Source organism: Euwallacea fornicatus, unplaced genomic scaffold, assembly GCF_040115645.1.
Source record: "Euwallacea fornicatus isolate EFF26 unplaced genomic scaffold, ASM4011564v1 scaffold_58, whole genome shotgun sequence".
In the NCBI taxonomy this organism is placed as follows: domain Eukaryota; kingdom Metazoa; phylum Arthropoda; class Insecta; order Coleoptera; family Curculionidae; genus Euwallacea; species Euwallacea fornicatus.
In genome coordinates this window covers 157,381-301,559 of record NW_027096026.1, presented here as the reverse complement: position 1 = coordinate 301,559, position 144,179 = coordinate 157,381, and positions in this window count along the sequence as shown.

The following is a 144,179-nucleotide window of genomic DNA, read 5'->3' as shown; positions in this document are numbered from 1 at the left end:
GATCTTTGAGACGTCACAACAAATCATGATTGCATCTTGTTGCATTTCCAAGAAAAATAGTACTTTGTGTGCTCAAACACACAACTTTTGTAACATTTCAAAGTTTGAAGCTCATTAACTTCGACAAATGATCACCATATTTCTTAAACGATGTATCGATTTAATCAGCTCGACGAGATCTTGGAGACGTCACAACAAATCATGATTGCATCTTGTTGCATTTCCAAGAAAAATAGTACTTTGTGTGCTCAAACACACAACTTTTGTAACATTTCAAAGTTTGAAGCTCGTTAACTTCGACAAATGATCACCATATTTCTTAAACGATGTATCAAATTAATCAGCTCCACGAGACCTTTGAGACGTCACAACAAATCATGATTGCATCTTGTTGCATTTCCAAGAAAAATAGTACTTTGTGTGCTCAAACACACAACTATTGTAACATGTCAAACTTCGATGCTCGATATCTTCGGCAAACAAACTCCAAGTTTCTTAAACGAAGTGTCAAATTAATCAGCTCCACGAGATCTTTGAGACGTGACAACAAATCATGATTGCATCTTGTTGCATTTCCAAGAAAAATAGTACTTTGTGTGCTCAAACACACAACTATTTAACATTTCAAACTTCGAAGCTCGATAACTTCGGCAAATGATCACCAAATTTCTTAAACGAAGTGTCAAATTAATCACCTCCACGAGATTTTTGAGACGTCATCACAAATCATGATTGCATCTTGTTGCATTTCCAAGAAAAATAGTACTTTGTGTGCTCAAACACACAACTTTTGTAACATTTCAAACTTCGAAGCTCGATAACTTCAGCAAACATACTCCAAGTTTCTTAAACGACGTGTCAAATTAATCAGCTCCACGAGATCTTTGAGACGTCACAACAAATCATGATTGCATCTTGTTGCATTTCCAAGAAAAATAGTACTTTATGTGCTCAAACACACAACTTTCGTAACATTTCAAATTTCGAAGATCGATAACTTCGGCAAATGATCACCAAATTTCTTAAACGAAGTGTCAAATTAATCAGCTCCACGAGATCTTTGAGACGTCACAACAAATCATGATTGCATCTTGTTGCATTTCCAAGAAAAATAGTACTTTATGTGCTCAAACACACAACTTTTGTAACATTTCAAACTTCGAAGCTCGATAACTTCAGCAAACATACTCCAAGTTTCTTAAACGACGTGTCAAATTAATCAGCTCCACGAGATCTTTGAGACGTCACAACAAATCATGATTGCATCTTGTTGCATTTCCAAGAAAAATAGTACTTTATGTGCTCAAACACACAACTTTCGTAACATTTCAAATTTCGATAGATCGATAACTTCGGCAAATGATCACCAAATTTCTTAAACGAAGTGTCAAATTAATCAGCTCCACGAGATCTTTGAGACGTCACAACAAATCATGATTGCATCTTGTTGCATTTCCAAGAAAAATAGTACTTTATGTGCTCAAACACACAACTTTCGTAACATTTCAAATTTTGAAGCTCGTTAACTTCGACAAACATACTCCAAGTTTCTTAAACGAGGTGTCAAATTAATCAGCTCGTCGAGATCTTTGAGAAGTCACAACAAATCATAATTGCATCTTGTTGCATTTCCAAGAAAAATAGTACTTTATGTGCTCAAACACAGAACATTTGTAACATTTCAAATTTCGAAGATCGATAACTTCGGCAAATGATCACCAAATTTCTTAAACGAAGTGTCAAATTAATCAGCTCCACGAGATCTTTGAGACGTCACAACAAATCATGATTGCATCTTGTTGCATTTCCAAGAAAAATAGTACTTTGTGTGCTCAAACACACAACTATTGTAACATTTCAAACTTCGAAGCTCGATAACTTTTGCAAATGATCATCAAATTTCTTAAACGTAGTGTCAAATTAATCAGCTCCACGAGATCTTTGAGACGTCACAACAAATCATGGTTGCATCTTGTTGCATTTCCAAGAAAAATAGTACTTTGTGCTCAAACACACAACTTTTGTAACATTTCAAACTTCGAAGCTCGATAACATCGACAAATGATCACCAAATTTCTTAAACGATGTGTCAAATTAATCAGCTCGACGAGATCTTTGAGACGTCACAACAAATCATGATTGCATCTTGTTGCATTTCCAAGAAAAATAGTACATTGTGCTCAAACACACAACTTTCGTAACATTTCAAACTTCGAAGCTCGATAACTTTGGCATATGATTACCAAATTTCATAAACGAAGTGTCAAATTAATCAGCTCCACGAGATCTTTGAGACGTCACAACAAATCCTGATTGCATCTTGTTGCATTTCCGAGAAAAATAGTACTTTGTGTGCTCAAACACACAACTTTTGTAACATTTCAAACTTCGAAGCTCGATAACTTCAGCAAAGAAACTCCAAATTTCATAAACGAAGTGTCAAAGTAATCAGCTCCACGAGATCTTTGAGACGTCACAACAAATCATGATTGCATCTTGTTGCATTTCCAAGAAAAATAGTACTTTGTGTGCTCAAACACACAACTTTTGTAACATTTCAAACTTTGAAGCTCGATATCTTCGACAAACATACTCCAAGTTTCTTAAACGAGGTGTCAAATTAATCAGCTCCACGAGATCTTTGAGACGTCACAACAAATCATGATTGCATCTTGTTGCATTTCCAAGAAAAATAGTACTTTCTGTGCTCAAACACACAACTTTTGTAACATTTCAAATTTCGAATCTCGATAACTTCGGCAAACAAACTCCAAGTTTCTTAAAGGAAGTGTCAAATTAATCAGCTCCACGAGATCTTTGAGACGTCACAACAAATCATGATTGCATCTTGTTGCATTTCCAAGAAAAATAGTACTTTATGTGCTCAAACACACAACTTTTGTAACATTTCAAACTTCGAAGCTCGATAACTTCGGCAAACAAACTCCAAGTTTCTTAAACGAAGTGTCAAATTAATCAGCTTCACGAGATCTTTGAGACGTCACAACAAATCATGATTGCATCTTGTTGCATTTCCAAGAAAAATAGTACTTTATGTGCTCAAACACACAACTTTCGTAACATTTCAAATTTTGAAGCTCGTTAACTTCGACAAACATACTCCAAGTTTCTTAAACGAGGTGTCAAATTAATCAGCTCGTCGAGATCTTTGAGAAGTCACAACAAATCATAATTGCATCTTGTTGCATTTCCAAGAAAAATAGTACTTTCTGTGCTCAAACACACTACTTTCGTAACATTTCAAATTTCGAAGATCGATAACTTCGGCAAACAAACTTCAAGTTTCTTAAACGAAGTGTCAAATTAATCAGCTCCACGAGATCTTTGAGAAGTCACAACAAATCATAATTGCATCTTGTCGCATTTCCAAGAAAAATAGTACTTTATGTGCTCAAACACAGAACATTTGTAACATTTCAAATTTCGTAGCTCGATAACTTCGGCAAACATACTCCAAGTTTCTTAAACGACGTGTCAAATTAATCAGCTCCACGAGATCTTTGAGACGTCACAACAAATCATGATTGCATCTTGTTGCATTTCCAAGAAAAATAGTACTTTATGTGCTCAAACACACAACTTTCGTAACATTTCAAATTTCGAAGATCGATAACTTCGGCAAATGATCACCAAATTTCTTAAACGAAGTGTCAAATTAATCAGCTCCACGAGATCTTTGAGACGTCACAACAAATCATGATTGCATCTTGTTGCATTTCCAAGAAAAATAGTACTTTGTGTGCTCAAACACACAACTATTTAACATTTCAAACTTCGAAGCTCGATAACTTCGGCAAATGATCACCAAGTTTCTTAAACGAAGTGTCAAATTAATCAGCTCCACGAGATCTTTGAGACGTCACAACAAATCATGATTGCATCTTGTTGCATTTCCAAGAAAAATAGTACTTTATGTGCTCAAACACACAACTTTTGTAACATTTCAAACTTCGAAGCTCGATAACTTCAGCAAACATACTCCAAGTTTCTTAAACGACGTGTCAAATTAATCAGCTCCACGAGATCTTTGAGACGTCACAACAAATCATGATTGCATCTTGTTGCATTTCCAAGAAAAATAGTACTTTATGTGCTCAAACACACAACTTTCGTAACATTTCAAATTTCGAAGATCGATAACTTCGGCAAATGATCACCAAATTTCTTAAACGAAGTGTCAAATTAATCAGCTCCACGAGATCTTTGAGACGTCACAACAAATCATGATTGCATCTTGTTGCATTTCCAAGAAAAATAGTACTTTATGTGCTCAAACACACAACTTTCGTAACATTTCAAACTTTGAAGCTCGTTAACTTCGACAAATGATCACCAAATTTCTTAAACGAAGTGTCAAATTAATCAGCTCCACGAGATCTTTGAGACGTCACAACAAATCATGATTGCATCTTGTTTCATTTCCAAGAAAAATAGTACTTTATGTGCTCAAACACAGAACATTTGTAACATTTCAAATTTCGAAGATCGATAACTTCGGCAAATGATCACCAAATTTCTTAAACGAAGTGTCAAATTAATCAGCCCCACGAGATCTTTGAGACGTCACAACAAATCATGATTGCATCTTGTTGCATTTCCAAGAAAAATAGTACTTTCTGTGCTCAAACACACAACTTTTGTAACATTTCAAACTTCGAATCTCGATAACTTCGGCAAACAAACTCCAAGTTTCTTAAACGAATTGTCAAATTAATCAGCTCCACGAGATTTTTGAGACGTCACCACAAATCATGATTGCATCTTGTTGCATTTCCAAGAAAAATAGTACTTTATGTGCTCAAACACACTACTTTCGTAACATTTCAAATTTCGAAGATCGATAACTTCGGCAAACAAACTTCAAGTTTCTTAAACGAAGTGTCAAATTAATCAGCTCCACGAGATCTTTGAGAAGTCACAACAAATCATAATTGCATCTTGTCGCATTTCCAAGAAAAATAGTACTTTATGTGCTCAAACACAGAACATTTGTAACATTTCAAATTTCGTAGCTCGATAACTTCGGCAAACAAACTTCAAGTTTCTTAAACGATGTGTCAAATTAATCAGCTCGTCGAGATCTTTGAGACGTCACAACAAATCATGATTGCATCTTGTTGCATTTCCAAGAAAAATAGTACTTTATGTGCTCAAACACACAACTTTCGTAACATTTCAAACTTTGAAGCTCGATATCTTCGACAAATGATCACCAAATTTCTTAAACGAAGTTTCAAATTAATCAGCTCCACGCGATCTTTGAGACGTCACCACAAATCATGATTGCATCTTGTTGCATTTCCAAGAAAAATAGTACTTGGTGTGCTCAAACACACAACTTTTGTAACATTTCAAACTTTGAAGCTCGTTAATTTTGGCAAATGATCACCAAATTTCTTAAACGAAGTGTCAAAGTAATCAGCTCCACAAGATCTTTGAGACTTCACAACAAATCATGATTGCATCTTGTTGCATTTCCAAGAAAAATAGTACTTTGTGTGCTCAAACACACAACTTTTGTAACATTTCAAACTTCGAAGCTCGATAACTTCAGCAAAGAAACTCCAAATTTCTTAAACGAAGTGTCAAAGTAATCAGCTCGTCGAGATCTTTGAGACCTCATAACAAATCATGATTGCATCTTGTTGCATTTCCAAGAAAAATAGTACTTTGTGTGCTCAAACACACAACTATTGTAACATTTCAAACTTCGAAGCTCGATAACTTCAGCAAAGAAACTCCAAATTTCATAAACGAAGTGTCAAAGTAATCAGCTCCACGAGATCTTTGAGACGTCACAACAAATCATGATTGCATCTTGTTGCATTTCCAAGAAAAATAGTACTTTGTGTGCTCAAACACACAACTTTTGTAACATTTCAAACTTTGAAGCTCGATATCTTCGACAAATGATCACCAAATTTCTTAAACGAAGTGTCAAATTAATCAGCTCCACGAGATCTTTGAGACGTCACCACAAATCATGATTGCATCTTGTTGCATTTCCAAGAAAAATAGTACTTGGTGTGCTCAAACACACAACATTTGTAACATTTCAAACTTTGAAGCTCGTTAACTTTGGCAAATGATCACCAAATTTCTTAAACGAAGTGTCAAAGTAATCAGCTCCACGAGATCTTGGAGACGTCACAACAAATCATGATTGCATCTTGTTGCATTTCCAAGAAAAATAGTACTTTATGTGCTCAAACACACAACTTTTGTAACATTTCAAACTTTGAAGCTCGTTAACTTCGACAAATGATCACCATATTTCTTAAACGATGTATCAAATTAATCAGCTCGACGAGATCTTTGAGACGTCACAACAAATCATGATTGCATCTTGTTGCATTTCCAAGAAAAATAGTACTTTATGTGCTCAAACACACAACTTTTGTAACATTTCAAACTTCGAAGCTCGATAACTTCGGCAAACAAACTCCAAGTTTCTTAAACGAAGTGTCAAATTAATCAGCTTCACGAGATCTGTGAGACGTCACAACAAATCATGATTGCATCTTGTTGCATTTCCAAGAAAAATAGTACTTTATGTGCTCAAACACACAACTTTCGTAACATTTCAAATTTTGAAGCTCGTTAACTTCGACAAACATACTCCAAGTTTCTTAAACGAGGTGTCAAATTAATCAGCTCGTCGAGATCTTTGAGAAGTCACAACAAATCATAATTGCATCTTGTTGCATTTCCAAGAAAAATAGTACTTTCTGTGCTCAAACACACTACTTTCGTAACATTTCAAATTTCGAAGATCGATAACTTCGGCAAACAAACTTCAAGTTTCTTAAACGAAGTGTCAAATTAATCAGCTCCACGAGATCTTTGAGAAGTCACAACAAATCATAATTGCATCTTGTCGCATTTCCAAGAAAAATAGTACTTTATGTGCTCAAACACAGAACATTTGTAACATTTCAAATTTCGTAGCTCGATAACTTCGGCAAACAAACTTCAAGTTTCTTAAACGATGTGTCAAATTAATCAGCTCGTCGAGATCTTTGAGACGTCACAACAAATCATGATTGCATCTTGTTGCATTTCCAAGAAAAATAGTACTTTGTGTGCTCAAACACACAACTTTTGTAACATTTCAAACTTCGAAGCTCGATAACTTCAGCAAACATACTCCAAGTTTCTTAAACGACGTGTCAAATTAATCAGCTCCACGAGATCTTTGAGACGTCACAACAAATCATGATTGCATCTTGTTGCATTTCCAAGAAAAATAGTACTTTATGTGCTCAAACACACAACTTTCGTAACATTTCAAATTTCGAAGATCGATAACTTCGGCAAATGATCACCAAATTTCTTAAACGAAGTGTCAAATTAATCAGCTCCACGAGATCTTTGAGACGTCACAACAAATCATGATTGCATCTTGTTGCATTTCCAAGAAAAATAGTACTTTGTGTGCTCAAACACACAACTATTTAACATTTCAAATTTCGAAGCTCGATAACTTCGGCAAATGATCACCAAGTTTCTTAAACGAAGTGTCAAATTAATCAGCTCCACGAGATCTTTGAGACGTCACAACAAATCATGATTGCATCTTGTTGCATTTCCAAGAAAAATAGTACTTTATGTGCTCAAACACACAACTTTTGTAACATTTCAAACTTCGAAGCTCGATAACTTCAGCAAACATACTCCAAGTTTCTTAAACGACGTGTCAAATTAATCAGCTCCACGAGATCTTTGAGACGTCACAACAAATCATGATTGCATCTTGTTGCATTTCCAAGAAAAATAGTACTTTATGTGCTCAAACACACAACTTTCGTAACATTTCAAATTTCGAAGATCGATAACTTCGGCAAATGATCACCAAATTTCTTAAACGAAGTGTCAAATTAATCAGCTCCACGAGATCTTTGAGACGTCACAACAAATCATGATTGCATCTTGTTGCATTTCCAAGAAAAATAGTACTTTATGTGCTCAAACACACAACTTTCGTAACATTTCAAACTTTGAAGCTCGTTAACTTCGACAAATGATCACCAAATTTCTTAAACGAAGTGTCAAATTAATCAGCTCCACGAGATCTTTGAGACGTCACAACAAATCATGATTGCATCTTGTTGCATTTCCAAGAAAAATAGTACTTTATGTGCTCAAACACACAACTTTCGTAACATTTCAAATTTTGAAGCTCGTTAACTTCGACAAACATACTCCACGTTTCTTAAACGAGGTGTCAAATTAATCAGCTCGTCGAGATCTTTGAGAAGTCACAACAAATCATAATTGCATCTTGTTGCATTTCCAAGAAAAATAGTACTTTATGTGCTCAAACACAGAACATTTGTAACATTTCAAATTTCGAAGATCGATAACTTCGGCAAATGATCACCAAATTTCTTAAACGAAGTGTCAAATTAATCAGCTCCACGAGATCTTTGAGACGTCACAACAAATCATGATTGCATCTTGTTGCATTTCCAAGAAAAATAGTACTTTCTGTGCTCAAACACACAACTTTTGTAACATTTCAAACTTCGAATCTCGATAACTTCGGCAAACAAACTCCAAGTTTCTTAAACGAAGTGTCAAATTAATCAGCTCCACGAGATTTTTGAGACGTCACCACAAATCATGATTGCATCTTGTTGCATTTCCAAGAAAAATAGTACTTTATGTGCTCAAACACACTACTTTCGTAACATTTCAAATTTCGAAGATCGATAACTTCGGCAAACAAACTTCAAGTTTCTTAAACGAAGTGTCAAATTAATCAGCTCCACGAGATCTTTGAGAAGTCACAACAAATCATAATTGCATCTTGTCGCATTTCCAAGAAAAATAGTACTTTATGTGCTCAAACACAGAACATTTGTAACATTTCAAATTTCGTAGCTCGATAACTTCGGCAAACAAACTTCAAGTTTCTTAAACGATGTGTCAAATTAATCAGCTCGTCGAGATCTTTGAGACGTCACAACAAATCATGATTGCATCTTGTTGCATTTCCAAGAAAAATAGTACTTTATGTGCTCAAACACACAACTTTCGTAACATTTCAAAATTTGAAGCTCGATATCTTCGACAAATGATCACCAAATTTCTTAAACGAAGTTTCAAATTAATCAGCTCCACGCGATCTTTGAGACGTCACCACAAATCATGATTGCATCTTGTTGCATTTCCAAGAAAAATAGTACTTGGTGTGCTCAAACACACAACTTTTGTAACATTTCAAACTTTGAAGCTCGTTAATTTTGGCAAATGATCACCAAATTTCTTAAACGAAGTGTCAAAGTAATCAGCTCCACAAGATCTTTGAGACTTCACAACAAATCATGATTGCATCTTGTTGCATTTCCAAGAAAAATAGTACTTTGTGTGCTCAAACACACAACTTTTGTAACATTTCAAACTTCGAAGCTCGATAACTTCAGCAAAGAAACTCCAAATTTCTTAAACGAAGTGTCAAAGTAATCAGCTCGTCGAGATCTTTGAGACCTCACAACAAATCATGATTGCATCTTGTTGCATTTCCAAGAAAAATAGTACTTTGTGTGCTCAAACACAGAACATTTGTAACATTTCAAATTTCGTAGCTCGATAACTTCGGCAAACAAACTTCAAGTTTCTTAAACGATGTGTCAAATTAATCAGCTCGTCGAGATCTTTGAGACGTCACAACAAATCATGATTGCATCTTGTTGCATTTCCAAGAAAAATAGTACTTTATGTGCTCAAACACACAACTTTTGTAACATTTCAAACTTCGAAGCTCGATAACTTCAGCAAAGAAACTCCAAATTTCTTAAACGAAGTGTCAAAGTAATCAGCTCGTCGAGATCTTTGAGACCTCACAACAAATCATGATTGCATCTTGTTGCATTTCCAAGAAAAATAGTACTTTGTGTGCTCAAACACAGAACATTTGTAACATTTCAAATTTCGTAGCTCGATAACTTCGGCAAACAAACTTCAAGTTTCTTAAACGATGTGTCAAATTAATCAGCTCGTCGAGATCTTTGAGACGTCACCACAAATCATGATTGCATCTTGTTGCATTTCCAAGAAAAATAGTACTTGGTGTGCTCAAACACACAACTTTTGTAACATTTCAAACTTTGAAGCTCGTTAATTTTGGCAAATGATCACCAAATTTCTTAAACGAAGTGTCAAAGTAATCAGCTCCACAAGATCTTTGAGACTTCACAACAAATCATGATTGCATCTTGTTGCATTTCCAAGAAAAATAGTACTTTGTGTGCTCAAACACACAACTTTTGTAACATTTCAAACTTCGAAGCTCGATAACTTCAGCAAAGAAACTCCAAATTTCTTAAACGAAGTGTCAAAGTAATCAGCTCGTCGAGATCTTTGAGACCTCACAACAAATCATGATTGCATCTTGTTGCATTTCCAAGAAAAATAGTACTTTGTGTGCTCAAACACACAACTATTGTAACATTTCAAACTTCGAAGCTCGATAACTTCAGCAAAGAAACTCCAAATTTCATAAACGAAGTGTCAAAGTAATCAGCTCCACGAGATCTTGGAGACGTCACAACAAATCATGATTGCATCTTGTTGCATTTCCAAGAAAAATAGTACTTTATGTGCTCAAACACACAACTTTTGTAACATTTCAAACTTTGAAGCTCGTTAACTTCGACAAATGATCACCATATTTCTTAAACGATGTATCAAATTAATCAGCTCCACGAGACCTTTGAGACGTCACAACAAATCATGATTGCATCTTGTTGCATTTCCAAGAAAAATAGTACTTTATGTGCTCAAACACACAACTTTTGTAACATTTCAAACTTCGAAGCTCGATAACTTCGACAAATGATCACCATATTTCTTAAACGATGTATCGAACTAATCAGCTCCACGAGATCTTTGAGACGTGACAACAAATCATGATTGCATCTTGTTGCATTTCCAAGAAAAATAGTACTTTGTGTGCTCAAACACACAACTATTTAACATTTCAAACTTCGAAGCTCGATAACTTCGGCAAATGATCACCAAATTTCTTAAACGAAGTGTCAAATTAATCACCTCCACGAGATTTTTGAGACGTCATCACAAATCATGATTGCATCTTGTTGCATTTCCAAGAAAAATAGTACTTTGTGTGCTCAAACACACAACTATTGTAACATTTCAAATTTCGAAGCTCGATAACTTCGGCAAATGATCACCAAATTTCTTAAACGAAGTGTCAAATTAATCACCTCCACGAGATTTTTGAGACGTCATCACAAATCATGATTGCATCTTGTTGCATTTCCAAGAAAAATAGTACTTTGTGTGCTCAAACACACAACTTTCGTAACATTTCAAATTTTGAAGCTCGTTAACTTCGACAAATGATCACCAAATTTCTTAAACGATGTGTCAAATTAATCAGCTCGACGAGATCTTTGAGACGTCGCCACAAATCATGATTGCATCTTGTTGCATTTCCAAGAAAAATAGTACTTTATGTGCTCAAACACACAACTTTCGTAACATTTCAAACTTCGAAGCTCGATAACTTTGGCATATGATTACCAAATTTCATAAACGAAGTGTCAAATTAATCAGCTCCACGAGATCTTTGAGACGTCACAACAAATCCTGATTGCATCTTGTTGCATTTCCGAGAAAAATAGTACTTTGTGTGCTCAAACACACAACTTTTGTAACATTTCAAACTTCGAAGCTCGATAACTTCAGCAAAGAAACTCCAAATTTCTTAAACGAAGTGTCAAAGTAATCAGCTCGTCGAGATCTTTGAGACCTCACAACAAATCATGATTGCATCTTGTTGCATTTCCAAGAAAAATAGTACTTTATGAGCTCAAACACACAACTTTCGTAACATTTCAAATTTTGAAGCTCGTTAACTTCGACAAATGATCACCAAATTTCTTAAACGATGTGTCAAATTAATCAGCTCGACGAGATCTTTGAGACGTCACCACAAATCATGATTGCATCTTGGTGCATTTCCAAGAAAAATAGTACTTTATGAGCTCAAACACACAACTTTTGTAACATTTCAAACTTCGAAGCTCGATAACTTCAGCAAAGAAACTCCAAATTTCTTAAACGAAGTGTCAAAGTAATCAGCTCGTCGAGATCTTTGAGACCTCACAACAAATCATGATTGCATCTTGTTGCATTTCCAAGAAAAATAGTACTTTGTGTGCTCAAACACACAACTATTGTAACATTTCAAACTTCGAAGCTCGATAACTTTGGCATATGATTACCAAATTTCATAAACGAAGTGTCAAATTAATCAGCTCCACGAGATCTTTGAGACGTCACAACAAATCCTGATTGCATCTTGTTGCATTTCCGAGAAAAATAGTACTTTGTGTGCTCAAACACACAACTTTTGTAACATTTCAAACTTCGAAGCTCGATAACTTCAGCAAAGAAACTCCAAATTTCTTAAACGAAGTGTCAAAGTAATCAGCTCGTCGAGATCTTTGAGACCTCACAACAAATCATGATTGCATCTTGTTGCATTTCCAAGAAAAATAGTACTTTGTGTGCTCAAACACACAACTTTTGTAACATTTCAAACTTTGAAGCTCGATATCTTCGACAAACATACTCCAAGTTTCTTAAACGAGGTGTCAAATTAATCAGCTCCACGAGATCTTTGAGACGTCACAACAAATCATGATTGCATCTTGTTGCATTTCCAAGAAAAATAGTACTTTCTGTGCTCAAACACACAACTTTTGTAACATTTCAAATTTCGAATCTCGATAACTTCGGCAAACAAACTCCAAGTTTCTTAAAGGAAGTGTCAAATTAATCAGCTCCACGAGATCTTTGAGACGTCACAACAAATCATGATTGCATCTTGTTGCATTTCCAAGAAAAATAGTACTTTATGTGCTCAAACACACAACTTTTGTAACATTTCAAACTTCGAAGCTCGATAACTTCGGCAAACAAACTCCAAGTTTCTTAAACGAAGTGTCAAATTAATCAGCTTCACGAGATCTTTGAGACGTCACAACAAATCATGATTGCATCTTGTTGCATTTCCAAGAAAAATAGTACTTTATGTGCTCAAACACACAACTTTCGTAACATTTCAAACTTTGAAGCTCGATATCTTCGACAAATGATCACCAAATTTCTTAAACGAGGTGTCAAATTAATCAGCTCGTCGAGATCTTTGAGAAGTCACAACAAATCATAATTGCATCTTGTTGCATTTCCAAGAAAAATAGTACTTTCTGTGCTCAAACACACTACTTTCGTAACATTTCAAATTTCGTAGCTCGATAACTTCGGCAAACAAACTTCAAGTTTCTTAAACGATGTGTCAAATTAATCAGCTCGTCGAGATCTTTGAGACGTCACAACAAATCATGATTGCATCTTGTTGCATTTCCAAGAAAAATAGTACTTTATGTGCTCAAACACACAACTTTCGTAACATTTCAAACTTTGAAGCTCGATATCTTCGACAAATGATCACCAAATTTCTTAAACGAAGTTTCAAATTAATCAGCTCCACGCGATCTTTGAGACGTCACCCCAAATCATGATTGCATCTTGTTGCATTTCCAAGAAAAATAGTACTTGGTGTGCTCAAACACACAACTTTTGTAACATTTCAAACTTTGAAGCTCGTTAACTTTGGCAAATGATCACCAAATTTCTTAAACGAAGTGTCAAAGTAATCAGCTCCACAAGATCTTTGAGACTTCACAACAAATCATGATTGCATCTTGTTGCATTTCCAAGAAAAATAGTACTTTGTGTGCTCAAACACACAACTTTTGTAACATTTCAAACTTCGAAGCTCGATAACTTCAGCAAAGAAACTCCAAATTTCTTAAACGAAGTGTCAAAGTAATCAGCTCGTCGAGATCTTTGAGACCTCACAACAAATCATGATTGCATCTTGTTGCATTTCCAAGAAAAATAGTACTTTGTGTGCTCAAACACACAACTATTGTAACATTTCAAACTTCGAAGCTCGATAACTTTTGCAAATGATCATCAAATTTCTTAAACGAAGTGTCAAATTAATCAGCTCCACGAGATCTTTGAGACGTCACCACAAATCATGATTGCATCTTGTTGCATTTCCAAGAAAAATAGTACTTGGTGTGCTCAAACACACAACTTTTGTAACATATCAAACTTCGAAGCTCGATAACTTTTGCAAATGATCATCAAATTTCTTAAACGAAGTGTCAAATTAATCAGCTCCACGAGATCTTTGAGACGTCACAACAAATCATGATTGCATCTTGTCGCATTTCCAAGAAAAATAGTACTTTATGTGCTCAAACACAGAACATTTGTAACATTTCAAATTTCGTAGCTCGATAACTTCGGCAAACAAACTTCAAGTTTCTTAAACGATGTGTCAAATTAATCAGCTCGTCGAGATCTTTGAGACGTCACAACAAATCATGATTGCATCTTGTTGCATTTCCAAGAAAAATAGTACATTGTGCTCAAACACACAACTTTCGTAACATTTCAAACTTCGAAGCTCGATAACTTTGGCATATGATTACCAAATTTCATAAACGAAGTGTCAAATTAATCAGCTCCACGAGATCTTTGAGACGTCACAACAAATCCTGATTGCATCTTGTTGCATTTCCGAGAAAAATAGTACTTTGTGTGCTCAAACACACAACTTTTGTAACATTTCAAACTTCGAAGCTCGATAACTTCAGCAAAGAAACTCCAAATTTCATAAACGAAGTGTCAAAGTAATCAGCTCCACGAGATCTTTGAGACGTCACAACAAATCATGATTGCATCTTGTTGCATTTCCAAGAAAAATAGTACTTTGTGTGCTCAAACACACAACTTTTGTAACATTTCAAACTTTGAAGCTCGATATCTTCGACAAATGATCACCAAATTTCTTAAACGAAGTGTCAAATTAATCAGCTCCACGAGATCTTTGAGACGTCACCACAAATCATGATTGCATCTTGTTGCATTTCCAAGAAAAATAGTACTTGGTGTGCTCAAACACACAACTTTTGTAACATTTCAAACTTTGAAGCTCGTTAACTTTGGCAAATGATCACCAAATTTCTTAAACGAAGTGTCAAAGTAATCAGCTCCACGAGATCTTGGAGACGTCACAACAAATCATGATTGCATCTTGTTGCATTTCCAAGAAAAATAGTACTTTATGTGCTCAAACACACAACTTTTGTAACATTTCAAACTTTGAAGCTCGTTAACTTCGACAAATGATCACCATATTTCTTAAACGATGTATCAAATTAATCAGCTCCACGAGACCTTTGAGACGTCACAACAAATCATGATTGCATCTTGTTGCATTTCCAAGAAAAATAGTACTTTATGTGCTCAAACACACAACTTTTGTAACATTTCAAACTTCGAAGCTCGATAACTTCGACAAATGATCACCATATTTCTTAAACGATGTATCGAACTAATCAGCTCGACGAGATCTTTGAGACGTCACAACAAATCATGATTGCATCTTGTTGCATTTCCAAGAAAAATAGTACTTTGTGTGCTCAAACACACAACTATTGTAACATGTCAAACTTCGATGCTCGATATCTTCGGCAAACAAACTCCAAGTTTCTTAAACGAAGTGTCAAATTAATCAGCTCCACGAGATCTTTGAGACGTGACAACAAATCATGATTGCATCTTGTTGCATTTCCAAGAAAAATAGTACTTTGTGTGCTCAAACACACAACTATTTAACATTTCAAACTTCGAAGCTCGATAACTTCGGCAAATGATCACCAAATTTCTTAAACGAAGTGTCAAATTAATCACCTACACGAGATTTTTGAGACGTCATCACAAATCATGATTGCATCTTGTTGCATTTCCAAGAAAAATAGTACTTTATGTGCTCAAACACACAACTTTCGTAACATTTCAAACTTCGAAGCTCGATAACTTTGGCATATGATTACCAAATTTCATAAACGAAGTGTCAAATTAATCAGCTCCACGAGATCTTTGAGACGTCACAACAAATCCTGATTGCATCTTGTTGCATTTCCGAGAAAAATAGTACTTTGTGTGCTCAAACACACAACTTTCGTAACATTTCAAATTTTGAAGCTCGTTAACTTCGACAAATGATCACCAAATTTCTTAAACGATGTGTCAAATTAATCAGCTCGACGAGATCTTTGAGACGTCACAACAAATCATGATTGCATCTTGTTGCATTTCCAAGAAAAATAGTACTTTATGAGCTCAAACACACAACTTTCGTAACATTTCAAATTTTGAAGCTCGTTAACTTCGACAAATGATCACCAAATTTCTTAAACGATGTGTCAAATTAATCAGCTCGACGAGATCTTTGAGACGTCACCACAAATCATGATTGCATCTTGGTGCATTTCCAAGAAAAATAGTACTTTATGAGCTCAAACACACAACTTTTGTAACATTTCAAACTTCGAAGCTCGATAACTTCAGCAAAGAAACTCCAAATTTCTTAAACGAAGTGTCAAAGTAATCAGCTCGTCGAGATCTTTGAGACCTCACAACAAATCATGATTGCATCTTGTTGCATTTCCAAGACAAATAGTACTTTGTGTGCTCAAACACACAACTTTCGTAACATTTCAAATTTTGAAGCTCGTTAACTTCGACAAATGATCACCAAATTTCTTAAACGATGTGTCAAATTAATCAGCTCGAAGAGATCTTTGAGACGTCACAACAAATCATGATTGCATCTTGTTGCATTTCCAAGAAAAATAGTACTTTATGTGCTCAAACACACAACTTTCGTAACATTTCAAATTTCGAAGCTCGATAACTTTGGCATATGATTACCAAATTTCATAAACGAAGTGTCAAATTAATCAGCTCCACGAGATCTTTGAGACGTCACAACAAATCCTGATTCCATCTTGTTGCATTTCCGAGAAAAATAGTACTTTGTGTGCTCAAACACACAACTTTTGTAACATTTCAAACTTCGAAGCTCGATAACTTCAGCAAAGAAACTCCAAATTTCTTAAACGAAGTGTCAAAGTAATCAGCTCGTCGAGATCTTTGAGACCTCACAACAAATCATGATTGCATCTTGTTGCATTTCCAAGAAAAATAGTACTTTGTGTGCTCAAACACACAACTATTGTAACATTTCAAACTTCGAAGCTCGATAACTTTGGCATATGATTACCAAATTTCATAAACGAAGTGTCAAATTAATCAGCTCCACGAGATCTTTGAGACGTCACAACAAATCATGATTGCATCTTGTTGCATTTCCGAGAAAAATAGTACTTTGTGTGCTCAAACACACAACTTTTGTAACATTTCAAACTTCGAAGCTCGATAACTTCAGCAAAGAAACTCCAAATTTCTTAAACGAAGTGTCAAAGTAATCAGCTCGTCGAGATCTTTGAGACCTCACAACAAATCATGATTGCATCTTGTTGCATTTCCAAGAAAAATAGTACTTTGTGTGCTCAAACACACAACTATTGTAACATTTCAAACTTCGAAGCTCGATAACTTTGGCATATGATTACCAAATTTCATAAACGAAGTGTCAAATTAATCAGCTCCACGAGATCTTTGCGACGTCACAACAAATCATGATTGCATCTTGTTGCATTTCCAAGAAAAATAGTACTTTGTGTGCTCAAACACACAACTATTGTAACATTTCAAACTTCGAAGCTCGATAACTTTGGCATATGATTACCAAATTTCATAAACGAAGTGTCAAATTAATCAGCTCCACGAGATCTTTGAGACGTCACAACAAATCATGATTGCATCTTGTTGCATTTCCGAGAAAAATAGTACTTTGTGTGCTCAAACACACAACTTTTGTAACATTTCAAACTTCGAAGCTCGATAACTTCAGCAAAGAAACTCCAAATTTCTTAAACGAAGTGTCAAAGTAATCAGCTCGTCGAGATCTTTGAGACGTCACAACAAATCATGATTGCATCTTGTTGCATTTCCAAGAAAAATAGTACTTTGTGTGCTCAAACACACAACTATTGTAACATTTCAAATTTCGAAGCTCGATAACTTCGGCAAATGATCACCAAATTTCTTAAACGAAGTGTCAAATTAATCACCTCCACGAGATTTTTGAGACGTCATCACAAATCATGATTGCATCTTGTTGCATTTCCAAGAAAAATAGTACTTTGTGTGCTCAAACACACAACTTTCGTAACATTTCAAATTTTGAAGCTCGTTAACTTCGACAAATGATCACCAAATTTCTTAAGCGATGTGTCAAATTAATCAGCTCGACGAGATCTTTGAGACGTCACCACAAATCATGATTGCATCTTGTTGCATTTCCAAGAAAAATAGTACTTTGTGTGCTCAAACACACAACTTTCGTAACATTTCAAATTTTGAAGCTCGTTAACTTCGACAAATGATCACCAAATTTCTTAAACGATGTGTCAAATTAATCAGCTCGACGAGATCTTTGAGACGTCGCCACAAATCATGATTGCATCTTGTTGCATTTCCAAGAAAAATAGTACTTTATGTGCTCAAACACACAACTTTCGTAACATTTCAAACTTCGAAGCTCGATAACTTTGGCATATGATTACCAAATTTCATAAACGAAGTGTCAAATTAATCAGCTCCACGAGATCTTTGAGACGTCACAACAAATCCTGATTGCATCTTGTTGCATTTCCGAGAAAAATAGTACTTTGTGTGCTCAAACACACAACTTTTGTAACATTTCAAACTTCGAAGCTCGATAACTTCAGCAAAGAAACTCCAAATTTCTTAAACGAAGTGTCAAAGTAATCAGCTCGTCGAGATCTTTGAGACCTCACAACAAATCATGATTGCATCTTGTTGCATTTCCAAGAAAAATAGTACTTTGTGTGCTCAAACACACAACTATTGTAACATTTCAAATTTCGAAGCTCGATAACTTCGGCAAATGATCACCAAATTTCTTAAACGAAGTGTCAAATTAATCACCTCCACGAGATTTTTGAGACGTCATCACAAATCATGATTGCATCTTGTTGCATTTCCAAGAAAAATAGTACTTTGTGTGCTCAAACACACAACTTTCGTAACATTTCAAACTTCGAAGCTCGATAACTTTGGCATATGATTACCAAATTTCATAAACGAAGTGTCAAATTAATCAGCTCCACGAGATCTTTGAGACGTCACAACAAATCCTGATTGCATCTTGTTGCATTTCCGAGAAAAATAGTACTTTGTGTGCTCAAACACACAACTTTCGTAACATTTCAAATTTTGAAGCTCGTTAACTTCGACAAATGATCACCAAATTTCTTAAACGATGTGTCAAATTAATCAGCTCGAAGAGATCTTTGAGACGTCACAACAAATCATGATTGCATCTTGTTGCATTTCCAAGAAAAATAGTACTTTATGTGCTCAAACACACAACTTTCGTAACATTTCAAACTTCGAAGCTCGATAACTTTGGCATATGATTACCAAATTTCATAAACGAAGTGTCAAATTAATCAGCTCCACGAGATCTTTGAGACGTCACAACAAATCCTGATTGCATCTTGTTGCATTTCCGAGAAAAATAGTACTTTGTGTGCTCAAACACACAACTTTTGTAACATTTCAAACTTCGAAGCTCGATAACTTTGGCATATGATTACCAAATTTCATAAACGAAGTGTCAAATTAATCAGCTCCACGAGATCTTTGAGACGTCACAACAAATCATGATTGCATCTTGTTGCATTTCCAAGAAAAATAGTACTTTGTGTGCTCAAACACACAACTATTGTAACATTTCAAATTTCGAAGCTCGATAACTTCGGCAAATGATCACCAAATTTCTTAAACGAAGTGTCAAATTAATCACCTCCACGAGATTTTTGAGACGTCATCACAAATCATGATTGCATCTTGTTGCATTTCCAAGAAAAATAGTACTTTGTGTGCTCAAACACACAACTTTCGTAACATTTCAAACTTCGAAGCTCGATAACTTTGGCATATGATTACCAAATTTCATAAACGAAGTGTCAAATTAATCAGCTCCACGAGATCTTTGAGACGTCACAACAAATCCTGATTGCATCTTGTTGCATTTCCGAGAAAAATAGTACTTTGTGTGCTCAAACACACAACTTTCGTAACATTTCAAATTTTGAAGCTCGTTAACTTCGACAAATGATCACCAAATTTCTTAAACGATGTGTCAAATTAATCAGCTCGAAGAGATCTTTGAGACGTCACAACAAATCATGATTGCATCTTGTTGCATTTCCAAGAAAAATAGTACTTTATGTGCTCAAACACACAACTTTCGTAACATTTCAAACTTCGAAGCTCGATAACTTTGGCATATGATTACCAAATTTCATAAACGAAGTGTCAAATTAATCAGCTCCACGAGATCTTTGAGACGTCACAACAAATCCTGATTGCATCTTGTTGCATTTCCGAGAAAAATAGTACTTTGTGTGCTCAAACACACAACTTTTGTAACATTTCAAACTTCGAAGCTCGATAACTTTGGCATATGATTACCAAATTTCATAAACGAAGTGTCAAATTAATCAGCTCCACGAGATCTTTGAGACGTCACAACAAATCATGATTGCATCTTGTTGCATTTCCGAGAAAAATAGTACTTTGTGTGCTCAAACACACAACTTTTGTAACATTTCAAACTTCGAAGCTCGATAACTTCAGCAAAGAAACTCCAAATTTCTTAAACGAAGTGTCAAAGTAATCAGCTCGTCGAGATCTTTGAGACGTCACAACAAATCATGATTGCATCTTGTTGCATTTCCGAGAAAAATAGTACTTTGTGTGCTCAAACACACAACTTTTGTAACATTTCAAACTTCGAAGCTCGATAACTTTTGCAAATGATCATCAAATTTCTTAAACGTAGTGTCAAATTAATCAGCTCCACGAGATCTTTGAGACGTCACAACAAATCATGGTTGCATCTTGTTGCATTTCCAAGAAAAATAGTACTTTGTGCTCAAACACACAACTTTTGTAACATTTCAAACTTCGAAGCTCGATAACATCGACAAATGATCACCAAATTTCTTAAACGAAGTGTCAAATTAATCACCTCCACGAGATTTTTGAGACGTCATCACAAATCATGATTGCATCTTGTTGCATTTCCAAGAAAAATAGTACTTTGTGTGCTCAAACACACAACTTTCGTAACATTTCAAATTTTGAAGCTCGTTAACTTCGACAAATGATCACCAAATTTCTTAAGCGATGTGTCAAATTAATCAGCTCGACGAGATCTTTGAGACGTCACCACAAATCATGATTGCATCTTGTTGCATTTCCAAGAAAAATAGTACTTTGTGTGCTCAAACACACAACTTTCGTAACATTTCAAATTTTGAAGCTCGTTAACTTCGACAAATGATCACCAAATTTCTTAAACGATGTGTCAAATTAATCACCTCCACGAGATTTTTGAGACGTCATCACAAATCATGATTGCATCTTGTTGCATTTCCAAGAAAAATAGTACTTTGTGTGCTCAAACACACAACTTTCGTAACATTTCAAATTTTGAAGCTCGTTAACTTCGACAAATGATCACCAAATTTCTTAAGCGATGTGTCAAATTAATCAGCTCGACGAGATCTTTGAGACGTCACCACAAATCATGATTGCATCTTGTTGCATTTCCAAGAAAAATAGTACTTTGTGTGCTCAAACACACAACTTTCGTAACATTTCAAATTTTGAAGCTCGTTAACTTCGACAAATGATCACCAAATTTCTTAAACGATGTGTCAAATTAATCAGCTCGACGAGATCTTTGAGACGTCGCCACAAATCATGATTGCATCTTGTTGCATTTCCAAGAAAAATAGTACTTTATGTGCTCAAACACACAACTTTCGTAACATTTCAAACTTCGAAGCTCGATAACTTTGGCATATGATTACCAAATTTCATAAACGAAGTGTCAAATTAATCAGCTCCACGAGATCTTTGAGACGTCACAACAAATCCTGATTGCATCTTGTTGCATTTCCGAGAAAAATAGTACTTTGTGTGCTCAAACACACAACTTTTGTAACATTTCAAACTTCGAAGCTCGATAACTTCAGCAAAGAAACTCCAAATTTCTTAAACGAAGTGTCAAAGTAATCAGCTCGTCGAGATCTTTGAGACCTCACAACAAATCATGATTGCATCTTGTTGCATTTCCAAGAAAAATAGTACTTTGTGTGCTCAAACACACAACTATTGTAACATTTCAAATTTCGAAGCTCGATAACTTCGGCAAATGATCACCAAATTTCTTAAACGAAGTGTCAAATTAATCACCTCCACGAGATTTTTGAGACGTCATCACAAATCATGATTGCATCTTGTTGCATTTCCAAGAAAAATAGTACTTTGTGTGCTCAAACACACAACTTTCGTAACATTTCAAATTTTGAAGCTCGTTAACTTCGACAAATGATCACCAAATTTCTTAAGCGATGTGTCAAATTAATCAGCTCGACGAGATCTTTGAGACGTCACCACAAATCATGATTGCATCTTGTTGCATTTCCAAGAAAAATAGTACTTTATGTGCTCAAACACACAACTTTCGTAACATTTCAAATTTTGAAGCTCGTTAACTTCGACAAATGATCACCAAATTTCTTAAACGATGTGTCAAATTAATCAGCTCGAAGAGATCTTTGAGACGTCACAACAAATCATGATTGCATCTTGTTGCATTTCCAAGAAAAATAGTACTTTATGTGCTCAAACACACAACTTTCGTAACATTTCAAACTTCGAAGCTCGATAACTTTGGCATATGATTACCAAATTTCATAAACGAAGTGTCAAATTAATCAGCTCCACGAGATCTTTGAGACGTCACAACAAATCCTGATTGCATCTTGTTGCATTTCCGAGAAAAATAGTACTTTGTGTGCTCAAACACACAACTTTCGTAACATTTCAAATTTTGAAGCTCGTTAACTTCGACAAATGATCACCAAATTTCTTAAACGATGTGTCAAATTAATCAGCTCGAAGAGATCTTTGAGACGTCACAACAAATCATGATTGCATCTTGTTGCATTTCCAAGAAAAATAGTACTTTATGTGCTCAAACACACAACTTTCGTAACATTTCAAACTTCGAAGCTCGATAACTTTGGCATATGATTACCAAATTTCATAAACGAAGTGTCAAATTAATCAGCTCCACGAGATCTTTGAGACGTCACAACAAATCCTGATTGCATCTTGTTGCATTTCCGAGAAAAATAGTACTTTGTGTGCTCAAACACACAACTTTTGTAACATTTCAAACTTCGAAGCTCGATAACTTTGGCATATGATTACCAAATTTCATAAACGAAGTGTCAAATTAATCAGCTCCACGAGATCTTTGAGACGTCACAACAAATCATGATTGCATCTTGTTGCATTTCCGAGAAAAATAGTACTTTGTGTGCTCAAACACACAACTTTTGTAACATTTCAAACTTCGAAGCTCGATAACTTCAGCAAAGAAACTCCAAATTTCTTAAACGAAGTGTCAAAGTAATCAGCTCGTCGAGATCTTTGAGACGTCACAACAAATCATGATTGCATCTTGTTGCATTTCCGAGAAAAATAGTACTTTGTGTGCTCAAACACACAACTTTTGTAACATTTCAAACTTCGAAGCTCGATAACTTCAGCAAAGAAACTCCAAATTTCTTAAACGAAGTGTCAAAGTAATCAGCTCGTCGAGATCTTTGAGACGTCACAACAAATCATGATTGCATCTTGTTGCATTTCCGAGAAAAATAGTACTTTGTGTGCTCAAACACACAACTTTTGTAACATTTCAAACTTCGAAGCTCGATAACTTCAGCAAAGAAACTCCAAATTTCTTAAACGAAGTGTCAAAGTAATCAGCTCGTCGAGATCTTTGAGACCTCACAACAAATCATGATTGCATCTTGTTGCATTTCCAAGAAAAATAGTACTTTGTGTGCTCAAACACACAACTATTGTAACATTTCAAATTTCGAAGCTCGATAACTTCGGCAAATGATCACCAAATTTCTTAAACGAAGTGTCAAATTAATCACCTCCACGAGATTTTTGAGACGTCATCACAAATCATGATTGCATCTTGTTGCATTTCCAAGAAAAATAGTACTTTGTGTGCTCAAACACACAACTTTCGTAACATTTCAAATTTTGAAGCTCGTTAACTTCGACAAATGATCACCAAATTTCTTAAGCGATGTGTCAAATTAATCAGCTCGACGAGATCTTTGAGACGTCACCACAAATCATGATTGCATCTTGTTGCATTTCCAAGAAAAATAGTACTTTATGTGCTCAAACACACAACTTTCGTAACATTTCAAATTTTGAAGCTCGTTAACTTCGACAAATGATCACCAAATTTCTTAAACGATGTGTCAAATTAATCAGCTCGAAGAGATCTTTGAGACGTCACAACAAATCATGATTGCATCTTGTTGCATTTCCAAGAAAAATAGTACTTTATGTGCTCAAACACACAACTTTCGTAACATTTCAAACTTCGAAGCTCGATAACTTTGGCATATGATTACCAAATTTCATAAACGAAGTGTCAAATTAATCAGCTCCACGAGATCTTTGAGACGTCACAACAAATCCTGATTGCATCTTGTTGCATTTCCGAGAAAAATAGTACTTTGTGTGCTCAAACACACAACTTTCGTAACATTTCAAATTTTGAAGCTCGTTAACTTCGACAAATGATCACCAAATTTCTTAAACGATGTGTCAAATTAATCAGCTCGAAGAGATCTTTGAGACGTCACAACAAATCATGATTGCATCTTGTTGCATTTCCAAGAAAAATAGTACTTTATGTGCTCAAACACACAACTTTCGTAACATTTCAAACTTCGAAGCTCGATAACTTTGGCATATGATTACCAAATTTCATAAACGAAGTGTCAAATTAATCAGCTCCACGAGATCTTTGAGACGTCACAACAAATCCTGATTGCATCTTGTTGCATTTCCGAGAAAAATAGTACTTTGTGTGCTCAAACACACAACTTTTGTAACATTTCAAACTTCGAAGCTCGATAACTTTGGCATATGATTACCAAATTTCATAAACGAAGTGTCAAATTAATCAGCTCCACGAGATCTTTGAGATGTCACAACAAATCATGATTGCATCTTGTTGCATTTCCGAGAAAAATAGTACTTTGTGTGCTCAAACACACAACTTTTGTAACATTTCAAACTTCGAAGCTCGATAACTTCAGCAAAGAAACTCCAAATTTCTTAAACGAAGTGTCAAAGTAATCAGCTCGTCGAGATCTTTGAGACGTCACAACAAATCATGATTGCATCTTGTTGCATTTCCGAGAAAAATAGTACTTTGTGTGCTCAAACACACAACTTTTGTAACATTTCAAACTTCGAAGCTCGATAACTTCAGCAAAGAAACTCCAAATTTCTTAAACGAAGTGTCAAAGTAATCAGCTCGTCGAGATCTTTGAGACGTCACAACAAATCATGATTGCATCTTGTTGCATTTCCGAGAAAAATAGTACTTTGTGTGCTCAAACACACAACTTTTGTAACATTTCAAACTTCGAAGCTCGATAACTTTTGCAAATGATCATCAAATTTCTTAAACGTAGTGTCAAATTAATCAGCTCAACGAGATCTTTGAGACGTCACAACAAATCATGGTTGCATCTTGTTGCATTTCCAAGAAAAATAGTACTTTGTGCTCAAACACACAACTTTTGTAACATTTCAAACTTCGAAGCTCGATAACATCGACAAATGATCACCAAATTTCTTAAACGATGTGTCAAATTAATCAGCTCGACGAGATCTTTGAGACGTCACAACAAATCATGATTGCATCTTGTTGCATTTCCAAGAAAAATAGTACTTTATGAGCTCAAACACACAACTTTCGTAACATTTCAAATTTTGATGCTCGTTAACTTCGACAAATGATCACCAAATTTCTTAAACGATGTGTCAAATTAATCAGCTCGACGAGATCTTTGAGACGTCACCACAAATCATGATTGCATCTTGTTGCATTTCCAAGAAAAATAGTACTTTATGAGCTCAAACACACAACTTTTGTAACATTTCAAACTTCGAAGCTCGATAACTTCAGCAAAGAAACTCCAAATTTCTTAAACGAAGTGTCAAAGTAATCAGCTCGTCGAGATCTTTGAGACCTCACAACAAATCATGATTGCATCTTGTTGCATTTCCAAGAAAAATAGTACTTTGTGTGCTCAAACACACAACTTTCGTAACATTTCAAATTTTGAAGCTCGTTAACTTCGACAAATGATCACCAAATTTCTTAAACGATGTGTCAAATTAATCAGCTCGACGAGATCTTTGAGACGTCACCACAAATCATGATTGCATCTTGTTGCATTTCCAAGAAAAATAGTACATTGTGCTCAAACACACAACTTTTGTAACATTTCAAACTTCGAAGCTCGATAACATCGACAAATGATCACCAAATTTCTTAAACGATGTGTCAAATTAATCAGCTCCACGAGATCTTTGAGACGTCACAACAAATCATGGTTGCATCTTGTTGCATTTCCAAGAAAAATAGTACATTGTGCTCAAACACACAACTTTTGTAACATTTCAAACTTCGAAGCTCGTTAACTTCGACAAATGATCACCAAATTTCTTAAACGAAGTGTCAAAGTAATCAGCTCGTCGAGATCTTTGAGACCTCACAACAAATCATGATTGCATCTTGTTGCATTTCCAAGAAAAATAGTACTTTGTGTGCTCAAACACACAACTTTCGTAACATTTCAAATTTTGAAGCTCGTTAACTTCGACAAATGATCACCAAATTTCTTAAACGATGTGTCAAATTAATCAGCTCCACGAGATCTTTGAGACGTCACAACAAATCATGGTTGCATCTTGTTGCATTTCCAAGAAAAATAGTACATTGTGCTCAAACACACAACTTTTGTAACATTTCAAACTTCGAAGCTCGATAACATCGACAAATGATCACCAAATTTCTTAAACGATGTGTCAAATTAATCAGCTCGACGAGATCTTTGAGACGTCACAACAAATCATGATTGCATCTTGTTGCATTTCCAAGAAAAATAGTACTTTGTGTGCTCAAACACACAACTTTTGTAACATTTCAAACTTTGAAGCTCGTTAACTTCGACAAATGATCACCAAATTTCTTAAACGATGTGTCAAATTAATCAGCTCGAAGAGATCTTTGAGACGTCACAACAAATCATGATTGCATCTTGTTGCATTTCCGAGAAAAATAGTACTTTGTGTGCTCAAACACACAACTTTTGTAACATTTCAAACTTCGAAGCTCGATAACTTCAGCAAAGAAACTCCAAATTTCTTAAACGAAGTGTCAAAGTAATCAGCTCGTCGAGATCTTTGAGACCTCACAACAAATCATGATTGCATCTTGTTGCATTTCCAAGAAAAATAGTACTTTGTGTGCTCAAACACACAACTATTGTAACATTTCAAACTTCGAAGCTCGATAACTTTGGCATATGATTACCAAATTTCATAAACGAAGTGTCAAATTAATCAGCTCCACGAGATCTTTGAGACGTCACAACAAATCATGATTGCATCTTGTTGCATTTCCGAGAAAAATAGTACTTTGTGTGCTCAAACACACAACATTTGTGACATTTCAAACTTCGAAGCTCGATAACTTCAGCAAAGAAACTCCAAATTTCTTAAACGAAGTGTCAAAGTAATCAGCTCGTCGAGATCTTTGAGACCTCACAACAAATCATGATTGCATCTTGTTGCATTTCCAAGAAAAATAGTACTTTGTGTGCTCAAACACACAACTATTGTAACATTTCAAACTTCGAAGCTCGATAACTTTGGCATATGATTACCAAATTTCATAAACGAAGTGTCAAATTAATCAGCTCCACGAGATCTTTGAGACGTCACAACAAATCATGATTGCATCTTGTTGCATTTCCGAGAAAAATAGTACTTTGTGTGCTCAAACACACAACTTTTGTAACATTTCAAACTTCGAAGCTCGATAACTTCAGCAAAGAAACTCCAAATTTCTTAAACGAAGTGTCAAAGTAATCAGCTCGTCGAGATCTTTGAGACGTCACAACAAATCATGATTGCATCTTGTTGCATTTCCAAGAAAAATGGTACTTTGTGTGCTCAAACACACAACTATTGTAACATTTCAAATTTCGAAGCTCGATAACTTCGGCAAATGATCACCAAATTTCTTAAACGAAGTGTCAAATTAATCACCTCCACGAGATTTTTGAGACGTCATCACAAATCATGATTGCATCTTGTTGCATTTCCAAGAAAAATAGTACTTTGTGTGCTCAAACACACAACTTTCGTAACATTTCTAATTTTGAAGCTCGTTAACTTCGACAAATGATCACCAAATTTCTTAAGCGATGTGTCAAATTAATCAGCTGGACGAGATCTTTGAGACGTCACCACAAATCATGATTGCATCTTGTTGCATTTCCAAGAAAAATAGTACTTTATGTGCTCAAACACACAACTTTCGTAACATTTCAAATTTTGAAGCTCGTTAACTTCGACAAATGATCACCAAATTTCTTAAACGATGTGTCAAATTAATCAGCTCGAAGAGATCTTTGAGACGTCACAACAAATCATGATTGCATCTTGTTGCATTTCCAAGAAAAATAGTACTTTATGTGCTCAAACACACAACTTTCGTAACATTTCAAACTTCGAAGCTCGATAACTTTGGCATATGATTACCAAATTTCATAAACGAAGTGTCAAATTAATCAGCTCCACGAGATCTTTGAGACGTCACAACAAATCCTGATTGCATCTTGTTGCATTTCCGAGAAAAATAGTACTTTGTGTGCTCAAACACACAACTTTTGTAACATTTCAAACTTCGAAGCTCGATAACTTCAGCAAAGAAACTCCAAATTTCTTAAACGAAGTGTCAAAGTAATCAGCTCGTCGAGATCTTTGAGACCTCACAACAAATCATGATTGCATCTTGTTGCATTTCCAAGAAAAATAGTACTTTGTGTGCTCAAACACACAACTATTGTAACATTTCAAATTTCAAAGCTCGATAACTTCGGCAAACAAACACCAAGTTTCATAAACGAAGTGTCAAATTAATCAGCTCCACGAGATCTTTGAGACGTCACAACAAATCATGATTGCATCTTGTTGCATTTCCAAGAAAAATAGTACTTTGTGTGCTCAAACACACAACTATTGTAACATTTCAAACTTCGAAGCTCGATAACTTTGGCATATGATTACCAAATTTCATAAACGAAGTGTCAAATTAATCAGCTCCACGAGATCTTTGAGACGTCACAACAAATCATGATTGCATCTTGTTGCATTTCCGAGAAAAATAGTACTTTGTGTGCTCAAACACACAACTTTTGTAACATTTCAAACTTCGAAGCTCGATAACTTCAGCAAAGAAACTCCAAATTTCTTAAACGAAGTGTCAAAGTAATCAGCTCGTCGAGATCTTTGAGACGTCACAACAAATCATGATTGCATCTTGTTGCATTTCCGAGAAAAATAGTACTTTGTGTGCTCAAACACACAACTTTTGTAACATTTCAAACTTCGAAGCTCGATAACTTTTGCAAATGATCATCAAATTTCTTAAACGTAGTGTCAAATTAATCAGCTCCACGAGATCTTTGAGACGTCACAACAAATCATGGTTGCATCTTGTTGCATTTCCAAGAAAAATAGTACTTTGTGCTCAAACACACAACTTTTGTAACATTTCAAACTTCGAAGCTCGATAACTTCAGCAAAGAAACTCCAAATTTCTTAAACGAAGTGTCAAAGTAATCAGCTCGTCGAGATCTTTGAGACCTCACAACAAATCATGATTGCATCTTGTTGCATTTCCAAGAAAAATAGTACTTTGTGTGCTCAAACACACAACTTTCGTAACATTTCAAATTTTGAAGCTCGTTAACTTCGACAAATGATCACCAAATTTCTTAAACGATGTGTCAAATTAATCAGCTCGACGAGATCTTTGAGACGTCACCACAAATCATGATTGCATCTTGTTGCATTTCCAAGAAAAATAGTACATTGTGCTCAAACACACAACTTTTGTAACATTTCAAACTTCGAAGCTCGATAACATCGACAAATGATCACCAAATTTCTTAAACGATGTGTCAAATTAATCAGCTCCACGAGATCTTTGAGACGTCACAACAAATCATGGTTGCATCTTGTTGCATTTCCAAGAAAAATAGTACATTGTGCTCAAACACACAACTTTTGTAACATTTCAAACTTCGAAGCTCGTTAACTTCGACAAATGATCACCAAATTTCTTAAACGAAGTGTCAAAGTAATCAGCTCGTCGAGATCTTTGAGACCTCACAACAAATCATGATTGCATCTTGTTGCATTTCCAAGAAAAATAGTACTTTGTGTGCTCAAACACACAACTTTCGTAACATTTCAAATTTTGAAGCTCGTTAACTTCGACAAATGATCACCAAATTTCTTAAACGATGTGTCAAATTAATCAGCTCCACGAGATCTTTGAGACGTCACAACAAATCATGGTTGCATCTTGTTGCATTTCCAAGAAAAATAGTACATTGTGCTCAAACACACAACTTTTGTAACATTTCAAACTTCGAAGCTCGATAACATCGACAAATGATCACCAAATTTCTTAAACGATGTGTCAAATTAATCAGCTCGACGAGATCTTTGAGACGTCACAACAAATCATGATTGCATCTTGTTGCATTTCCAAGAAAAATAGTACTTTGTGTGCTCAAACACACAACTTTTGTAACATTTCAAACTTTGAAGCTCGTTAACTTCGACAAATGATCACCAAATTTCTTAAACGATGTGTCAAATTAATCAGCTCGAAGAGATCTTTGAGACGTCACAACAAATCATGATTGCATCTTGTTGCATTTCCGAGAAAAATAGTACTTTGTGTGCTCAAACACACAACTTTTGTAACATTTCAAACTTCGAAGCTCGATAACTTCAGCAAAGAAACTCCAAATTTCTTAAACGAAGTGTCAAAGTAATCAGCTCGTCGAGATCTTTGAGACCTCACAACAAATCATGATTGCATCTTGTTGCATTTCCAAGAAAAATAGTACTTTGTGTGCTCAAACACACAACTATTGTAACATTTCAAACTTCGAAGCTCGATAACTTTGGCATATGATTACCAAATTTCATAAACGAAGTGTCAAATTAATCAGCTCCACGAGATCTTTGAGACGTCACAACAAATCATGATTGCATCTTGTTGCATTTCCGAGAAAAATAGTACTTTGTGTGCTCAAACACACAACATTTGTGACATTTCAAACTTCGAAGCTCGATAACTTCAGCAAAGAAACTCCAAATTTCTTAAACGAAGTGTCAAAGTAATCAGCTCGTCGAGATCTTTGAGACCTCACAACAAATCATGATTGCATCTTGTTGCATTTCCAAGAAAAATAGTACTTTGTGTGCTCAAACACACAACTATTGTAACATTTCAAACTTCGAAGCTCGATAACTTTGGCATATGATTACCAAATTTCATAAACGAAGTGTCAAATTAATCAGCTCCACGAGATCTTTGAGACGTCACAACAAATCATGATTGCATCTTGTTGCATTTCCGAGAAAAATAGTACTTTGTGTGCTCAAACACACAACTTTTGTAACATTTCAAACTTCGAAGCTCGATAACTTCAGCAAAGAAACTCCAAATTTCTTAAACGAAGTGTCAAAGTAATCAGCTCGTCGAGATCTTTGAGACGTCACAACAAATCATGATTGCATCTTGTTGCATTTCCAAGAAAAATGGTACTTTGTGTGCTCAAACACACAACTATTGTAACATTTCAAATTTCGAAGCTCGATAACTTCGGCAAATGATCACCAAATTTCTTAAACGAAGTGTCAAATTAATCACCTCCACGAGATTTTTGAGACGTCATCACAAATCATGATTGCATCTTGTTGCATTTCCAAGAAAAATAGTACTTTGTGTGCTCAAACACACAACTTTCGTAACATTTCTAATTTTGAAGCTCGTTAACTTCGACAAATGATCACCAAATTTCTTAAGCGATGTGTCAAATTAATCAGCTGGACGAGATCTTTGAGACGTCACCACAAATCATGATTGCATCTTGTTGCATTTCCAAGAAAAATAGTACTTTATGTGCTCAAACACACAACTTTCGTAACATTTCAAATTTTGAAGCTCGTTAACTTCGACAAATGATCACCAAATTTCTTAAACGATGTGTCAAATTAATCAGCTCGAAGAGATCTTTGAGACGTCACAACAAATCATGATTGCATCTTGTTGCATTTCCAAGAAAAATAGTACTTTATGTGCTCAAACACACAACTTTCGTAACATTTCAAACTTCGAAGCTCGATAACTTTGGCATATGATTACCAAATTTCATAAACGAAGTGTCAAATTAATCAGCTCCACGAGATCTTTGAGACGTCACAACAAATCCTGATTGCATCTTGTTGCATTTCCGAGAAAAATAGTACTTTGTGTGCTCAAACACACAACTTTTGTAACATTTCAAACTTCGAAGCTCGATAACTTCAGCAAAGAAACTCCAAATTTCTTAAACGAAGTGTCAAAGTAATCAGCTCGTCGAGATCTTTGAGACCTCACAACAAATCATGATTGCATCTTGTTGCATTTCCAAGAAAAATAGTACTTTGTGTGCTCAAACACACAACTATTGTAACATTTCAAATTTCAAAGCTCGATAACTTCGGCAAACAAACACCAAGTTTCATAAACGAAGTGTCAAATTAATCAGCTCCACGAGATCTTTGAGACGTCACAACAAATCATGATTGCATCTTGTTGCATTTCCAAGAAAAATAGTACTTTGTGTGCTCAAACACACAACTATTGTAACATTTCAAACTTCGAAGCTCGATAACTTTGGCATATGATTACCAAATTTCATAAACGAAGTGTCAAATTAATCAGCTCCACGAGATCTTTGAGACGTCACAACAAATCATGATTGCATCTTGTTGCATTTCCGAGAAAAATAGTACTTTGTGTGCTCAAACACACAACTTTTGTAACATTTCAAACTTCGAAGCTCGATAACTTCAGCAAAGAAACTCCAAATTTCTTAAACGAAGTGTCAAAGTAATCAGCTCGTCGAGATCTTTGAGACGTCACAACAAATCATGATTGCATCTTGTTGCATTTCCGAGAAAAATAGTACTTTGTGTGCTCAAACACACAACTTTTGTAACATTTCAAACTTCGAAGCTCGATAACTTTTGCAAATGATCATCAAATTTCTTAAACGTAGTGTCAAATTAATCAGCTCCACGAGATCTTTGAGACGTCACAACAAATCATGGTTGCATCTTGTTGCATTTCCAAGAAAAATAGTACTTTGTGCTCAAACACACAACTTTTGTAACATTTCAAACTTCGAAGCTCGATAACATCGACAAATGATCACCAAATTTCTTAAACGATGTGTCAAATTAATCAGCTCGACGAGATCTTTGAGACGTCACAACAAATCATGATTGCATCTTGTTGCATTTCCAAGAAAAATAGTACTTTGTGCTCAAACACACAACTTTCGTAACATTTCAAACTTCGAAGCTCGATAACTTTGGCAAATGATCACCAAATTTCTTAAACGAAGTGTCAAATTAATCAGCTCCACGAGATCTTTGAGACGTCACAACAAATCATGATTGCATCTTGTTGCATTTCCAAGAAAAATAGTACTTTATGAGCTCAAACACACAACTTTCGTAACATTTCAAATTTTGAAGCTCGTTAACTTCGACAAATGATCACCAAATTTCTTAAACGATGTGTCAAATTAATCAGCTCGACGAGATCTTTGAGACGTCACCACAAATCATGATTGCATCTTGTTGCATTTCCAAGAAAAATAGTACTTTATGAGCTCAAACACACAACTTTTGTAACATTTCAAACTTCGAAGCTCGATAACTTCAGCAAAGAAACTCCAAATTTCTTAAACGAAGTGTCAAAGTAATCAGCTCGTCGAGATCTTTGAGACCTCACAACAAATCATGATTGCATCTTGTTGCATTTCCAAGAAAAATAGTACTTTGTGTGCTCAAACACACAACTTTCGTAACATTTCTAATTTTGAAGCTCGTTAACTTCGACAAATGATCACCAAATTTCTTAAGCGATGTGTCAAATTAATCAGCTGGACGAGATCTTTGAGACGTCACCACAAATCATGATTGCATCTTGTTGCATTTCCAAGAAAAATAGTACTTTATGTGCTCAAACACACAACTTTCGTAACATTTCAAATTTTGAAGCTCGTTAACTTCGACAAATGATCACCAAATTTCTTAAACGATGTGTCAAATTAATCAGCTCGAAGAGATCTTTGAGACGTCACAACAAATCATGATTGCATCTTGTTGCATTTCCAAGAAAAATAGTACTTTATGTGCTCAAACACACAACTTTCGTAACATTTCAAACTTCGAAGCTCGATAACTTTGGCATATGATTACCAAATTTCATAAACGAAGTGTCAAATTAATCAGCTCCACGAGATCTTTGAGACGTCACAACAAATCCTGATTGCATCTTGTTGCATTTCCGAGAAAAATAGTACTTTGTGTGCTCAAACACACAACTTTTGTAACATTTCAAACTTCGAAGCTCGATAACTTCAGCAAAGAAACTCCAAATTTCTTAAACGAAGTGTCAAAGTAATCAGCTCGTCGAGATCTTTGAGACCTCACAACAAATCATGATTGCATCTTGTTGCATTTCCAAGAAAAATAGTACTTTGTGTGCTCAAACACACAACTATTGTAACATTTCAAATTTCAAAGCTCGATAACTTCGGCAAACAAACACCAAGTTTCATAAACGAAGTGTCAAATTAATCAGCTCCACGAGATCTTTGAGACGTCACAACAAATCATGATTGCATCTTGTTGCATTTCCAAGAAAAATAGTACTTTGTGTGCTCAAACACACAACTATTGTAACATTTCAAACTTCGAAGCTCGATAACTTTGGCATATGATTACCAAATTTCATAAACGAAGTGTCAAATTAATCAGCTCCACGAGATCTTTGAGACGTCACAACAAATCATGATTGCATCTTGTTGCATTTCCGAGAAAAATAGTACTTTGTGTGCTCAAACACACAACTTTTGTAACATTTCAAACTTCGAAGCTCGATAACTTCAGCAAAGAAACTCCAAATTTCTTAAACGAAGTGTCAAAGTAATCAGCTCGTCGAGATCTTTGAGACGTCACAACAAATCATGATTGCATCTTGTTGCATTTCCGAGAAAAATAGTACTTTGTGTGCTCAAACACACAACTTTTGTAACATTTCAAACTTCGAAGCTCGATAACTTTTGCAAATGATCATCAAATTTCTTAAACGTAGTGTCAAATTAATCAGCTCCACGAGATCTTTGAGACGTCACAACAAATCATGGTTGCATCTTGTTGCATTTCCAAGAAAAATAGTACTTTGTGCTCAAACACACAACTTTTGTAACATTTCAAACTTCGAAGCTCGATAACATCGACAAATGATCACCAAATTTCTTAAACGATGTGTCAAATTAATCAGCTCGACGAGATCTTTGAGACGTCACAACAAATCATGATTGCATCTTGTTGCATTTCCAAGAAAAATAGTACTTTGTGCTCAAACACACAACTTTCGTAACATTTCAAACTTCGAAGCTCGATAACTTTGGCAAATGATCACCAAATTTCTTAAACGAAGTGTCAAATTAATCAGCTCCACGAGATCTTTGAGACGTCACAACAAATCATGATTGCATCTTGTTGCATTTCCAAGAAAAATAGTACTTTATGAGCTCAAACACACAACTTTCGTAACATTTCAAATTTTGAAGCTCGTTAACTTCGACAAATGATCACCAAATTTCTTAAACGATGTGTCAAATTAATCAGCTCGACGAGATCTTTGAGACGTCACCACAAATCATGATTGCATCTTGTTGCATTTCCAAGAAAAATAGTACTTTATGAGCTCAAACACACAACTTTTGTAACATTTCAAACTTCGAAGCTCGATAACTTCAGCAAAGAAACTCCAAATTTCTTAAACGAAGTGTCAAAGTAATCAGCTCGTCGAGATCTTTGAGACCTCACAACAAATCATGATTGCATCTTGTTGCATTTCCAAGAAAAATAGTACTTTGTGTGCTCAAACACACAACTTTCGTAACATTTCAAATTTTGAAGCTCGTTAACTTCGACAAATGATCACCAAATTTCTTAAACGATGTGTCAAATTAATCAGCTCGACGAGATCTTTGAGACGTCACCACAAATCATGATTGCATCTTGTTGCATTTCCAAGAAAAATAGTACTTTATGTGCTCAAACACACAACTTTCGTAACAATTCAAATTTTGAAGCTCGTTAACTTCGACAAATGATCACCAAATTTCTTAAACGATGTGTCAAATTAATCAGCTCGAAGAGATCTTTGAGACGTCACAACAAATCATGATTGCATCTTGTTGCATTTCCAAGAAAAATAGTACTTTATGTGCTCAAACACACAACTTTCGTAACATTTCAAACTTCGAAGCTCGATAACTTCAGCAAAGAAACTCCAAATTTCTTAAACGAAGTGTCAAAGTAATCAGCTCGTCGAGATCTTTGAGACCTCACAACAAATCATGATTGCATCTTGTTGCATTTCCAAGAAAAATAGTACTTTGTGTGCTCAAACACACAACTATTGTAACATTTCAAATTTCAAAGCTCGATAACTTCGGCAAACAAACACCAAGTTTCATAAACGAAGTGTCAAATTAATCAGCTCCACGAGATCTTTGAGACGTCACAACAAATCATGATTGCATCTTGTTGCATTTCCAAGAAAAATAGTACTTTGTGTGCTCAAACACACAACTATTGTAACATTTCAAACTTCGAAGCTCGATAACTTTGGCATATGATTACCAAATTTCATAAACGAAGTGTCAAATTAATCAGCTCCACGAGATCTTTGAGATGTCACAACAAATCATGATTGCATCTTGTTGCATTTCCAAGAAAAATAGTACTTTATGTGCTCAAACACACAACTTTTGAGACTTTTCAAAATTTGAAGCTCGATAACATCGGCAAATGAGGACCAAATTTGTTAAACAAAGTGTCAAATTAATCAGCTCGACGAAATCTTTAAGATGTCACAACAAATCATGATTGCATCTTGTTGAATTTCCAAGAAAAATAGTACTTTACGTGCTCAAACACACATCTTCTGAGACTTTTCAAAATTTGAAGCTCGATAACTTCGGCAAATGAGGACCAAATTTGTTAAACAAAGTGGCAAATTAATCAGCTCCACGAGATCTTTGATACGTCACAACAAATGATAATTGCATCTTGTTGCATTTCCAAGAAAAATAGTACTTTATGTGCTCAAACACACAACATTTGTAACATTTCAAATTTCGAAGCTCGATAACTTCGGCAAACAAACTTCAAGTTTCTTAAACGAAGTGTCAAATTAATCAGCTCGACGAGATCTTTAAGATGTCACAACAAATCATGATTGCATCTTGTTGCATTTCCGAGAAAAATAGTACTTTGTGTGCTCAAACACACAACTTTTGAGACTTTTCAAAATTTGAAGCTCGATAACTTCGGCAAATGAGGACCAAATTTGTTAAACAAAGTGTCAAAGTAATCAGCTCGACGAGATCTTTAAGATGTGTCAACAAATCATGATTGTATCTTGTTGAATTTCCAAGAAAAATAGTACTTTACGTGCTCAAACACACATCTTTTGAGACTTTTCAAACTTTGAAACTCGATAACTTTGGCAAATGAGGACCAAATTTGTAAAACAAAGTGGCAAATTCATCAGCTCGACGAGATCTTTAAGATGTCACACCACATCATGATTGCATCTTGTAGCATTTCCAAGAAAAATAGTACTTTAGGTGATCAAACAAACAACTTTTGTGACTTTACAAACTTTTAAGCTAGATAACTTCGGCAAATGAGGACCAAATTTGTTAAACAAAGTGTCAAATTAATCAGCTCCACGAGATCTTTGATACGTCACAACAATTGATAATTGCATCTTGTTGCATTTCCAAGAAAAATAGTACTTTATGTGCTCAAACACACAACTTTCGTAACATTTCAAACTTCGAAGCTCGATAACTTCGGCAAACAAACTCCAAGTTTCTTAAATGAAGTGTCAAATTAATCAGCTCCACGAGATCTTCGAGATGTCACAACAAATCATGATTGCATCTTGTTCCATTTCCGAGAAAAATAGTACTTTGTGTGCTCAAACACACAACTTTCGTAACATTTCAAACTTTGAAGCTCGTTAACTTCGACAAATGATCACCAAGTTTCTTAAAGGAAGTGTCAAATTAATCAGCTCGTCGAGATCTTTGAGATGTCACAACAAATGATAATTGCATCTTGTTGCATTTCCAAGAAAAATAGTACTTTATGTGCTCAAACACACAACATTTGTAACATTTCAAATTTCGAAGCTCGATAACTTCGGCAAACAAACTTCAAGTTTCTTAAACGAAGTGTCAAATTAATCAGCTCCACGAGATTTTTGAGACGTCACAACAAATCATAATTGCATCTTGTTGCATTTCCGAGAAATATAGTACTTTGTGTGCTCAAACACACAACTTTCGTAACATTTCAAACTTCGAAGCTCGATAACTTCGGCAAACAAACTCCAAGTTTCTTAAATGAAGTGTCAAATTAATCAGCTCCACGAGATCTTCGAGATGTCACAACAAATCATGATTGCATCTTGTTGCATTTCCGAGAAAAATAGTACTTTGTGTGCTCAAACACAGAACATTTATAACATTTCAAATTTCGAAGCTCGATAACTTCGGCAAACAAACTTCAAGTTTCTTAAACGAAGTGTCAAATTAATCAGCTCTAAGAGATCTTTGAGACGTCACAACAAATCATGATTGCATCTTGTTGCATTTCCGAGAAAAATAGTACTTTGTGTGCTCAAACACACAACTTTCGTAACATTTCAAACTTCGAAGCTCGATAACTACGGCAAACAAACTCCAAATTTCTTAAACGAGGTATCAAATTAATCAGCTCCACGAGATCTTTGAGACGTCACAACAAATCATGATTGCATCTTGTTGCATTTCCAAGAAAAATAGTACTTTATGTGCTCAAACACACAACTTTTGAGACTTTTCAAAATTTGAAGCTCGATAACATCGGCAAATGAGGACCAAATTTGTTAAACAAAGTGTCAAATTAATCAGCTCGACGAAATCTTTAAGATGTCACAACAAATCATGATTGCATCTTGTTGAATTTCCAAGAAAAATAGTACTTTACGTGCTCAAACACACATCTTTTGAGACTTTTCAAAATTTGAAGATCGATAACTTCGGCAAATGAGGACCAAATTTGTTAAACAAAGTGGCAAATTAATCAGCTCCACGAGATCTTTGATACGTCACAACAAATGATAATTGCATCTTGTTGCATTTCCAAGAAAAATAGTACTTTATGTGCTCAAACACACAACATTTGTAACATTTCAAATTTCGAAGCTCGATAACTTCGGCAAACAAACTTCAAGTTTCTTAAACGAAGTGTCAAATTAATCAGCTCTAAGAGATCTTTGAGACGTCACAACAAATCATGATTGCATCTTGTTGCATTTCCAAGAAAAATAGTACTTTATGTGCTCAAACACACAACTTTTGAGACTTTTCAAAATTTGAAGCTCGATCACATCGGCAAATGAGGACCAAATTTGTTAAACAAAGTGTCAAATTAATCAGCTCGACGAGATCTTTAAGATGTCACAACAAATCATGATTGCATCTTGTTGAATTTCCAAGAAAAATAGTACTTTACGTGCTCAAACACACATCTTTTGAGACTTTTCAAAATTTGAAGCTCGATAACTTCGGCAAATGAGGACCAAATTTGTTAAACAAAGTGGCAAATTCATCAGCTCGACGAGACCTTTGAGACGTCACAACAAATGATAATTGCATCTTGTTGCATTTCCAAGAAAAATAGTACTTTATGTGCTCAAACACACAACTTTCGTAACATTTCAAAATTTGAAGCTCGAGAACTTCGGCAAATGAGGACCAAATTTGTTAAACAAAGTGGCAAATTCATCAGCTCGACGAGATCTTTAAGATGTCACAACAAATCATGATTGCATCTTGTTGAATTTCCAAGAAAAATAGTACTATACGTGCTCAAACACACAACTTTTGAGACTTTTCAAACTTTGAAACTCGATAACTTTGGCAAATGAGGACCAAATTTGTAAAACAAAGTGGCAAATTAATCAGCTCCACGAGATCTTTGATACGTCACAACAAATGATAATTGCATCTTGTTGCATTTCCAAGAAAAATAGTACTTTATGTGCTCAAACACACAACATTTGTAACATTTCAAATTTCGAAGCTCGATAACTACGGCAAACAAACTCCAAATTTCTTAAACGAGGTATCAAATTAATCAGCTCCACGAGATCTTTGAGACGTCACAACAAATCATGATTGCATCTTGTTGCATTTCCAAGAAAAATAGTACTTTGTGTGCTCAAACACACAACTTTCGTAACATTTCAAACTTCGAAGCTCGATAACTTCGGCAAACAAACTCCAAGTTTCTTAAATGAAGTGTCAAATTAATCAGCTCCACGAGATCTTCGAGATGTCACAACAAATCATGATTGCATCTTGTTGCATTTCCGAGAAAAATAGTACTATGTGTGCTCAAACACACAACTTTCGTAACATTTCAAACTTTGAAGCTCGTTAACTTCGACAAATGATCACCAAGTTTCTTAAAGGAAGTGTCAAATTAATCAGCTCGTCGAGATCTTTGAGATGTCACAACAAATGATAATTGCATCTTGTTGCATTTCCAAGAAAAATAGTACTTTATGTGCTCAAACACACAACATTTGTAACATTTCAAATTTCGAAGCTCGATAACTTCGGCAAACAAACTTCAAGTTTCTTAAACGAAGTGTCAAATTAATCAGCTCCACGAGATCTTCGAGATGTCACAACAAATCATAATTGCATCTTGTTGCATTTCCAAGAAAAATATTACTTTGTGTGCTCAAACACACAACTTTCGTAACATTTCAAACTTCGAAGCTCGATAACTTCGGCAAACAAACTCCAAGTTTCTTAAATGAAGTGTCAAATTAATCAGCTCCACGAGATCTTCGAGATGTCACAACAAATCATGATTGCATCTTGTTGCATTTCCGAGAAAAATAGTACTTTGTGTGCTCAAACACACAACTTTCGTAACATTTCAAACTTTGAAGCTCGTTAACTTCGACAAATGATCACCAAGTTTCTTAAAGGAAGTGTCAAATTAATCAGCTCGTCGAGATCTTTGAGATGTCACAACAAATGATAATTGCATCTTGTTGCATTTCCAAGAAAAATAGTACTTTATGTGCTCAAACACACAACATTTGTAACATTTCAAATTTCGAAGCTCGATAACTTCGGCAAACAAACTTCAAGTTTCTTAAACGAAGTGTCAAATTAATCAGCTCCACGAGATTTTTGAGACGTCACAACAAATCATAATTGCATCTTGTTGCATTTCCGAGAAATATAGTACTTTGTGTGCTCAAACACACAACTTTCGTAACATTTCAAACTTCGAAGCTCGATAACTTCGGCAAACAAACTCCAAGTTTCTTAAATGAAGTGTCAAATTAATCAGCTCCACGAGATCTTCGAGATGTCACAACAAATCATGATTGCATCTTGTTGCATTTCCGAGAAAAATAGTACTTTGTGTGCTCAAACACAGAACATTTATAACATTTCAAATTTCGAAGCTCGATAACTTCGGCAAACAAACTTCAAGTTTCTTAAACGAAGTGTTAAATTAATCAGCTCCACGAGATCTTCGAGATGTCACAACAAATCATAATTGCATCTTGTTGCATTTCCAAGAAAAATAGTACTTTATGTGCTCAAACACACAACTTTCGTAACATTTCAAACTTCGAAGCTCGATAACTTCGGCAAACAAACTCCAAGTTTCTTAAATGAAGTGTCAAATTAATCAGCTCCACGAGATCTTCGAGACGTCACAACAAATCATGATTGCATCTTGTTGCATTTCCGAGAAATATAGTACTTTGTGTGCTCAAACACACAACTTTCGTAACATTTCAAACTTCGAAGCTCGATAACTTCGGCAAACAAACTTCAAGTTTCTTAAACGAAGTGTCAAATTAATCAGCTCCACGAGATCTTCGAGATGTCACAACAAATCATAATTGCATCTTGTTGCATTTCCAAGAAAAATAGTACTTTATGTGCTCAAACACACAACTTTCGTAACATTTCAAACTTCGAAGCTCGATAACTTCGGCAAACAAACTCCAAGTTTCTTAAATGAAGTGTCAAATTAATCAGCTCCACGAGATCTTCGAGACGTCACAACAAATCATGATTGCATCTTGTTGCATTTCCAAGAAAAATAGTACTTTATGTGCTCAAACACACAACTTTTGTAACATTTCAAACTTTGAAGCTCGTTAACTTCGACAAATGATCACCAAATTTCTTAAACGAAGTGTCAAATTAATCAGCTCGTCGAGATCTTTGAGATGTCACAACAAATGATAATTGCATCTTGTTGCATTTCCAAGAAAAATAGTACTTTATGTGCTCAAACACACAACTTTTGTAACATTTCAAACTTCGAAGCTCGATAACTTCGGCAAACAAACTCCAAGTTTCTTAAACGAGGTGTCAAATTAATCAGCTCGTCGAGATCTTTGAGACGTCACAACAAATGATAATTGCATCTTGTTGCATTTCCAAGAAAAATAGTACTTTATGTGCTCAAACACACAACTTTCGTAACATTTCAAATTTCGAAGCTCGGTAACTTCGGCAAATGATCACCAAATTTCTTAAACGAAGTGTCAAATTAATCAGCTCGTCGAGATCTTTGAGACGTCACAACAAATCATGATTGCATCTTGTTGCATTTCCAAGACAAATAGTACTTTATATGTTCAAACACACAACTTTTGTAACATTTCAAACTTCGAAGCTCGATAACTTCGGCAAACAAACTCCAAGTTTCTTAAACGAGGTGTCAAATTAATCAGCTCGTCGAGATCTTTGAGACGTCACAACAAATGATAATTGCATCTTGTTGCATTTCCAAGAAAAATAGTACTTTATGTGCTCAAACACACAACATTCGTAACATTTCAAACTTTGAAGCTCGTTAACTTCGACAAATGATCACCAAATTTCTTAAACGAAGTGTCAAATTCATCAGCTCCACGAGATCTTTGAGACGTCACAACAAATCATGATTGCATCTTGTTGCATTTCCAAGAAAAATAGTACTTTATGTGCTCAAACACAGAACATTTGTAACATTTCGAATTTCGAAGCTCGATAACTTCGACAAACAAACTCCAAGTTTCTTAAACGAAGTGTCAAATTAATCAGCTCCACGAGATCTTTGAGACGTCACAACAAATCATGATTGCATCTTGTTGCATTTCCAAGAAAAATAGTACTTTATGTGCTCAAACACACAACTTTTGTAACATTTCAAACTTCGAAGCTCGATAACTTCGGCAAACAAACTCCAAGTTTCTTAAACGAGGTGTCAAATTAATCAGCTCGTCGAGATCTTTGAGACGTCACAACAAATCATGATTGCATCTTGTTGCATTTCCAAGAAAAATAGTACTTTATGTGCTCAAACACACAACTTTCGTAACATTTCAAACTTCGAAGCTCGATAACTTCGGCAAACAAACTCCAAGATTCTTAAACGAAGTGTCAAATTAATCAGCTCCACGAGATCTTTGAGACGACACAACAAATCATGATTGCATCTTGTTGCATTTCCAAGAAAAATAGTACTTTATGTGCTCAAACACAGAACATTTGTAACATTTCAAATTTCGAAGCTCGATAACTTCAGCAAACAAACTCCAAGTTTCTGAAACGAAGTGTCAAATTAATCAGCTCGTCGAGATCTTTGAGATGTCACAATAAATGATAATTGCATCTTGTTGCATTTCCAAGAAAAATAGTACTTTATGTGCTCAAACACACAACATTCGTAGCATTTCAAACTTTGAAGCTCGTTAACTTCGACAAATGATCACCAAGTTTCTTAAACGAAGTGTCAAATTAATCAGCTCGTCGAGATCTTTGAGATGTCACAACAAATGATAATTGCATCTTGTTGCATTTCCAAGAAAAATAGTACTTTATGTGCTCAAACACACAACTTTCGTAACATTTCAAACTTCGAAGCTCGTTAACTTCGACAAATGATCACCAAGTTTCTTAAACGAAGTGTCAAATTAATCAGCTCGTCGAGATCTTTGAGATGTCACAACAAATCATGATTGCATCTTGTTGCATTTCCCAGAAAAATAGTACTTTATGTGCTCAAACACACAACTTTTGTAACATATCAAACTTCGAAGCTCGGTAATTTCGGCAAATGATCACCAAATTTCTTAAACGAAGTGTCAAATTAATCACCTCCACGAGATTTTTGAGACGTCACAACAAATCATGATTGCATGTTGTTGCATTTCCAAGACAAATAGTACTTTATATGTTCAAACACACAACTTTCGTAACATTTCAAACTTGGAAGCTCGTTAACTTCGACAAATGATCACCAAGTTTCTTAAACGAAGTGTCAAATTAATCAGCTCGTCGAGATCTTTGAGATGTCACAACAAATGATAATTGCATCTTGTTGCATTTCCAAGAAAAATAGTACTTTATGTGCTCAAACACACAACTTTCGTAACATTTCAAACTTCGAAGCTCGTTAACTTCGACAAATGATCACCAAGTTTCTTAAACGAAGTGTCAAATTAATCAGCTCGTCGAGATCTTTGAGACGTCACAACAAATCATGATTGCATCTTGTTGCATTTCCCAGAAAAATAGTACTTTATGTGCTCAAACACACAACTTTCGTAACATTTCAAATTTCGAAGCTCGATAACTTCAACAAACAAACTCCAAGTTTCTTAAACGAAGTGTCAAATTAATCAGCTCGTCGAGATCTTTGAGACGTCACAACAAATGATAATTGCATCTTGTTGCATTTCCAAGAAAAATAGTACTTTATGTGCTCAAACACACAACATTCGTAACATTTCAAACTTTGAAGCTCGTTAACTTCGACAAATGATCACCAAATTTCTTAAACGAAGTGTCAAATTAATCACCTCCACGAGATTTTTGAGACGTCACAACAAATCATGATTGCATCTTGTTGCATTTCCAAGAAAAATAGTACTTTATTTGCTCAAACACACAACTTTTGTAACATTTCAAATTTCGAAGCTCGATAACTTCAACAAATAAACTCCAAGTTTCTTAAACGAAGTGTCAAATTAATCAGCTCGTCGAGATCTTTGAGACGTCACAACAAATGATAATTGCATCTTGTTGCATTTCCAAGAAAAATAGTTCTTTATGTGCTCAAACACACAACATTCGTAACATTTCAAACTTTGAAGCTCGTTAACTTCGACAAATGATCACCAAATTTCTTAAACGAAGTGTCAAATTAATCATCTCGTCGAGATCTTTGAGACGTCACAACAAATCATGATTGCATCTTGTTGCATTTCCAAGAAAAATAGTACTTTATGTGCTCAAACACACAACTTTTGTAACATTTCAAATTTCGAAGCTCGATAACTTCGGCAAACAAACTCCAAGATTCTTAAACGAAGTGTCAAATTAATCAGCTCCACGAGATCTTTGAGACGACACAACAAATCATGATTGCATCTTGTTGCATTTCCAAGAAAAATAGTACTTTATGTGCTCAAACACAGAACATTTGTAACATTTCAAATTTCGAAGCTCGATAACTTCAGCAAACAAACTCCAAGTTTCTGAAACGAAGTGTCAAATTAATCAGCTCGTCGAGATCTTTGAGATGTCACAATAAATGATAATTGCATCTTGTTGCATTTCCAAGAAAAATAGTACTTTATGTGCTCAAACACACAACATTCGTAGCATTTCAAACTTTGAAGCTCGTTAACTTCGACAAATGATCACCAAATTTCTTAAACGAAGTGTCAAATTAATCAGCTCCACGAGATCTTTGAGACGTCACAACAAATCATGATTGCATCTTGTTGCATTTCCAAGAAAAATAGTACTTTATGTGCTCAAACACAGAACATTTGTAACATTTCGAATTTCGAAGCTCGATAACTTGGACAAACAAACTCCAAGTTTCTTAAACGAAGTGTCAAATTAATCAGCTCCACGAGATCTTTGAGACGTCACAACAAATCATGATTGCATCTTGTTGCATTTCCAAGAAAAATAGTACTTTATGTGCTCAAACACACAACTTTCGTAACATTTCAAACTTGGAAGCTCGTTAACTTCGACAAATGATCACCAAGTTTCTTAAACGAAGTGTCAAATTAATCAGCTCGTCGAGATCTTTGAGATGTCACAACAAATGATAATTGCATCTTGTTGCATTTCCAAGAAAAATAGTACTTTATGTGCTCAAACACACAACTTTCGTAACATTTCAAACTTCGAAGCTCGTTAACTTCGACAAATGATCACCAAGTTTCTTAAACGAAGTGTCAAATTAATCAGCTCGTCGAGATCTTTGAGATGTCACAATAAATGATAATTGCATCTTGTTGCATTTCCAAGAAAAATAGTACTTTATGTGCTCAAACACACAACATTCGTAGCATTTCAAACTTTGAAGCTCGTTAACTTCGACAAATGATCACCAAATTTCTTAAACGAAGTGTCAAATTAATCAGCTCCACGAGATCTTTGAGACGTCACAACAAATCATGATTGCATCTTGTTGCATTTCCAAGAAAAATAGTACTTTATGTGCTCAAACACACAGCATTCGTAGCATTTCAAACTTTGAAGCTCGTTAACTTCGACAAATGATCACCAAATTTCTTAAACGAAGTGTCAAATTAATCAGCTCCACGAGATCTTTGAGACGTCACAACAAATCATGATTGCATCTTGTTGCATTTCCGAGAAAAATAGTACTTTGTGTGCTCAAACACACAACTTTCGTAACATTTCAAACTTCGAAGCTCGATAACTACGGCAAACAAACTCCAAATTTCTTAAACGAGGTGTCAAATTAATCAGCTCCACGAGATCTTTGAGACGTCACAACATATCATGATTGCATTTTGTTGCATTTCCAAGAAAAATAGTACTTTATGTGCTCAAACACACAACTTTTGAGACTTTTCAAATTTTGAAGCTCGATAACATCGGCAAATGAGGACCAAATTTGTTAAACAAAGTGTCAAATTAATCAGCTCGACGAGATCTTTAAGATGTCACAACAAATCATGATTGCATCTTGTTGCATTTCCAAGAAAAATAGTACTTTATGTGCTCAAACACAGAACATTTGTAACATTTCAAATTTCGAAGCTCGATAACTTCGGCAAATGATCACCAAGTTTCTTAAACGAGGTGTCAAATTAATCAGCTCGTCGAGACCTTTGAGACGTCACAACAAATGATAATTGCATCTTGTTGCATTTCCAAGAAAAATAGTACTTTATGTGCTCAAACACACAACTTTCGTAACATTTCAAACTTTGAAGCTCGTTAACTTCGACAAATGATCACCAAGTTTCTTAAACGAAGTGTCAAATTAATCAGCTCGTCGAGATCTTTGAGATGTCACAACAAATGATAATTGCATCTTGTTGCATCTCCAAGAAAAATAGTACTTTATGTGCTCAAACACACAACATTTGTAATATTTCAAATTTCGAAGCTCGATAACTTCGGCAAACAAACTTCAAGTTTCTTAAACGAAGTGTCAAATTAATCAGCTCCACGAGATTTTTGAGACGTCACAACAAATCATGATTGCATCTTGTTGCATTTCCAAGACAAATAGTACTTTATATGTTCAAACACACAACTTTTGTAACATTTCAAACTTCGAAGCTCGATAACTTCGGCAAACAAACTTCAAGTTTCTTAAACGAGGTGTCAAATTAATCAGCTCGTCGAGACCTTTGAGACGTCACAACAAATGATAATTGCATCTTGTTGCATTTCCAAGAAAAATAGTACTTTATGTGCTCAAACACACAACTTTCGTAACATTTCAAACTTCGAAGCTCGGTAACTTCGGCAAATGATCACCAAATTTCTTAAACGAAGTGTCAAATTAATCACCTCCACGAGATTTTTGAGACGTCACAACAAATCATGATTGCATCTTGTTGCATTTCCAAGAAAAATAGTACTTTATGAGCTCAAACACACAACTTTTGTAACATTTCAAACTTCGAAGCTCGATAACTTCGGCAAACAAACTCCAAGTTTCTTAAACGAGGTGTCAAATTAATCAGCTCGTCGAGATCTTTGAGACGTCACAACAAATGATAATTGCATCTTGTTGCATTTCCAAGAAAAATAGTACTTTATGTGCTCAAACACACAACTTTCGTAACATTTCAAACTTGGAAGCTCGTTAACTTCGACAAATGATCACCAAGTTTCTTAAACGAAGTGTCAAATTAATCAGCTCGTCGAGATCTTTGAGATGTCACAACAAATGATGATTGCATCTTGTTGCATTTCCAAGAAAAATAGTACTTTATGTGCTCAAACACACAACTTTCGTAACATTTCAAACTTCGAAGCTCGTTAACTTCGACAAATGATCACCAAGTTTCTTAAACGAAGTGTCAAATTAATCAGCTCGTCGAGATCTTTGAGACGTCACAACAAATCATGATTGCATCTTGTTGCATTTCCCAGAAAAATAGTACTTTATGTGCTCAAACACACAACTTTTGTAACATTTCAAACTTCGAAGCTCGATAACTTCGGCAAACAAACTCCAAGTTTCTTAAACGATGTGTCAAATTAATCAGCTCGTCGAGATCTTTGAGACGTCACAACAAATCATGATTGCATCTTGTTGCATTTCCAAGAAAAATAGTACTTTATGTGCTCAAACACAGAACATTTGTAACATTTCAAATTTCGAAGCTCGATAACTTCGGCAAACAAACTTCAAGTTAATTAAACGAAGTGTCAAATTAATCAGCTCCACAAGATCTTTGAGACGTCACAACAAATGATGATTGCATCTTGTTGCATTTCCAAGAAAAATAGTACTTTATGTGCTCAAACACAGAACATTTGTAACATTTCAAATTTCGAAGCTCGATAACTTCGGCAAACAAACTTCAAGTTTCTTAAACGAAGTGTCAAATTAATCAGCTCCACAAGATCTTTGAGACGTCACACCAAATCATGATTGCATCTTGTTGCATTTCCAAGAAAAATAGTACTTTATGTGCTCAAACACACAACATTCGTAACATTTCAAACTTTGAAGCTCGTTAACTTCGACAAATGATCACCAAATTTCTTAAACGAAGTGTCAAATTAATCACCTCCACGAGATTTTTGAGACGTCACAACAAATCATGATTGCATCTTGTTGCATTTCCAAGAAAAATAGTACTTTATTTGCTCAAACACACAACTTTTGTAACATTTCAAATTTCGAAGCTCGATAACTTCAACAAATAAACTCCAAGTTTCTTAAACGAAGTGTCAAATTAATCAGCTCGTCGAGATCTTTGAGACGTCACAACAAATGATAATTGCATCTTGTTGCATTTCCAAGAAAAATAGTTCTTTATGTTCTCAAACACACAACATTCGTAACATTTCAAACTTTGAAGCTCGTTAACTTCGACAAATGATCACCAAATTTCTTAAACGAAGTGTCAAATTAATCATCTCGTCGAGATCTTTGAGACGTCACAACAAATCATGATTGCATCTTGTTGCATTTCCAAGAAAAATAGTACTTTATGTGCTCAAACACACAACTTTTGTAACATTTCAAATTTCGAAGCTCGATAACTTCGGCAAACAAACTCCAAGATTCTTAAACGAAGTGTCAAATTAATCAGCTCCACGAGATCTTTGAGACGACACAACAAATCATGATTGCATCTTGTTGCATTTCCAAGAAAAATAGTACTTTATGTGCTCAAACACAGAACATTTGTAACATTTCAAATTTCGAAGCTCGATAACTTCAGCAAACAAACTCCAAGTTTCTGAAACGAAGTGTCAAATTAATCAGCTCGTCGAGATCTTTGAGATGTCACAATAAATGATAATTGCATCTTGTTGCATTTCCAAGAAAAATAGTACTTTATGTGCTCAAACACACAACATTCGTAGCATTTCAAACTTTGAAGCTCGTTAACTTCGACAAATGATCACCAAATTTCTTAAACGAAGTGTCAAATTAATCAGCTCCACGAGATCTTTGAGACGTCACAACAAATCATGATTGCATCTTGTTGCATTTCCAAGAAAAATAGTACTTTATGTGCTCAAACACAGAACATTTGTAACATTTCGAATTTCGAAGCTCGATAACTTGGACAAACAAACTCCAAGTTTCTTAAACGAAGTGTCAAATTAATCAGCTCCACGAGATCTTTGAGACGTCACAACAAATCATGATTGCATCTTGTTGCATTTCCAAGAAAAATAGTACTTTATGTGCTCAAACACACAACTTTCGTAACATTTCAAACTTGGAAGCTCGTTAACTTCGACAAATGATCACCAAGTTTCTTAAACGAAGTGTCAAATTAATCAGCTCGTCGAGATCTTTGAGATGTCACAACAAATGATAATTGCATCTTGTTGCATTTCCAAGAAAAATAGTACTTTATGTGCTCAAACACACAACTTTCGTAACATTTCAAACTTCGAAGCTCGTTAACTTCGACAAATGATCACCAAGTTTCTTAAACGAAGTGTCAAATTAATCAGCTCGTCGAGATCTTTGAGATGTCACAATAAATGATAATTGCATCTTGTTGCATTTCCAAGAAAAATAGTACTTTATGTGCTCAAACACACAACATTCGTAGCATTTCAAACTTTGAAGCTCGTTAACTTCGACAAATGATCACCAAATTTCTTAAACGAAGTGTCAAATTAATCAGCTCCACGAGATCTTTGAGACGTCACAACAAATCATGATTGCATCTTGTTGCATTTCCAAGAAAAATAGTACTTTATGTGCTCAAACACACAACATTCGTAGCATTTCAAACTTTGAAGCTCGTTAACTTCGACAAATGATCACCAAATTTCTTAAACGAAGTGTCAAATTAATCAGCTCCACGAGATCTTTGAGACGTCACAACAAATCATGATTGCATCTTGTTGCATTTCCGAGAAAAATAGTACTTTGTGTGCTCAAACACACAACTTTCGTAACATTTCAAACTTCGAAGCTCGATAACTACGGCAAACAAACTCCAAATTTCTTAAACGAGGTGTCAAATTAATCAGCTCCACGAGATCTTTGAGACGTCACAACATATCATGATTGCATTTTGTTGCATTTCCAAGAAAAATAGTACTTTATGTGCTCAAACACACAACTTTTGAGACTTTTCAAATTTTGAAGCTCGATAACATCGGCAAATGAGGACCAAATTTGTTAAACAAAGTGTCAAATTAATCAGCTCGACGAGATCTTTAAGATGTCACAACAAATCATGATTGCATCTTGTTGCATTTCCAAGAAAAATAGTACTTTATGTGCTCAAACACAGAACATTTGTAACATTTCAAATTTCGAAGCTCGATAACTTCGGCAAATGATCACCAAGTTTCTTAAACGAGGTGTCAAATTAATCAGCTCGTCGAGACCTTTGAGACGTCACAACAAATGATAATTGCATCTTGTTGCATTTCCAAGAAAAATAGTACTTTATGTGCTCAAACACACAACTTTCGTAACATTTCAAACTTTGAAGCTCGTTAACTTCGACAAATGATCACCAAGTTTCTTAAACGAAGTGTCAAATTAATCAGCTCGTCGAGATCTTTGAGATGTCACAACAAATGATAATTGCATCTTGTTGCATTTCCAAGAAAAATAGTACTTTATGTGCTCAAACACACAACATTTGTAATATTTCAAATTTCGAAGCTCGATAACTTCGGCAAACAAACTTCAAGTTTCTTAAACGAAGTGTCAAATTAATCAGCTCCACGAGATTTTTGAGACGTCACAACAAATCATGATTGCATCTTGTTGCATTTCCAAGACAAATAGTACTTTATATGTTCAAACACACAACTTTTGTAACATTTCAAACTTCGAAGCTCGATAACTTCGGCAAACAAACTTCAAGTTTCTTAAACGAGGTGTCAAATTAATCAGCTCGTCGAGACCTTTGAGACGTCACAACAAATGATAATTGCATCTTGTTGCATTTCCAAGAAAAATAGTACTTTATGTGCTCAAACACACAACTTTCGTAACATTTCAAACTTCGAAGCTCGGTAACTTCGGCAAATGATCACCAAATTTCTTAAACGAAGTGTCAAATTAATCACCTCCACGAGATTTTTGAGACGTCACAACAAATCATGATTGCATCTTGTTGCATTTCCAAGAAAAATAGTACTTTATGAGCTCAAACACACAACTTTTGTAACATTTCAAACTTCGAAGCTCGATAACTTCGGCAAACAAACTCCAAGTTTCTTAAACGAGGTGTCAAATTAATCAGCTCGTCGAGATCTTTGAGACGTCACAACAAATGATAATTGCATCTTGTTGCATTTCCAAGAAAAATAGTACTTTATGTGCTCAAACACACAACTTTCGTAACATTTCAAACTTGGAAGCTCGTTAACTTCGACAAATGATCACCAAGTTTCTTAAACGAAGTGTCAAATTAATCAGCTCGTCGAGATCTTTGAGATGTCACAACAAATGATGATTGCATCTTGTTGCATTTCCAAGAAAAATAGTACTTTATGTGCTCAAACACACAACTTTCGTAACATTTCAAACTTCGAAGCTCGTTAACTTCGACAAATGATCACCAAGTTTCTTAAACGAAGTGTCAAATTAATCAGCTCGTCGAGATCTTTGAGACGTCACAACAAATCATGATTGCATCTTGTTGCATTTCCCAGAAAAATAGTACTTTATGTGCTCAAACACACAACTTTTGTAACATTTCAAACTTCGAAGCTCGATAACTTCGGCAAACAAACTTCAAGTTAATTAAACGAAGTGTCAAATTAATCAGCTCCACAAGATCTTTGAGACGTCACAACAAATGATGATTGCATCTTGTTGCATTTCCAAGAAAAATAGTACTTTATGTGCTCAAACACAGAACATTTGTAACATTTCAAATTTCGAAGCTCGATAACTTCGGCAAACAAACTTCAAGTTTCTTAAACGAAGTGTCAAATTAATCAGCTCCACAAGATCTTTGAGACGTCACACCAAATCATGATTGCATCTTGTTGCATTTCCAAGAAAAATAGTACTTTATGTGCTCAAACACACAACATTCGTAACATTTCAAACTTTGAAGCTCGTTAACTTCGACAAATGATCACCAAATTTCTTAAACGAAGTGTCAAATTAATCAGCTCCACGAGATCTTTGAGACGTCACAACAAATCATGATTGTATCTTGTTGCATTTCCGAGAAAAATAGTACTTTGTGTGCTCAAACACACAACTTTCGTAACATTTCAAACTTCGAAGCTCGATAACTACGGCAAACAAACTCCAAATTTCTTAAACGAGGTGTCAAATTAATCAGCTCCACGAGATCTTTGAGACGTCACAACATATCATGATTGCATTTTGTTGCATTTCCAAGAAAAATAGTACTTTATGTGCTCAAACACACAACTTTTGAGACTTTTCAAATTTTGAAGCTCGATAACATCGGCAAATGAGGACCAAATTTGTTAAACAAAGTGTCAACTTAATCAGCTCGACGAGATCTTTAAGATGTCACAACAAATCATGATTGCATCTTGTTGCATTTCCAAGAAAAATAGTACTTTATGTGCTCAAACACAGAACATTTGTAATATTTCAAAGTTCGAAGCTCGATAACTTCGGCAAACAATCTTCAAGTTTCTTAAACGAGGTGTCAAATTAATCAGCTCGTCGAGACCTTTGAGACGTCACAACAAATGATAATTGCATCTTGTTGCATTTCCAAGAAAAATAGTACTTTATGTGTTCAAACACACAACTTTCGTAACATTTCAAACTTTGAAGCTCGTTAACTTCGACAAATGATCACCAAGTTTCTTAAACGAAGTGTCAAATTAATCAGCTCGTCGAGATCTTTGAGATGTCACAACAAATGATAATTGCATCTTGTTGCATTTCCAAGAAAAATAGTACTTTATGTGCTCAAACACACAACATTTGTAATATTTCAAATTTCGAAGCTCGATAACTTCGGCAAACAAACTTCAAGTTTCTTAAACGAAGTGTCAAATTAATCAGCTCCACGAGATTTTTGAGACGTCACAACAAATCATAATTGCATCTTGTTGCATTTCCGAGAAAAATAGTACTTTGTGTGCTCAAACACACAACTTTCGTAACATTTCAAACTTCGAAGCTCGATAACTTCGGCAAACAAACTCCAAGTTTCTTAAACGAGGTGTCACATTAATCAGCTCGTCGAGATTTTTGAGACGTTACAACAAATCATGATTGCATCTTGTTGCATTTCCAAGAAAAATAGTACTTTATGTGCTCAAACATACAACTTTCGTAACATTTCAAACTTTGAAGCTCGTTAACTTCGACAAATGATCACCAAGTTTCTTAAACGAAGTGTCAAATTAATCAGCTCGTCGAGATCTTTGAGACGTCACAACAAATGATAATTGCATCTTGTTGCATTTCCCAGAAAAATAGTACTTTATGTGCTCAAACACACAACTTTCGTAACATTTCAAATTTCGAAGCTCGGTAACTTCGGCAAATGATCACCAAATTTCTTAAACGAAGTGTCAAATTAATCACCTCCACGAGATTTTTGAGACGTCACAACAAATCATGATTGCATCTTGTTGCATTTCCAAGAAAAATAGTACTTTATGTGCTCAAACACACAACTTTTGTAACATTTCAAACTTTGAAGCTCGTTAACTTCGACAAATGATCACCAAATTTCTTAAACGAAGTGTCAAATTAATCAGCTCGTCGAGATCTTTGAGATGTCACAACAAATGATAATTGCATCTTGTTGCATTTCCAAGAAAAATAGTACTTTATGTGCTCAAACACACAACTTTTGTAACATTTCAAACTTCGAAGCTCGATAACTTCGGCAAACAAACTCCAAGTTTCTTAAACGAGGTGTCAAATTAATCAGCTCGTCGAGATCTTTGAGACGTCACAACAAATGATAATTGCATCTTGTTGCATTTCCAAGAAAAATAGTACTTTATGTGCTCAAACACACAACTTTCGTAACATTTCAAATTTCGAAGCTCGGTAACTTCGGCAAATGATCACCAAATTTCTTAAACGAAGTGTCAAATTAATCAGCTCGTCGAGATCTTTGAGACGTCACAACAAATCATGATTGCATCTTGTTGCATTTCCAAGAAAAATAGTACTTTATGTGCTCAAACACAGAACATTTGTAACATTTCAAATTTCGAAGCTCGATAACTTCGGCAAACAAACTCCAAGTTTCTTAAACGAGGTGTCAAATTAATCAGCTCGTCGAGATCTTTGAGACGTCACAACAAATCATGATTGCATCTTGTTGCATTTCCAAGAAAAATGGTACTTTATGTGCTCAAACACAGAACATTTGAAACATTTCAAATTTCGAAGCTCGATAACTTCGGCAAACAAACTCCAAGTTTCTTAAACGAGGTGTCAAATTAATCAGCTCGTCGAGATCTTTGAGACGTCACAACAAATCATGATTGCATCTTGTTGCATTTCCAAGAAAAATAGTACTTTATGTGCTCAAACACACAACTTTCGTAACATTTCAAACTTCGAAGCTCGTTAACTTCGACAAATGATCACCAAGTTTCTTAAACGAAGTGTCAAATTAATCAGCTCGTCGAGATCTTTGAGACGTCACAACAAATGATAATTGCATCTTGTTGCATTTCCCAGAAAAATAGTACTTTATGAGCTCAAACACACAACTTTCGTAACATTTCAAATTTCGAAGCTCGGTAACTTCGGCAAATTATCACCAAATTTCTTAAACGAAGTGTCAAATTAATCACCTCCACGAGATTTTTGAGACGTCACAACAAATCATGATTGCATCTTGTTGCATTTCCAAGACAAATAGTACTTTATATGTTCAAACACACAACTTTTGTAACATTTCAAACTTCGAAGCTCGATAACTTCGTCAAACAAACTTCAAGTTTCTTAAACGAGGTGTAAAATTAATCAGCTCGTCGAGATCTTTGAGACGTCACAACAAATGATAATTGCATCTTGTTGCATTTCCAAGAAAAATAGTACTTTATGTGCTCATACACACAACTTTTGTAACATTTCAAACTTCGAAGCTCGGTAACTTCGGCAAATGATCACCAAATTTCTTAAACGAAGTGTCAAATTAATCACCTCCATGAGATTTTTGAGACGTCACAACAAATCATGATTGCATTTTGTTGCATTTCCAAGAAAAATAGTACTTTATGTGTTCAAACACACAACTTTCGTAACATTTCAAACTTTGAAGCTCGTTAACTTCGACAAATGATCACCAAGTTTCTTAAACGAAGTGTCAAATTAATCAGCTCGTCGAGATCTTTGAGATGTCACAACAAATGATAATTGCATCTTGTTGCATTTCCAAGAAAAATAGTACTTTATGTGCTCAAACACACAACATTTGTAATATTTCAAATTTCGAAGCTCGATAACTTCGGCAAACAAACTTCAAGTTTCTTAAACGAAGTGTCAAATTAATCAGCTCCACGAGATTTTTGAGACGTCACAACAAATCATAATTGCATCTTGTTGCATTTCCGAGAAAAATAGTACTTTGTGTGCTCAAACACACAACTTTCGTAACATTTCAAACTTCGAAGCTCGATAACTTCGGCAAACAAACTCCAAGTTTCTTAAACGAGGTGTCACATTAATCAGCTCGTCGAGATTTTTGAGACGTTACAACAAATCATGATTGCATCTTGTTGCATTTCCAAGAAAAATAGTACTTTATGTGCTCAAACATACAACTTTCGTAACATTTCAAACTTTGAAGCTCGTTAACTTCGACAAATGATCACCAAGTTTCTTAAACGAAGTGTCAAATTAATCAGCTCGTCGAGATCTTTGAGACGTCACAACAAATGATAATTGCATCTTGTTGCATTTCCCAGAAAAATAGTACTTTATGTGCTCAAACACACAACTTTCGTAACATTTCAAATTTCGAAGCTCGGTAACTTCGGCAAATGATCACCAAATTTCTTAAACGAAGTGTCAAATTAATCACCTCCACGAGATTTTTGAGACGTCACAACAAATCATGATTGCATCTTGTTGCATTTCCAAGAAAAATAGTACTTTATGTGCTCAAACACACAACTTTTGTAACATTTCAAACTTTGAAGCTCGTTAACTTCGACAAATGATCACCAAATTTCTTAAACGAAGTGTCAAATTAATCAGCTCGTCGAGATCTTTGAGATGTCACAACAAATGATAATTGCATCTTGTTGCATTTCCAAGAAAAATAGTACTTTATGTGCTCAAACACACAACTTTTGTAACATTTCAAACTTCGAAGCTCGATAACTTCGGCAAACAAACTCCAAGTTTCTTAAACGAGGTGTCAAATTAATCAGCTCGTCGAGATCTTTGAGACGTCACAACAAATGATAATTGCATCTTGTTGCATTTCCAAGAAAAATAGTACTTTATGTGCTCAAACACACAACTTTCGTAACATTTCAAATTTCGAAGCTCGGTAACTTCGGCAAATGATCACCAAATTTCTTAAACGAAGTGTCAAATTAATCAGCTCGTCGAGATCTTTGAGACGTCACAACAAATCATGATTGCATCTTGTTGCATTTCCAAGAAAAATAGTACTTTATGTGCTCAAACACAGAACATTTGTAACATTTCAAATTTCGAAGCTCGATAACTTCGGCAAACAAACTCCAAGTTTCTTAAACGAGGTGTCAAATTAATCAGCTCGTCGAGATCTTTGAGACGTCACAACAAATCATGATTGCATCTTGTTGCATTTCCAAGAAAAATGGTACTTTATGTGCTCAAACACAGAACATTTGAAACATTTCAAATTTCGAAGCTCGATAACTTCGGCAAACAAACTCCAAGTTTCTTAAACGAGGTGTCAAATTAATCAGCTCGTCGAGATCTTTGAGACGTCACAACAAATCATGATTGCATCTTGTTGCATTTCCAAGAAAAATAGTACTTTATGTGCTCAAACACACAACTTTCGTAACATTTCAAACTTCGAAGCTCGTTAACTTCGACAAATGATCACCAAGTTTCTTAAACGAAGTGTCAAATTAATCAGCTCGTCGAGATCTTTGAGACGTCACAACAAATGATAATTGCATCTTGTTGCATTTCCCAGAAAAATAGTACTTTATGAGCTCAAACACACAACTTTCGTAACATTTCAAATTTCGAAGCTCGGTAACTTCGGCAAATTATCACCAAATTTCTTAAACGAAGTGTCAAATTAATCACCTCCACGAGATTTTTGAGACGTCACAACAAATCATGATTGCATCTTGTTGCATTTCCAAGACAAATAGTACTTTATATGTTCAAACACACAACTTTTGTAACATTTCAAACTTCGAAGCTCGATAACTTCGTCAAACAAACTTCAAGTTTCTTAAACGAGGTGTAAAATTAATCAGCTCGTCGAGATCTTTGAGACGTCACAACAAATGATAATTGCATCTTGTTGCATTTCCAAGAAAAATAGTACTTTATGTGCTCATACACACAACTTTTGTAACATTTCAAACTTCGAAGCTCGGTAACTTCGGCAAATGATCACCAAATTTCTTAAACGAAGTGTCAAATTAATCACCTCCATGAGATTTTTGAGACGTCACAACAAATCATGATTGCATTTTGTTGCATTTCCAAGAAAAATAGTACTTTATGTGCTCAAACACAGAACATTTGTAACATTTCGAATTTCGAAGCTCGATAACTTCGACAAACAAACTCCAAGTTTCTTAAACGAGGTGTAAAATTAATCAGCTCGTCGAGATCTTTGAGACGTCACAACAAATGATAATTGCATCTTGTTGCATTTCCAAGAAAAATAGTACTTTATGTGCTCATACACACAACTTTTGTAACATTTCAAACTTCGAAGCTCGGTAACTTCGGCAAATGATCACCAAATTTCTTAAACGAAGTGTCAAATTAATCAGCTCCACGAGATCTTTGAGACTTCACAACAAATCATGATTGCATCTTGTTGCATTTCCAAGAAAAATAGTACTTTATGTGCTCAAACACACAACATTCGTAACATTTCAAACTTTGAAGCTCGTTAACTTCGACAAATGATCACCAAATTTCTTAAACGAAGTGTCAAATTCATCAGCTCCACGAGATCTTTGAGACGTCACAACAAATCATGATTGCATCTTGTTGCATTTCCAAGAAAAATAGTACTTTATGTGCTCAAACACAGAACATTTGTAACATTTCGAATTTCGAAGCTCGATAACTTCGACAAACAAACTCCAAGTTTCTTAAACGAAGTGTCAAATTAATCAGCTCGTCGAGATCTTTGAGACGTCACAACAAATGATAATTGCATCTTGTTGCATTTCCAAGAAAAATAGTACTTTATGTGCTCAAACACACAACATTCGTAACATTTCAAACTTTGAAGCTCGTTAACTTCGACAAATGATCACCAAATTTCTTAAACGAAGTGTCAAATTAATCAGCTCCACGAGATCTTTGAGACGTCACAACAAATCATGATTGCATCTTGTTGCATTTCCAAGAAAAATAGTACTTTATTTGCTCAAACACACAACTTTTGTAACATTTCAAATTTCGAAGCTCGATAACTTCAACAAACAAACTCCAAGTTTCTTAAACGAAGTGTCAAATTAATCAGCTCGTCGAGATCTTTGAGACGTCACAACAAATGATAATTGCATCTTGTTGCATTTCCAAGAAAAATAGTACTTAATGTGCTCAAACACACAACATTCGTAACATTTCAAACTTTGAAGCTCGTTAACTTCGACAAATGATCACCAAATTTCTTAAACGAAGTGTCAAATTAATCAGCTCGTCGAGACCTTTGAGACGTCACAACAAATGATAATTGCATCTTGTTGCATTTCCAAGAAAAATAGTACTTTATGTGCTCAAACACAGAACATTTGTAACATTTCGAATTTCGAAGCTCGATAACTTCGACAAACAAACTCCAAGTTTCTTAAACGAAGTGTCAAATTAATCAGCTCCACGAGATCTTTGAGACGTCACAACAAATCATGATTGCATCTTGTTGCATTTCCAAGAAAAATAGTACTTTATGTGCTCAAACACACAACTTTTGTAACATTTCAAACTTCGAAGCTCGATAACTTCGGCAAACAAACTCCAAGTTTCTTAAACGAGGTGTCAAATTAATCAGCTCGTCGAGATCTTTGAGACGTCACAACAAATCATGATTGCATCTTGTTGCATTTCCAAGAAAAATAGTACTTTATGTGCTCAAACACACAACTTTCGTAACATTTCAAACTTCGAAGCTCGATAACTTCGGCAAACAAACTCCAAGATTCTTAAACGAAGTGTCAAATTAATCAGCTCCACGAGATCTTTGAGACGACACAACAAATCATGATTGCATCTTGTTGCATTTCCAAGAAAAATAGTACTTTATGTGCTCAAACACAGAACATTTGTAACATTTCAAATTTCGAAGCTCGATAACTTCAGCAAACAAACTCCAAGTTTCTGAAACGAAGTGTCAAATTAATCAGCTCGTCGAGATCTTTGAGATGTCACAATAAATGATAATTGCATCTTGTTGCATTTCCAAGAAAAATAGTACTTTATGTGCTCAAACACACAACATTCGTAGCATTTCAAACTTTGAAGCTCGTTAACTTCGACAAATGATCACCAAGTTTCTTAAACGAAGTGTCAAATTAATCAGCTCGTCGAGATCTTTGAGATGTCACAACAAATGATAATTGCATCTTGTTGCATTTCCAAGAAAAATAGTACTTTATGTGCTCAAACACACAACTTTCGTAACATTTCAAACTTCGAAGCTCGTTAACTTCGACAAATGATCACCAAGTTTCTTAAACGAAGTGTCAAATTAATCAGCTCGTCGAGATCTTTGAGATGTCACAACAAATCATGATTGCATCTTGTTGCATTTCCCAGAAAAATAGTACTTTATGTGCTCAAACACACAACTTTTGTAACATATCAAACTTCGAAGCTCGGTAATTTCGGCAAATGATCACCAAATTTCTTAAACGAAGTGTCAAATTAATCACCTCCACGAGATTTTTGAGACGTCACAACAAATCATGATTGCATGTTGTTGCATTTCCAAGACAAATAGTACTTTATATGTTCAAACACACAACTTTCGTAACATTTCAAACTTGGAAGCTCGTTAACTTCGACAAATGATCACCAAGTTTCTTAAACGAAGTGTCAAATTAATCAGCTCGTCGAGATCTTTGAGATGTCACAACAAATGATAATTGCATCTTGTTGCATTTCCAAGAAAAATAGTACTTTATGTGCTCAAACACACAACTTTCGTAACATTTCAAACTTCGAAGCTCGTTAACTTCGACAAATGATCACCAAGTTTCTTAAACGAAGTGTCAAATTAATCAGCTCGTCGAGATCTTTGAGACGTCACAACAAATCATGATTGCATCTTGTTGCATTTCCCAGAAAAATAGTACTTTATGTGCTCAAACACAGAACATTTGTAACATTTCAAATTTCGAAGCTCGATAACTTCGGCAAACAAACTTCAAGTTTCTTAAACGAAGTGTCAAATTAATCAGCTCCACAAGATCTTTGAGACGTCACAACAAATCATGATTGCATCTTGTTGCATTTCCAAGAAAAATAGTACTTTATGTGCTCAAACACACAACTTTCGTAACATTTCAAACTTTGAAGCTCGTTAACTTCGACAAATGATCACCAAGTTTCTTAAACGAAGTGTCAAATTAATCAGCTCGTCGAGATCTTTGAGATGTCACAACAAATGATAATTGCATCTTGTTGCATTTCCAAGAAAAATAGTACTTTATGTGCTCAAACACACAACATTTGTAATATTTCAAATTTCGAAGCTCGATAACTTCGGCAAACAAACTTCAAGTTTCTTAAACGAAGTGTCAAATTAATCAGCTCCACGAGATTTTTGAGACGTCACAACAAATCATGATTGCATCTTATTGCATTTCCAAGACAAATAGTACTTTATATGTTCAAACACACAACTTTTGTAACATTTCAAATTTCGAAGCTCGATAACTTCGGCAAACAAACTTCAAGTTTCTTAAACGAGGTGTCAAATTAATCAGCTCGTCGAGACCTTTGAGACGTCACAACAAATGATAATTGCATCTTGTTGCATTTCCAAGAAAAATAGTACTTTATGTGCTCAAACACACAACTTTCGTAACATTTCAAACTTCGAAGCTCGGTAACTTCGGCAAATGATCACCAAATTTCTTAAACGAAGTGTCAAATTAATCACCTCCACGAGATTTTTGAGACGTCACAACAAATCATGATTGCATCTTGTTGCATTTCCAAGAAAAATAGTACTTTATGTGCTCAAACACACAACTTTTGTAACATTTCAAACTTCGAAGCTCGATAACTTCGGCAAACAAACTCCAAGTTTCTTAAACGAGGTGTCAAATTAATCAGCTCGTCGAGATCTTTGAGACGTCACAACAAATGATAATTGCATCTTGTTGCATTTCCAAGAAAAATAGTACTTTATGTGCTCAAACACACAACTTTCGTAACATTTCAAACTTGGAAGCTCGTTAACTTCGACAAATGATCACCAAGTTTCTTAAACGAAGTGTCAAATTAATCAGCTCGTCGAGATCTTTGAGATGTCACAACAAATGATAATTGCATCTTGTTGCATTTCCAAGAAAAATAGTACTTTATGTGCTCAAACACACAACTTTCGTAACATTTCAAACTTCGAAGCTCGTTAACTTCGACAAATGATCACCAAGTTTCTTAAACGAAGTGTCAAATTAATCAGCTCGTCGAGATCTTTGAGACGTCACAACAAATCATGATTGCATCTTGTTGCATTTCCCAGAAAAATAGTACTTTATGTGCTCAAACACACAACTTTTGTAACATTTCAAACTTCGAAGCTCGATAACTTCGGCAAACAAACTCCAAGTTTCTTAAACGATGTGTCAAATTAATCAGCTCGTCGAGATCTTTGAGACGTCACAACAAATCATGATTGCATCTTGTTGCATTTCCAAGAAAAATAGTACTTTATGTGCTCAAACACAGAACATTTGTAACATTTCAAATTTCGAAGCTCGATAACTTCGGCAAACAAACTTCAAGTTTCTTAAACGAAGTGTCAAATTAATCAGCTCCACAAGATCTTTGAGACGTCATAACAAATCATGATTGCATCTTGTTGCATTTCCAAGAAAAATAGTACTTTATGTGCTCAAACACACAACTTTCGTAACATTTCAAACTTTGAAGCTCGTTAACTTCGACAAATGATCACCAAGTTTCTTAAACGAAGTGTCAAATTAATCAGCTCGTCGAGATCTTTGAGATGTCACAACAAATGATAATTGCATCTTGTTGCATTTCCAAGAAAAATAGTACTTTATGTGCTCAAACACACAACATTTGTAATATTTCAAATTTCGAAGCTCGATAACTTCGGCAAACAAACTTCAAGTTTCTTAAACGAAGTGTCAAATTAATCAGCTCCACGAGATTTTTGAGACGTCACAACAAATCATGATTGCATCTTGTTGCATTTCCAAGACAAATAGTACTTTATATGTTCAAACACACAACTTTTGTAACATTTCAAACTTCGAAGCTCGATAACTTCGGCAAACAAACTTCAAGTTTCTTAAACGAGGTGTCAAATTAATCAGCTCGTCGAGACCTTTGAGACGTCACAACAAATGATAATTGCATCTTGTTGCATTTCCAAGAAAAATAGTACTTTATGTGCTCAAACACACAACTTTCGTAACATTTCAAACTTCGAAGCTCGGTAACTTCGGCAAATGATCACCAAATTTCTTAAACGAAGTGTCAAATTAATCACCTCCACGAGATTTTTGAGACGTCACAACAAATGATAATTGCATCTTGTTGCATTTCCAAGAAAAATAGTACTTAATGTGCTCAAACACACAACATTCGTAACATTTCAAACTTTGAAGCTCGTTAACTTCGACAAATGATCACCAAATTTCTTAAACGAAGTGTCAAATTAATCAGCTCGTCGAGATCTTTGAGACGTCACAACAAATGATAATTGCATCTTGTTGCATTTCCAAGAAAAATAGTACTTTATGTGCTCAAACACAGAACATTTGTAACATTTCGAATTTCGAAGCTCGATAACTTCGACAAACAAACTCCAAGTTTCTTAAACGAAGTGTCAAATTAATCAGCTCCACGAGATCTTTGAGACGTCACAACAAATCATGATTGCATCTTGTTGCATTTCCAAGAAAAATAGTACTTTATGTGCTCAAACACACAACTTTTGTAACATTTCAAACTTCGAAGCTCGATAACTTCGGCAAACAAACTCCAAGTTTCTTAAACGAGGTGTCAAATTAATCAGCTCGTCGAGATCTTTGAGACGTCACAACAAATGATAATTGCATCTTGTTGCATTTCCAAGAAAAATAGTACTTTATGTGCTCAAACACAGAACATTTGTAACATTTCGAATTTCGAAGCTCGATAACTTCGACAAACAAACTCCAAGTTTCTTAAACGAAGTGTCAAATTAATCAGCTCCACGAGATCTTTGAGACGTCACAACAAATCATGATTGCATCTTGTTGCATTTCCAAGAAAAATAGTACTTTATGTGCTCAAACACACAACTTTCGTAACATTTCAAACTTCGAAGCTCGATAACTTCGGCAAACAAACTCCAAGATTCTTAAACGAAGTGTCAAATTAATCAGCTCCACGAGATCTTTGAGACGACACAACAAATCATGATTGCATCTTGTTGCATTTCCAAGAAAAATAGTACTTTATGTGCTCAAACACAGAACATTTGTAACATTTCAAATTTCGAAGCTCGATAACTTCAGCAAACAAACTCCAAGTTTCTGAAACGAAGTGTCAAATTAATCAGCTCGTCGAGATCTTTGAGATGTCACAATAAATGATAATTGCATCTTGTTGCATTTCCAAGAAAAATAGTACTTTATGTGCTCAAACACACAACATTCGTAGCATTTCAAACTTTGAAGCTCGTTAACTTCGACAAATGATCACCAAGTTTCTTAAACGAAGTGTCAAATTAATCAGCTCGTCGAGATCTTTGAGATGTCACAACAAATGATAATTGCATCTTGTTGCATTTCCAAGAAAAATAGTACTTTATGTGCTCAAACACACAACTTTCGTAACATTTCAAACTTCGAAGCTCGTTAACTTCGACAAATGATCACCAAGTTTCTTAAACGAAGTGTCAAATTAATCAGCTCGTCGAGATCTTTGAGATGTCACAACAAATCATGATTGCATCTTGTTGCATTTCCCAGAAAAATAGTACTTTATGTGCTCAAACACACAACTTTTGTAACATATCAAACTTCGAAGCTCGGTAATTTCGGCAAATGATCACCAAATTTCTTAAACGAAGTGTCAAATTAATCACCTCCACGAGATTTTTGAGACGTCACAACAAATCATGATTGCATGTTGTTGCATTTCCAAGACAAATAGTACTTTATATGTTCAAACACACAACTTTCGTAACATTTCAAACTTGGAAGCTCGTTAACTTCGACAAATGATCACCAAGTTTCTTAAACGAAGTGTCAAATTAATCAGCTCGTCGAGATCTTTGAGATGTCACAACAAATGATAATTGCATCTTGTTGCATTTCCAAGAAAAATAGTACTTTATGTGCTCAAACACACAACTTTCGTAACATTTCAAACTTCGAAGATCGTTAACTTCGACAAATGATCACCAAGTTTCTTAAACGAAGTGTCAAATTAATCAGCTCGTCGAGATCTTTGAGACGTCACAACAAATCATGATTGCATCTTGTTGCATTTCCCAGAAAAATAGTACTTTATGTGCTCAAACACAGAACATTTGTAACATTTCAAATTTCGAAGCTCGATAACTTCGGCAAACAAACTTCAAGTTTCTTAAACGAAGTGTCAAATTAATCAGCTCCACAAGATCTTTGAGACGTCACAACAAATCATGATTGCATCTTGTTGCATTTCCAAGAAAAATAGTACTTTATGTGCTCAAACACACAACTTTCGTAACATTTCAAACTTTGAAGCTCGTTAACTTCGACAAATGATCACCAAGTTTCTTAAACGAAGTGTCAAATTAATCAGCTCGTCGAGATCTTTGAGATGTCACAACAAATGATAATTGCATCTTGTTGCATTTCCAAGAAAAATAGTACTTTATGTGCTCAAACACACAACATTTGTAATATTTCAAATTTCGAAGCTCGATAACTTCGGCAAACAAACTTCAAGTTTCTTAAACGAAGTGTCAAATTAATCAGCTCCACGAGATTTTTGAGACGTCACAACAAATCATGATTGCATCTTATTGCATTTCCAAGACAAATAGTACTTTATATGTTCAAACACACAACTTTTGTAACATTTCAAATTTCGAAGCTCGATAACTTCGGCAAACAAACTTCAAGTTTCTTAAACGAGGTGTCAAATTAATCAGCTCGTCGAGACCTTTGAGACGTCACAACAAATGATAATTGCATCTTGTTGCATTTCCAAGAAAAATAGTACTTTATGTGCTCAAACACACAACTTTCGTAACATTTCAAACTTCGAAGCTCGGTAACTTCGGCAAATGATCACCAAATTTCTTAAACGAAGTGTCAAATTAATCACCTCCACGAGATTTTTGAGACGTCACAACAAATCATGATTGCATCTTGTTGCATTTCCAAGAAAAATAGTACTTTATGTGCTCAAACACACAACTTTTGTAACATTTCAAACTTCGAAGCTCGATAACTTCGGCAAACAAACTCCAAGTTTCTTAAACGAGGTGTCAAATTAATCAGCTCGTCGAGATCTTTGAGACGTCACAACAAATGATAATTGCATCTTGTTGCATTTCCAAGAAAAATAGTACTTTATGTGCTCAAACACACAACTTTCGTAACATTTCAAACTTGGAAGCTCGTTAACTTCGACAAATGATCACCAAGTTTCTTAAACGAAGTGTCAAATTAATCAGCTCGTCGAGATCTTTGAGATGTCACAACAAATGATAATTGCATCTTGTTGCATTTCCAAGAAAAATAGTACTTTATGTGCTCAAACACACAACTTTCGTAACATTTCAAACTTCGAAGCTCGTTAACTTCGACAAATGATCACCAAGTTTCTTAAACGAAGTGTCAAATTAATCAGCTCGTCGAGATCTTTGAGACGTCACAACAAATCATGATTGCATCTTGTTGCATTTCCCAGAAAAATAGTACTTTATGTGCTCAAACACACAACTTTTGTAACATTTCAAACTTCGAAGCTCGATAACTTCGGCAAACAAACTCCAAGTTTCTTAAACGATGTGTCAAATTAATCAGCTCGTCGAGATCTTTGAGACGTCACAACAAATCATGATTGCATCTTGTTGCATTTCCAAGAAAAATAGTACTTTATGTGCTCAAACACAGAACATTTGTAACATTTCAAATTTCGAAGCTCGATAACTTCGGCAAACAAACTTCAAGTTTCTTAAACGAAGTGTCAAATTAATCAGCTCCACAAGATCTTTGAGACGTCACAACAAATCATGATTGCATCTTGTTGCATTTCCAAGAAAAATAGTACTTTATGTGCTCAAACACACAACTTTCGTAACATTTCAAACTTTGAAGCTCGTTAACTTCGACAAATGATCACCAAGTTTCTTAAACGAAGTGTCAAATTAATCAGCTCGTCGAGATCTTTGAGATGTCACAACAAATGATAATTGCATCTTGTTGCATTTCCAAGAAAAATAGTACTTTATGTGCTCAAACACACAACATTTGTAATATTTCAAATTTCGAAGCTCGATAACTTCGGCAAACAAACTTCAAGTTTCTTAAACGAAGTGTCAAATTAATCAGCTCCACGAGATTTTTGAGACGTCACAACAAATCATGATTGCATCTTGTTGCATTTCCAAGACAAATAGTACTTTATATGTTCAAACACACAACTTTTGTAACATTTCAAACTTCGAAGCTCGATAACTTCGGCAAACAAACTTCAAGTTTCTTAAACGAGGTGTCAAATTAATCAGCTCGTCGAGACCTTTGAGACGTCACAACAAATGATAATTGCATCTTGTTGCATTTCCAAGAAAAATAGTACTTTATGTGCTCAAACACACAACTTTCGTAACATTTCAAACTTCGAAGCTCGGTAACTTCGGCAAATGATCACCAAATTTCTTAAACGAAGTGTCAAATTAATCACCTCCACGAGATTTTTGAGACGTCACAACAAATCATGATTGCATCTTGTTGCATTTCCAAGAAAAATAGTAGTTTATGTGCTCAAACACACAACTTTTGTAACATTTCAAACTTCGAAGCTCGATAACTTCGGCAAACAAACTCCAAGTTTCTTAAACGAGGTGTCAAATTAATCAGCTCGTCGAGATCTTTGAGACGTCACAACAAATGATAATTGCATCTTGTTGCATTTCCAAGAAAAATAGTACTTTATGTGCTCAAACACACAACTTTCGTAACATTTCAAACTTGGAAGCTCGTTAACTTCGACAAATGATCACCAAGTTTCTTAAACGAAGTGTCAAATTAATCAGCTCGTCGAGATCTTTGAGATGTCACAACAAATGATAATTGCATCTTGTTGCATTTCCAAGAAAAATAGTACTTTATGTGCTCAAACACACAACTTTCGTAACATTTCAAACTTCGAAGCTCGTTAACTTCGACAAATGATCACCAAGTTTCTTAAACGAAGTGTCAAATTAATCAGCTCGTCGAGATCTTTGAGACGTCACAACAAATCATGATTGCATCTTGTTGCATTTCCCAGAAAAATAGTACTTTATGTGCTCAAACACACAACTTTTGTAACATTTCAAACTTCGAAGCTCGATAACTTCGGCAAACAAACTCCAAGTTTCTTAAACGATGTGTCAAATTAATCAGCTCGTCGAGATCTTTGAGACGTCACAACAAATCATGATTGCATCTTGTTGCATTTCCAAGAAAAATAGTACTTTATGTGCTCAAACACAGAACATTTGTAACATTTCAAATTTCGAAGCTCGATAACTTCGGCAAACAAACTTCAAGTTTCTTAAACGAAGTGTCAAATTAATCAGCTCCACAAGATCTTTGAGACGTCACAACAAATCATGATTGCATCTTGTTGCATTTCCAAGAAAAATAGTACTTTATGTGCTCAAACACACAACATTCGTAACATTTCAAACTTTGAAGCTCGTTAACTTCGACAAATGATCACCAAATTTCTTAAACGAAGTGTCAAATTAATCAGCTCCACGAGATCTTTGAGACGTCACAACAAATCATGATTGCATCTTGTTGCTTTTCCAAGAAAAATAGTACTTTATGTGCTCAAACATACAACTTTCGTAACATTTCAAACTTTGAAGCTCGTTAACTTCGACAAATGATCACCAAGTTTCTTAAACGAAGTGTCAAATTAATCAGCTCGTCGAGATCTTTGAGACGTCACAACAAATGATAATTGCATCTTGTTGCATTTCCAAGAAAAATAGTACTTTATATGCTCAAACACACAACTTTCGTAACATTTCAAACTTCGAAGCTCGGTAACTTCGGCAAATGATCACCAAATTTCTTAAACGAAGTGTCACATTAATCAGCTCGTCGAGATCTTTGAGACGTCACAACAAATCATGATTGCATCTTGTTGCATTTCCAAGAAAAATAGTACTTTATGTGCTCAAACACACAACTTTTGTAACATTTCAAACTTCGAAGCTCGATAACTTCGGCAAACAAACTCCAAGTTTCTTAAACGAGGTGTCAAATTAATCAGCTCGTCGAGATCTTTGAGACGTCACAACAAATCATGATTGCATCTTGTTGCATTTCCAAGAAAAATAGTACTTTACGTGCTCAAACACAGAACATTTGTAACATTTCAAATTTCGAAGCTCGATAACTTCGGCAAACAAACTTCAAGTTTCTTAAACGAAGTGTCAAATTAGTCAGCTCCACGAGATCTTTGAGACGTCACAACAAATCATGATTGCATCTTGTTGCATTTCCAAGAAAAATAGTACTTTATGTGCTCAAACACACAACTTTCGTAACATTTCAAACTTTGAAGCTCGTTAACTTCGACAAATGATCACCAAGTTTCTTAAACGAAGTGTCAAATTAATCAGCTCGTCGAGACCTTTGAGACGTCACAACAAATGATAATTGCATCTTGTTGCATTTCCAAGAAAAATAGTACTTTATATGCTCAAACACACAACTTTCGTAACATTTCAGACTTCGAAGCTCGGTAACTTCGGCAAATGATCACCAAATTTCTTAAACGAAGTGTCACATTAATCAGCTCGTCGAGATCTTTGAGACGTCACAACAAATCATGATTGCATCTTGTTGCATTTCCAAGAAAAATAGTACTTTATGTGCTCAAACACACAACTTTTGTAACATTTCAAACTTCGAAGCTCGATAACTTCGGCAAACAAACTCCAAGTTTCTTAAACGAGGTGTCAAATTAATCAGCTCGTCGAGATCTTTGAGACGTCACAACAAATCATGATTGCATCTTGTTGCATTTCCAAGAAAAATAGTACTTTACGTGCTCAAACACAGAACATTTGTAACATTTCAAATTTCGAAGCTCGATAACTTCGGCAAACAAACTTCAAGTTTCTTAAACGAAGTGTCAAATTAGTCAGCTCCACGAGATCTTTGAGACGTCACAACAAATCATGATTGCATCTTGTTGCATTTCCAAGAAAAATAGTACTTTATGTGCTCAAACACACAACTTTCGTAACATTTCAAACTTTGAAGCTCGTTAACTTCGACAAATGATCACCAAGTTTCTTAAACGAAGTGTCAAATTAATCAGCTCGTCGAGATCTTTGAGATGTCACAACAAATGATAATTGCATCTTGTTGCATTTCCAAGAAAAATAGTACTTTATGTGCTCAAACACACAACATTTGTAATATTTCAAATTTCGAAGCTCGATAACTTCGGCAAACAAACTTCAAGTTTCTTAAACGAAGTGTCAAATTAATCACCTCCACGAGATTTTTGAGACGTCACAACAAATCATGATTGCATCTTGTTGCATTTCCAAGAAAAATAGTACTTTATGTGCTCAAACACACAACTTTTGTAACATTTCAAACTTCGAAGCTCGATAACTTCGGCAAACAAACTCCAAGTTTCTTAAACGAGGTGTCAAATTAATCAGCTCGTCGAGATCTTTGAGACGTCACAACAAATGATAATTGCATCTTGTTGCATTTCCAAGAAAAATAGTACTTTATGTGCTCAAACACACAACTTTCGTAACATTTCAAACTTGGAAGCTCGTTAACTTCGACAAATGATCACCAAGTTTCTTAAACGAAGTGTCAAATTAATCAGCTCGTCGAGATCTTTGAGATGTCACAACAAATGATAATTGCATCTTGTTGCATTTCCAAGAAAAATAGTACTTTATGTGCTCAAACACACAACTTTCGTAACATTTCAAACTTCGAAGCTCGTTAACTTCGACAAATGATCACCAAGTTTCTTAAACGAAGTGTCAAATTAATCAGCTCGTCGAGATCTTTGAGACGTCACAACAAATCATGATTGCATCTTGTTGCATTTCCCAGAAAAATAGTACTTTATGTGCTCAAACACACAACTTTTGTAACATTTCAAACTTCGAAGCTCGATAACTTCGGCAAACAAACTCCAAGTTTCTTAAACGATGTGTCAAATTAATCAGCTCGTCGAGATCTTTGAGACGTCACAACAAATCATGATTGCATCTTGTTGCATTTCCAAGAAAAATAGTACTTTATGTGCTCAAACACAGAACATTTGTAACATTTCAAATTTCGAAGCTCGATAACTTCGGCAAACAAACTTCAAGTTTCTTAAACGAAGTGTCAAATTAATCAGCTCCACAAGATCTTTGAGACGTCACAACAAATCATGATTGCATCTTGTTGCATTTCCAAGAAAAATAGTACTTTATGTGCTCAAACACACAACTTTCGTAACATTTCAAACTTTGAAGCTCGTTAACTTCGACAAATGATCACCAAGTTTCTTAAACGAAGTGTCAAATTAATCAGCTCGTCGAGATCTTTGAGATGTCACAACAAATGATAATTGCATCTTGTTGCATTTCCAAGACAAATAGTACTTTATATGTTCAAACACACAACTTTTGTAACATTTCAAACTTCGAAGCTCGATAACTTCGGCAAACAAACTTCAAGTTTCTTAAACGAGGTGTCAAATTAATCAGCTCGTCGAGACCTTTGAGACGTCACAACAAATGATAATTGCATCTTGTTGCATTTCCAAGAAAAATAGTACTTTATGTGCTCAAACACACAACTTTCGTAACATTTCAAACTTCGAAGCTCGGTAACTTCGGCAAATGATCACCAAATTTCTTAAACGAAGTGTCAAATTAATCACCTCCACGAGATTTTTGAGACGTCACAACAAATCATGATTGCATCTTGTTGCATTTCCAAGAAAAATAGTACTTTATGTGCTCAAACACACAACTTTTGTAACATTTCAAACTTCGAAGCTCGATAACTTCGGCAAACAAACTCCAAGTTTCTTAAACGAGGTGTCAAATTAATCAGCTCGTCGAGATCTTTGAGACGTCACAACAAATGATAATTGCATCTTGTTGCATTTCCAAGAAAAATAGTACTTTATGTGCTCAAACACACAACTTTCGTAACATTTCAAACTTGGAAGCTCGTTAACTTCGACAAATGATCACCAAGTTTCTTAAACGAAGTGTCAAATTAATCAGCTCGTCGAGATCTTTGAGATGTCACAACAAATGATAATTGCATCTTGTTGCATTTCCAAGAAAAATAGTACTTTATGTGCTCAAACACACAACTTTCGTAACATTTCAAACTTCGAAGCTCGTTAACTTCGACAAATGATCACCAAGTTTCTTAAACGAAGTGTCAAATTAATCAGCTCGTCGAGATCTTTGAGACGTCACAACAAATCATGATTGCATCTTGTTGCATTTCCCAGAAAAATAGTACTTTATGTGCTCAAACACACAACTTTTGTAACATTTCAAACTTCGAAGCTCGATAACTTCGGCAAACAAACTCCAAGTTTCTTAAACGAAGTGTCAAATTAATCAGCTCGTCGAGATCTTTGAGACGTCACAACAAATCATGATTGCATCTTGTTGCATTTCCAAGAAAAATAGTACTTTATGTGCTCAAACACACAACTTTTGTAACATTTCAAACTTCGAAGCTCGATAACTTCGGCAAACAAACTCCAAGTTTCTTAAACGAGGTGTCAAATTAATCAGCTCGTCGAGATCTTTGAGACGTCACAACAAATGATAATTGCATCTTGTTGCATTTCCAAGAAAAATAGTACTTTATGTGCTCAAACACACAACTTTCGTAACATTTCAAACTTCGAAGCTCGGTAACTTCGGCAAATGATCACCAAATTTCTTAAACGAAGTGTCAAATTAATCAGCTCGTCGAGATCTTTGAGACGTCACAACAAATCATGATTGCATCTTGTTGCATTTCCAAGAAAAATAGTACTTTATGTGCTCAAACACAGAACATTTGTAACATTTCAAATTTCGAAGCTCGATAACTTCGGCAAACAAACTTCAAGTTTCTTAAACAAGGTGTCAAATTAATCACCTCCACGAGATTTTTGAGACGTCACAACAAATCATGATTGCATCTTGTTGCATTTCCAAGAAAAATAGTACTTTATGTGCTCAAACACACAACTTTCGTAACATTTCAAACTTCGAAGCTCGTTAACTTCGACAAATGATCACCAAATTTCTTAAACGAAGTGTCAAATTAATCAGCTCCACGAGATCTTTGAGACGTCACAACAAATCATGATTGCATCTTGTTGCATTTCCAAGAAAAATAGTACTTTATGTGCTCAAACACACAACTTTTATAACATTTCAAATTTCGAAGCTCGATAACTTCGGCAAACAAACTCCAAGTTTCTTAAACGAGGTGTCAAATTAATCAGCTCGTCGAGATCTTTGAGACGTCACAACAAATGATAATTGCATCTTGTTGCATTTCCAAGAAAAATAGTACTTTATGTGCTCAAACACACAACTTTCGTAACATTTCAAACTTCGAAGCTCGGTAACTTCGGCAAACAAACTTCAAGTTTCTTAAACAAGGTGTCAAATTAATCACCTCCACGAGATTTTTGAGACGTCACAACAAATCATGATTGCATCTTGTTGCATTTCCAAGAAAAATAGTACTTTATGTGCTCAAACACACAACTTTCGTAACATTTCAAACTTCGAAGCTCGTTAACTTCGACAAATGATCACCAAGTTTCTTAAACGAAGTGTCAAATTAATCACCTCCACGAGATTTTTGAGACGTCACAACAAATCATGATTGCATCTTGTTGCATTTCCAAGAAAAATAGTACTTTATGTGCTCAAACACACAACTTTTGTAACATTTCAAACTTTGAAGCTCGTTAACTTCGACAAATGATCACCAAATTTCTTAAACGAAGTGTCAAATTAATCAGCTCCACGAGATCTTTGAGACGTCACAACAAATCATGATTGCATCTTGTTGCATTTCCAAGAAAAATAGTACTTTATGTGCTCAAACACACAACTTTTATAACATTTCAAACTTCGAAGCTCGATAACTTCGGCAAACAAACTCCAAGTTTCTTAAACGAGGTGTCAAATTAATCAGCTCGTCGAGATCTTTGAGACGTCACAACAAATCATGATTGCATCTTGTTGCATTTCCAAGAAAAATGGTACTTTATGTGCTCAAACACAGAACATTTGTAACATTTCAAATTTCGAAGCTCGATAACTTCGGCAAACAAACTTCAAGTTTCTTAAACGAGGTGTCAAATTAATCACCTCCACGAGATTTTTGAGACGTCACAACAAATCATGATTGCATCTTGTTGCATTTCCAAGAAAAATGGTACTTTATGTGCTGAAACACAGAACATTTGTAACATTTCAAATTTCGAAGCTCGATAACTTCGGCAAACAAACTTCAAGTTTCTTAAACGAGGTGTCAAATTAATCACCTCCACGAGATTTTTGAGACGTCACAACAAATCATGATTGCATCTTGTTGCATTTCCAAGAAAAATGGTACTTTATGTGCTCAAACACACAACTTTCGTAACATTTCAAACTTCGAAGCTCGGTAACTTCGGCAAATGATCACCAAATTTCTTAAACGAAGTGTCAAATTAATCAGCTCGTCGAGATCTTTGAGACGTCACAACAAATCATGATTGCAACTTGTTGCATTTCCAAGAAAAATAGTACTTTATGTGCTCAAACACAGAACATTTGTAACATTTCAAATTTCGAAGCTCGATAACTTCGGCAAACAAACTCCAAGTTTCTTAAACGAGGTGTCAAATTAATCAGCTCGTCGAGATCTTTGAGACGTCACAACAAATCATGATTGCATCTTGTTGCATTTCCAAGAAAAATAGTACTTTATGTGCTCAAACACACAACTTTTATAACATTTCAAACTTCGAAGCTCGATAACTTCGGCAAACAAACTCCAAGTTTCTTAAACGAGGTGTCAAATTAATCAGCTCGTCGAGATCTTTGAGACGTCACAACAAATGATAATTGCATCTTGTTGCATTTCCAAGAAAAATAGTACTTTATGTGCTCAAACACACAACTTTCGTAACATTTCAAACTTCGAAGCTCGGTAACTTCGGCAAACAAACTTCAAGTTTCTTAAACAAGGTGTCAAATTAATCACCTCCACGAGATTTTTGAGACGTCACAACAAATCATGATTGCATCTTGTTGCATTTCCAAGAAAAATAGTACTTTATGTGCTCAAACACACAACTTTCGTAACATTTCAAACTTCGAAGCTCGTTAACTTCGACAAATGATCACCAAGTTTCTTAAACGAAGTGTCAAATTAATCACCTCCACGAGATTTTTGAGACGTCACAACAAATCATGATTGCATCTTGTTGCATTTCCAAGAAAAATAGTACTTTATGTGCTCAAACACACAACTTTTGTAACATTTCAAACTTTGAAGCTCGTTAACTTCGACAAATGATCACCAAATTTCTTAAACGAAGTGTCAAATTAATCAGCTCCACGAGATCTTTGAGACGTCACAACAAATCATGATTGCATCTTGTTGCATTTCCAAGAAAAATAGTACTTTATGTGCTCAAACACACAACTTTTATAACATTTCAAACTTCGAAGCTCGATAACTTCGGCAAACAAACTCCAAGTTTCTTAAACGAGGTGTCAAATTAATCAGCTCGTCGAGATCTTTGAGACGTCACAACAAATCATGATTGCATCTTGTTGCATTTCCAAGAAAAATGGTACTTTATGTGCTCAAACACAGAACATTTGTAACATTTCAAATTTCGAAGCTCGATAACTTCGGCAAACAAACTTCAAGTTTCTTAAACGAGATGTCAAATTAATCACCTCCACGAGATTTTTGAGACGTCACAACAAATCATGATTGCATCTTGTTGCATTTCCAAGAAAAATGGTACTTTATGTGCTCAAACACACAACTTTCGTAACATTTCAAACTTCGAAGCTCGGTAACTTCGGCAAATGATCACCAAATTTCTTAAACGAAGTGTCAAATTAATCAGCTCGTCGAGATCTTTGAGACGTCACAACAAATCATGATTGCAACTTGTTGCATTTCCAAGAAAAATAGTACTTTATGTGCTCAAACACAGAACATTTGTAACATTTCAAATTTCGAAGCTCGATAACTTCGGCAAACAAACTCCAAGTTTCTTAAACGAGGTGTCAAATTAATCAGCTCGTCGAGATCTTTGAGACGTCACAACAAATCATGATTGCATCTTGTTGCATTTCCAAGAAAAATAGTACTTTATGTGCTCAAACACACAACTTTTATAACATTTCAAACTTCGAAGCTCGATAACTTCGGCAAACAAACTCCAAGTTTCTTAAACGAGGTGTCAAATTAATCAGCTCGTCGAGATCTTTGAGACGTCACAACAAATGATAATTGCATCTTGTTGCATTTCCAAGAAAAATAGTACTTTATGTGCTCAAACACACAACTTTCGTAACATTTCAAACTTCGAAGCTCGGTAACTTCGGCAAACAAACTTCAAGTTTCTTAAACAAGGTGTCAAATTAATCACCTCCACGAGATTTTTGAGACGTCACAACAAATCATGATTGCATCTTGTTGCATTTCCAAGAAAAATAGTACTTTATGTGCTCAAACACACAACTTTTGTAACATTTCAAACTTTGAAGCTCGTTAACTTCGACAAATGATCACCAAATTTCTTAAACGAAGTGTCAAATTAATCAGCTCCACGAGATCTTTGAGACGTCACAACAAATCATGATTGCATCTTGTTGCATTTCCAAGAAAAATAGTACTTTATGTGCTCAAACACACAACTTTTATAACATTTCAAACTTCGAAGCTCGATAACTTCGGCAAACAAACTCCAAGTTTCTTAAACGAGGTGTCAAATTAATCAGCTCGTCGAGATCTTTGAGACGTCACAACAAATCATGATTGCATCTTGTTGCATTTCCAAGAAAAATGGTACTTTATGTGCTCAAACACAGAACATTTGTAACATTTCAAATTTCGAAGCTCGATAACTTCGGCAAACAAACTTCAAGTTTCTTAAACGAGGTGTCAAAGTAATCACCTCCACGAGATTTTTGAGACGTCACAACAAATCATGATTGCATCTTGTTGCATTTCCAAGAAAAATGGTACTTTATGTGCTGAAACACAGAACATTTGTAACATTTCAAATTTCGAAGCTCGATAACTTCGGCAAACAAACTTCAAGTTTCTTAAACGAGGTGTCAAATTAATCACCTCCACGAGATTTTTGAGACGTCACAACAAATCATGATTGCATCTTGTTGCATTTCCAAGAAAAATGGTACTTTATGTGCTCAAACACACAACTTTCGTAACATTTCAAACTTCGAAGCTCGGTAACTTCGGCAAATGATCACCAAATTTCTTAAACGAAGTGTCAAATTAATCAGCTCGTCGAGATCTTTGAGACGTCACAACAAATCATGATTGCAACTTGTTGCATTTCCAAGAAAAATAGTACTTTATGTGCTCAAACACAGAACATTTGTAACATTTCAAATTTCGAAGCTCGATAACTTCGGCAAACAAACTCCAAGTTTCTTAAACGAGGTGTCAAATTAATCAGCTCGTCGAGATCTTTGAGACGTCACAACAAATCATGATTGCATCTTGTTGCATTTCCAAGAAAAATAGTACTTTATGTGCTCAAACACACAACTTTTGTAACATTTCAAACTTCGAAGCTCGGTAACTTCGGCAAATGATCACCAAATTTCTTAAACGAAGTGTCAAATTAATCAGCTCGTCGAGATCTTTGACACGTCACAACAAATCATGATTGCATCTTGTTGCATTTCCAAGAAAAATAGTACTTTATGTGCTCAAACACAGAACATTTGTAACATTTCAAATTTCGAAGCTCGATAACTTCGGCAAACAAACTCCAAGTTTCTTAAACGAGGTGTCAAATTAATCAGCTCGTCGAGATCTTTGAGACGTCACAACAAATCATGATTGCATCTTGTTGCATTTCCAAGAAAAATAGTACTTTATGTGCTCAAACACACAACTTTCGTAACATTTCAAACTTCGAAGCTCGTTAACTTCGACAAATGATCACCAAGTTTCTTAAACGAAGTGTCAAATTAATCAGCTCGTCGAGATCTTTGAGACGTCACAACAAATGATAATTGCATCTTGTTGCATTTCCAAGAAAAATAGTACTTTATGTGCTCAAACACACAACTTTCGTAACATTTCAAACTTCGAAGCTCGGTAACTTCGGCAAATGATCACCAAATTTCTTAAACGAAGTGTCAAATTAATCAGCTCCACGAGATCTTTGAGACTTCACAACAAATCATGATTGCATCTTGTTGCATTTCCAAGAAAAATAGTACTTTATGTGCTCAAACACACAACTTTTGTAACATTTCAAATTTCGAAGCTCGATAACTTCGGCAAACAAACTCCAAGTTTCTTAAACGAGGTGTCAAATTAATCAGCTCGTCGAGATCTTTGAGACGTCACAACAAATGATAATTGCATCTTGTTGCATTTCCAAGAAAAATAGTACTTTATGTGCTCAAACACACAACTTTCGTAACATTTCAAACTTCGAAGCTCGGTAACTTCGGCAAATGATCACCAAATTTCTTAAACGAAGTGTCAAATTAATCAGCTCCACGAGATCTTTGAGACGTCACAACAAATCATGATTGCATCTTGTTGCATTTTCAAGAAAAATAGTACTTTATGTGCTCAAACACACAACTTTCGTAACATTTCAAACTTCGAAGCTCGGTAACTTCGGCAAATGATCACCAAATTTCTTAAACGAAGTGTCAAATTAATCAGCTCCACGAGATCTTTGAGACGTCACAACAAATGATAATTGCATCTTGTTGCATTTCCAAGAAAAATAGTACTTTATGTGCTCAAACACACAACTTTCGTAACATTTCAAACTTCGAAGCTCGGTAACTTCGGCAAATGATCACCAAATTTCTTAAACGAAGTGTCAAATTAATCAGCTCGTCGAGATCTTTGAGACGTCACAACAAATCATGATTGCAACTTGTTGCATTTCCAAGAAAAATAGTACTTTATGTGCTCAAACACAGAACATTTGTAACATTTCAAATTTCGAAGCTCGATAACTTCGGCAAACAAACTCCAAGTTTCTTAAACGAGGTGTCAAATTAATCAGCTCGTCGAGATCTTTGAGACGTCACAACAAATCATGATTGCAACTTGTTGCATTTCCAAGAAAAATAGTACTTTATGTGCTCAAACACAGAACATTTGTAACATTTCAAATTTCGAAGCTCGATAACTTCGGCAAACAAACTCCAAGTTTCTTAAACGAGGTGTCAAATTAATCAGCTCGTCGAGATCTTTGAGACGTCACAACAAATCATGATTGCATCTTGTTGCATTTCCAAGAAAAATGGTACTTTATGTGCTCAAACACAGAACATTTGTAACATTTCAAATTTCGAAGCTCGATAACTTCGGCAAACAAACTTCAAGTTTCTTAAACGAGGTGTCAAATTAATCAGCTCGTCGAGATCTTTGAGATGTCACAACAAATGATAATTGCATCTTGTTGCATTTCCAAGAAAAATAGTACTTTATGTGCTCAAACACACAACTTTTGTAACATTTCAAACTTCGAAGCTCGGTAACTTCGGCAAATGATCACCAAATTTCTTAAACGAAGTGTCAAATTAATCACCTCCACGAGATTTTTGAGACGTCACAACAAATCATGATTGCATCTTGTTGCATTTCCAAGAAAAATAGTACTTTATGTGCTCAAACACACAACTTTTGTAACATTTCAAACTTTGAAGCTCGTTAACTTCGACAAATGATCACCAAATTTCTTAAACGAAGTGTCAAATTAATCAGCTCCACGAGATCTTTGAGACGTCACAACAAATCATGATTGCATCTTGTTGCATTTCCAAGAAAAATAGTACTTTATGTGCTCAAACACAGAACATTTGTAACATTTCAAATTTCGAAGCTCGATAACTTCGGCAAACAAACTCCAAGTTTCTTAAACGAGGTGTCAAATTAATCAGCTCGTCGAGATCTTTGAGACGTCACAACAAATCATGATTGCATCTTGTTGCATTTCCAAGAAAAATAGTACTTTATGTGCTCAAACACACAACTTTCGTAACATTTCAAACTTCGAAGCTCGTTAACTTCGACAAATGATCACCAAGTTTCTTAAACGAAGTGTCAAATTAATCAGCTCGTCGAGATCTTTGAGACGTCACAACAAATGATAATTGCATCTTGTTGCATTTCCAAGAAAAATAGTACTTTATGTGCTCAAACACACAACTTTCGTAACATTTCAAACTTCGAAGCTCGGTAACTTCCGCAAATGATCACCAAATTTCTTAAACGAAGTGTCAAATTAATCAGCTCGTCGAGATCTTTGAGACGTCACAACAAATCATGATTGCAACTTGTTGCATTTCCAAGAAAAATAGTACTTTATGTGCTCAAACACAGAACATTTGTAACATTTCAAATTTCGAAGCTCGATAACTTCGGCAAACAAACTCCAAGTTTCTTAAACGAGGTGTCAAATTAATCAGCTCGTCGAGATCTTTGAGACGTCACAACAAATCATGATTGCATCTTGTTGCATTTCCAAGAAAAATGGTACTTTATGTGCTCAAACACAGAACATTTGTAACATTTCAAATTTCGAAGCTCGATAACTTCGGCAAACAAACTTCAAGTTTCTTAAACGAGGTGTCAAATTAATCACCTCCACGAGATTTTTGAGAAGTCACAACAAATCATGATTGCATCTTGTTGCATTTCCAAGACAAATAGTACTTTATATGTTCAAACACACAACTTTTGTAACATTTCAAACTTCGAAGCTCGATAACTTCGGCAAACAAACTTCAAGTTTCTTAAACGAGGTGTCAAATTAATCAGCTCGTCGAGATCTTTGAGATGTCACAACAAATGATAATTGCATCTTGTTGCATTTCCAAGAAAAATAGTACTTTATGTGCTCAAACACACAACTTTTGTAACATTTCAAACTTCGAAGCTCGGTAACTTCGGCAAATGATCACCAAATTTCTTAAACGAAGTGTCAAATTAATCACCTCCACGAGATTTTTGAGACGTCACAACAAATCATGATTGCATCTTGTTGCATTTCCAAGAAAAATAGTACTTTATGTGCTCAAACACACAACTTTCGTAACATTTCAAACTTCGAAGCTCGTTAACTTCGACAAATGATCACCAAGTTTCTTAAACGAAGTGTCAAATTAATCAGCTCGTCGAGATCTTTGAGACGTCACAACAAATGATAATTGCATCTTGTTGCATTTCCAAGAAAAATAGTACTTTATGTGCTCAAACACACAACTTTCGTAACATTTCAAACTTCGAAGCTCGGTAACTTCGGCAAATGATCACCAAATTTCTTAAACGAAGTGTCAAATTAATCAGCTCGTCGAGATCTTTGAGACGTCACAACAAATCATGATTGCAACTTGTTGCATTTCCAAGAAAAATAGTACTTTATGTGCTCAAACACAGAACATTTGTAACATTTCAAATTTCGAAGCTCGATAACTTCGGCAAACAAACTTCAAGTTTCTTAAACGAGGTGTCAAATTAATCACCTCCACGAGATTTTTGAGACGTCACAACAAATCATGATTGCATCTTGTTGCATTTCCAAGAAAAATGGTACTTTATGTGCTCAAACACAGAACATTTGTAACATTTCAAATTTCGAAGCTCGATAACTTCGGCAAACAAACTTCAAGTTCCTTAAACGAGGTGTCAAATTAATCACCTCCACGAGATTTTTGAGACGTCACAACAAATCATGATTGCATCTTGTTGCATTTCCAAGAAAAATGGTACTTTATGTGCTGAAACACAGAACATTTGTAACATTTCAAATTTCGAAGCTCGATAACTTCGGCAAACAAACTTCAAGTTTCTTAAACGAGGTGTCAAATTAATCACCTCCACGAGATTTTTGAGACGTCACAACAAATCATGATTGCATCTTGTTGCATTTCCAAGAAAAATGGTACTTTATGTGCTCAAACACAGAACATTTGTAACATTTCAAATTTCGAAGCTCGATAACTTCGGCAAACAAACTTCAAGTTTCTTAAACAAGGTGTCAAATTAATCACCTCCACGAGATTTTTGAGACGTCACAACAAATCATGATTCCATCTTGTTGCATTTCCAAGAAAAATGGTACTTTATGTGCTCAAACACACAACTTTTGTAACATTTCAAACTTCGAAGCTCGATAACTTCGGCAAACAAACTTCAAGTTTCTTAAACGAGGTGTCAAATTAATCAGCTCGTCGAGATCTTTGAGATGTCACAACAAATGATTATTGCATCTTGTTGCATTTCCAAGAAAAATAGTACTTTATATGTTCAAACACACAACTTTTGTAACATTTCAAACTTCGAAGCTCGATGACTTCGTCAAACAAACTTCAAGTTTCTTAAACGAGGTGTCAAATTAATCAGCTCGTCGAGATCTTTGAGATGTCACAACAAATGATTATTGCATCTTGTTGCATTTCCAAGAAAAATAGTACTTTATATGTTCAAACACACAACTTTTGTAACATTTCAAACTTCGAAGCTCGATGACTTCGTCAAACAAACTTCAAGTTTCTTAAACGAGGTGTCAAATTAATCAGCTCATCGAGATCTTTGAGACGTCACAACAAATCATGATTGCATCTTGTTGCATTTCCAAGAAAAATAGTACTTTATGTGCTCAAACACACAACTTTCGTAACATTTCAAACTTCGAAGCTCGATGACTTCGGCAAATGATCACCAAATTTCTTAAACGAAGTGTCAAATTAATCAGCTCGTCGAGATCTTTGAGACGTCACAACAAATCATGATTGCATCTTGTTGCATTTCCAAGAAAAATAGTACTTTATGTGCTCAAACACACAACTTTTGTAACATTTCAAACTTCGAAGCTCGGTAACTTCGGCAAATGATCACCAAATTTCTTAAACGAATTGTCAAATTAATCAGCTCGTCGAGATCTTTGAGATGTCACAACAAATGATAATTGCATCTTGTTGCATTTCCAAGAAAAATAGTACTTTATGTGCTCAAACACACAACTTTTGTAACATTTCAAACTTCGAAGCTCGGTAACTTCGGCAAATGATCACCAAATTTCTTAAACGAAGTGTCAAATTAATCAGCTCGTCGAGATCTTTGAGACGTCACAACAAATCATGATTGCATCTTGTTGCATTTCCAAGAAAAATAGTACTTTATGTGCTCAAACACAGAACATTTGTAACATTTCAAATTTCGAAGCTCGATAACTTCGGCAAACAAACTCCAAGTTTCTTAAACAAGGTGTCAAATTAATCAGCTCGTCGAGATCTTTGAGACGTCACAACAAATCATGATTGCATCTTGTTGCATTTCCAAGAAAAATGGTACTTTATGTGCTCAAACACAGAACATTTGTAACATTTCAAATTTCGAAGCTCGATAACTTCGGCAAACAAACTTCAAGTTTCTTAAACGAGGTGTCAAATTAATCACCTCCACGAGATTTTTGAGACGTCACAACAAATCATGATTGCATCTTGTTGCATTTCCAAGACAAATAGTACTTTATATGTTCAAACACACAACTTTTGTAACATTTCAAACTTCGAAGCTCGATAACTTCGGCAAACAAACTTCAAGTTTCTTAAACGAGGTGTCAAATTAATCAGCTCGTCGAGATCTTTGAGATGTCACAACAAATGATAATTGCATCTTGTTGCATTTCCAAGAAAAATAGTACTTTATATGTTAAAACACACAACTTTTGTAACATTTCAAACTTCGAAGCTCGATGACTTCGTCAAACAAACTTCAAGTTTCTTAAACGAGGTGTAAAATTAATCACCTCGTCGAGATCTTTGAGATGTCACAACAAATGATAATTGCATCTTGTTGCATTTCCAAGAAAAATAGTACTTTATGTGCTCAAACACACAACTTTTGTAACATTTCAAACTTCGAAGCTCGGTAACTTCGGCAAATGATCACCAAATTTCTTAAACGAAGTGTCAAATTAATCACCTCCACGAGATTTTTGAGACGTCACAACAAATCATGATGGCATCTTGTTGCATTTCCAAGAAAAATAGTACTTTATGTGCTCAAACACACAACTTTTGTAACATTTCAAACTTTGAAGCTCGTTAACTTCGACAAATGATCACCAAATTTCTTAAACGAAGTGTCAAATTAATCAGCTCACCGAGATCTTTGAGACGTCACAACAAATCATGATTGCATCTTGTTGCATTTCCAAGAAAAATAGTACTTTATGTGCTCAAACACACAACTTTCGTAACATTTCAAACTTCGAAGCTCGGTAACTTCGGCAAATGATCACCAAATTTCTTAAACGAATTGTCAAATTAATCAGCTCGTCGAGATCTTTGAGATGTCACAACAAATGATAATTGCATCTTGTTGCATTTCCAAGAAAAATGGTACTTTATGTGCTCAAACACAGAACATTTGTAACATTTCAAATTTCGAAGCTCGATAACTTCGGCAAACAAACTTCAAGTTTCTTAAACGAGGTGTCAAATTAATCAGCTCGTCGAGACCTTTGAGACGTCACAACAAATGATAATTGCATCTTGTTGCATTTCCAAGAAAAATAGTACTTTATGTGCTCAAACACACAACTTTTGTAACATTTCAAACTTCGAAGCTCGGTAACTTCGGCAAATGATCACCAAATTTCTTAAACGAAGTGTCAAATTAATCAGCTCCACGAGATCTTTGAGACGTCACAACAAATCATGATTGCAACTTGTTGCATTTCCAAGACAAATAGTACTTTATATGTTCAAACACACAACTTTTGTAACATTTCAAACTTCGAAGCTCGATAACTTCGGCAAACAAACTTCAAGTTTCTTAAACGAGGTGTCAAATTAATCAGCTCGTCGAGATCTTTGAGATGTCACAACAAATGATAATTGCATCTTGTTGCATTTCCAAGAAAAATAGTACTTTATATGTTCAAACACACAACTTTTGTAACATTTCAAACTTCGAAGCTCGATGACTTCGTCAAACAAACTTCAAGTTTCTTAAACGAGGTGTAAAATTAATCACCTCGTCGAGATCTTTGAGATGTCACAACAAATGATAATTGCATCTTGTTGCATTTCCAAGAAAAATAGTACTTTATGTGCTCAAACACACAACTTTCGTAACATTTCAAACTTCGAAGCTCGGTAACTTCGGCAAATGATCACCAAATTTCTTAAACGAAGTGTCAAATTAATCAGCTCGTCGAGATCTTTGAGACGCCACAACAAATCATGATTGCATCTTGTTGCATTTCCAAGAAAAATGGTACTTTATGTGCTCAAACACAGAACATTTGTAACATTTCAAATTTCGAAGCTCGATAACTTCGGCAAACAAACTTCAAGTTTCTTAAACGAGGTGTCAAATTAATCACCTCCACGAGATTTTTGAGACGTCACAACAAATTATGATTGCATCTTGTTGCATTTCCAAGAAAAATAGTACTTTATGTGCTCAAACACACAACTTTTGTAACATTTCAAACTTCGAAGCTCGGTAACTTCGGCAAATGATCACCAAATTTCTTAAACGAAGTGTCAAATTAATCACCTCCACGAGATTTTTGAGACGTCACAACAAATCATGATTGCATCTTGTTGCATTTCCAAGAAAAATAGTACTTTATGTGCTCAAACACACAACTTTTGTAACATTTCAAACTTTGAAGCTCGTTAACTTCGACAAATGATCACCAAATTTCTTAAACGAAGTGTCAAATTAATCAGCTCAACGAGATCTTTGAGACGTCACAACAAATCATGATTGCATCTTGTTGCATTTCCAAGAAAAATAGTACTTTATGTGCTCAAACACACAACTTTCGTAACATTTCAAACTTCGAAGCTCGGTAACTTCGGCAAATGATCACCAAATTTCTTAAACGAAGTGTCAAATTAATCACCTCCACGAGATTTTTGAGACGTCATAACAAATCATGATTGCATCTTGTTGCATTTCCAAGAAAAATAGTACTTTATATGTTAAAACACACAACTTTTGTAACATTTCAAACTTCGAAGCTCGATGACTTCGTCAAACAAACTTCAAGTTTCTTAAACGAGGTGTAAAATTAATCACCTCGTCGAGATCTTTGAGATGTCACAACAAATGATAATTGCATCTTGTTGCATTTCCAAGAAAAATAGTACTTTATGTGCTCAAACACACAACTTTTGTAACATTTCAAACTTCGAAGCTCGGTAACTTCGGCAAATGATCACCAAATTTCTTAAACGAAGTGTCAAATTAATCACCTCCACGAGATTTTTGAGACGTCACAACAAATCATGATTGCATCTTGTTGCATTTCCAAGAAAAATAGTACTTTATGTGCTCAAACACACAACTTTTGTAACATTTCAAACTTTGAAGCTCGTTAACTTCGACAATTGATCACCAAATTTCTTAAACGAAGTGTCAAATTAATCAGCTCCACGAGATCTTTGAGACGTCACAACAAATCATGATTGCATCTTGTTGCATTTCCAAGAAAAATAGTACTTTATGTGCTCAAACACACAACTTTTGTAACATTTCAAACTTCGAAGCTCGGTAACTTCGGCAAATGATCACCAAATTTCTTAAACGAAGTGTCAAATTAATCACCTCCACGAGATTTTTGAGACGTCATAACAAATCATGATTGCATCTTGTTGCATTTCCAAGACAAATAGTACTTTATATGTTCAAACACACAACTTTCGTAACATTTCAAATTTCGAAGCTCGATAACTTCGGCAAACAAACTCCAAGTTTCTTAAACGAAGTGTCAAATTAATCAGCTCCACGAGATCTTTGAGACGTCACAACAAATCATGATTGCATCTTGTTGCATTTCCAAGAAAAATAGTACTTTATGTGCTCAAACACAGAACATTTGTAACATTTCAAATTTCGAAGCTCGATAACTTCAGCAAACAAACTCCAAGTTTCTTAAACGAAGTGTCAAATTAATCAGCTCGTCGAGATCTTTGAGATGTCACAATAAATGATAATTGCATCTTGTTGCATTTCCAAGAAAAATAGTACTTTATGTGCTCAAACACAGAACATTTGTACAATTTCGAATTTCGAAGCTCGATAACTTCGACAAACAAACTCCAAGTTTCTTAAACGAAGTGTCAAATTAATCAGCTCCACGAGATTTTTGAGACGTCACAACAAATCATGATTGCATCTTGTTGCATTTCCAAGAAAAATAGTACTTTATGTGCTCAAACACACCACTTTTGTAACATTTCAAACTTTGAAGCTCGTTAACTTCGACAAATGATCACCAAATTTCTTAAACAAAGTGTCAAATTAATCACCTCCACGAGATTTTTGAGACGTTACAACAATTCATGATTGCATCTTGTTGCATTTCCAAGACAAATAGTACTTTATATGTTCAAACACACAACTTTTGTAACATTTCAAACTTCGAAGCTCGATAACTTCGTCAAACAAACTTCAAGTTTCTTAAACGAGGTGTAAAATTAATCAGCTCGTCGAGATCTTTGAGACGTCACAACAAATCATGATTGCATCTTGTTGCATTTCCAAGAAAAATAGTACTTTATGTGCTCAAACACACAACTTTTGTAACATTTCAAACTTCGAAGCTCGATAACTTCGGCAAACAAACTCCAAGTTTCTTAAACGAGGTGTCAAATTAATCAGCTCGTCGAGATCTTTGAGACGTCACAACAAATGATAATTGCATCTTGTTGCATTTCCAAGAAAAATAGTACTTTATGTGCCCAAACACACAACTTTCGTAACATTTCAAACTTGGAAGCTCGTTAACTTCGACAAATGATCACCAAGTTTCTTAAACGAAGTGTCAAATTAATCAGCTCGTCGAGATCTTTGAGATGTCACAACAAATGATAATTGCATCTTGTTGCATTTCCAAGAAAAATAGTACTTTATGTGCTCAAACACACAACTTTCGTAACATTTCAAACTTTGAAGCTCGTTAACTTCGACAAATGATCACCAAGTTTCTTAAACGAAGTGTCAAATTAATCAGCTCGTCGAGATCTTTGAGATGTCACAACAAATGATAATTGCATCTTGTTGCATTTCCAAGAAAAATAGTACTTTATGTGCTCAAACACACAACTTTCGTAACATTTCAAACTTCGAAGCTCGTTAACTTCGACAAATGATCACCAAGTTTCTTAAACGAAGTGTCAAATTAATCAGCTCGTCGAGATCTTTGAGACGTCACAACAAATCATGATTGCATCTTGTTGCATTTCCAAGAAAAATAGTACTTTATGTGCTCAAACACACAACTTTTGTAACATTTCAAACTTCGAAGCTCGATAACTTCGGCAAACAAACTCCAAGTTTCTTAAACGATGTGTCAAATTAATCAGCTCGTCGAGATCTTTGAGATGTCACAATAAATGATAATTGCATCTTGTTGCATTTCCAAGAAAAATAGTACTTTATGTGCTCAAACACAGAACATTTGTACAATTTCGAATTTCGAAGCTCGATAACTTCGACAAACAAACTCCAAGTTTCTTAAACGAAGTGTCAAATTAATCAGCTCCACGAGATCTTTGAGACGTCACAACAAATCATGATTGCATCTTGTTGCATTTCCAAGACAAATAGTACTTTATGTGCTCAAACACACAACTTTTGTAACATTTCAAACTTCGAAGCTCGGTAACTTCGGCAAATGATCACAAAATTTCTTAAACGAAGTGTCAAATTAATCACCTCCACGAGATTTTTGAGACGTCACAACAAATCATGATTGCATCTTGTTGCATTTCCAAGAAAAATAGTACTTTATGTGCTCAAACACACAACTTTCGTAACATTTCAAACTTCGAAGCTCGATAACTTCGGCAAACAAACTCCAAGATTCTTAAACGAAGTGTCAAATTAATCTGCTCCACGAGATCTTTGAGACGACACAACAAATCATGATTGCATCTTGTTGCATTTCCAAGAAAAATAGTACTTTATGTGCTCAAACACAGAACATTTGTAACATTTCAAATTTCGAAGCTCGATAACTTCAGCAAACAAACTCCAAGTTTCTTAAACGAAGTGTCAAATTAATCAGCTCCACGAGATCTTTGAGACGTCACAACAAATCATGATTGCATCTTGTTGCATTTCCAAGAAAAATAGTACTTTATGTGCTCAAACACACAACTTTCGTAACATTTCAAACTTCGAAGCTCGATAACTTCGGCAAACAAACTCCAAGTTTCTTAAACGAGGTGTCAAATTAATCAGCTCGTCGAGATCTTTGAGACGTCACAACAAATCATGATTGCATCTTGTTGCATTTAGAAGAAAAATAGTACTTTATGTGATCAAACACACAACTTTCGTAACATTTCAAACTTCGAAGCTCGGTAACTTCGGCAAATGATCACCAAATTTCTTAAACGAAGTGTCAAATTAATCACCTCCACGAGATTTTTGAGACGTCATAACAAATCATGATTGCATCTTGTTGCATTTCCAAGAAAAATAGTACTTTATATGTTAAAACACACAACTTTTGTAACATTTCAAACTTCGAAGCTCGATGACTTCGTCAAACAAACTTCAAGTTTCTTAAACGAGGTGTAAAATTAATCACCTCGTCGAGATCTTTGAGATGTCACAACAAATGATAATTGCATCTTGTTGCATTTCCAAGAAAAATAGTACTTTATGTGCTCAAACACACAACTTTTGTAACATTTCAAACTTCGAAGCTCGGTAACTTCGGCAAATGATCACCAAATTTCTTAAACGAAGTGTCAAATTAATCACCTCCACGAGATTTTTGAGACGTCACAACAAATCATGATTGCATCTTGTTGCATTTCCAAGAAAAATAGTACTTTATGTGCTCAAACACACAACTTTTGTAACATTTCAAACTTCGAAGCTCGGTAACTTCGGCAAATGATCACAAAATTTCTTAAACGAAGTGTCAAATTAATCAGCTCAACGAGATCTTTGAGACGTCACAACAAATCATGATTGCATCTTGTTGCATTTCCAAGAAAAATAGTACTTTATGTGCTCAAACACACAACTTTCGTAACATTTCAAACTTCGAAGCTCGGTAACTTCGGCAAATGATCACCAAATTTCTTAAACGAAGTGTCAAATTAATCACCTCCACGAGATTTTTGAGACGTCATAACAAATCATGATTGCATCTTGTTGCATTTCCAAGACAAATAGTACTTTATATGTTCAAACACACAACTTTCGTAACATTTCAAATTTCGAAGCTCGATAACTTCGGCAAACAAACTCCAAGTTTCTTAAACGAAGTGTCAAATTAATCAGCTCCACGAGATCTTTGAGACGTCACAACAAATCATGATTGCATCTTGTTGCATTTCCAAGAAAAATAGTACTTTATGTGCTCAAACACAGAACATTTGTAACATTTCAAATTTCGAAGCTCGATAACTTCAGCAAACAAACTCCAAGTTTCTTAAACGAAGTGTCAAATTAATCAGCTCGTCGAGATCTTTGAGATGTCACAATAAATGATAATTGCATCTTGTTGCATTTCCAAGAAAAATAGTACTTTATGTGCTCAAACACAGAACATTTGTACAATTTCGAATTTCGAAGCTCGATAACTTCGACAAACAAACTCCAAGTTTCTTAAACGAAGTGTCAAATTAATCAGCTCCACGAGATTTTTGAGACGTCACAACAAATCATGATTGCATCTTGTTGCATTTCCAAGAAAAATAGTACTTTATGTGCTCAAACACACCACTTTTGTAACATTTCAAACTTTGAAGCTCGTTAACTTCGACAAATGATCACCAAATTTCTTAAACAAAGTGTCAAATTAATCACCTCCACGAGATCTTTGAGACGTCACAACAAATCATGATTGCATCTTGTTGCATTTCCAAGAAAAATAGTACTTTATGTGCTCAAACACACAACTTTTGTAACATTTCAAACTTCGAAGCTCGATAACTTCGGCAAACAAACTCCAAGTTTCTTAAACGAGGTGTCAAATTAATCAGCTCGTCGAGATCTTTGAGACGTCACAACAAATGATAATTGCATCTTGTTGCATTTCCAAGAAAAATAGTACTTTATGTGCCCAAACACACAACTTTCGTAACATTTCAAACTTGGAAGCTCGTTAACTTCGACAAATGATCACCAAGTTTCTTAAACGAAGTGTCAAATTAATCAGCTCGTCGAGATCTTTGAGATGTCACAACAAATGATAATTGCATCTTGTTGCATTTCCAAGAAAAATAGTACTTTATGTGCTCAAACACACAACTTTCGTAACATTTCAAACTTTGAAGCTCGTTAACTTCGACAAATGATCACCAAGTTTCTTAAACGAAGTGTCAAATTAATCAGCTCGTCGAGATCTTTGAGATGTCACAACAAATGATAATTGCATCTTGTTGCATTTCCAAGAAAAATAGTACTTTATGTGCTCAAACACACAACTTTTGTAACATTTCAAACTTTGAAGCTCGTTAACTTCGACAAATGATCACCAAATTTCTTAAACGAAGTGTCAAATTAATCAGCTCAACGAGATCTTTGAGACGTCACAACAAATCATGATTGCATCTTGTTGCATTTCCAAGAAAAATAGTACTTTATGTGCTCAAACACACAACTTTCGTAACATTTCAAACTTCGAAGCTCGGTAACTTCGGCAAATGATCACCAAATTTCTTAAACGAAGTGTCAAATTAATCACCTCCACGAGATTTTTGAGACGTCATAACAAATCATGATTGCATCTTGTTGCATTTCCAAGACAAATAGTACTTTATATGTTCAAACACACAACTTTCGTAACATTTCAAATTTCGAAGCTCGATAACTTCGGCAAACAAACTCCAAGTTTCTTAAACGAAGTGTCAAATTAATCAGCTCCACGAGATCTTTGAGACGTCACAACAAATCATGATTGCATCTTGTTGCATTTCCAAGAAAAATAGTACTTTATGTGCTCAAACACAGAACATTTGTAACATTTCAAATTTCGAAGCTCGATAACTTCAGCAAACAAACTCCAAGTTTCTTAAACGAAGTGTCAAATTAATCAGCTCGTCGAGATCTTTGAGATGTCACAATAAATGATAATTGCATCTTGTTGCATTTCCAAGAAAAATAGTACTTTATGTGCTCAAACACAGAACATTTGTACAATTTCGAATTTCGAAGCTCGATAACTTCGACAAACAAACTCCAAGTTTCTTAAACGAAGTGTCAAATTAATCAGCTCCACGAGATTTTTGAGACGTCACAACAAATCATGATTGCATCTTGTTGCATTTCCAAGAAAAATAGTACTTTATGTGCTCAAACACACCACTTTTGTAACATTTCAAACTTTGAAGCTCGTTAACTTCGACAAATGATCACCAAATTTCTTAAACAAAGTGTCAAATTAATCACCTCCACGAGATCTTTGAGACGTCACAACAAATCATGATTGCATCTTGTTGCATTTCCAAGAAAAATAGTACTTTATGTGCTCAAACACACAACTTTTGTAACATTTCAAACTTCGAAGCTCGATAACTTCGGCAAACAAACTCCAAGTTTCTTAAACGAGGTGTCAAATTAATCAGCTCGTCGAGATCTTTGAGACGTCACAACAAATGATAATTGCATCTTGTTGCATTTCCAAGAAAAATAGTACTTTATGTGCCCAAACACACAACTTTCGTAACATTTCAAACTTGGAAGCTCGTTAACTTCGACAAATGATCACCAAGTTTCTTAAACGAAGTGTCAAATTAATCAGCTCGTCGAGATCTTTGAGATGTCACAACAAATGATAATTGCATCTTGTTGCATTTCCAAGAAAAATAGTACTTTATGTGCTCAAACACACAACTTTCGTAACATTTCAAACTTCGAAGCTCGTTAACTTCGACAAATGATCACCAAGTTTCTTAAACGAAGTGTCAAATTAATCAGCTCGTCGAGATCTTTGAGACGTCACAACAAATCATGATTGCATCTTGTTGCATTTCCAAGAAAAATAGTACTTTATGTGCTCAAACACACAACTTTTGTAACATTTCAAACTTCGAAGCTCGATAACTTCGGCAAACAAACTCCAAGTTTCTTAAACGATGTGTCAAATTAATCAGCTCGTCGAGATCTTTGAGATGTCACAACAAATGATAATTGCATCTTGTTGCATTTCCAAGAAAAATAGTACTTTATGTGCTCAAACACACAACTTTCGTAACATTTCAAACTTCGAAGCTCGTTAACTTCGACAAATGATCACCAAGTTTCTTAAACGAAGTGTCAAATTAATCAGCTCGTCGAGATCTTTGAGACGTCACAACAAATCATGATTGCATCTTGTTGCATTTCCAAGAAAAATAGTACTTTATGTGCTCAAACACACAACTTTTGTAACATTTCAAACTTCGAAGCTCGATAACTTCGGCAAACAAACTCCAAGTTTCTTAAACGATGTGTCAAATTAATCAGCTCGTCGAGATCTTTGAGATGTCACAATAAATGATAATTGCATCTTGTTGCATTTCCAAGAAAAATAGTACTTTATGTGCTCAAACACAGAACATTTGTACAATTTCGAATTTCGAAGCTCGATAACTTCGACAAACAAACTCCAAGTTTCTTAAACGAAGTGTCAAATTAATCAGCTCCACGAGATCTTTGAGACGTCACAACAAATCATGATTGCATCTTGTTGCATTTCCAAGACAAATAGTACTTTATGTGCTCAAACACACAACTTTTGTAACATTTCAAACTTCGAAGCTCGGTAACTTCGGCAAATGATCACAAAATTTCTTAAACGAAGTGTCAAATTAATCACCTCCACGAGATTTTTGAGACGTCACAACAAATCATGATTGCATCTTGTTGCATTTCCAAGAAAAATAGTACTTTATGTGCTCAAACACACAACTTTCGTAACATTTCAAACTTCGAAGCTCGATAACTTCGGCAAACAAACTCCAAGATTCTTAAACGAAGTGTCAAATTAATCTGCTCCACGAGATCTTTGAGACGACACAACAAATCATGATTGCATCTTGTTGCATTTCCAAGAAAAATAGTACTTTATGTGCTCAAACACAGAACATTTGTAACATTTCAAATTTCGAAGCTCGATAACTTCAGCAAACAAACTCCAAGTTTCTTAAACGAAGTGTCAAATTAATCAGCTCCACGAGATCTTTGAGACGTCACAACAAATCATGATTGCATCTTGTTGCATTTCCAAGAAAAATAGTACTTTATGTGCTCAAACACACAACTTTCGTAACATTTCAAACTTCGAAGCTCGGTAACTTCGGCAAATGATCACCAAATTTCTTAAACAAAGTGTCAAATTAATCACCTCCACGAGATTTTTGAGACGTTACAACAAATCATGATTGCATCTTGTTGCATTTCCAAGACAAATAGTACTTTATATGTTCAAACACACAACTTTTGTAACATTTCAAATTTCGATGCTCGATAACTTCGGCAAACAAACTTCAAGTTTCTTAAACGAGGTGTCAAATTAATCACCTCCACGAGATTTTTGAGACGTCACAACAAATCATGATTGCATCTTGTTGCATTTCCAAGACAAATAGTACTTTATATGTTCAAACACACAACTTTTGTAACATTTCAAACTTCGAAGCTCGATAACTTCGTCAAACAAACTTCAAGTTTCTTAAACGAGGTGTAAAATTAATCAGCTCGTCGAGATCTTTGAGACGTCACAACAAATCATGATTGCATCTTGTTGCATTTCCAAGAAAAATAGTACTTTATGTGCTCAAACACACAACTTTCGTAACATTTCAAACTTCGAAGCTCGTTAACTTCGACAAATGATCACCAAGTTTCTTAAACGAAGTGTCAAATTAATCAGCTCGTCGAGATCTTTGAGACGTCACAACAAATCATGATTGCATCTTGTTGCATTTCCAAGAAAAATAGTACTTTATGTGCTCAAACACACAACTTTTGTAACATTTCAAACTTCGAAGCTCGATAACTTCGGCAAACAAACTCCAAGTTTCTTAAACGATGTGTCAAATTAATCAGCTCGTCGAGATCTTTGAGACGTCACAACAAATCATGATTACATCTTGTTGCATTTCCAAGAAAAATAGTACTTTATGTGCTCAAACACAGAACATTTGTAACATTTCAAATTTCGAAGCTCGATAACTTCGGCAAACAAACTTCAAGTTTCTTAAACGAGGTGTAAAATTAATCAGCTCGTCGAGATCTTTGAGACGTCACAACAAATCATGATTGCATCTTGTTGCATTTCCAAGAAAAATAGTACTTTATGTGCTCAAACACACAACTTTTGTAACATTTCAAACTTCGAAGCTCGATAACTTCGGCAAACAAACTCCAAGTTTCTTAAACGAGGTGTCAAATTAATCAGCTCGTCGAGATCTTTGAGACGTCACAACAAATGATAATTGCATCTTGTTGCATTTCCAAGAAAAATAGTACTTTATGTGCTCAAACACAGAACATTTGTAACATTTCAAATTTCGAAGCTCGGTAACTTCGACAAACAAACTCCAAGTTTCTTAAACGAAGTGTCAAATTAATCAGCTCCACGAGATCTTTGAGACGTCACAACAAATCATGATTGCATCTTGTTGCATTTCCAAGAAAAATAGTACTTTATGTGCTCAAACACACAACTTTTGTAACATTTCAAACTTCGAAGCTCGGTAACTTCGGCAAATGATCACCAAATTTCTTAAACGAAGTGTCAAATTAATCACCTCCACGAGATTTTTGAGACGTCACAACAAATCATGATTGCATCTTGTTGCATTTCCAAGAAAAATGGTACTTTATGTGCTCAAACACACAACTTTTGTAACATTTCAAACTTCGAAGCTCGATAACTTCGGCAAACAAACTTCAAGTTTCTTAAACGAGGTGTCAAATTAATCAGCTCGTCGAGATCTTTGAGATGTCACAACAAATGATTATTGCATCTTGTTGCATTTCCAAGAAAAATAGTACTTTATATGTTCAAACACACAACTTTTGTAACATTTCAAACTTCGAAGCTCGATGACTTCGTCAAACAAACTTCAAGTTTCTTAAACGAGGTGTCAAATTAATCAGCTCGTCGAGATCTTTGAGATGTCACAACAAATGATTATTGCATCTTGTTGCATTTCCAAGAAAAATAGTACTTTATATGTTCAAACACACAACTTTTGTAACATTTCAAACTTCGAAGCTCGATGACTTCGTCAAACAAACTTCAAGTTTCTTAAACGAGGTGTCAAATTAATCAGCTCATCGAGATCTTTGAGACGTCACAACAAATCATGATTGCATCTTGTTGCATTTCCAAGAAAAATAGTACTTTATGTGCTCAAACACACAACTTTCGTAACATTTCAAACTTCGAAGCTCGTTAACTTCGACAAATGATCACCAAGTTTCTTAAACGAAGTGTCAAATTAATCAGCTCGTCGAGATCTTTGAGACGTCACAACAAATGATAATTGCATCTTGTTGCATTTCCAAGAAAAATAGTACTTTATGTGCTCAAACACACAACTTTCGTAACATTTCAAACTTCGAAGCTCGGTAACTTCGGCAAATGATCACCAAATTTCTTAAACGAAGTGTCAAATTAATCAGCTCGTCGAGATCTTTGAGACGTCACAACAAATCATGATTGCAACTTGTTGCATTTCCAAGAAAAATAGTACTTTATGTGCTCAAACACAGAACATTTGTAACATTTCAAATTTCGAAGCTCGATAACTTCGGCAAACAAACTTCAAGTTTCTTAAACGAGGTGTCAAATTAATCACCTCCACGAGATTTTTGAGACGTCACAACAAATCATGATTGCATCTTGTTGCATTTCCAAGAAAAATGGTACTTTATGTGCTCAAACACAGAACATTTGTAACATTTCAAATTTCGAAGCTCGATAACTTCGGCAAACAAACTTCAAGTTCCTTAAACGAGGTGTCAAATTAATCACCTCCACGAGATTTTTGAGACGTCACAACAAATCATGATTGCATCTTGTTGCATTTCCAAGAAAAATGGTACTTTATGTGCTGAAACACAGAACATTTGTAACATTTCAAATTTCGAAGCTCGATAACTTCGGCAAACAAACTTCAAGTTTCTTAAACGAGGTGTCAAATTAATCACCTCCACGAGATTTTTGAGACGTCACAACAAATCATGATTGCATCTTGTTGCATTTCCAAGAAAAATGGTACTTTATGTGCTCAAACACAGAACATTTGTAACATTTCAAATTTCGAAGCTCGATAACTTCGGCAAACAAACTTCAAGTTTCTTAAACAAGGTGTCAAATTAATCACCTCCACGAGATTTTTGAGACGTCACAACAAATCATGATTCCATCTTGTTGCATTTCCAAGAAAAATGGTACTTTATGTGCTCAAACACACAACTTTTGTAACATTTCAAACTTCGAAGCTCGATAACTTCGGCAAACAAACTTCAAGTTTCTTAAACGAGGTGTCAAATTAATCAGCTCGTCGAGATCTTTGAGATGTCACAACAAATGATTATTGCATCTTGTTGCATTTCCAAGAAAAATAGTACTTTATATGTTCAAACACACAACTTTTGTAACATTTCAAACTTCGAAGCTCGATGACTTCGTCAAACAAACTTCAAGTTTCTTAAACGAGGTGTCAAATTAATCAGCTCGTCGAGATCTTTGAGATGTCACAACAAATGATTATTGCATCTTGTTGCATTTCCAAGAAAAATAGTACTTTATATGTTCAAACACACAACTTTTGTAACATTTCAAACTTCGAAGCTCGATGACTTCGTCAAACAAACTTCAAGTTTCTTAAACGAGGTGTCAAATTAATCAGCTCATCGAGATCTTTGAGACGTCACAACAAATCATGATTGCATCTTGTTGCATTTCCAAGAAAAATAGTACTTTATGTGCTCAAACACACAACTTTCGTAACATTTCAAACTTCGAAGCTCGGTAACTTCGGCAAATGATCACCAAATTTCTTAAACGAAGTGTCAAATTAATCAGCTCGTCGAGATCTTTGAGACGTCACAACAAATCATGATTGCAACTTGTTGCATTTCCAAGAAAAATAGTACTTTATGTGCTCAAACTCAGAACATTTGTAACATTTCAAATTTCGAAGCTCGATAACTTCGGCAAACAAACTCCAAGTTTCTTAAACGAGGTGTCAAATTAATCAGCTCGTCGAGATCTTTGAGACGTCACAACAAATCATGATTGCATCTTGTTGCATTTCCAAGAAAAATAGTACTTTATGTGCTCAAACACACAACTTTCGTAACATTTCAAACTTCGAAGCTCGATAACTTCGGCAAACAAACTTCAAGTTTCTTAAACGAGGTGTCAAAGTAATCAGCTCGTCGAGATCTTTGAGATGTCACAACAAATGATAATTGCATCTTGTTGCATTTCCAAGAAAAATAGTACTTTATGTGCTCAAACACAGAACATTTGTACAATTTCGAATTTCGAAGCTCGATAACTTCGACAAACAAACTCCAAGTTTCTTAAACGAAGTGTCAAATTAATCAGCTCCACGAGATCTTTGAGACGTCACAACAAATCATGATTGCATCTTGTTGCATTTCCAAGAAAAATAGTACTTTATGTGCTCAAACACACAACTTTCGTAACATTTCAAACTTCGAAGCTCGGTAACTTCGGCAAATGATCACCAAATTTCTTAAACGAAGTGTCAAATTAATCAGCTCGTCGAGATCTTTGAGACGTCACAACAAATCATGATTGCATCTTGTTGCATTTCCAAGAAAAATGGTACTTTATGTGCTCAAACACAGAACATTTGTAACATTTCAAATTTCGAAGCTCGATAACTTCGGCAAACAAACTTCAAGTTTCTTAAACGAGGTGTCAAATTAATCACCTCCACGAGATTTTTGAGACGTCACAACAAATCATGATTGCATCTTGTTGCATTTCCAAGACAAATAGTACTTTATATGTTCAAACACACAACTTTTGTAACATTTCAAACTTCGAAGCTCGATAACTTCGGCAAACAAACTTCAAGTTTCTTAAACGAGGTGTCAAATTAATCAGCTCGTCGAGATCTTTGAGATTTCACAACAAATGATAATTGCATCTTGTTGCATTTCCAAGAAAAATAGTACTTTATATGTTCAAACACACAACTTTTGTAACATTTCAAAATTCGAAGCTCGATGACTTCGTCAAACAAACTTCAAGTTTCTTAAACGAGGTGTAAAATTAATCACCTCGTCGAGATCTTTGAGATGTCACAACAAATGATAATTGCATCTTGTTGCATTTCCAAGAAAAATAGTACTTTATGTGCTCAAACACACAACTTTTGTAACATTTCAAACTTCGAAGCTCGGTAACTTCGGCAAATGATCACCAAATTTCTTAAACGAAGTGTCAAATTAATCACCACCACGAGATTTTTGAGACGTCACAACAAATCATGGTTGCATCTTGTTGCATTTCCAAGAAAAATAGTACTTTATGTGCTCAAACACAGAACATTTGTAACATTTCAAATTTCGAAGCTCGATAACTTCGGCAAACTAACTCCAAGTTTCTTAAACAAGGTGTCAAATTAATCAGCTCGTCGAGATCTTTGAGACGTCACAACAAATCATGATTGCATCTTGTTGCATTTCCAAGAAAAATGGTACTTTATGTGCTCAAACACAGAACATTTGTAACATTTCAAATTTCGAAGCTCGATAACTTCGGCAAACAAACTTCAAGTTTCTTAAACGAGGTGTCAAATTAATCACCTCCACGAGATTTTTGAGACGTCACAACAAATCATGATTGCATCTTGTTGCATTTCCAAGACAAATAGTACTTTATATGTTCAAACACACAACTTTTGTAACATTTCAAACTTCGAAGCTCGATAACTTCGGCAAACAAACTTCAAGTTTCTTAAACGAGGTGTCAAATTAATCAGCTCGTCGAGATCTTTGAGATGTCACAACAAATGATAATTGCATCTTGTTGCATTTCCAAGAAAAATAGTACTTTATATGTTAAAACACACAACTTTTGTAACATTTCAAACTTCGAAGCTCGATGACTTCGTCAAACAAACTTCAAGTTTCTTAAACGAGGTGTAAAATTAATCACCTCGTCGAGATCTTTGAGATGTCACAACAAATGATAATTGCATCTTGTTGCATTTCCAAGAAAAATAGTACTTTATGTGCTCAAACACACAACTTTTGTAACATTTCAAACTTCGAAGCTCGTTAACTTCGACAAATGATCACCAAATTTCTTAAACGAAGTGTCAAATTAATCAGCTCAACGAGATCTTTGAGACGTCACAACAAATCATGATTGCATCTTGTTGCATTTCCAAGAAAAATAGTACTTTATGTGCTCAAACACACAACTTTCGTAACATTTCAAACTTCGAAGCTCGGTAACTTCGGCAAATGATCACCAAATTTCTTAAACGAATTGTCAAATTAATCAGCTCGTCGAGATCTTTGAGATGTCACAACAAATGATAATTGCATCTTGTTGCATTTCCAAGAAAAATGGTACTTTATGTGCTCAAACACAGAACATTTGTAACATTTCAAATTTCGAAGCTCGATAACTTCGGCAAACAAACTTCAAGTTTCTTAAACGAGGTGTCAAATTAATCAGCTCGTCGAGACCTTTGAGACGTCACAACAAATGATAATTGCATCTTGTTGCATTTCCAAGAAAAATAGTACTTTATGTGCTCAAACACACAACTTTTGTAACATTTCAAACTTCGAAGCTCGGTAACTTCGGCAAATGATCACCAAATTTCTTAAACGAAGTGTCAAATTAATCAGCTCCACGAGATCTTTGAGACGTCACAACAAATCATGATTGCATCTTGTTGCATTTCCAAGACAAATAGTACTTTATATGTTCAAACACACAACTTTTGTAACATTTCAAACTTCGAAGCTCGATAACTTCGGCAAACAAACTTCAAGTTTCTTAAACGAGGTGTCAAATTAATCAGCTCGTCGAGATCTTTGAGATGTCACAACAAATGATAATTGCATCTTGTTGCATTTCCAAGAAAAATAGTACTTTATATGTTCAAACACACAACTTTTGTAACATTTCAAACTTCGAAGCTCGATGACTTCGTCAAACAAACTTCAAGTTTCTTAAACGAGGTGTAAAATTAATCACCTCGTCGAGATCTTTGAGATGTCACAACAAATGATAATTGCATCTTGTTGCATTTCCAAGAAAAATAGTACTTTATGTGCTCAAACACACAACTTTCGTAACATTTCAAACTTCGAAGCTCGGTAACTTCGGCAAATGATCACCAAATTTCTTAAACGAAGTGTCAAATTAATCAGCTCGTCGAGATCTTTGAGACGCCACAACAAATCATGATTGCATCTTGTTGCATTTCCAAGAAAAATGGTACTTTATGTGCTCAAACACAGAACATTTGTAACATTTCAAATTTCGAAGCTCGATAACTTCGGCAAACAAACTTCAAGTTTCTTAAACGAGGTGTCAAATTAATCACCTCCACGAGATTTTTGAGACGTCACAACAAATCATGATTGCATCTTGTTGCATTTCCAAGACAAATAGTATTTTATATGTTCAAACACACAACTTTTGTAACATTTCAAACTTCGAAGCTCGATAACTTCGGCAAACAAACTTCAAGTTTCTTAAACGAGGTGTCAAATTAATCAGCTCGTCGAGATCTTTGAGATGTCACAACAAATGATAATTGCATCTTGTTGCATTTCCAAGAAAAATAGTACTTTATATGTTCAAACACACAACTTTTGTAACATTTCAAAATTCGAAGCTCGATGACTTCGTCAAACAAACTTCAAGTTTCTTAAACGAGGTGTAAAATTAATCACCTCGTCGAGATCTTTGAGATGTCACAACAAATGATAATTGCATCTTGTTGCATTTCCAAGAAAAATAGTACTTTATGTGCTCAAACACACAACTTTTGTAACATTTCAAACTTCGAAGCTCGGTAACTTCGGCAAATGATCACCAAATTTCTTAAACGAAGTGTCAAATTAATCAGCTCGTCGAGATCTTTGAGACGTCACAACAAATCATGATTGCATCTTGTTGCATTTCCAAGAAAAATAGTACTTTATGTGCTCAAACACAGAACATTTGTAACATTTCAAATTTCGAAGCTCGATAACTTCGGCAAACAAACTCCAAGTTTCTTAAACAAGGTGTCAAATTAATCAGCTCGTCGAGATCTTTGAGACGTCACAACAAATCATGATTGCATCTTGTTGCATTTCCAAGACAAATAGTACTTTATATGTTCAAACACACAACTTTTGTAACATTTCAAACTTCGAAGCTCGATAACTTCGGCAAACAAACTTCAAGTTTCTTAAACGAGGTGTCAAATTAATCAGCTCGTCGAGATCTTTGAGATGTCACAACAAATGATAATTGCATCTTGTTGCATTTCCAAGAAAAATAGTACTTTATATGTTAAAACACACAACTTTTGTAACATTTCAAACTTCGAAGCTCGATGACTTCGTCAAACAAACTTCAAGTTTCTTAAACGAGGTGTAAAATTAATCACCTCGTCGAGATCTTTGAGATGTCACAACAAATGATAATTGCATCTTGTTGCATTTCCAAGAAAAATAGTACTTTATGTGCTCAAACACACAACTTTTGTAACATTTCAAACTTCGAAGCTCGTAAACTTCGACAAATGATCACCAAATTTCTTAAACGAAGTGTCAAATTAATCAGCTCAACGAGATCTTTGAGACGTCACAACAAATCATGATTGCATCTTGTTGCATTTCCAAGAAAAATAGTACTTTATGTGCTCAAACACACAACTTTTGTAACATTTCAAACTTTGAAGCTCGTTAACTTCGACAAATGATCACCAAATTTCTTAAACGAAGTGTCAAATTAATCAGCTCAACGAGATCTTTGAGACGTCACAACAAATCATGATTGCATCTTGTTGCATTTCCAAGAAAAATAGTACTTTATGTGCTCAAACACACAACTTTCGTAACATTTCAAACTTCGAAGCTCGGTAACTTCGGCAAATGATCACCAAATTTCTTAAACGAAGTGTCAAATTAATCACCTCCACGAGATTTTTGAGACGTCATAACAAATCATGATTGTATCTTGTTGCATTTCCAAGAAAAATAGTACTTTATATGTTAAAACACACAACTTTTGTAACATTTCAAACTTCGAAGCTCGATGACTTCGTCAAACAAACTTCAAGTTTCTTAAACGAGGTGTAAAATTAATCACCTCGTCGAGATCTTTGAGATGTCACAACAAATGATAATTGCATCTTGTTGCATTTCCAAGAAAAATAGTACTTTATGTGCTCAAACACACAACTTTTGTAACATTTCAAACTTCGAAGCTCGGTAACTTCGGCAAATGATCACCAAATTTCTTAAACGAAGTGTCAAATTAATCACCTCCACGAGATTTTTGAGACGTCACAACAAATCATGATTGCATCTTGTTGCATTTCCAAGAAAAATAGTACTTTATGTGCTCAAACACACAACTTTTGTAACATTTCAAACTTTGAAGCTCGTTAACTTCGACAAATGATCACCAAATTTCTTAAACGAAGTGTCAAATTAATCAGCTCAACGAGATCTTTGAGACGTCACAACAAATCATGATTGCATCTTGTTGCATTTCCAAGAAAAATAGTACTTTATGTGCTCAAACACACAACTTTCGTAACATTTCAAACTTCGAAGCTCGGTAACTTCGGCAAATGATCACCAAATTTCTTAAACGAAGTGTCAAATTAATCACCTCCACGAGATTTTTGAGACGTCATAACAAATCATGATTGCATCTTGTTGCATTTCCAAGACAAATAGTACTTTATATGTTCAAACACACAACTTTCGTAACATTTCAAATTTCGAAGCTCGATAACTTCGGCAAACAAACTCCAAGTTTCTTAAACGAAGTGTCAAATTAATCAGCTCCACGAGATCTTTGAGACGTCACAACAAATCATGATTGCATCTTGTTGCATTTCCAAGAAAAATAGTACTTTATGTGCTCAAACACAGAACATTTGTACAATTTCGAATTTCGAAGCTCGATAACTTCGACAAACAAACTCCAAGTTTCTTAAACGAAGTGTCAAATTAATCAGCTCCACGAGATCTTTGAGACGTCACAACAAATCATGATTGCATCTTGTTGCATTTCCAAGACAAATAGTACTTTATGTGCTCAAACACACAACTTTTGTAACATTTCAAACTTCGAAGCTCGGTAACTTCGGCAGATGATCACAAAATTTCTTAAACGAAGTGTCAAATTAATCACCTCCACGAGATTTTTGAGACGTCACAACAAATCATGATTGCATCTTGTTGCATTTCCAAGAAAAATAGTACTTTATGTGCTCAAACACACAACTTTCGTAACATTTCAAACTTCGAAGCTCGATAACTTCGGCAAACAAACTCCAAGATTCTTAAACGAAGTGTCAAATTAATCTGCTCCACGAGATCTTTGAGACGACACAACAAATCATGATTGCATCTTGTTGCATTTCCAAGAAAAATAGTACTTTATGTGCTCAAACACAGAACATTTGTAACATTTCAAATTTCGAAGCTCGATAACTTCAGCAAACAAACTCCAAGTTTCTTAAACGAAGTGTCAAATTAATCAGCTCGTCGAGATCTTTGAGATGTCACAATAAATGATAATTGCATCTTGTTGCATTTCCAAGAAAAATAGTACTTTATGTGCTCAAACACAGAACATTTGTACAATTTCGAATTTCGAAGCTCGATAACTTCGACAAACAAACTCCAAGTTTCTTAAACGAAGTGTCAAATTAATCAGCTCCACGAGATCTTTGAGACGTCACAACAAATCATGATTGCATCTTGTTGCATTTCCAAGAAAAATAGTACTTTATGTGCTCAAACACACAACTTTCGTAACATTTCAAACTTCGAAGCTCGGTAACTTCGGCAAATGATCACCAAATTTCTTAAACAAAGTGTCAAATTAATCACCTCCACGAGATTTTTGAGACGTTACAACAAATCATGATTGCATCTTGTTGCATTTCCAAGACAAATAGTACTTTATATGTTCAAACACACAACTTTTGTAACATTTCAAATTTCGAAGCTCGATAACTTCGGCAAACAAACTTCAAGTTTCTTAAACGAGGTGTCAAATTAATCACCTCCACGAGATTTTTGAGACGTCACAACAAATCATGATTGCATCTTGTTGCATTTCCAAGACAAATAGTACTTTATATGTTCAAACACACAACTTTTGTAACATTTCAAACTTCGAAGCTCGATAACTTCGTCAAACAAACTTCAAGTTTCTTAAACGAGGTGTAAAATTAATCAGCTCGTCGAGATCTTTGAGACGTCACAACAAATCATGATTGCATCTTGTTGCATTTCCAAGAAAAATAGTACTTTATGTGCTCAAACACACAACTTTCGTAACATTTCAAACTTCGAAGCTCGTTAACTTCGACAAATGATCACCAAGTTTCTTAAACGAAGTGTCAAATTAATCAGCTCGTCGAGATCTTTGAGACGTCACAACAAATCATGATTGCATCTTGTTGCATTTCCAAGAAAAATAGTACTTTATGTGCTCAAACACACAACTTTCGTAACATTTCAAACTTCGAAGCTCGGTAACTTCGGCAAATGATCACCAAATTTCTTAAACGAAGTGTCAAATTAATCACCTCCACGAGATTTTTGAGACGTCATAACAAATCATGATTGTATCTTGTTGCATTTCCAAGAAAAATAGTACTTTATATGTTAAAACACACAACTTTTGTAACATTTCAAACTTCGAAGCTCGATGACTTCGTCAAACAAACTTCAAGTTTCTTAAACGAGGTGTAAAATTAATCACCTCGTCGAGATCTTTGAGATGTCACAACAAATGATAATTGCATCTTGTTGCATTTCCAAGAAAAATAGTACTTTATGTGCTCAAACACACAACTTTTGTAACATTTCAAACTTCGAAGCTCGGTAACTTCGGCAAATGATCACCAAATTTCTTAAACGAAGTGTCAAATTAATCACCTCCACGAGATTTTTGAGACGTCACAACAAATCATGATTGCATCTTGTTGCATTTCCAAGAAAAATAGTACTTTATGTGCTCAAACACACAACTTTTGTAACATTTCAAACTTTGAAGCTCGTTAACTTCGACAAATGATCACCAAATTTCTTAAACGAAGTGTCAAATTAATCAGCTCAACGAGATCTTTGAGACGTCACAACAAATCATGATTGCATCTTGTTGCATTTCCAAGAAAAATAGTACTTTATGTGCTCAAACACACAACTTTCGTAACATTTCAAACTTCGAAGCTCGGTAACTTCGGCAAATGATCACCAAATTTCTTAAACGAAGTGTCAAATTAATCACCTCCACGAGATTTTTGAGACGTCATAACAAATCATGATTGCATCTTGTTGCATTTCCAAGACAAATAGTACTTTATATGTTCAAACACACAACTTTCGTAACATTTCAAATTTCGAAGCTCGATAACTTCGGCAAACAAACTCCAAGTTTCTTAAACGAAGTGTCAAATTAATCAGCTCCACGAGATCTTTGAGACGTCACAACAAATCATGATTGCATCTTGTTGCATTTCCAAGAAAAATAGTACTTTATGTGCTCAAACACAGAACATTTGTACAATTTCGAATTTCGAAGCTCGATAACTTCGACAAACAAACTCCAAGTTTCTTAAACGAAGTGTCAAATTAATCAGCTCCACGAGATCTTTGAGACGTCACAACAAATCATGATTGCATCTTGTTGCATTTCCAAGACAAATAGTACTTTATGTGCTCAAACACACAACTTTTGTAACATTTCAAACTTCGAAGCTCGGTAACTTCGGCAGATGATCACAAAATTTCTTAAACGAAGTGTCAAATTAATCACCTCCACGAGATTTTTGAGACGTCACAACAAATCATGATTGCATCTTGTTGCATTTCCAAGAAAAATAGTACTTTATGTGCTCAAACACACAACTTTCGTAACATTTCAAACTTCGAAGCTCGATAACTTCGGCAAACAAACTCCAAGATTCTTAAACGAAGTGTCAAATTAATCTGCTCCACGAGATCTTTGAGACGACACAACAAATCATGATTGCATCTTGTTGCATTTCCAAGAAAAATAGTACTTTATGTGCTCAAACACAGAACATTTGTAACATTTCAAATTTCGAAGCTCGATAACTTCAGCAAACAAACTCCAAGTTTCTTAAACGAAGTGTCAAATTAATCAGCTCGTCGAGATCTTTGAGATGTCACAATAAATGATAATTGCATCTTGTTGCATTTCCAAGAAAAATAGTACTTTATGTGCTCAAACACAGAACATTTGTACAATTTCGAATTTCGAAGCTCGATAACTTCGACAAACAAACTCCAAGTTTCTTAAACGAAGTGTCAAATTAATCAGCTCCACGAGATCTTTGAGACGTCACAACAAATCATGATTGCATCTTGTTGCATTTCCAAGAAAAATAGTACTTTATGTGCTCAAACACACAACTTTCGTAACATTTCAAACTTCGAAGCTCGGTAACTTCGGCAAATGATCACCAAATTTCTTAAACAAAGTGTCAAATTAATCACCTCCACGAGATTTTTGAGACGTTACAACAAATCATGATTGCATCTTGTTGCATTTCCAAGACAAATAGTACTTTATATGTTCAAACACACAACTTTTGTAACATTTCAAATTTCGAAGCTCGATAACTTCGGCAAACAAACTTCAAGTTTCTTAAACGAGGTGTCAAATTAATCACCTCCACGAGATTTTTGAGACGTCACAACAAATCATGATTGCATCTTGTTGCATTTCCAAGACAAATAGTACTTTATATGTTCAAACACACAACTTTTGTAACATTTCAAACTTCGAAGCTCGATAACTTCGTCAAACAAACTTCAAGTTTCTTAAACGAGGTGTAAAATTAATCAGCTCGTCGAGATCTTTGAGACGTCACAACAAATCATGATTGCATCTTGTTGCATTTCCAAGAAAAATAGTACTTTATGTGCTCAAACACACAACTTTCGTAACATTTCAAACTTCGAAGCTCGTTAACTTCGACAAATGATCACCAAGTTTCTTAAACGAAGTGTCAAATTAATCAGCTCGTCGAGATCTTTGAGACGTCACAACAAATCATGATTGCATCTTGTTGCATTTCCAAGAAAAATAGTACTTTATGTGCTCAAACACACAACTTTTGTAACATTTCAAACTTCGAAGCTCGATAACTTCGGCAAACAAACTCCAAGTTTCTTAAACGATGTGTCAAATTAATCAGCTCGTCGAGATCTTTGAGACGTCACAACAAATCATGATTACATCTTGTTGCATTTCCAAGAAAAATAGTACTTTATGTGCTCAAACACAGAACATTTGTAACATTTCAAATTTCGAAGCTCGATAACTTCGGCAAACAAACTTCAAGTTTCTTAAACGAGGTGTAAAATTAATCAGCTCGTCGAGATCTTTGAGACGTCACAACAAATCATGATTGCATCTTGTTGCATTTCCAAGAAAAATAGTACTTTATGTGCTCAAACACACAACTTTTGTAACATTTCAAACTTCGAAGCTCGATAACTTCGGCAAACAAACTCCAAGTTTCTTAAACGAGGTGTCAAATTAATCAGCTCGTCGAGATCTTTGAGACGTCACAACAAATGATAATTGCATCTTGTTGCATTTCCAAGAAAAATAGTACTTTATGTGCTCAAACACAGAACATTTGTAACATTTCAAATTTCGAAGCTCGGTAACTTCGACAAACAAACTCCAAGTTTCTTAAACGAAGTGTCAAATTAATCAGCTCCACGAGATCTTTGAGACGTCACAACAAATCATGATTGCATCTTGTTGCATTTCCAAGAAAAATAGTACTTTATGTGCTCAAACACACAACTTTCGTAACATTTCAAACTTCGAAGCTCGGTAACTTCGGCAAATGATCACCAAATTTCTTAAACAAAGTGTCAAATTAATCACCTCCACGAGATTTTTGAGACGTTACAACAAATCATGATTGCATCTTGTTGCATTTCCAAGACAAATAGTACTTTATATGTTCAAACACACAACTTTTGTAACATTTCAAATTTCGAAGCTCGATAACTTCGGCAAACAAACTTCAAGTTTCTTAAACGAGGTGTCAAATTAATCACCTCCACGAGATTTTTGAGACGTCACAACAAATCATGATTGCATCTTGTTGCATTTCCAAGACAAATAGTACTTTATATGTTCAAACACACAACTTTTGTAACATTTCAAACTTCGAAGCTCGATAACTTCGTCAAACAAACTTCAAGTTTCTTAAACGAGGTGTAAAATTAATCAGCTCGTCGAGATCTTTGAGACGTCACAACAAATCATGATTGCATCTTGTTGCATTTCCAAGAAAAATAGTACTTTATGTGCTCAAACACACAACTTTTGTAACATTTCAAACTTCGAAGCTCGATAACTTCGGCAAACAAACTCCAAGTTTCTTAAACGAGGTGTCAAATTAATCAGCTCGTCGAGATCTTTGAGACGTCACAACAAATGATAATTGCATCTTGTTGCATTTCCAAGAAAAATAGTACTTTATGTGCTCAAACACACAACATTCGTAACATTTCAAACTTGGAAGCTCGTTAACTTCGACAAATGATCACCAAGTTTCTTAAACGAAGTGTCAAATTAATCAGCTCGTCGAGATCTTTGAGATGTCACAACAAATGATAATTGCATCTTGTTGCATTTCCAAGAAAAATAGTACTTTATGTGCTCAAACACACAACTTTCGTAACATTTCAAACTTCGAAGCTCGTTAACTTCGACAAATGATCACCAAGTTTCTTAAACGAAGTGTCAAATTAATCAGCTCGTCGAGATCTTTGAGACGTCACAACAAATCATGATTGCATCTTGTTGCATTTCCAAGAAAAATAGTACTTTATGTGCTCAAACACACAACTTTTGTAACATTTCAAACTTCGAAGCTCGATAACTTCGGCAAACAAACTCCAAGTTTCTTAAACGATGTGTCAAATTAATCAGCTCGTCGAGATCTTTGAGACGTCACAACAAATCATGATTACATCTTGTTGCATTTCCAAGAAAAATAGTACTTTATGTGCTCAAACACAGAACATTTGTAACATTTCAAATTTCGAAGCTCGATAACTTCGGCAAACAAACTTCAAGTTTCTTAAACGAGGTGTAAAATTAATCAGCTCGTCGAGATCTTTGAGACGTCACAACAAATCATGATTGCATCTTGTTGCATTTCCAAGAAAAATAGTACTTTATGTGCTCAAATACACAACTTTTGTAACATTTCAAACTTCGAAGCTCGATAACTTCGGCAAACAAACTCCAAGTTTCTTAAACGAGGTGTCAAATTAATCAGCTCGTCGAGATCTTTGAGACGTCACAACAAATGATAATTGCATCTTGTTGCATTTCCAAGAAAAATAGTACTTTATGTGCTCAAACACACAACTTTCGTAACATTTCAAACTTGGAAGCTCGTTAACTTCGACAAATGATCACCAAGTTTCTTAAACGAAGTGTCAAATTAATCAGCTCGTCGAGATCTTTGAGATGTCACAACAAATGATAATTGCATCTTGTTGCATTTCCAAGAAAAATAGTACTTTATGTGCTCAAACACACAACTTTCGTAACATTTCAAACTTGGAAGCTCGTTAACTTCGACAAATGATCACCAAGTTTCTTAAACGAAGTGTCAAATTAATCAGCTCGTCGAGATCTTTGAGATGTCACAACAAATGATAATTGCATCTTGTTGCATTTCCAATAAAAATAGTACTTTATGTGCTCAAACACACAACTTTCGTAACATTTCAAACTTCGAAGCTCGTTAACTTCGACAAATGATCACCAAGTTTCTTAAACGAAGTGTCAAATTAATCAGCTCGTCGAGATCTTTGAGACGTCACAACAAATCATGATTGCATCTTGTTGCATTTCCACGAAAAATAGTACTTTATGTGCTCAAACACACAACTTTTGTAACATTTCAAACTTCGAAGCTCGATAACTTCGGCAAACAAACTCCAAGTTTCTTAAACGATGTGTCAAATTAATCAGCTCGTCGAGATCTTTGAGACGTCACAACAAATCATGATTGCATCTTGTTGCATTTCCAAGAAAAATAGTACTTTATGTGCTCAAACACACAACTTTCGTAACATTTCAAACTTGGAAGCTCGTTAACTTCGACAAATGATCACCAAGTTTCTTAAACGAAGTGTCAAATTAATCAGCTCGTCGAGATCTTTGAGATGTCACAACAAATGATAATTGCATCTTGTTGCATTTCCAAGAAAAATAGTACTTTATGTGCTCAAACACACAACTTTCGTAACATTTCAAACTTCGAAGCTCGTTAACTTCGACAAATGATCACCAAGTTTCTTAAACGAAGTGTCAAATTAATCAGCTCGTCGAGATCTTTGAGACGTCACAACAAATCATGATTGCATCTTGTTGCATTTCCAAGAAAAATAGTACTTTATGTGCTCAAACACACAACTTTTGTAACATTTCAAACTTCGAAGCTCGATAACTTCGGCAAACAAACTCCAAGTTTCTTAAACGATGTGTCAAATTAATCAGCTCGTCGAGATCTTTGAGACGTCACAACAAATCATGATTACATCTTGTTGCATTTCCAAGAAAAATAGTACTTTATGTGCTCAAACACAGAACATTTGTAACATTTCACATTTCGAAGCTCGATAACTTCGGCAAACAAACTTCAAGTTTCTTAAACGAGGTGTAAAATTAATCAGCTCGTCGAGATCTTTGAGACGTCACAACAAATCATGATTGCATCTTGTTGCATTTCCAAGAAAAATAGTACTTTATGTGCTCAAATACACAACTTTTGTAACATTTCAAACTTCGAAGCTCGATAACTTCGGCAAACAAACTCCAAGTTTCTTAAACGATGTGTCAAATTAATCAGCTCGTCGAGATCTTTGAGACGTCACAACAAATCATGATTACATCTTGTTGCATTTCCAAGAAAAATAGTACTTTATGTGCTCAAACACAGAACATTTGTAACATTTCAAATTTCGAAGCTCGATAACTTCGGCAAACAAACTTCAAGTTTCTTAAACGAGGTGTAAAATTAATCAGCTCGTCGAGATCTTTGAGACGTCACAACAAATCATGATTGCATCTTGTTGCATTTCCAAGAAAAATAGTACTTTATGTGCTCAAATACACAACTTTTGTAACATTTCAAACTTCGAAGCTCGATAACTTCGGCAAACAAACTCCAAGTTTCTTAAACGAGGTGTCAAATTAATCAGCTCGTCGAGATCTTTGAGACGTCACAACAAATGATAATTGCATCTTGTTGCATTTCCAAGAAAAATAGTACTTTATGTGCTCAAACACACAACTTTCGTAACATTTCAAACTTGGAAGCTCGTTAACTTCGACAAATGATCACCAAGTTTCTTAAACGAAGTGTCAAATTAATCAGCTCGTCGAGATCTTTGAGATGTCACAACAAATGATAATTGCATCTTGTTGCATTTCCAAGAAAAATAGTACTTTATGTGCTCAAACACACAACTTTCGTAACATTTCAAACTTGGAAGCTCGTTAACTTCGACAAATGATCACCAAGTTTCTTAAACGAAGTGTCAAATTAATCAGCTCGTCGAGATCTTTGAGATGTCACAACAAATGATAATTGCATCTTGTTGCATTTCCAATAAAAATAGTACTTTATGTGCTCAAACACACAACTTTCGTAACATTTCAAACTTCGAAGCTCGTTAACTTCGACAAATGATCACCAAGTTTCTTAAACGAAGTGTCAAATTAATCAGCTCGTCGAGATCTTTGAGACGTCACAACAAATCATGATTGCATCTTGTTGCATTTCCACGAAAAATAGTACTTTATGTGCTCAAACACACAACTTTTGTAACATTTCAAACTTCGAAGCTCGATAACTTCGGCAAACAAACTCCAAGTTTCTTAAACGATGTGTCAAATTAATCAGCTCGTCGAGATCTTTGAGACGTCACAACAAATCATGATTGCATCTTGTTGCATTTCCAAGAAAAATAGTACTTTATGTGCTCAAACACACAACTTTCGTAACATTTCAAACTTGGAAGCTCGTTAACTTCGACAAATGATCACCAAGTTTCTTAAACGAAGTGTCAAATTAATCAGCTCGTCGAGATCTTTGAGATGTCACAACAAATGATAATTGCATCTTGTTGCATTTCCAAGAAAAATAGTACTTTATGTGCTCAAACACACAACTTTCGTAACATTTCAAACTTCGAAGCTCGTTAACTTCGACAAATGATCACCAAGTTTCTTAAACGAAGTGTCAAATTAATCAGCTCGTCGAGATCTTTGAGACGTCACAACAAATCATGATTGCATCTTGTTGCATTTCCAAGAAAAATAGTACTTTATGTGCTCAAACACACAACTTTTGTAACATTTCAAACTTCGAAGCTCGATAACTTCGGCAAACAAACTCCAAGTTTCTTAAACGATGTGTCAAATTAATCAGCTCGTCGAGATCTTTGAGACGTCACAACAAATCATGATTACATCTTGTTGCATTTCCAAGAAAAATAGTACTTTATGTGCTCAAACACAGAACATTTGTAACATTTCACATTTCGAAGCTCGATAACTTCGGCAAACAAACTTCAAGTTTCTTAAACGAGGTGTAAAATTAATCAGCTCGTCGAGATCTTTGAGACGTCACAACAAATCATGATTGCATCTTGTTGCATTTCCAAGAAAAATAGTACTTTATGTGCTCAAATACACAACTTTTGTAACATTTCAAACTTCGAAGCTCGATAACTTCGGCAAACAAACTCCAAGTTTCTTAAACGATGTGTCAAATTAATCAGCTCGTCGAGATCTTTGAGACATCACAACAAATCATGATTGCATCTTGTTGCATTTCCAAGAAAAATAGTACTTTATGTGCTCAAACACAGAACATTTGTAACATTTCAAATTTCGAAGCTCGATAACTTCGGCAAACAAACTTCAAGTTTCTTAAACGAGGTGTCAAATTAATCAGCTCGTCGAGATCTTTGAGACGTCACAACAAATGATAATTGCATCTTGTTGCATTTCCAAGAAAAATAGTACTTTATGTGCTCAAACACACAACTTTCGTAACATTTCAAACTTGGAAGCTCGTTAACTTCGACAAATGATCACCAAGTTTCTTAAACGAAGTGTCAAATTAATCAGCTCGTCGAGATCTTTGAGATGTCACAACAAATGATAATTGCATCTTGTTGCATTTCCAAGAAAAATAGTACTTTATGTGCTCAAACACACAACTTTCGTAACATTTCAAACTTGGAAGCTCGTTAACTTCGACAAATGATCACCAAGTTTCTTAAACGAAGTGTCAAATTAATCAGCTCGTCGAGATCTTTGAGATGTCACAACAAATGATAATTGCATCTTGTTGCATTTCCAATAAAAATAGTACTTTATGTGCTCAAACACACAACTTTCGTAACATTTCAAACTTCGAAGCTCGTTAACTTCGACAAATGATCACCAAGTTTCTTAAACGAAGTGTCAAATTAATCAGCTCGTCGAGATCTTTGAGACGTCACAACAAATCATGATTGCATCTTGTTGCATTTCCACGAAAAATAGTACTTTATGTGCTCAAACACACAACTTTTGTAACATTTCAAACTTCGAAGCTCGATAACTTCGGCAAACAAACTCCAAGTTTCTTAAACGATGTGTCAAATTAATCAGCTCGTCGAGATCTTTGAGACGTCACAACAAATCATGATTACATCTTGTTGCATTTCCAAGAAAAATAGTACTTTATGTGCTCAAACACAGAACATTTGTAACATTTCAAATTTCGAAGCTCGATAACTTCGGCAAACAAACTTCAAGTTTCTTAAACGAGGTGTAAAATTAATCAGCTCGTCGAGATCTTTGAGACGTCACAACAAATCATGATTGCATCTTGTTGCATTTCCAAGAAAAATAGTACTTTATGTGCTCAAATACACAACTTTTGTAACATTTCAAACTTCGAAGCTCGATAACTTCGGCAAACAAACTCCAAGTTTCTTAAACGATGTGTCAAATTAATCAGCTCGTCGAGATCTTTGAGACGTCACAACAAATCATGATTGCATCTTGTTGCATTTCCAAGAAAAATAGTACTTTATGTGCTCAAACACAGAACATTTGTAACATTTCAAATTTCGAAGCTCGATAACTTCGGCAAACAAACTTCAAGTTTCTTAAACGAGGTGTCAAATTAATCAGCTCGTCGAGATCTTTGAGACGTCACAACAAATGATAATTGCATCTTGTTGCATTTCCAAGAAAAATAGTACTTTATGTGCTCAAACACACAACTTTCGTAACATTTCAAACTTGGAAGCTCGTTAACTTCGACAAATGATCACCAAGTTTCTTAAACGAAGTGTCAAATTAATCAGCTCGTCGAGATCTTTGAGATGTCACAACAAATGATAATTGCATCTTGTTGCATTTCCAAGAAAAATAGTACTTTATGTGCTCAAACACACAACTTTCGTAACATTTCAAACTTGGAAGCTCGTTAACTTCGACAAATGATCACCAAGTTTCTTAAACGAAGTGTCAAATTAATCAGCTCGTCGAGATCTTTGAGATGTCACAACAAATGATAATTGCATCTTGTTGCATTTCCAATAAAAATAGTACTTTATGTGCTCAAACACACAACTTTCGTAACATTTCAAACTTCGAAGCTCGTTAACTTCGACAAATGATCACCAAGTTTCTTAAACGAAGTGTCAAATTAATCAGCTCGTCGAGATCTTTGAGATGTCACAACAAATGATAATTGCATCTTGTTGCATTTCCAATAAAAATAGTACTTTATGTGCTCAAACACACAACTTTCGTAACATTTCAAACTTCGAAGCTCGTTAACTTCGACAAATGATCACCAAGTTTCTTAAACGAAGTGTCAAATTAATCAGCTCGTCGAGATCTTTGAGACGTCACAACAAATCATGATTGCATCTTGTTGCATTTCCACGAAAAATAGTACTTTATGTGCTCAAACACACAACTTTTGTAACATTTCAAACTTCGAAGCTCGATAACTTCGGCAAACAAACTCCAAGTTTCTTAAACGATGTGTCAAATTAATCAGCTCGTCGAGATCTTTGAGACGTCACAACAAATCATGATTGCATCTTGTTGCATTTCCAAGAAAAATAGTACTTTATGTGCTCAAACACACAACTTTCGTAACATTTCAAACTTGGAAGCTCGTTAACTTCGACAAATGATCACCAAGTTTCTTAAACGAAGTGTCAAATTAATCAGCTCGTCGAGATCTTTGAGATGTCACAACAAATGATAATTGCATCTTGTTGCATTTCCAAGAAAAATAGTACTTTATGTGCTCAAACACACAACTTTCGTAACATTTCAAACTTCGAAGCTCGTTAACTTCGACAAATGATCACCAAGTTTCTTAAACGAAGTGTCAAATTAATCAGCTCGTCGAGATCTTTGAGACGTCACAACAAATCATGATTGCATCTTGTTGCATTTCCAAGAAAAATAGTACTTTATGTGCTCAAACACACAACTTTTGTAACATTTCAAACTTCGAAGCTCGATAACTTCGGCAAACAAACTCCAAGTTTCTTATACGATGTGTCAAATTAATCAGCTCGTCGAGATCTTTGAGACGTCACAACAAATCATGATTGCATCTTGTTGCATTTCCAAGAAAAATAGTACTTTATGTGCTCAAACACAGAACATTTGTAACATTTCAAATTTCGAAGCTCGATAACTTCGGCAAACAAACTTCAAGTTTCTTAAACGAAGTGTCAAATTAATCAGCTCCACAAGATCTTTGAGACGTCACAACAAATCATGATTGCATCTTGTTGCATTTCCAAGAAAAATAGTACTTTATGTGCTCAAACACACAACTTTTGTAACATTTCAAACTTCGAAGCTCGATAACTTCGACAAATGATCACCAAATTTCTTAAACGAAGTGTCAAATTAATCAGCTCGTCGAGATCTTTGAGATGTCACAACAAATGATAATTGCATCTTGTTGCATTTCCAAGAAAAATAGTACTTTATGTGCTCAAACACACAACTTTCGTAACATTTCAAACTTCGAAGCTCGTTAACTTCGAAAAATGATCACCAAGTTTCTTAAACGAAGTGTCAAATTAATCAGCTCGTCGAGATCTTTGAGACGTCACAACAAATGATAATTGCATCTTGTTGCATTTCCAAGAAAAATAGTACTTTATGTGCTCAAACACACAACTTTTGTAACATTTCAAACTTCGAAGCTCGATAACTTCGGCAAACAAACTCCAAGTTTCTTAAACGATGTGTCAAATTAATCAGCTCGTCGAGATCTTTGAGACGTCACAACAAATCATGATTGCATCTTGTTGCATTTCCAAGAAAAATAGTACTTTATGTGCTCAAACACAGAACATTTGTAACATTTCAAATTTCGAAGCTCGATAACTTCGGCAAACAAACTTCAAGTTTCTTAAACGAGGTGTCAAATTAATCAGCTCGTCGAGATCTTTGAGACGTCACAACAAATGATAATTGCATCTTGTTGCATTTCCAAGAAAAATAGTACTTTATGTGCTCAAACACACAACTTTCGTAACATTTCAAACTTGGAAGCTCGTTAACTTCGACAAATGATCACCAAGTTTCTTAAACGAAGTGTCAAATTAATCAGCTCGTCGAGATCTTTGAGATGTCACAACAAATGATAATTGCATCTTGTTGCATTTCCAAGAAAAATAGTACTTTATGTGCTCAAACACACAACTTTCGTAACATTTCAAACTTCGAAGCTCGTTAACTTCGACAAATGATCACCAAGTTTCTTAAACGAAGTGTCAAATTAATCAGCTCGTCGAGATCTTTGAGACGTCACAACAAATCATGATTGCATCTTGTTGCATTTCCACGAAAAATAGTACTTTATGTGCTCAAACACACAACTTTTGTAACATTTCAAACTTCGAAGCTCGATAACTTCGGCAAACAAACTCCAAGTTTCTTAAACGAAGTGTCAAATTAATCAGCTCCACAAGATCTTTGAGACGTCACAACAAATCATGATTGCATCTTGTTGCATTTCCAAGAAAAATAGTACTTTATGTGCTCAAACACACAACATTCGTAACATTTCAAACTTTGAAGCTCGTTAACTTCGACAAATGATCACCAAATTTCTTAAACGAAGTGTCACATTAATCAGCTCCACGAGATCTTTGAGACGTCACAACAAATCATGATTGCATCTTGTTGCATTTCCAAGAAAAATAGTATTTTATGTGCTCAAACACACAACTTTTGTAACATTTCAAATTTCGAAGCTCGATAACTTCAACAAACAAACTCCAAGTTTCTTAAACGAAGTGTCAAATTAATCAGCTCGTCGAGATCTTTGAGACGTCACAAGAAATCATGATTGCATCTTGTTGCATTTCCAAGAAAAATAGTACTTTATGTGCTCAAACACACAACTTTCGTAACATTTCAAACTTCGAAGCTCGTTAACTTCGACAAATGATCACCAAGTTTCTTAAACGAAGTGTCAAATTAATCAGCTCGTCGAGATCTTTGAGACGTCACAACAAATGATAATTGCATCTTGTTGCATTTCCCAGAAAAATAGTACTTTATGTGCTCAAACACACAACTTTCGTAACATTTCAAACTTCGAAGCTCGGTAACTTCGGCAAATGATCACCAAATTTCTTAAACGAAGTGTCAAATTAATCACCTCCACGAGATTTTTGAGACGTCACAACAAATCATGATTGCATCTTGTTGCATTTCCAAGAAAAAGAGTACTTTATGTGCTCAAACACACAACTTTTGTAACATTTCAAATTTCGAAGCTCGATAACTTCAACAAACAAACTCCAAGTTTCTTAAACGAAGTGTCAAATTAATCAGCTCGTCGAGATCTTTGAGATGTCACAACAAATGATAATTGCATCTTGTTGCATTTCCAAGACAAATAGTACTTTATATGTTCAAACACACAACTTTTGTAACATTTCAAATTTCGAAGCTCGATAACTTCGTCAAACAAACTTCAAGTTTCTTAAACGAGGTGTAAAATTAATCAGCTCGTCGAGATCTTTGAGATGTCAAAACAAATGATAATTGCATCTTGTTGCATTTCCAAGAAAAATAGTACTTTATGTGCTCAAACACACAACTTTCGTAACATTTCAAACTTCGAAGCTCGTTAACTTCGACAAATGATCACCAAGTTTCTTAAACGAAGTGTCAAATTAATCAGCTCGTCGAGATCTTTGAGACGTCACAACAAATCATGATTGCATCTTGTTGCATTTCCACGAAAAATAGTACTTTATGTGCTCAAACACACAACTTTTGTAACATTTCAAACTTCGAAGCTCGATAACTTCGGCAAACAAACTCCAAGTTTCTTAAACGAGGTGTCAAATTAATCAGCTCGTCGAGATCTTTGAGACGACACAACAAATCATGATTGCATCTTGTTGCATTTCCAAGAAAAATAGTACTTTATGTGCTCAAACACATAACTTTTGTAACATTTCAAACTTCGAAGCTCGATAACTTCGGCAAACAAACTCCAAGTTTCTTAAACGAGGTGTCAAATTAATCAGCTCCACGAGATCTTTGAGACGTCACAACAAATCATGATTGCATCTTGTTGCATTTCCAAGAAAAATAGTACTTTATGTGCTCAAACACACAACATTCGTAACATTTCAAACTTTGAAGCTCGTTAACTTCGACAAATGATCACCAAATTTCTTAAACGAAGTGTCACATTAATCAGCTCCACGAGATCTTTGAGACGTCACAACAAATCATGATTGCATCTTGTTGCATTTCCAAGAAAAATAGTATTTTATGTGCTCAAACACACAACTTTTGTAACATTTCAAATTTCGAAGCTCGATAACTTCAACAAACAAACTCCAAGTTTCTTAAACGAAGTGTCAAATTAATCAGCTCGTCGAGATCTTTGAGATGTCAAAACAAATGATAATTGCATCTTGTTGCATTTCCAAGAAAAATAGTACTTTATGTGCTCAAACACACAACTTTCGTAACATTTCAAACTTCGAAGCTCGTTAACTTCGACAAATGATCACCAAGTTTCTTAAACGAAGTGTCAAATTAATCAGCTCGTCGAGATCTTTGAGACGTCACAACAAATCATGATTGCATCTTGTTGCATTTCCACGAAAAATAGTACTTTATGTGCTCAAACACACAACTTTTGTAACATTTCAAACTTCGAAGCTCGATAACATCGGCAAACAAACTCCAAGTTTCTTAAACGATGTGTCAAATTAATCAGCTCGTCGAGATCTTTGAGACGTCACAACAAATCATGATTGCATCTTGTTGCATTTCCAAGAAAAATAGTACTTTATGTGCTCAAACACAGAACATTTGTAACATTTCAAATTTCGAAGCTCGATAACTTCGGCAAACAAACTTCAAGTTTCTTAAACGAAGTGTCAAATTAATCAGCTCCACAAGATCTTTGAGACGTCACAACAAATCATGATTGCATCTTGTTGCATTTCCACGAAAAATAGTACTTTATGTGCTCAAACACACAACTTTTGTAACATTTCAAACTTCGAAGCTCGATAACTTCGGCAAACAAACTCCAAGTTTCTTAAACGAGGTGTCAAATTAATCAGCTCGTCGAGATCTTTGAGACGACACAACAAATCATGATTGCATCTTGTTGCATTTCCAAGAAAAATAGTACTTTATGTGCTCAAACACATAACTTTTGTAACATTTCAAACTTCGAAGCTCGATAACTTCGGCAAACAAACTCCAAGTTTCTTAAACGAGGTGTCAAATTAATCAGCTCCACGAGATCTTTGAGACGTCACAACAAATCATGATTGCATCTTGTTGCATTTCCAAGAAAAATAGTACTTTATGTGCTCAAACACACAACATTCGTAACATTTCAAACTTTGAAGCTCGTTAACTTCGACAAATGATCACCAAATTTCTTAAACGAAGTGTCACATTAATCAGCTCCACGAGATCTTTGATACGTCACAACAAATCATGATTGCATCTTGTTGCATTTCCAAGAAAAATAGTATTTTATGTGCTCAAACACACAACTTTTGTAACATTTCAAATTTCGAAGCTCGATAACTTCAACAAACAAACTCCAAGTTTCTTAAACGAAGTGTCAAATTAATCAGCTCGTCGAGATCTTTGAGATGTCAAAACAAATGATAATTGCATCTTGTTGCATTTCCAAGAAAAATAGTACTTTATGTGCTCAAACACACAACTTTCGTAACATTTCAAACTTCGAAGCTCGTTAACTTCGACAAATGATCACCAAGTTTCTTAAACGAAGTGTCAAATTAATCAGCTCGTCGAGATCTTTGAGACGTCACAACAAATCATGATTGCATCTTGTTGCATTTCCACGAAAAATAGTACTTTATGTGCTCAAACACACAACTTTTGTAACATTTCAAACTTCGAAGCTCGATAACATCGGCAAACAAACTCCAAGTTTCTTAAACGATGTGTCAAATTAATCAGCTCGTCGAGATCTTTGAGACGTCACAACAAATCATGATTGCATCTTGTTGCATTTCCAAGAAAAATAGTACTTTATGTGCTCAAACACAGAACATTTGTAACATTTCAAATTTCGAAGCTCGATAACTTCGGCAAACAAACTTCAAGTTTCTTAAACGAAGTGTCAAATTAATCAGCTCCACAAGATCTTTGAGACGTCACAACAAATCATGATTGCATCTTGTTGCATTTCCAAGAAAAATAGTACTTTATGTGCTCAAACACACAACATTCGTAACATTTCAAACTTTGAAGCTCGTTAACTTCGACAAATGATCACCAAATTTCTTAAACGAAGTGTCACATTAATCAGCTCCACGAGATCTTTGAGACGTCACAACAAATCATGATTGCATCTTGTTGCATTTCCAAGAAAAATAGTATTTTATGTGCTCAAACACACAACTTTTGTAACATTTCAAATTTCGAAGCTCGATAACTTCAACAAACAAACTCCAAGTTTCTTAAACGAAGTGTCAAATTAATCAGCTCGTCGAGATCTTTGAGATGTCAAAACAAATGATAATTGCATCTTGTTGCATTTCCAAGAAAAATAGTACTTTATGTGCTCAAACACACAACATTCGTAACATTTCAAACTTTGAAGCTCGTTAACTTCGACAAATGATCACCAAATTTCTTAAACGAAGTGTCACATTAATCAGCTCCACGAGATCTTTGAGACGTCACAACAAATCATGATTGCATCTTGTTGCATTTCCAAGAAAAATAGTATTTTATGTGCTCAAACACACAACTTTTGTAACATTTCAAATTTCGAAGCTCGATAACTTCAACAAACAAACTCCAAGTTTCTTAAACGAAGTGTCAAATTAATCAGCTCGTCGAGATCTTTGAGATGTCAAAACAAATGATAATTGCATCTTGTTGCATTTCCAAGAAAAATAGTACTTTATGTGCTCAAACACACAACTTTCGTAACATTTCAAACTTCGAAGCTCGTTAACTTCGACAAATGATCACCAAGTTTCTTAAACGAAGTGTCAAATTAATCAGCTCGTCGAGATCTTTGAGACGTCACAACAAATCATGATTGCATCTTGTTGCATTTCCACGAAAAATAGTACTTTATGTGCTCAAACACACAACTTTTGTAACATTTCAAACTTCGAAGCTCGATAACATCGGCAAACAAACTCCAAGTTTCTTAAACGATGTGTCAAATTAATCAGCTCGTCGAGATCTTTGAGACGTCACAACAAATCATGATTGCATCTTGTTGCATTTCCAAGAAAAATAGTACTTTATGTGCTCAAACACAGAACATTTGTAACATTTCAAATTTCGAAGCTCGATAACTTCGGCAAACAAACTTCAAGTTTCTTAAACGAAGTGTCAAATTAATCAGCTCCACAAGATCTTTGAGACGTCACAACAAATCATGATTGCATCTTGTTGCATTTCCAAGAAAAATAGTACTTTATGTGCTCAAACACACAACATTCGTAACATTTCAAACTTTGAAGCTCGTTAACTTCGACAAATGATCACCAAATTTCTTAAACGAAGTGTCACATTAATCAGCTCCACGAGATCTTTGAGACGTCACAACAAATCATGATTGCATCTTGTTGCATTTCCAAGAAAAATAGTATTTTATGTGCTCAAACACACAACTTTTGTAACATTTCAAATTTCGAAGCTCGATAACTTCAACAAACAAACTCCAAGTTTCTTAAACGAAGTGTCAAATTAATCAGCTCGTCGAGATCTTTGAGATGTCACAACAAATGATAATTGCATCTTGTTGCATTTCCAAGAAAAATAGTACTTTATGTGCTCAAACACACAACTTTCGTAACATTTCAAACTTCGAAGCTCGTTAACTTCGACAAATGATCACCAAGTTTCTTAAACGAAGTGTCAAATTAATCAGCTCGTCGAGATCTTTGAGACGTCACAACAAATCATGATTGCATCTTGTTGCATTTCCAAGAAAAATAGTACTTTATGTGCTCAAACACACAACTTTTGTAACATTTCAAACTTCGAAGCTCGATAACTTCGGCAAACAAACTCCAAGTTTCTTAAACGATGTGTCAAATTAATCAGCTCGTCGAGATCTTTGAGACGTCACAACAAATCATGATTACATCTTGTTGCATTTCCAAGAAAAATAGTACTTTATGTGCTCAAACACAGAACATTTGTAACATTTCACATTTCGAAGCTCGATAACTTCGGCAAACAAACTTCAAGTTTCTTAAACGAGGTGTAAAATTAATCAGCTCGTCGAGATCTTTGAGACGTCACAACAAATCATGATTGCATCTTGTTGCATTTCCAAGAAAAATAGTACTTTATGTGCTCAAATACACAACTTTTGTAACATTTCAAACTTCGAAGCTCGATAACTTCGGCAAACAAACTCCAAGTTTCTTAAACGATGTGTCAAATTAATCAGCTCGTCGAGATCTTTGAGACATCACAACAAATCATGATTGCATCTTGTTGCATTTCCAAGAAAAATAGTACTTTATGTGCTCAAACACAGAACATTTGTAACATTTCAAATTTCGAAGCTCGATAACTTCGGCAAACAAACTTCAAGTTTCTTAAACGAGGTGTCAAATTAATCAGCTCGTCGAGATCTTTGAGACGTCACAACAAATGATAATTGCATCTTGTTGCATTTCCAAGAAAAATAGTACTTTATGTGCTCAAACACACAACTTTCGTAACATTTCAAACTTGGAAGCTCGTTAACTTCGACAAATGATCACCAAGTTTCTTAAACGAAGTGTCAAATTAATCAGCTCGTCGAGATCTTTGAGATGTCACAACAAATGATAATTGCATCTTGTTGCATTTCCAAGAAAAATAGTACTTTATGTGCTCAAACACACAACTTTCGTAACATTTCAAACTTGGAAGCTCGTTAACTTCGACAAATGATCACCAAGTTTCTTAAACGAAGTGTCAAATTAATCAGCTCGTCGAGATCTTTGAGATGTCACAACAAATGATAATTGCATCTTGTTGCATTTCCAATAAAAATAGTACTTTATGTGCTCAAACACACAACTTTCGTAACATTTCAAACTTCGAAGCTCGTTAACTTCGACAAATGATCACCAAGTTTCTTAAACGAAGTGTCAAATTAATCAGCTCGTCGAGATCTTTGAGACGTCACAACAAATCATGATTGCATCTTGTTGCATTTCCACGAAAAATAGTACTTTATGTGCTCAAACACACAACTTTTGTAACATTTCAAACTTCGAAGCTCGATAACTTCGGCAAACAAACTCCAAGTTTCTTAAACGATGTGTCAAATTAATCAGCTCGTCGAGATCTTTGAGACGTCACAACAAATCATGATTACATCTTGTTGCATTTCCAAGAAAAATAGTACTTTATGTGCTCAAACACAGAACATTTGTAACATTTCAAATTTCGAAGCTCGATAACTTCGGCAAACAAACTTCAAGTTTCTTAAACGAGGTGTAAAATTAATCAGCTCGTCGAGATCTTTGAGACGTCACAACAAATCATGATTGCATCTTGTTGCATTTCCAAGAAAAATAGTACTTTATGTGCTCAAATACACAACTTTTGTAACATTTCAAACTTCGAAGCTCGATAACTTCGGCAAACAAACTCCAAGTTTCTTAAACGATGTGTCAAATTAATCAGCTCGTCGAGATCTTTGAGACGTCACAACAAATCATGATTGCATCTTGTTGCATTTCCAAGAAAAATAGTACTTTATGTGCTCAAACACAGAACATTTGTAACATTTCAAATTTCGAAGCTCGATAACTTCGGCAAACAAACTTCAAGTTTCTTAAACGAGGTGTCAAATTAATCAGCTCGTCGAGATCTTTGAGACGTCACAACAAATGATAATTGCATCTTGTTGCATTTCCAAGAAAAATAGTACTTTATGTGCTCAAACACACAACTTTCGTAACATTTCAAACTTGGAAGCTCGTTAACTTCGACAAATGATCACCAAGTTTCTTAAACGAAGTGTCAAATTAATCAGCTCGTCGAGATCTTTGAGATGTCACAACAAATGATAATTGCATCTTGTTGCATTTCCAAGAAAAATAGTACTTTATGTGCTCAAACACACAACTTTCGTAACATTTCAAACTTGGAAGCTCGTTAACTTCGACAAATGATCACCAAGTTTCTTAAACGAAGTGTCAAATTAATCAGCTCGTCGAGATCTTTGAGATGTCACAACAAATGATAATTGCATCTTGTTGCATTTCCAATAAAAATAGTACTTTATGTGCTCAAACACACAACTTTCGTAACATTTCAAACTTCGAAGCTCGTTAACTTCGACAAATGATCACCAAGTTTCTTAAACGAAGTGTCAAATTAATCAGCTCGTCGAGATCTTTGAGATGTCACAACAAATGATAATTGCATCTTGTTGCATTTCCAATAAAAATAGTACTTTATGTGCTCAAACACACAACTTTCGTAACATTTCAAACTTCGAAGCTCGTTAACTTCGACAAATGATCACCAAGTTTCTTAAACGAAGTGTCAAATTAATCAGCTCGTCGAGATCTTTGAGACGTCACAACAAATCATGATTGCATCTTGTTGCATTTCCACGAAAAATAGTACTTTATGTGCTCAAACACACAACTTTTGTAACATTTCAAACTTCGAAGCTCGATAACTTCGGCAAACAAACTCCAAGTTTCTTAAACGATGTGTCAAATTAATCAGCTCGTCGAGATCTTTGAGACGTCACAACAAATCATGATTGCATCTTGTTGCATTTCCAAGAAAAATAGTACTTTATGTGCTCAAACACACAACTTTCGTAACATTTCAAACTTGGAAGCTCGTTAACTTCGACAAATGATCACCAAGTTTCTTAAACGAAGTGTCAAATTAATCAGCTCGTCGAGATCTTTGAGATGTCACAACAAATGATAATTGCATCTTGTTGCATTTCCAAGAAAAATAGTACTTTATGTGCTCAAACACACAACTTTCGTAACATTTCAAACTTCGAAGCTCGTTAACTTCGACAAATGATCACCAAGTTTCTTAAACGAAGTGTCAAATTAATCAGCTCGTCGAGATCTTTGAGACGTCACAACAAATCATGATTGCATCTTGTTGCATTTCCAAGAAAAATAGTACTTTATGTGCTCAAACACACAACTTTTGTAACATTTCAAACTTCGAAGCTCGATAACTTCGGCAAACAAACTCCAAGTTTCTTATACGATGTGTCAAATTAATCAGCTCGTCGAGATCTTTGAGACGTCACAACAAATCATGATTGCATCTTGTTGCATTTCCAAGAAAAATAGTACTTTATGTGCTCAAACACAGAACATTTGTAACATTTCAAATTTCGAAGCTCGATAACTTCGGCAAACAAACTTCAAGTTTCTTAAACGAAGTGTCAAATTAATCAGCTCCACAAGATCTTTGAGACGTCACAACAAATCATGATTGCATCTTGTTGCATTTCCAAGAAAAATAGTACTTTATGTGCTCAAACACACAACTTTTGTAACATTTCAAACTTCGAAGCTCGATAACTTCGACAAATGATCACCAAATTTCTTAAACGAAGTGTCAAATTAATCAGCTCGTCGAGATCTTTGAGATGTCACAACAAATGATAATTGCATCTTGTTGCATTTCCAAGAAAAATAGTACTTTATGTGCTCAAACACACAACTTTCGTAACATTTCAAACTTCGAAGCTCGTTAACTTCGAAAAATGATCACCAAGTTTCTTAAACGAAGTGTCAAATTAATCAGCTCGTCGAGATCTTTGAGACGTCACAACAAATGATAATTGCATCTTGTTGCATTTCCAAGAAAAATAGTACTTTATGTGCTCAAACACACAACTTTTGTAACATTTCAAACTTCGAAGCTCGATAACTTCGGCAAACAAACTCCAAGTTTCTTAAACGATGTGTCAAATTAATCAGCTCGTCGAGATCTTTGAGACGTCACAACAAATCATGATTGCATCTTGTTGCATTTCCAAGAAAAATAGTACTTTATGTGCTCAAACACAGAACATTTGTAACATTTCAAATTTCGAAGCTCGATAACTTCGGCAAACAAACTTCAAGTTTCTTAAACGAGGTGTCAAATTAATCAGCTCGTCGAGATCTTTGAGACGTCACAACAAATGATAATTGCATCTTGTTGCATTTCCAAGAAAAATAGTACTTTATGTGCTCAAACACACAACTTTCGTAACATTTCAAACTTGGAAGCTCGTTAACTTCGACAAATGATCACCAAGTTTCTTAAACGAAGTGTCAAATTAATCAGCTCGTCGAGATCTTTGAGATGTCACAACAAATGATAATTGCATCTTGTTGCATTTCCAAGAAAAATAGTACTTTATGTGCTCAAACACACAACTTTCGTAACATTTCAAACTTCGAAGCTCGTTAACTTCGACAAATGATCACCAAGTTTCTTAAACGAAGTGTCAAATTAATCAGCTCGTCGAGATCTTTGAGACGTCACAACAAATCATGATTGCATCTTGTTGCATTTCCAAGAAAAATAGTACTTTATGTGCTCAAACACACAACTTTTGTAACATTTCAAACTTCGAAGCTCGATAACTTCGGCAAACAAACTCCAAGTTTCTTATACGATGTGTCAAATTAATCAGCTCGTCGAGATCTTTGAGACGTCACAACAAATCATGATTGCATCTTGTTGCATTTCCAAGAAAAATAGTACTTTATGTGCTCAAACACAGAACATTTGTAACATTTCAAATTTCGAAGCTCGATAACTTCGGCAAACAAACTTCAAGTTTCTTAAACGAAGTGTCAAATTAATCAGCTCCACAAGATCTTTGAGACGTCACAACAAATCATGATTGCATCTTGTTGCATTTCCAAGAAAAATAGTACTTTATGTGCTCAAACACACAACTTTTGTAACATTTCAAACTTCGAAGCTCGATAACTTCGACAAATGATCACCAAATTTCTTAAACGAAGTGTCAAATTAATCAGCTCGTCGAGATCTTTGAGATGTCACAACAAATGATAATTGCATCTTGTTGCATTTCCAAGAAAAATAGTACTTTATGTGCTCAAACACACAACTTTCGTAACATTTCAAACTTCGAAGCTCGTTAACTTCGAAAAATGATCACCAAGTTTCTTAAACGAAGTGTCAAATTAATCAGCTCGTCGAGATCTTTGAGACGTCACAACAAATGATAATTGCATCTTGTTGCATTTCCAAGAAAAATAGTACTTTATGTGCTCAAACACACAACTTTTGTAACATTTCAAACTTCGAAGCTCGATAACTTCGGCAAACAAACTCCAAGTTTCTTAAACGATGTGTCAAATTAATCAGCTCGTCGAGATCTTTGAGACGTCACAACAAATCATGATTGCATCTTGTTGCATTTCCAAGAAAAATAGTACTTTATGTGCTCAAACACAGAACATTTGTAACATTTCAAATTTCGAAGCTCGATAACTTCGGCAAACAAACTTCAAGTTTCTTAAACGAGGTGTCAAATTAATCAGCTCGTCGAGAACTTTGAGACGTCACAACAAATGATAATTGCATCTTGTTGCATTTCCAAGAAAAATAGTACTTTATGTGCTCAAACACACAACTTTCGTAACATTTCAAACTTGGAAGCTCGTTAACTTCGACAAATGATCACCAAGTTTCTTAAACGAAGTGTCAAATTAATCAGCTCGTCGAGATCTTTGAGATGTCACAACAAATGATAATTGCATCTTGTTGCATTTCCAAGAAAAATAGTACTTTATGTGCTCAAACACACAACTTTCGTAACATTTCAAACTTCGAAGCTCGTTAACTTCGACAAATGATCACCAAGTTTCTTAAACGAAGTGTCAAATTAATCAGCTCGTCGAGATCTTTGAGACGTCACAACAAATCATGATTGCATCTTGTTGCATTTCCACGAAAAATAGTACTTTATGTGCTCAAACACACAACTTTTGTAACATTTCAAACTTCGAAGCTCGATAACTTCGGCAAACAAACTCCAAGTTTCTTAAACGAAGTGTCAAATTAATCAGCTCCACAAGATCTTTGAGACGTCACAACAAATCATGATTGCATCTTGTTGCATTTCCAAGAAAAATAGTACTTTATGTGCTCAAACACACAACATTCGTAACATTTCAAACTTTGAAGCTCGTTAACTTCGACAAATGATCACCAAATTTCTTAAACGAAGTGTCACATTAATCAGCTCCACGAGATCTTTGAGACGTCACAACAAATCATGATTGCATCTTGTTGCATTTCCAAGAAAAATAGTATTTTATGTGCTCAAACACACAACTTTTGTAACATTTCAAATTTCGAAGCTCGATAACTTCAACAAACAAACTCCAAGTTTCTTAAACGAAGTGTCAAATTAATCAGCTCGTCGAGATCTTTGAGACGTCACAAGAAATCATGATTGCATCTTGTTGCATTTCCAAGAAAAATAGTACTTTATGTGCTCAAACACACAACTTTCGTAACATTTCAAACTTCGAAGCTCGTTAACTTCGACAAATGATCACCAAGTTTCTTAAACGAAGTGTCAAATTAATCAGCTCGTCGAGATCTTTGAGACGTCACAACAAATGATAATTGCATCTTGTTGCATTTCCCAGAAAAATAGTACTTTATGTGCTCAAACACACAACTTTCGTAACATTTCAAACTTCGAAGCTCGGTAACTTCGGCAAATGATCACCAAATTTCTTAAACGAAGTGTCAAATTAATCACCTCCACGAGATTTTTGAGACGTCACAACAAATCATGATTGCATCTTGTTGCATTTCCAAGAAAAAGAGTACTTTATGTGCTCAAACACACAACTTTTGTAACATTTCAAATTTCGAAGCTCGATAACTTCAACAAACAAACTCCAAGTTTCTTAAACGAAGTGTCAAATTAATCAGCTCGTCGAGATCTTTGAGATGTCACAACAAATGATAATTGCATCTTGTTGCATTTCCAAGACAAATAGTACTTTATATGTTCAAACACACAACTTTTGTAACATTTCAAATTTCGAAGCTCGATAACTTCGTCAAACAAACTTCAAGTTTCTTAAACGAGGTGTAAAATTAATCAGCTCGTCGAGATCTTTGAGATGTCAAAACAAATGATAATTGCATCTTGTTGCATTTCCAAGAAAAATAGTACTTTATGTGCTCAAACACACAACTTTCGTAACATTTCAAACTTCGAAGCTCGTTAACTTCGACAAATGATCACCAAGTTTCTTAAACGAAGTGTCAAATTAATCAGCTCGTCGAGATCTTTGAGACGTCACAACAAATCATGATTGCATCTTGTTGCATTTCCACGAAAAATAGTACTTTATGTGCTCAAACACACAACTTTTGTAACATTTCAAACTTCGAAGCTCGATAACTTCGGCAAACAAACTCCAAGTTTCTTAAACGAGGTGTCAAATTAATCAGCTCGTCGAGATCTTTGAGACGACACAACAAATCATGATTGCATCTTGTTGCATTTCCAAGAAAAATAGTACTTTATGTGCTCAAACACATAACTTTTGTAACATTTCAAACTTCGAAGCTCGATAACTTCGGCAAACAAACTCCAAGTTTCTTAAACGAGGTGTCAAATTAATCAGCTCCACGAGATCTTTGAGACGTCACAACAAATCATGATTGCATCTTGTTGCATTTCCAAGAAAAATAGTACTTTATGTGCTCAAACACACAACATTCGTAACATTTCAAACTTTGAAGCTCGTTAACTTCGACAAATGATCACCAAATTTCTTAAACGAAGTGTCACATTAATCAGCTCCACGAGATCTTTGAGACGTCACAACAAATCATGATTGCATCTTGTTGCATTTCCAAGAAAAATAGTATTTTATGTGCTCAAACACACAACTTTTGTAACATTTCAAATTTCGAAGCTCGATAACTTCAACAAACAAACTCCAAGTTTCTTAAACGAAGTGTCAAATTAATCAGCTCGTCGAGATCTTTGAGATGTCAAAACAAATGATAATTGCATCTTGTTGCATTTCCAAGAAAAATAGTACTTTATGTGCTCAAACACACAACTTTCGTAACATTTCAAACTTCGAAGCTCGTTAACTTCGACAAATGATCACCAAGTTTCTTAAACGAAGTGTCAAATTAATCAGCTCGTCGAGATCTTTGAGACGTCACAACAAATCATGATTGCATCTTGTTGCATTTCCACGAAAAATAGTACTTTATGTGCTCAAACACACAACTTTTGTAACATTTCAAACTTCGAAGCTCGATAACATCGGCAAACAAACTCCAAGTTTCTTAAACGATGTGTCAAATTAATCAGCTCGTCGAGATCTTTGAGACGTCACAACAAATCATGATTGCATCTTGTTGCATTTCCAAGAAAAATAGTACTTTATGTGCTCAAACACAGAACATTTGTAACATTTCAAATTTCGAAGCTCGATAACTTCGGCAAACAAACTTCAAGTTTCTTAAACGAAGTGTCAAATTAATCAGCTCCACAAGATCTTTGAGACGTCACAACAAATCATGATTGCATCTTGTTGCATTTCCAAGAAAAATAGTACTTTATGTGCTCAAACACACAACATTCGTAACATTTCAAACTTTGAAGCTCGTTAACTTCGACAAATGATCACCAAATTTCTTAAACGAAGTGTCACATTAATCAGCTCCACGAGATCTTTGAGACGTCACAACAAATCATGATTGCATCTTGTTGCATTTCCAAGAAAAATAGTATTTTATGTGCTCAAACACACAACTTTTGTAACATTTCAAATTTCGAAGCTCGATAACTTCAACAAACAAACTCCAAGTTTCTTAAACGAAGTGTCAAATTAATCAGCTCGTCGAGATCTTTGAGACGTCACAAGAAATCATGATTGCATCTTGTTGCATTTCCAAGAAAAATAGTACTTTATGTGCTCAAACACACAACTTTCGTAACATTTCAAACTTCGAAGCTCGTTAACTTCGACAAATGATCACCAAGTTTCTTAAACGAAGTGTCAAATTAATCAGCTCGTCGAGATCTTTGAGACGTCACAACAAATGATAATTGCATCTTGTTGCATTTCCCAGAAAAATAGTACTTTATGTGCTCAAACACACAACTTTCGTAACATTTCAAACTTCGAAGCTCGGTAACTTCGGCAAATGATCACCAAATTTCTTAAACGAAGTGTCAAATTAATCACCTCCACGAGATTTTTGAGACGTCACAACAAATCATGATTGCATCTTGTTGCATTTCCAAGAAAAAGAGTACTTTATGTGCTCAAACACACAACTTTTGTAACATTTCAAATTTCGAAGCTCGATAACTTCAACAAACAAACTCCAAGTTTCTTAAACGAAGTGTCAAATTAATCAGCTCGTCGAGATCTTTGAGATGTCACAACAAATGATAATTGCATCTTGTTGCATTTCCAAGACAAATAGTACTTTATATGTTCAAACACACAACTTTTGTAACATTTCAAATTTCGAAGCTCGATAACTTCGTCAAACAAACTTCAAGTTTCTTAAACGAGGTGTAAAATTAATCAGCTCGTCGAGATCTTTGAGATGTCAAAACAAATGATAATTGCATCTTGTTGCATTTCCAAGAAAAATAGTACTTTATGTGCTCAAACACACAACTTTTGTAACATTTCAAACTTCGAAGCTCGGTAACTTCGGCAAATGATCACCAAATTTCTTAAACGAAGTGTCAAATTAATCACTTCCACGAGATTTTTGAGACGTCACAACAAATCATGATTGCATCTTGTTGCATTTCCAAGAAAAATAGTACTTTATGTGCTCAAACACACTACTTTCGTAACATTTCAAACTTCGAAGCTCGTTAACTTCGACAAATGATCACCAAGTTTCTTAAACGAAGTGTCAAATTAATCAGCTCGTCGAGATCTTTGAGACGTCACAACAAATGATAATTGCATCTTGTTGCATTTCCCAGAAAAATAGTACTTTATGTGCTCAAACACACAACTTTCGTAACATTTCAAACTTCGAAGCTCGGTAACTTCGGCAAATGATCACCAAATTTCTTAAACGAAGTGTCAAATTAATCACCTCCACGAGATTTTTGAGACGTCACAACAAATCATGATTGCATCTTGTTGCATTTCCAAGAAAAAGAGTACTTTATGTGCTCAAACACACAACTTTTGTAACATTTCAAATTTCGAAGCTCGATAACTTCAACAAACAAACTCCAAGTTTCTTAAACGAAGTGTCAAATTAATCAGCTCGTCGAGATCTTTGAGATGTCACAACAAATGATAATTGCATCTTGTTGCATTTCCAAGACAAATAGTACTTTATATGTTCAAACACACAACTTTTGTAACATTTCAAATTTCGAAGCTCGATAACTTCGTCAAACAAACTTCAAGTTTCTTAAACGAGGTGTAAAATTAATCAGCTCGTCGAGATCTTTGAGATGTCAAAACAAATGATAATTGCATCTTGTTGCATTTCCAAGAAAAATAGTACTTTATGTGCTCAAACACACAACTTTTGTAACATTTCAAACTTCGAAGCTCGGTAACTTCGGCAAATGATCACCAAATTTCTTAAACGAAGTGTCAAATTAATCACCTCCACGAGATTTTTGAGACGTCACAACAAATCATGATTGCATCTTGTTGCATTTCCAAGAAAAAGAGTACTTTATGTGCTCAAACACACAACTTTTGTAACATTTCAAATTTCGAAGCTCGATAACTTCAACAAACAAACTCCAAGTTTCTTAAACGAAGTGTCAAATTAATCAGCTCGTCGAGATCTTTGAGATGTCACAACAAATGATAATTGCATCTTGTTGCATTTCCAAGAAAAATAGTACTTTATGTGCTCAAACACACAACTTTTGTAACATTTCAAACTTCGAAGCTCGGTAACTTCGGCAAATGATCACCAAATTTCTTAAACGAAGTGTCAAATTAATCACTTCCACGAGATTTTTGAGACGTCACAACAAATCATGATTGCATCTTGTTGCATTTCCAAGAAAAATAGTACTTTATGTGCTCAAACACACAACTTTCGTAACATTTCAAACTTCGAAGCTCGTTAACTTCGACAAATGATCACCAAGTTTCTTAAACGAAGTGTCAAATTAATCAGCTCGTCGAGATCTTTGAGACGTCACAACAAATCATGATTGCATCTTGTTGCATTTCCACGAAAAATAGTACTTTATGTGCTCAAACACACAACTTTTGTAACATTTCAAACTTCGAAGCTCGATAACTTCGGCAAACAAACTCCAAGTTTCTTAAACGAGGTGTCAAATTAATCAGCTCGTCGAGATCTTTGAGACGACACAACAAATCATGATTGCATCTTGTTGCATTTCCAAGAAAAATAGTACTTTATGTGCTCAAACACATAACTTTTGTAACATTTCAAACTTCGAAGCTCGATAACTTCGGCAAACAAACTCCAAGTTTCTTAAACGAGGTGTCAAATTAATCAGCTCCACGAGATCTTTGAGACGTCACAACAAATCATGATTGCATCTTGTTGCATTTCCAAGAAAAATAGTACTTTATGTGCTCAAACACACAACATTCGTAACATTTCAAACTTTGAAGCTCGTTAACTTCGACAAATGATCACCAAATTTCTTAAACGAAGTGTCACATTAATCAGCTCCACGAGATCTTTGAGACGTCACAACAAATCATGATTGCATCTTGTTGCATTTCCAAGAAAAATAGTATTTTATGTGCTCAAACACACAACTTTTGTAACATTTCAAATTTCGAAGCTCGATAACTTCAACAAACAAACTCCAAGTTTCTTAAACGAAGTGTCAAATTAATCAGCTCGTCGAGATCTTTGAGACGTCACAAGAAATCATGATTGCATCTTGTTGCATTTCCAAGAAAAATAGTACTTTATGTGCTCAAACACACAACTTTCGTAACATTTCAAACTTCGAAGCTCGTTAACTTCGACAAATGATCACCAAGTTTCTTAAACGAAGTGTCAAATTAATCAGCTCGTCGAGATCTTTGAGACGTCACAACAAATGATAATTGCATCTTGTTGCATTTCCCAGAAAAATAGTACTTTATGTGCTCAAAAACACAACTTTCGTAACATTTCAAACTTCGAAGCTCGGTAACTTCGGCAAATGATCACCAAATTTCTTAAACGAAGTGTCAAATTAATCACCTCCACGAGATTTTTGAGACGTCACAACAAATCATGATTGCATCTTGTTGCATTTCCAAGAAAAAGAGTACTTTATGTGCTCAAACACACAACTTTTGTAACATTTCAAATTTCGAAGCTCGATAACTTCAACAAACAAACTCCAAGTTTCTTAAACGAAGTGTCAAATTAATCAGCTCGTCGAGATCTTTGAGATGTCACAACAAATGATAATTGCATCTTGTTGCATTTCCAAGACAAATAGTACTTTATATGTTCAAACACACAACTTTTGTAACATTTCAAATTTCGAAGCTCGATAACTTCGTCAAACAAACTTCAAGTTTCTTAAACGAGGTGTAAAATTAATCAGCTCGTCGAGATCTTTGAGATGTCAAAACAAATGATAATTGCATCTTGTTGCATTTCCAAGAAAAATAGTACTTTATGTGCTCAAACACACAACTTTTGTAACATTTCAAACTTCGAAGCTCGGTAACTTCGGCAAATGATCACCAAATTTCTTAAACGAAGTGTCAAATTAATCACCTCCACGAGATTTTTGAGACGTCACAACAAATCATGATTGCATCTTGTTGCATTTCCAAGAAAAAGAGTACTTTATGTGCTCAAACACACAACTTTTGTAACATTTCAAATTTCGAAGCTCGATAACTTCAACAAACAAACTCCAAGTTTCTTAAACGAAGTGTCAAATTAATCAGCTCGTCGAGATCTTTGAGATGTCACAACAAATGATAATTGCATCTTGTTGCATTTCCAAGAAAAATAGTACTTTATGTGATCAAACACACAACTTTTGTAACATTTCAAACTTCGAAGCTCGGTAACTTCGGCAAATGATCACCAAATTTCTTAAACGAAGTGTCAAATTAATCACTTCCACGAGATTTTTGAGACGTCACAACAAATCATGATTGCATCTTGTTGCATTTCCAAGAAAAATTGTACTTTATGTGCTCAAACACACAACTTTCGTAACATTTCAAACTTCGAAGCTCGTTAACTTCGACAAATGATCACCAAGTTTCTTAAACGAAGTGTCAAATTAATCAGCTCGTCGAGATCTTTGAGACGTCACAACAAATCATGATTGCATCTTGTTGCATTTCCAAGAAAAATAGTACTTTATGTGCTCAAACACACAACTTTTGTAACATTTCAAACTTCGAAGCTCGATAACTTCGGCAAACAAACTCCAAGTTTCTTAAACGATGTGTCAAATTAATCAGCTCGTCGAGATCTTTGAGACGTCACAACAAATCATGATTGCATCTTGTTGCATTTCCAAGAAAAATAGTACTTTATGTGCTCAAACACAGAACATTTGTAACATTTCAAATTTCGAAGCTCGATAACTTCGGCAAACAAACTTCAAGTTTCTTAAACGAGGTGTCAAATTAATCAGCTCGTCGAGATCTTTGAGACGTCACAACAAATGATAATTGCATCTTGTTGCATTTCCAAGAAAAATAGTACTTTATGTGCTCAAACACACAACTTTTGTAACATTTCAAACTTCGAAGCTCGATAACATCGGCAAACAAACTCCAAGTTTCTTAAACGATGTGTCAAATTAATCAGCTCGTCGAGATCTTTGAGACGTCACAACAAATCATGATTGCATCTTGTTGCATTTCCAAGACAAATAGTACTTTATATGTTCAAACACACAACTTTTGTAACATTTCAAATTTCGAAGCTCGATAACTTCGTCAAACAAACTTCAAGTTTCTTAAACGAGGTGTAAAATTAATCAGCTCGTCGAGATCTTTGAGATGTCAAAACAAATGATAATTGCATCTTGTTGCATTTCCAAGAAAAATAGTACTTTATGTGCTCAAACACACAACTTTTGTAACATTTCAAACTTCGAAGCTCGGTAACTTCGGCAAATGATCACCAAATTTCTTAAACGAAGTGTCAAATTAATCACCTCCACGAGATTTTTGAGACGTCACAACAAATCATGATTGCATCTTGTTGCATTTCCAAGAAAAAGAGTACTTTATGTGCTCAAACACACAACTTTTGTAACATTTCAAATTTCGAAGCTCGATAACTTCAACAAACAAACTCCAAGTTTCTTAAACGAAGTGTCAAATTAATCAGCTCGTCGAGATCTTTGAGATGTCACAACAAATGATAATTGCATCTTGTTGCATTTCCAAGAAAAATAGTACTTTATGTGCTCAAACACACAACTTTTGTAACATTTCAAACTTCGAAGCTCGGTAACTTCGGCAAATGATCACCAAATTTCTTAAACGAAGTGTCAAATTAATCACTTCCACGAGATTTTTGAGACGTCACAACAAATCATGATTGCATCTTGTTGCATTTCCAAGAAAAATAGTACTTTATGTGCTCAAACACACAACTTTCGTAACATTTCAAACTTCGAAGCTCGTTAACTTCGACAAATGATCACCAAGTTTCTTAAACGAAGTGTCAAATTAATCAGCTCGTCGAGATCTTTGAGACGTCACAACAAATCATGATTGCATCTTGTTGCATTTCCAAGAAAAATAGTACTTTATGTGCTCAAACACACAACTTTTGTAACATTTCAAACTTCGAAGCTCGATAACTTCGGCAAACAAACTCCAAGTTTCTTAAACGATGTGTCAAATTAATCAGCTCGTCGAGATCTTTGAGACGTCACAACAAATCATGATTGCATCTTGTTGCATTTCCAAGAAAAATAGTACTTTATGTGCTCAAACACAGAACATTTGTAACATTTCAAATTTCGAAGCTCGATAACTTCGGCAAACAAACTTCAAGTTTCTTAAACGAGGTGTCAAATTAATCAGCTCGTCGAGATCTTTGAGACGTCACAACAAATGATAATTGCATCTTGTTGCATTTCCAAGAAAAATAGTACTTTATGTGCTCAAACACACAACTTTCGTAACATTTCAAACTTGGAAGCTCGTTAACTTCGACAAATGATCACCAAGTTTCTTAAACGAAGTGTCAAATTAATCAGCTCGTCGAGATCTTTGAGATGTCACAACAAATGATAATTGCATCTTGTTGCATTTCCAAGAAAAATAGTACTTTATGTGCTCAAACACACAACTTTCGTAACATTTCAAACTTCGAAGCTCGTTAACTTCGACAAATGATCACCAAATTTCTTAAACAAAGTGTCAAATTAATCACCTCCACGAGATTTTTGAGACGTCACAACAAATCATGATTGCATCTTGTTGCATTTCCAAGACAAATAGTACTTTATATGCTCAAACACAGAATATTTGTAACATTTCAAATTTCGAAGCTCGATAACTTCGGCAAACAAACTTCAAGTTTCTTAAACGAGGTGTCAAATTAATCACCTCCACGAGATTTTTGAGACGTCACAACAAATCATGATTGCATCTTGTTGCATTTCCAAGACAAATAGTACTTTATATGTTCAAACACACAACTTTTGTAACATTTCAAACTTCGAAGCTCGATAACTTCGTCAAACAAACTTCATGTTTCTTAAACGAGGTGTAAAATTAATCAGCTCGTCGAGATCTTTGAGACGTCACAACAAATCATGATTGCATCTTGTTGCATTTCCAAGAAAAATAGTACTTTATGTGCTCAAACACACAACTTTTGTAACATTTCAAACTTCGAAGCTCGATAACTTCGGCAAACAAACTCCAAGTTTCTTAAACGAGGTGTCAAATTAATCAGCTCGTCGAGATCTTTGAGACGTCACAACAAATCATGATTGCATCTTGTTGCATTTCCAAGAAAAATAGTACTTTATGTGCTCAAACACACAACTTTCGTAACATTTCAAACTTGGAAGCTCGTTAACTTCGACAAATGATCACCAAGTTTCTTAAACGAAGTGTCAAATTAATCAGCTCGTCGAGATCTTTGAGATGTCACAACAAATGATAATTGCATCTTGTTGCATTTCCAAGAAAAATAGTACTTTATGTGCTCAAACACAAAACTTTCGTAACATTTCAAACTTCGAAGCTCGTTAACTTCGACAAATGATCACTAAGTTTCTTAAACGAAGTGTCAAATTAATCAGCTCGTCGAGATCTTTGAGACGACACAACAAATCATGATTGCATCTTGTTGCATTTCCAAGAAAAATAGTACTTTATGTGCTCAAACACATAACTTTTGTAACATTTCAAACTTCGAAGCTCGATAACTTCGGCAAACAAACTCCAAGTTTCTTAAACGATGTGTCAAATTAATCAGCTCGTCGAGATCTTTGAGACGTCACAACAAATCATGATTGCATCTTGTTGCATTTCCAAGAAAAATAGTACTTTATGTGCTCAAACACAGAACATTTGTAACATTTCAAATTTCGAAGCTCGATAACTTCGGCAAACAAACTTCAAGTTTCTTAAACGAAGTTTCAAATTAATCAGCTCCACAAGATCTTTGAGACGTCACAACAAATCATGATTGCATCTTGTTGCATTTCCAAGAAAAATAGTACTTTATGTGCTCAAACACACAACATTCGTAACATTTCAAACTTTGAAGCTCGTTAACTTCGACAAATGATCACCAAATTTCTTAAACGAAGTGTCACATTAATCAGCTCCACGAGATCTTTGAGACGTCACAACAAATCATGATTGCATCTTGTTGCATTTCCAAGAAAAATAGTACTTTATGTGCTCAAACACAGAACATTTGTAACATTTCGAATTTCGAAGCTCGATAACTTCAACAAACAAACTCCAAGTTTCTTAAACGAAGTGTCAAATTAATCAGCTCGTCGAGATCTTTGAGATGTCACAACAAATGATAATTGCATCTTGTTGCATTTCCAAGACAAATAGTACTTTATATGTTCAAACACACAACTTTTGTAACATTTCAAATTTCGAAGCTCGATAACTTCGTCAAACAAACTTCAAGTTTCTTAAACGAGGTGTAAAATTAATCAGCTCGTCGAGATCTTTGAGATGTCAAAACAAATGATAATTGCATCTTGTTGCATTTCCAAGAAAAATAGTACTTTATGTGCTCAAACACACAACTTTTGTAACATTTCAAAATTCGAAGCTCGGTAACTTCGGCAAATGATCACCAAATTTCTTAAACGAAGTGTCAAATTAATCACCTCCACGAGATTTTTGAGACGTCACAACAAATCATGATTGCATCTTGTTGCATTTCCAAGAAAAAGAGTACTTTATGTGCTCAAACACACAACTTTTGTAACATTTCAAATTTCGAAGCTCGATAACTTCAACAAACAAACTCCAAGTTTCTTAAACGAAGTGTCAAATTAATCAGCTCGTCGAGATCTTTGAGATGTCACAACAAATGATAATTGCATCTTGTTGCATTTCCAAGAAAAATAGTACTTTATGTGCTCAAACACACAACTTTTGTAACATTTCAAACTTCGAAGCTCGGTAACTTCGGCAAATGATCACCAAATTTCTTAAACGAAGTGTCAAATTAATCACTTCCACGAGATTTTTGAGACGTCACAACAAATCATGATTGCATCTTGTTGCATTTCCAAGAAAAATAGTACTTTATGTGCTCAAACACACAACTTTCGTAACATTTCAAACTTCGAAGCTCGTTAACTTCGACAAATGATCACCAAGTTTCTTAAACGAAGTGTCAAATTAATCAGCTCGTCGAGATCTTTGAGACGTCACAACAAATCATGATTGCATCTTGTTGCATTTCCAAGAAAAATAGTACTTTATGTGCTCAAACACACAACTTTTGTAACATTTCAAACTTCGAAGCTCGATAACTTCGGCAAACAAACTCCAAGTTTCTTAAACGATGTGTCAAATTAATCAGCTCGTCGAGATCTTTGAGACGTCACAACAAATCATGATTGCATCTTGTTGCATTTCCAAGAAAAATAGTACTTTATGTGCTCAAACACAGAACATTTGTAACATTTCAAATTTCGAAGCTCGATAACTTCGGCAAACAAACTTCAAGTTTCTTAAACGAGGTGTCAAATTAATCAGCTCGTCGAGATCTTTGAGACGTCACAACAAATGATAATTGCATCTTGTTGCATTTCCAAGAAAAATAGTACTTTATGTGCTCAAACACACAACTTTTGTAACATTTCAAACTTCGAAGCTCGATAACTTCGGCAAACAAACTCCAAGTTTCTTAAACGATGTGTCAAATTAATCAGCTCGTCGAGATCTTTGAGACGTCACAACAAATCATGATTGCATCTTGTTGCATTTCCAAGACAAATAGTACTTTATATGTTCAAACACACAACTTTTGTAACATTTCAAATTTCGAAGCTCGATAACTTCGGCAAACAAACTTCAAGTTTCTTAAACGAAGTTTCAAATTAATCAGCTCCACAAGATCTTTGAGACGTCACAACAAATCATGATTGCATCTTGTTGCATTTCCAAGAAAAATAGTACTTTATGTGCTCAAACACACAACATTCGTAACATTTCAAACTTTGAAGCTCGTTAACTTCGACAAATGATCACCAAATTTCTTAAACGAAGTGTCACATTAATCAGCTCCACGAGATCTTTGAGACGTCACAACAAATCATGATTGCATCTTGTTGCATTTCCAAGAAAAATAGTACTTTATGTGCTCAAACACAGAACATTTGTAACATTTCGAATTTCTAAGCTCGATAACTTCGACAAACAAACTCCAAGTTTCTTAAACGAAGTGTCAAATTAATCAGCTCCACGAGATCTTTGAGACGTCACAACAAATCATGATTGCATCTTGTTGCATTTCCAAGAAAAATAGTACTTTATGTG